Source organism: Lampris incognitus, chromosome 1 (assembly GCF_029633865.1).
Source record: "Lampris incognitus isolate fLamInc1 chromosome 1, fLamInc1.hap2, whole genome shotgun sequence".
NCBI classification, from domain to species: Eukaryota; Metazoa; Chordata; class Actinopteri; order Lampriformes; family Lampridae; genus Lampris; species Lampris incognitus.
The window spans coordinates 40,587,793-40,699,846 of NC_079211.1; the positions used below are offsets into that span (position 1 = coordinate 40,587,793).

The window sequence follows — 112,054 nt, forward strand, 5'->3', positions numbered from 1 at the left end:
GACAGCTTCTGAAACAGGACAGTGAGTTTGTGTGGGATGCAGTCCACGACAAGGCGTTCCAAGAGATGAAGAATCTCATTACACAGCACCCAGGTCCAGTACTCTCATATTTCGACCCGCAGAAAGAGCTGCGACTCCAAGTGGATGCATCCAAAAGTGGCCTTGGGGCTGTCATGCTCCAAGATGGCAAACCAATTGCCTATGCGTCCAAGTCACTCAACAGCACTGAAGAAAACTACGCACAGATAGAGAAGGAGCTCTACGCTGTGGTCTTCGGCTGCAAGAGGTTCCACGAGTACATGTATGGACGAAAAGTGATTGTGGAGTCAGACCACAAGCCTCTGGAGGCAATACTAAAAAAGCCACTGGCAGCAGCACCACCCCGGCTGCAACGGATGATCCTGGCGCTCCAAAAATACGACATCCAAATCATCCACCGCCCCGGTAAGGACATACCGGTGGCCGACACACTGTCACGCAAGTCAATAGAACACCACGACAGTGACCTACAGGAAGGGATGGAGGCCCAAGTGCACACAGTCCTCAGCAACATCCCTGTGAGCGACACAAGACTCACAGAAATCAAGCAGGAAACAGCGCAAGATCCACAGCTCACCGCACTCAGACGAGCCACACTCACTGGCTGGCCAGACACAAAGAAAAAGTGCCCGCCCAGCATCCAGGAATACTGGAACCACAGAGCAGAAATCTCAGAAATGGACGGTATCCTGTTCAAAGGTGAGAGAATCATTGTCCCCCAAAAGCTTCGCAAGGACATGATACAGCGCATCCATGCCAGCCACCTTGGCGTGGAAAAAAGCAAATGCCGAGCAAGAGACTTACTGTTCTGGCCTGGCATGGGGAAACAGATCGAGGATGCGGTAGCAGACTGCAGCATATGCCAAGAACGGCGCAGCGCAAATGCAAAGGAACCAATGATGTCACACGCCATACCCGAGCGGCCGTGGCAAGTGATAGGCACAGACCTATTCACATGGAACTCACAGGACTTCATAGTCACTGTGGACTACTACTCCAGATTCGTCGAGCTAGAAAGACTTTACAGCTGCACCTCATCTGCCGTCATCATGAAGCTGAAAGCAGCAATGGCTCGACACGGAATCCCCGAGACTATCATCAGCGACAACGGTCCGTGCTACAGCTCTGGTGAGTTCCGCAACTTCTCACAGACATGGGGTTTCTCACACACCACCACAAGCCCCCACTACCCACAGAGCAACGGCCTCTCCGAGAAGACTGTCCAGACGGCCAAACGCATCCTGGACAAAGCCAAAGCTGAGAACAAAGACCCCTACATGAGCTTACTGGAGTATCGCAACACACCGGTGGACAACCTGAAATCACCGGCACAGCTACTGATGAGTCGGAGGCTGCGGTCCATTCTCCCATCAACAGCAAAACACCTGCAGCCACAGATCGCCAGTCAGGAGGATGTTCACAAAAGGAGAGAGGTATGTCAACAGCGCCAGCAGGCATACTACAACCGAACAGCCAAACCTCTGCCCCACCTGCCCGCAGGCACACCAATCCGCTTCCGGCAGGAGGATGGATCCTGGAGACCTGCAACTGTGGAAAGACCAGCGAACACAGACAGGAGCTACCACATCCAAACCAAAGAAGGTCAGATCTACCAACGCAACCGTCAACACCTGCGACAAAGCAGAGTGAACACTCACACTACGCACACACACACTTCACAGCAGACTGTTACCAGCGCTAACAACAACACACAAGCCCATCAGCAAGAGCATGCTGAACCTCCAGACACGAACAATCAGCGACAACCAGACACACAGCCTGGTTACACCACGAGGTCAGGTCGCACGATCAAACCAAGACAAATCCTTGACTTATGAATGTTAAAAAAAGAGAATTTTACACCAACCTGTACTATACCTGCTATGTTTTGAAAAGAAATATTTACAGCGTTCACTTACCTTGTGTACCTACCTGCTGTTTGCAGTTACCAGTAATGAAATGAAAAAAAAGATGAAATGTTATTACGGTGTCACATTTAGACAGTGAAGGAAATGTTTTACACTACTTTGTTGCAGTCCAGTTATATAAGAGTTCCACTTTCATATTCTTTCTTATTAAGATTGTATTCGCTTATAAACGTGCTCAACGTGGTCTGTATCTCTGCAGAGAAAGCAGCACTTTTCAGAAAAAGGGAGATGTAATATTTGCTAGTAATATTTGATTTGCTAATGTCCCTTACGGCTTTCCGTAGCGCCACAACAAAGTCACGTGATGTACGTAACAACGTCAGAGGGAATCCGGTCGGTGAATAAACACCCAGCACGAGAGAAGTCGTCCTTGCTTTATTAATGTTATAAGTTAACATAGCCAGAGGGCACAGATCATTACAGGATGTGGGTATATGTCCTGGTCGCTGCTGCAGTAGCGCCTCCTCTGGTCCGTCGGTCGGGGCGCCTGTTCGGGGGGGGGGGGGATAGCGTGATCCTCCCACGCGCTACGCCCCCCTGGCGAAATTCCGTAGTCAGGTGAAAAGAAGCGGCTGGCGACTCCACATGTATCGGAGGAGGCATGTGGTAGTCTGCAGCCCACCCCGGATCAGCGGGGTGGGGGGGGGGCAGCGACCGGGACTGCTCGCAAGAGTAGGGTAATTGGCCGGATACATTTGGGGAGAAAGGGGGGGGGGCAAAGCACGCCGAGAACATTTCTCTGAAACATTCCTGTTTGAATTCGTCATCAGTATTTCATTTTGCGCTGGAACCCTGCTTAACTAAAGTCATGTGCATAGTCCACTGCCCAATTTAGAAAAATGTTGCGCAGTCAGGTGGATTGTATGTCGTATTGCATCATGAAACTGCTTAGTTTGCTGCCGTATGTCTTGAGTCACCCTTCTTTGTGAGTCATTTAGAGAGATTTGTAAACCACATCCGTTGTAAATAAATAAAGAAAATTTAAAATCTACACACTAACAGGGCAACCACGTGTATTTCATCGTCACAATTCCCCACAGCTTAAAAAAGGGGGAAAACGAATTCTAAATTTATGAAAAACCGAGGGGTGTAATCACACAAAAAAAATGGTAACCAAGACCATTAATGATATAGTAATTGTGAAGAAATTACACAGTAATGTGAAGAAACGACCCTCCTGCCAGTCTGTATACAGGCTATACCACCTCCCTACAATTCTCATAATCACTGACCAAACCTCTTTATTCTGCTTTAATTTCACTCTATAATTACCCAATACTTCCCAGTAATTCTACTACTAAAACTTGTCATATTGATTTTACTTTACTGTTATTTCTTAGCAATTTCTTCACATTACGTGAATGTCTCATCCGTCCTCCAGATGAGACGTTAAACCGAGGTCCTGACTCACTGTGGTCATTAAAGATCCCATGGCACTTATCGCCAAGAGTAGGGGGTCCCCTGGTGTCCTGGCAAATTCCCAACCTGGCTCTCTCCATCGGGCCACCTAATCTTCCCCCGTGTAATTGGCTCCATGACTCCTCCCTATCCACCTCAAGCTGATGTATGGTGAGCGTTCCGGTGCAAAATGGCTGCCATGCATCACCCAGGTGGGTGCTACACATTGGTGGTGGTTGAAGTGAGTTACCCCCTTTAATGTGAAGTGCTTTGGGTGTCTAGAAAAGTGTGCTATATATATAAATTATTACTACATAATTAACGGGCTGTAAATTATAGGGTTACCAGAAATTTATATATAAAAACAGATGGGAAGACATTTCAGTGCATTTCATCATGGCTTAAAAGTGTCAGGTGATAGAAATCAGAAGCTGTGACTCATCATAAAGTATGCAGGTGAAGACTCTGCAGACCTTTAATCATGTCCCAATTTCACATAAAATACATATAAAAAAGTAGCGTGCTCTCTGGGTTCACAATGAATCACATCTGAACTTGCCGTCCGCTACGCTCGTTTTTGTTTCTGTTCCATTTCGACCCACGAACAGTACTGTTTAAAAAGCACTACATGCATCACGTGATAAAAACAAAGATAAAACAAATAAAACAAAAAAAACTAATGAACTATAAAACACTAGAGCAAGTAAATTGTAGAGGATCCACCAATACAGACTCCCAATCTGTATTCCTACTTTGAAAGTCCTCATTGTGAAATGGAGTCAACACTTCGAATGGCACCCATACACAAAGTAAAATTAAAAACACCAAAAAAAAAAAAAAAAAAAAAACAAGAACAAAAAAAAATGATAGAAAAATAAGATGTACTAATGAAATTCTTGATGCAAGAGCTGGTTGGTTTGTGTCAGAGGGCTTGTGTGTGATTGGAAGTATGCTTAGTGTATAGACTAAGTATACGAGCACACAATTATTCATATTTTCCGAGTGTGTGTGTGTGTGTGTGTGTGTTCAAGCTAGAGCTCAGAGCTGTAGAGCACAGAACTGCTGGTAGACTGCCAGGATATGGGGGTCGAGCTCAGCTGTGAACAGCAGGTTCTCCAGGGTTCCTATGTACTGCTGGATGGTCACGTGGTGCTGCGTGGAGAAAAGAGACATCACCGGCCAGTCAGTCTACCACACACAAGACTGATCTATTGATCAGTTCAATCCCATGAAATGTTCCATCTGTCCAATTCAATCATCAGCCAACTCATCCACTAAATTAACTAAGTCGTGCCATCCATTCATGTCTATACACCGCTCATTGTGTTGGAACACATGACGGAGTTTCACAGCGTGAAGATTATTCACAAACAAAAAGAAAAAAGCCAAATTATACAAAGTCAGTAGCTGTTGGATTGTGTGTGTGTGTGTGTGTTTCAAGAGGTATGGATGGAAAAATAGGTGTGTTGCGATGCCAAAGGTCAAAGTTTGAGGGGGAGGGAGAGAGATAGAGAACGGGGGGTGTGGGTTGTCTTATCGTGGAAAGAGCTACAAGCAGTTTTTTTTTTTTTAATTTCGGTGAGCAGGTATGTTTCAGTCAAAATGTCAAGCAAATCTTTGAAACGACCAAAACATTAAAACATAATACAGCGGCGTATCCATTGGATAGTTTGAAGTAAAATAATCTCCATATGTTTAGCCTCTAACATGACTAGGTCATCAAAACAATTCAAGAGGAAAAAAGATTAGGATTTATGAGAACTAGTTGCCACTGGCAAATTTATCTGGGGTGACAATGGGAGACATTTATGCCCTATGTCAGGAATTATTTTGAGAATTTATTTTCCATTGTACTGTAAATGAACCATTCAACCTTTCCTCACCCAGCAAGTATAAACACTTATAGGCACTTTCGTTTTTTTTTTTTTTGTAAAGTTTGGTCTTTCCATTCAAGTTTGTAATTCGCAACATACTAATCTGGATGAGCTGGATGGAAAACAAAGCTGGCGTTCATATCCAAGTTTGGTTTACCATGAGGAAGATCTGCTGCAGCCTCTCGATGCAGTTCTTGTACCAGGGCGTGCTGATGTCCACGCTGCCCGTCTCACAGCGAACCAGGTGCTCCGTCAGCATCATGATGAAACGCTGCAAAGGTACGAAGACAGACATTTAGCAGGTGTGTAACCAAACCCCTTTTAGACTTTTAGGCAATAACCCCTGTTAGGATGTGTTCAAACTATTCAATTATTTTTTCCTAGAACAAGCCCTGCCTTGACCACAGTTTGGGCTGACAGCATGAAAAGGCAAGTTGCACAATACAACTGTTTTCTTACAGGTTACATTTTCTTGCATTTGTTGAGTATGGCAAAAATCCATGAGGCTTTGGCGATGGAGGTAGTCCAACAATCAAGTTTCCAGTGCAACCTGACATCTAGCCTCCTCTTCCATGTGATTTGCTAAATCACAAGAATGTAGTAAATGATTTGCACTCCTCTGAAATCTTAACTTTTACTAACACTAGAAAATGCTCTGTTCCGTCAAGAAAGAAGTGCAGTAGTTTTCTCAAATGACGGCTCCAGAAGTATAAAAAGGGTGGTGACATTGGAAAAAGCTGAGAAATGTTTCCTTGAGTTGACCTTATTTTTGATTTAAAACAAAATAAAGTACGGTGGCGTAGTGGTTAGCGCAGTCACCTCACTGCAAGAAGGTCCTGGGTTCGAACCCTGGGGTAGTCCAACTGTGGGGGTCGTTCCAGGTCATCCTCTGTGTGGTGTTTGCATGTTCTCCCCGTGTCTGCATGGGTTTCCTCCGGGTGCTCCGATTTCCTCCCACGGTCCAAAGACATGTAGGTCAGGTGAATCGGCCGTACTAAATTGTTCCTAATGTGTCGGCCCTGTGATGGACTGACAGCCTGTCCAGGGTGTCTCCCCGCCTGCTGCCCAGTGACTACTGAGATAGGCTCCAGCATCCCGTGACCCCAGTTGGGATAAGCTGCTTGGATAATGGATGGATGGATGTTTCCTTGAGTGTTTTTTTTCAGACTCCCTTTAAAATGCAGGTGGGAAGTTAACATCACCCTTAAAGCAGTTTCACACCCTCAAGTGAAAGCTGCCCAGCATGACCAGTCTTCTACCAGCCAATCACTAGCTCAACCAAGCCATAGTAAATGACAGAAATGAAAGAATCCCCCCCACTTAAGTGAATAGGTCTTCTTTCCATGTTTATTCTTCCTGTTTTGTAAAGCATATGTTCATATAAACTCGATGTGTGTTTCTTTTAATTAAACTCAACTTCAATTGGTTTGGGGATTTGAACAAACGAACTTTACGGTCAATTGTTTAGTGTCAATAAGCAGCAATTACCTGGAAGATGACAAGGAAGAGGTTCTTCTGCTCACTCTGGGCCGACTCCACCTTCTCCTGTAACCGCTCGATCTGTTCCTCCAACTGACCCTCCTCATCCTCACTATTCTTCTCCATGTCTTCATCGTCCCCGCTGTCCTTCTGATGGAACACACACACAATCCCTTATTCATCCAAGTCTAATCTGAGTCCAGTTGTCCTATTGGTAATGCGTGGGGTTATATTGGAACCAAAATCTAGGAGGTTTTTAATTTTGATTTTATGATTATTTGACTTCCATTCTAATGGTAAGATACTGCTCTGTATTTTTTTCTGCTTTCTTGCACTCCTGACCACATATCTCTGCTTGTACGTTTCTACTGCTCTTCTTCCCATAACCATGCTGTCAACTGCTGAATGGATGGTTACTAGGTCAGTTGTGCTACATAATTACTGAGTGTAGTCTTTCTCAACTACCTGGAGTCCAGGCAGGGGACTACAATGGTGGAAGAGTGGCTCAGTCATTCAAAAATTCACCAGTCTCTAATGCCATATTGTTAGCCAACTAACAATTCAAAGAAGAAAAAGACCTCAGAATGACAGACCTGCCAAAGCAGCTGTTGGAGAAGCCCAACTTCCCAGCCACATATGACATTTGCCACTATTTTGGCCATTGTTATTTTCCCAAGTCAGTATGTGCTCATTTTAAGACATTCGAGCTAAGTGTCCAAAAACTTACTGAGTGTATTAACCATACAACCAAACAAAGAAAAGGTTACCCTCTTGTGCTGCTGTTTCTCCAGCTTGTCCTTGGCTTCCTCCAGCTCCTTCTGGATTTTCTGGACGTGTTTGTTCATCTTACGGATGGTGGAGTGCAGGATCTCCCAAACGTAGAGCCTAAAAATCAAACATAGGGGTAGGAAAAGCCTACTTCAATAGCATGTATATCGAGAAAAGAAGAAAAACAAAATCACCTTGTGTTTTTCTATCCTTGATACTCAAAGAAGTACAAAGAGATTTAATTTATAAATATATCCTATTATGATCATCGTTAAACATTGTAGATAAACTTCAGGAATCCGGAACAATTTATTGTCATCTCATTCATATACTTGCGTACACAAAAGAGATGAAATTTCATTTCTCCCAGCCCACAGCAGTGCAAAACAAAAGACAAAAACACAAACCCAACACCTACCAAAAACAACGCCATCAAAAACATGCAAAACCAGAGAGAACAAAACAAAAAAACACAAACAGTCAACAGCACAGTCCAGTCAGTAAATGTGCAACACAATTAAAAAAAAAATCACTGTCCAAGAGCACGAATGCCAGCTAAGGATGACTGTCAGAACTGCGGTCTGCATGGGCTAGCAGTTAGCTTAGCCCACCCCGCCTCTGCGTACTGTCAGACCGCCCTGTGTTTCCTCTTCAGGTACAGCTCTGGTCAGGGCCTTGGTCTTTGGGCCCACAAGACGCAGCAGACCAAGCTCCCTCAGCCGATCCAGCGCTAGCTCTCCCGGCCTTCGACACACCTCCCCCGCATTCCACACGATGACACAAACGCAGACAAAAACACTGTACAGTCGATGCTAGGTGAGGCCGCCGCCAGACCGCCCTCAATGTTATCGTTACTGCCGGTCTGCATGGGCTAGCAGTTAGCTTAGCCTGCCCCGCTCTCCCAGCCAATCCAACACCTATTTTCCCAGCCATCAAATGAATATCGAAGGTCACAGACACAAATCCTCGTAAAAGTTCTTCACACAATGACACAAAGTCAGATGCAGACATGGACAAAGACACTGCATAGTTGGTACTGGGTGAGGCCGTCGCAAACACGAGTTTGCACCGCCATCTTCCCACACTGGAATTCTGAATCGGTGATTTCTGACTCTAGTTCACCGTGGACTTGGTTACCCAATATTCACTAAGAACCCTGTTTTTTATCACCACTGATTTTTTTTTCTTTCATTTTAAACAGATGTCTCACATTGAGAACAAAAACCTAAAGAGGAAACATGATACAATAGCAGATACATCAAGCGGAACTTAAGTAAATCAGCACAATGTTCTACATATTTACATACACCTGCAAGAAAAACATTGTGAACCCTTTGGAAGTACCGGGATTTCAGCATTAATCACTCCTAAAATGTGGTCTGACCTTCATCGAAGTCACAATAATAGAAAAACACAATCTGCTTAAAGTAATGAACAAATAATTGTACGTGTTCTTTGGCAATGCTGAATACACCATTTAAACATTCACAGTCTAGGTTTAAGAAAGTATGTGAACCTCTGGGCTAATGACTTCTCCAAAAGCTAATTGGAGTTAGATGTTTCAATCACTGAGTTGAGCTTGGAGATGTTACTACTGTCTCGATGGCACTACTGTCTCGCCTTCCCCCCAGGCACGCAACCTTGGTGTGATCCTTGATCCCACCCTCTCCCTTGAGCCACATATCTGCCAAATGGTCAAATCCTCCTACCACCTACGCAACATTGCAAAAATAAGATCATCTCTCACACGCCCTGCTGCTGAGATACTGATCCATGCCTTCATCTCCTCCCGCCTTGATTACTGCAACTCACTCCTCTATGGCATCAGTACTAGCTCTATCAAGAAACTCCAATTGGTCCAGAACGCATCCGCCCGACTTTTAACTTTCACCAAATCCTGGCACCACATCACCCCAGTCCTAAAAGACCTCCACTGGCTACCCATCTCTCACCGGATCAATTACAAACTCCTGGTTCTTACTTATAAGGCCCTTCACAAACTGGCTCCCCCATACCTCACCGATCTCCTCTCCCCCTACCAACCCTCTCGGTCCCTCAGATCCACCTCAGCCTCCCTTCTCTTTACCCCCAGTTCCAACCTCCACGGCTTTGGTGACAGAGCCTTCTCCCAGGCTCTGGGACTCACTTCCCCAAATCATTAGAGACTCAGAATCCCTCCCACTCTTCTGAACCCATCTCAAGACACACCTTTTCTCCATTGCCTTCTCGTGCCCCGCCCCGTCCGCTCATACACCCCTGGTCTGGGGCAGGCTGGGGACTGAGCGCTTGACCTGCATCTGTGATTTATGATGTTTGTTTTTCTTTCCCTTTATATCTGTCCAAGTTGGAGAGTACTGCTGGCGTCGTCTGTGGCTGCCGCTTCTCCCTCTCGTAGCCCCCCTTCCCATCCACCCCTGTATGTCTGTGTTATGTTCATCTGTCGCCTTGTTTCACTCCATTTATTGTAAAGCGACTTTGAGTACTAGAAAAGCACTATATTTGATTTATTATTATTATTATTATTATTATTATGTGGGATGTAGAAGTGCCCTGCCCCAGAAAAAAGGTACACAAAGTCTGATTATTTACAGAGTCTGCTCTTCCCAAGAAAGATCTGTTCATGTGAACCTTGCCCTGATCAAAACACATTTCAGAGGACCTTAGAACAATTGCAGAGACGCATGAAGCCGGAAAAGGTAACAGAAGCATTTCTAAAGACCCGGGCATTCATCCACAATAAGACAAATTGTCTACAAATGGAGGAAACTCAGTACTGGTACTTCTCTCCCTAGGAGTGGTCATCCTGCAACAATTACACCAACAGCACAATGTGCAACGCTGAAAGAGGTGAAAACCAACCTAAGGATAATAGCAAAAGACTTGCAGAAATATCTAGAACTTGCTTAAGTCTCTGTTCATGTGTCCACTATAAGAAAAACACTGAGCAAGAATGGTGTTCATGGAAAAACACCACAGAGGAAACCGCTGCGCTCCAAAATAAAAATTGTTGCACGCCTCAAGTTTGCAAAAGGCCATCTGAATGTTTCACAGTGCTTCTGGGACAATGTTCTATGAAAAGATGAGACAAAAGTTGAACTTTTTGGCCAAAATGCACAACGCTGTTTGGAGAGAAAAAGGCACTGCACACCAACACCAAAACCTCACCCCAACTGTGAAGCATGGTGGAGGGAGCATCATAGTTTGGAGCTGCTTTGCTGCAACAATACAATGACCCAAAAGACAAGAGTGAATCAAGAACAAAATGGTTTAAAAAGTCCAGATCTTAATTGAGGTGGACAACTCAATTGAGATGCCATGGCATGACCTGAAGAGGGTCAAGAAATCCCAGAAACTGTTGAACTGAAAAGGTTCTGTAGGGAGGAACGGTCTAAAATTTGTCCTTACCATTATGCAATTCTGATCGGCAGCTACAGAAAACGTTTGGTGGAGGTTATTGCCACTAAAGGAGGTTCTACCAGTTATCAAGTATGAGGGTTCACATACTTTTTCCAGCTTGGACTGTGAATGATCAAACAATGTGTTCAATAAAGACATGAAAAGTTAAATTGTTTGTGTTATTTCTTTGGGCAGAATGTGTTTGTCTATTGTTATGACTTGGATGAAGATCAGACCACATTTTATGAGTAATTACAGGAGACATCCAGGTAATTCTTGCAACTGTATTTATACTGATCTATCACAAAATGCAAATGGTGAAAAAGGGAGACAGAGCGACATAGAGAAGGGTAATAGATGATAGATACCAAGACAGTACATTGTTCTCCATGTCACATGTCCCACCTGGTGAATTCATGAGCCATATCCTGAGAAAACAGCCAGTTGGCCACGGCAGCACAGTCAACAATCTGCGTCCGGATCATCTTGTCTACCAGTACTGAAATCATCTGCAACACAGTGAAGAGTTCATGTTAGTCCACTCTTAAGTGAAAGTCCATTTATTCGCAGACAGCTAGCCCATCAGCTGCGGCATGCCCCAGCATTTTCAGCAGAGAGCCATGCACTCACAGGGTCTGCATTTAAAGAAACTGTTAATATTTGAGCTACACAGCCTTGGTAAAGAGCAAAAAAGAAAGGATAGAATGAACAAGTGGATCGGGGGGGGGGGGGGGTCAGGTATGTGACAAAGATTTGGATTTGTACATTTCTGCATCATGTCTTTATGCATGCTCAATAATCCAGGTAAAGAAATCACAGAAAGTTGAGTCAGTTCATCTGGACACAAGGTTTATTTAGAGAAACCATCTAAGTGACCTCGTCAGTCTCAACTGACTGCAGGTATCCCCACCCCTTACAAACAACACAGCGGCAATGGCACATAATGGCAATGTGTACTCTTCACAGAGGATTGGGGAATAGTTGCAATCACAGCATTGTAAGAGGGTGACAGATGTACTCTTAGACCCCCCACCCCATTGGTTTGAACGGGGAGTCAAAGAAGCCATCTATGTGAAGAGGGAACGACCATCCCTGAACCGGGGGGGCTAACAGTGCACCTGTCACCATCTTACAATGCTGTGATTGTAACCATTCCCAAATCCTCTGTGAATAGTACACATTGCCATTGTAACTCTGGTTAATTGTCACAGCAATTTGCATATGAAACTGATCATTGGTTTCGGTCATTATGCCACTGTGTTGTTTATAAGGGTGGGGATACCAGCAGTCAGTTGAGACTGAAGAAGTCACTTAGATAAGTCATGAAATGTTTCTCTGAATAAACCTTGTGTCCAGATGAACTGATTCAACTTTCTGTGATTTCTGCATCAATTACCCTTCATCTTTCAGAATGACAGGAGAGAGATGGTAGAGATACAAACAAAGGATAAAAAAAAAAGGAAGGAGAGAGGGAGAAAGACAGACGTGGAAGCTAAGGTTGTAAGCCTGCTTTGAATCTCCAGCCCCCGGGGCACCCTGACTGGGAGGCATTTTATTTTACCTGCGGGTGGTTCCTCCAGACCTCATAGATCACCCTGAGGATGTGCAACTTCCCCTCATCGGTGTCTGTCAGATTCTTTAACACTTCATGGAACCTGGAGGAGGTGACACATGGAACATACAGCTGATTGAATAAGGTGTTTATTACTGCAAATAAGAAAAACAAATATTTCCATTTACATAGATAATATTTCCTGTTGTTTTACCAACTCTGCATACTAGCTCCTCCATACAGAGGTACTGCATTTCCTTTGCAACTGAAAATCTGACATTTTACTCCATAAAAACTTTGACATTATCTAGTACCTGCTCCAATTTCATACACATAGGAATCTGATTTCTTTAATAAAAGAGAACTTGTATACATATTTTTTGGAAAAATGGCAATGTCTAAGTGCCACAATGAGTAAGGCACCAACTCAAACTCCAGGTAGGGGATAACTTGCTTGGAAGACAGCTTTTGATGCTGATTGTGATTCCAACCAGTTCAGATTCTATTAGCAACTTTTTGTTAAATGCATCAGAATCAGCCAGGATTGGCCTTATCCGGGATGGTGACGACTCTGCCTGTAGATGGGAGGCTGAACAGCTGGCCCGGCCATAACCTGGAGCTGAATGCGCTCAAAACAGTGGAGATGACAGTGGACTCCAGGAGGAGCCCTCCAACACTGCCCCCCCTCACCATACTCAACAGCATGGTGTCTGCGGTGAAAACTCAGGACCTAAGGTGGGCATCCTACATAGACACAATCATCAAAAAGGTCCAGCAGAGGATGTACTTTCCTGCCTCAGGAACTGCTGATTCAGTTCTACTCTGCAATAATCCAGTCAGTCCTCTGCATATCCATCCCTGTCTGGTTTGGATCAGCCACCAAACAGGACAGGGATAGACTACAATGGACAGTTAGGTCTGCAGAGAAAATCATTGGTGCCAACCTGCCCTCCATTCAGGACTTGTACACCTCCAGACTCAGGAAATGGGCAGGCAACATCACTGCAGACCCATCACACCCTGGTCACAACCTGTTCCAATTCCTCCCCTCTGGTAGACACTACAGAGTATTGTACCCCAAAACTACCAGATATAAAAACAGTTTCTTTCCGCGGGCTGTCATTCAAATGAACACTGAAAGCTGTCAATAAATCTAACCACTTTGTTTATACTGTACTGTATTGTACGTTTATTGGTACACTCTGTCATGTCCATATACATCAGGCACATATGCAAGTAACCTGCTAACATCTATTTCAGCATCTCTGATATATTCTCTGCGCCACTGCACTTTATTGCCTCTTATTTCACCTGTATTAGTCAACGCTTGTGCATATATCTGAAGACTGTTGTGTTATAGTGTTGTTATTCTATGTTAAGTACACAGAGAGAGACATGAAACTGGAGTCAAACTCCATGTATGTGCAAACCTACATGGCCAATAAACACAATTCTGATATTCTCTTTTGGGATACAAATGTCCGTTATATCCCCCATATCGCTTATCTTCAACCTGAGAGAACCGTTTTTTGCCTCTTTTCCCTAGTTTTTACAACCCATCTATTTACAGAGGCAGTTAATATTTTCACTCTTCAGCTTAACAATGGGTCGGGAGAAAAGACAGGGAACAGAGGACAAGGAATGATAGAATAAATGGGATGCAAGGGGGGGAGGGATGGACAGACACATGACAAAGGAATTGAATTTTTAATTTTTGTCGATCTATTTCCCCCATTCAGAGTGATGAGAGACTGTCAGTGACAGTTTGAGAAAACCTATCAAAGCGGTTATGCCAAAACACTCAGGAAAAGACCTAATTCTGGCAATGTAACAATTTATAATTGCAATAGAAAGTACTTAGACCCTGCTACCTAATAAAATATATGAACAGCCAGTTGGGCAGCATAATAATTGTCACATCAATTAATATAACTGGGCACATGAACAGAGGTTACACGGTTTGAAGTCTGATAAACTGCATCAAAGCTGTGCACTAAGCTTGACCTCTGGGGTCAAGGCCAGTCATTTTCATGTTTAATGCATGCTGGCTCTCTGACCACTGTGCAAACTTCATACACAAACAGCATACCCTTTGTTTGTCCAGCCTCACTTTGCAGGCCACATTTTCCCAGAGGCACCCTAACACCATTGTTGTCAGATTTTTATTTTTAAAAAATCTACAACGGAAAATTCTTGGAAAAAAAAAAGACTTCTAGTTCTGATGCTTAAAAAATTGGTTTGAGAAATGGTGACTTTTTTGTGCCATAAAAGTATTTCAGTATGCAACAAAAGTAAATATATTTGGGATATCCGTACATGCCATCTGCTGTTGTGACATACAGTCAGTCACGGTAAAATGAGTCCTCGCTATAAGAATCCAACACTCTGAGCCTTTTCTTAATTTTGATATTGTTGAATGCTGTAGAATAATAAATACATACATACATACACATACATACATACATACATGCTACTGATACCAAACATGAGAACAGTTATGGCATGGTAATGGCAGGGTAGCTACCCATGGGGCCTGGGTTGGCAGGACACTCACTTGGCCAGGGCACTGAAGGAGTGGCTGAAGGATTTGGCTGCCAAATGAAGCAGAGTCTCCAGGAACACATCAATCTTCAGGGGGTTGAAACTCTCACCCTCATCTGGAGGAGCACACACAGACAGAGGCGGAAGAAACAAAAGGCAGAAAACAGGAATAGAAGGGGGGGGCAAGGAAATGTAAAGTGAGTGAGGAACAACTATACTTTAAGAGCACCTGCAGTCATCTTAAATTCATTTCCAAAGCATTCCTGGCAACCAAGAAGTCAATGTTTGACACACACCCCCACACACATACACACACACACTGTCAATAAATATTTTTAATCATTATTTCCGATTGCTGTCAACTCTTCAGTGAAAAGCCCAGTCTGTTAGTGTTGAACAGCCATGATTGGCTGACAAGTCTTACAAACCCCCTGCATTTAGGGTGAAACCCAATTTTATTAGACATGGCACACACAGCATGCAACCAATATGTCCCAGCCCATGTCTCCTCCCCACCACTCCCCGACTCACCCTGGCAGTAGCACAACAAACCACAGCCAAACGTCCACCCGACACTTAACTGTAACTAATACTGCCGTCACTACTACGTGAAAAATCAACTTCTGCACATACAATGCACAACATTGTAAAGTGGAGTCATTTGTACAGTGCTCAATGCGAATGTGAAATATCAAAAGATATGCATGTCCTGCCTATGCCCCTGACCAAGACAATAGGGAAGAAAAACAACTGGAGTTGGTCCCCGCATGCTACACTGCAGCTGCCCACTGCTCCTAGCATAGGATGGGTTAAATGCAGAAAATTAATTTCACTGTATGAACAATGACAAATAATAGAGCGTCTTCTTCTGTTAATTGGCAATCCACCACCGCTTAAAAATGAAAAGTCATGCTCTGGTCTTGGCGACTGGCCCCTGGTACTACACTCTCACAGGCTGAAGAGACAGACTGCTGACTCTCACAGCAACCTCACCTTATTCAGGTGAGGGAGACATTTTCCAGAACTCCAGTTTGGAATGCGTTATTGGTTGCATGTCTTGACATGAAGACATTAAGGAAAGAAACGACTTTTTGATCATAGATCTAAAATTATCGCAAAGTAGCAGTCATGGCTGGACTGGTAATCTGGCATAATAAATCTACCTCCTCATTTCTGCCTGAAAGCCTTGTGAACATGAAAAATGATAGGCAGAAAGTTGGGACCTATGGAAATCCTGGCTTGCAAAGAACTCTCCTGATTGGCTGATGAGGAGCGGATACAGAGAAAATTCTGTCTCCGTTTAGTGTCTAGGGCAGCCACAGAGACCGGATTTTTTTTCTTGTTACATCTACTTACTTGATAACTGTCGGGATGTAGAAAGAGCTTGGCAAAAAAAAAAAAGTCTTCTGAATTAAAATCGCTGATAGCCATTTTAATAATAAAGTGAAATGCCAATTAGTGTTATAATCCACTCACTTGAAAAGAGTGGAAAATGTGGCTCAAATGTTAAGAATTACGCTACTCTGTTTTTATTTTCTATTCTCCCATTTGCTCCTATAACAATTTAATTTCCCACAGGAGTAAGGGTTCATTAAAGTTAACATAAATAAATGCAGTGCAGTATTTCTTTTTTCAAAAAACAATTATAAGATTGATAAGAGGAAACAGCATAATGGCATCTTCATTCTCAATACTTCCCCTGTTCATATGTTAGAATTTAAATGGCATGCAATATTTCAGCTTTCCTGAAGCATAATGACAAAGATCAGTGGTAATAACAGCAACATCAGTGCTGTCCCAGCATCCATTTTCCTTTTTTACAGGTCAAGTGCAACATGGATAAGAAGATAAAAACAAAACAAAAACTAACCATCATCTTCCTCCTGGTTGGGATTCGGAACTTCCTTGAGAACGGTCAAGATCTCTTCATTGGACGCTCGATTCTTGATGGCGTTGCCAACTGAGATGGCTGTTGCGTAGCCTGGCAATGAAGCTGAGGGAAAGGGAAATGGTAAGGGTCTTCTTCCCAGTTTAAATGTCATAACCATGGCATATGTACTATGGTAGCAGCGATCAATGTCTGAGGGTCACAAGAACTGTACTTAAACATGTATTAAGTATTTAGTGATTTAAAGATTAACTCATTTTTAAATACAATAGCATAATATTCAAGCCAATATGTTCATAAAATGATTTTGTCTCAATTACTTTGGCTCATTATTAAGAAAGGTGCTTTCAATATGTGTTAATTATAATCATGGTAGGTCCTTTTGCTGCATCGCATTCACTCATGTTTACCGAAAAGGCAACCTTCTAAAGGGGAAATACCTCCAAGACAACTTCCTTCACAATATACAACTACAAGTGTAACTCTTGGCTTACATTATTGCAATTAAAAAAATCTTAGTGCACTCCCATAGAATACATTACAATGACTTTCTATGCTAATGAAACAGGAAGAGACAGATTGCACTGGGAGATGACAGCCAGATTACACAATTAGCGTGTTAAGCGTACAAGCGGTCTCCTCGCCATATTTGTAGTAGAAGAGAGGTTCAGCTGGGATGAGGGCTGAGAAGCTGGCCGGGACAATGTCCACTATCCGCTGGTGGTATGACAGCCTGGAAGGGAGAGGAGCAGACATGACTCAGCAAAAAGGAGGAAGAGATTTTCATCTCATGAGGACATACGAAAGCAGTGAATCAATCAATCAATTTGAAACTAGATAAAGAAAAATTCAGTTTTTTTGTGTGGATATTACCAAGAGCAAAGCATCCACACTATTTCTATACTTTCACATAAATTTCTATACTTCTCCAGGTCTAGAAATCAATAAGTAATAATTCCATACTCTTCTGCCTCCCCCTTTTTCTCCTCAGTTGTATCCATCCAATTACCCCACTCTTCCGAGCCATCCCGGTTGCTGCTCCACCCTCTTTGCCGATCCGGGGAAGGCTGCAGACTATCACATGCCTCCTCCAACACATGTGGAGTCACCAGCCGCTTCTTTTTCACCTGACAACGAGGAGTTTCACCAGGGGAACGCAGCATATGGGAGGATCACGCTATTATCCCCCCCCCCCGTTCCCCCTCCTCCCTGAACAGGCGCCCTGACTGACCAGAGGAGGCGCTAGTGCAGCAACCAGGACACATACCCACATCCAGCTTCCCACCCGCAAACACGGCCAATTGTTTCTGTAGGGAAGCCCGGCCAAGCCGGAGGTAACATGGGGATTTGAACCGGCAATCCCCGTGTTGGTAGGCAACAGAATAGACTGCTATGCTACCCGGACGCCCCCGATAATTCCATACTCTTTCAGATTTTCCAGACCTGTGCAAGCGACTGGTGGTAACCCCCCACCTGCATTTTCAGCTAAGTGACCATGAAACTTGCAGCTAAGGAACACTTTCAACAATTATGATGCAAAGCACTGTGTCGCCATACTTTGTTCCCTGTGTCACTCTATGGTATCATAGCTATTTCACTTTTTTTAAACCCCAATTAAAACAAAGCCTGCCTATATTACTTCAAAATGCTGCCTCTGATGAATGCCCCCCCAAAAGAGAGAAATTATATCATACTGCAATAATATTGAAATTCTTCTTTTGTTTACAGGAGAACTCCTTCCAATTGTATAATACCTCATGCTCTTCTCCAGGACCTCCTTAACAAACTTGGGCTTGGGTTTATCAGCTTCCACGGTTAAACAATCAGCCCTTTGAAGAATCAGAATCACTTTTAAAAGCCAGGTAAGTTTAAAATGTCTTGATACATGCTCAATAATCCATGTGCAGAAATCCCAGAAAAGTTGAATCAATTAATCTGGACACAAGGGTTAGTGGGAAAAGGTTTCATCACTCATCTAAGTGACTTTGTCAGTCTCAGCTGAGTGCAGGTATCCCCAACCTTATAAAGAGCACAGTTGCATAACAACCGAAATCAGCGATCTAACACTGGTTTCATGTGCAAATTGCCATGCATTAATTAGAACTGCAATGGCCATGTGTACTATTCACAGAGGATTGGGGAATAGCTGCAATCACAGCGTTGTAAGATGGCGACAGACGTACTCTTAGCCGCCCTCCTCAGGCTCAGGGATGGTCGTTCCCTCTTCACATAGATGGCCTCTTTGACTCCCCACTCAAATCAGTGTTCCTCCCTATCAAGGATGTGCACATCCTCATCCTTGTAACAGTGGCCACTGGCCTGTAGATGGGTGTAGACTGCAGAGTCCTGGCCTCACGAGGTAGCTCCTCTGTGCTGTGACATCCGCTTTGCCGGAGAGTAAACCTTGTGGCCAGGTGAACTGATTCAACTCTTCTTGGAACTAAGTTTACACATTCAAAGAATATGACTTGTTGGGTTCCCATGCTGTGACACTCAAAGTAAAACAAAGACTAAGTATAATGTGAAGAATAAAAACAAAAACAAAACATAATACCATGGTGGAAGCAATTTTCTCTACTGTGCATGTCTTCATGTAGACACTCAGACTACAGAATAGCGATACCACAGTAAGACACTGTTTTCATTTACGATGTACTCACCAGTCATCCCAGCTCCAACGAAACTGGAAGTTGCTCAAATGATGAGAAAACCAGTTGATTAGCCTAGAAATAACACCAAAGACAGGATCACAGCATTAGACAGGCAAATAGACAGGAGCTATCTTTATGATTATCATTCCATTTGCTATGATAACATTACCTATCTATGCAGATGGTGTTCATTGTTTCCAGCCTCATGTACAACATCTCTGTGGCTTGGGCCAACTGACAGACAGATGTTAAGGTGAACTCTCAATTTTCTATAAACTTTAAGCAACCTTTCTAACTCTTTATTAATCTTCTAGCATCCCACATCCTACATACACTCAGACACTATGAAATACATTGGCTCATTAACGTAAGAAACAAATGATGTGGCTGTAACTTGACATATAAAGAATGCAGACAGGGTAAAGAGATTCAGTTACTGTTAAACCACATTTAACAGACAGGTTGCATAACCTAAAAATAAAAAAAAGCCACTTTATTTTATCATTGTACAGGTTACAATGAATCTGTTTTCTGCAATTCCATTCCATTCCATTATCCAAGCCACTTATTCGAATTCGAGTCGCAGGACACTGGAGCCTATCCCAGCAGTCATTGGGATTGGGCGGCAGGCGGGGGGACACCTTGGACAGGCCGACAGTCCATCACAGGGCTGACACATTCACATCTAGGGACAATTTAGCAAGGCCAATTCCACTGATCTACATGTCTGTGGACTGCGGGAGGAAACCGGAGCACCGGTTTTCGGCATTTAACCCATCCTATGGTATAGGAGCAGTGGGCAGCTGCAGCGCCCAGGGACCAACTCCAGTTCTTCTTTCCATTGCCTTGGTCAGGGGCACAGATAGGAGTATTAACCCTAACACTTTTTGATGGTGGGAGGAAACTGGAGCACCCGGAGAAAACCCACGCAGACACAGGGAGAACATGCAAACTCCACACAAAGGACCTGGGGCGGCATAGGGTTCAAACTCAGGACCTTCTTGCTACAGGCAACAGTGCTAACCACTGGGCCACCGTGCCGCCATAAATGACTCTGAATTCAACACTCAAGATGATTGTTGTTGCTAAACGTGGTGGCTCCAGGACCTTAAAGCCACCTTCCCTCCTGAGGAATGTCTCCACATTACACACAATCCTCAAATCCCTCCACTGGCTCCCTGTTAAGTATAGAATAGACTTCTAGATACTGCTCATCACATATACACTATCTGTATCTTGTGCAGTACTTAGTGACTTTGTTCTATAAGGTGCTCTCACTTACATTCACAACTGCAGCTTTAACATTTGACATTCATCAACCACAGTTTTCTATGGATACTGGACAACTCCAATGCAACTTTTAGTAGCTTAGTGCCTTGCTCATTGGTACCAATACCTTACAATGAAAGCAAGTACCATCAATCATTTTAAAAACAGAGAAATTTCCAGCTGTAATATGATATCTGAGCTTGAACCGAGTTGGGGTAAGTGGGCATACTTAAATTTGACCCTATTTAAAACACATTATCCCAACCAGAGGTGATCTAGGATACAACTTGGGGCAGTGATCCTGGTTGTAGTTTGCAGAGTTCAATGAGCAACGTGGTGTACATGACGTCAATATGGGGCGGGCAGGGCAGCATGAAAAGTTCCCCAAAGATCACCTGGGGAGAGACGGGGAGAAATAATTTTTTTTTTCTGCACAAGAACAAGTCAAGTCTCTCATCTGTACAAAACTACAACTCTTACCTCCACAATGTGATAGTTGAGAGGGATCTTGTTTTTCCCTGGATAGCTGAGTAATTCAGCGGCACTAAAACAGGGTGAAAAAAAATCCATTAGCAGAATGTAACTGAAACCACTAGGTCTGGCCCCAAATATCTGAATATGGAGGTACTCATTCAGCAGGTTGGCAGGTTGGTATTCAGACATAATTTCAGCATTCAGATGCTTCAGGGGTCCCCCCCCCCCTTCTGCAAAGCCACATGAGGAGTTCATCTAATAATAATAATTTATTTGTATAGCACTTTTTGAAACAGGGTTACAAAGTGCTTCACAGAACAGGAAAAAGTTAAAAATGACACACACAAAAAAAAAATCATTTTGACTGATGTAGCCGTTTATCCTCCTCCTCTTTACAGACTAATGAGTTAAGAAAGTGAATAATGTATGCAGGCATCATGCCAAAATTTTATTCCCCACAAGTATTCTTTAGCACTTTCTTGCATTAAGAACCTCCACTGTTGTATTGCCTAAAATAGCTTCTTTTTCATTGAAATAAAAGTTTTCAGAAGGACTCAAATTATTTGGATATCATCTGTAATAGGTTCACTCGCATGATGACTTCATGATGTACAGACTATCATCCCTGTGCAACTTCTGGCGCAACACAGTGGCAACGCGTGCCTGCGGCATGTCTCAAATGTTTGTTTATAATTAATATTTTATGTGTTTTTGTTTGCCCTGATTCAAAAATCAACATCGGCCATAGATCTGTTCGTGCTCATGGATGTAGGCCACCTCTACTGACGGTGATTCTAGCAAACATCGCTTTCTTCCTAAGCAACTCACGGAGCTGCGGACTACTGTGAGGTACCTCTCCGAGTACCGTGGAAGTAGTTTGCTGTGGTTTACCCAAACACGGTTTAAGGAGACAATTGAAAACATCACACTTTGGGTCACAAGATTTAACAACCCCATAAGACTGGACCATGATTCATAGGTAACGGGCAAAAAACTGAATGGTGGTAGTAGGGGTTGTGTCTATATAAATGAGATGGAGCAGCAACTACATACTCAGAGAATATCTTTGTTCAGAGGATATTGAGCATTTATCAGTGCCATTTAGGCCATTCTACCTGCTCAGAGAGTTTGGACAAGTGTTGGTCACTGTTGTATATATTCAGCCCCGTGGCTAACACCAAGACTGTGGCCGGTGCAATATGTGACATGATGGCTAAGTTAGAAAACATTGCCCCCGATGCCCCTAGCTTTTACTCCGGGACTTTAATGGCCATTCCATAAAAAAAATAAAAAAAGTACTGCCTAACTTTTACCAATATGTTAATTGCCCCACAAGAGGACAGAAGACACTTGACTTGTGCTTTGGTAATATTAAGGATGCTTACAGGGGCTATCCAAAACCACCCCTTGGGGACTTGGATCACAATATGGTCCACCTGGTCCCTCACTATAAACAGAGGCTTAAATCCAGCAAGCCTGAGCTAAGAACTATTAAGAAGTGGAGTGAGAAGTCAATGGAGTGCCTTAAAGGCTGTTTTGACTGTACAACATCCATCCATCCATCCATCATCCAAACCGGATGATGGATGGATCCTACTCTCAGGGTTGCATGGATGCTGGAGCCTATCCCAGTAGTCACTGGGCGGCAGGCAGGCAGACACCCTGGACAGGCCGCCAGGCTATCACAGGGCCACCCACACACACACACACACACATTCATACCTAGGGACAATTTAGTACAGCCGATTCACCTGACCTACATGTCTTTGGACTGTGGGAGGAAACCGGAGCAAACCCATAAAGACACAGGGAGAACATGCAAACTCCACACAGAGGACGACACGGGACAGCCCCCAAGGTTGGACTACCCTGGGGCTCGAACCCAGGACCTTCTTGCTGCGAGGTGACTGTGCTAACCACTGCACCACCATGCCACCACTGTTGACACTTGCAGGGACTTGGAAGAACTCAATTCTGTGGTGACAAGACTATATACAATTTTGTGCGGCCTGTGTAATCCTGAGGTGGTTTGTAGAACCTTCAAAAAGATTGTTGCTGGTCTGTTGTCAGTGTTGTTGGTATTGTAGTTGTCCGTTTGTCTGACGATTGCTGTATGGCACACCATGAATTTTCAAAAGGACTAATAAACATCCATCCATCCATCCATCCATCAGGAAAGAATCTTGTTTCATTTCCAAGTCCATATATAACTGCAACATCTGTTGCAAAAAGGATACTCAGGACAGCCCTAGAAAATACATAAGGGAGTAAGTCTGTGCACATTGTCTCTCCCCCTTGTAATATTCCTGCTGAGTTCTCCTTTTGAAAAAGAAAAAAAGGAGAGGGGGGGAGACACACAGCATCAGGACAAAGATTGCTGTGTGAGAAGCCGCATGACAGGGTTCACCGTCGCCTCACCATGTTTTCCTCTCCTTCCAGTGAGACTTCATGATGCAGTGCAGGTTCTCCTCTATGACAAACCTCTCCACAGAGTGGCTACCAGGCATAACGGGGCCCTGAGGGCAAAAGCAAAGCAAGCCTGTAGGCAGTGTATGGCGAACTTGTGGAAATAATTCCAGAATGTAATTACTATATTCCAACTACATCGTTTTGGAAAGCGTTTGTGCTGAATGTAAAAATGCATTTTCTCTTTGTGTGAGCCAGTCAAAAGGTTAGCAGTACCCTATGTTGGCTGTCTGTCAACACAATAAATAAAGAACAAGTCCCGTGCTGTAATGCTAACAAAATCAAAGGCTACCTGTATCTTTACCCGTTCGGTACCGTAAAGAAATCCAAATCAGATGGCTTAGTCCTGAGCAAGGACAACCCATTAACTTGTTTAAAGAGTGAAAATTTGAAGGATTTTTCATCCTTTTACAAAACCAAATACAGTCACATAGAAACAGACTGATTTCCAGGACAATGCATACATAACATACCTCAGGGGCATCAGTGTAGTCAAACATGCGAAAGACAACTCGGGGCATGGGGTACTGGGCGTCGGGCATGTGCCCTGGTGGGGTAAACGGGGGCAAGTTGTGCTGCAGGGCCTCACACAGTACACTGTCAAAAGCAATGTAAGGCCGCAGGATGTGGCGCTCCTGCCAGCGGTCTTTCTTTAACTTCTGGATCTGAGCCCAAAGGCAGTCCAGGTACTAAGAAGAAGACATGAGAATATGGCAACTTTTTAAAAGCTTTCCCTAAGAGGCATTCCTACCACAGCAATAATAAGTAAAACACAGCTTGGGTTAACTGTTATCAAAAGGCAAGTCATTTTATGTAAACAGACATCAATCAATGGGGACCCTGGCGACATTGTTTTCTTGTTTGTCAAGCTTGGAGGTTGTCTGCATCATAACTTAAGAGCAACCTTATTACCCATCGATGACCATTAATACACATAGCTTTTACACTACAGTTATGAGCGGACTGTGATCAATTTACAACTGATCTGATTAGAAATGTTGCATGAGTATGTTTGCCATCAGTGTGCATAAACAAATTCATTTTAACACTATAACCATTGCTGCATGTAAGGGAAACAAAAGAAAAAAAAGAAAAGAAAAGAGATCATCAGGGTAATAGCTTTGATTTCTGAATATTGCTCACACCATTTTTCATGGGAATTAAAAACAGATCTAATATGCGCCAGCAGCTCAGAGTAGAGTGAAGACTACAATCTTCCTCTCACCTCCTCTTGTGGGTGAGGCTTATCTGCTGTCCACACCTGCAACATGGGGACATGTGTCTTCGATCGCCTCCTGGGAAACAACAAAACAACATTTGGAGCAGATTTACAGTAAGAAGGTTTATGATTGGTCGATTTTTCTGTCTTATAAGGTAAACCTGTGGAGGGAATTATTTTTCAAGTCAATCATTTCAAATGGATGGAAAAAAATATCAACCCAGAAAAGTAAAAATATAAAACTATCAGAACAGGCTAATGTGACAGAACTACTTGGTAGAACCAGTAATCAAAAATACAATGAAAGAAAATCAAAGCTAGGGAGACAGAAAAAGAATAAAGATACACTTTGAGAATGAAAGAATAAAAGAATTCAAGAGTAGGAAATTAAAGAGAAAAAAAAAGGGGAGATGACTGACTTGAGGTAGCCTTCAATCTGACTGAGGAGGCGGTCCATCTCGACATCTTTCTTCTCATAAAGCTCCTTGCCCACCCAGGGCAGACAGGACAGAACCACATAGACAAACCAGTCCGACCGAACCTATGTATGCAGAATTCAAATAAAACTAAATATGACAAACTGGGCTTACCTCTTTGCAACTGGTAAAATAAGAATACAACAAAAACTTAACATCTGGCCTTATTGAGCTGCCCAAAATAACAAACCCAATTACAAAAAGGTTGTCAAACAGCAACATCTAGTGGAATTGTTCCTTCAATGGACACATGGATGAAAGACTCAGAATCACCTGCCAAAAAGAAACTACTTTAAACATCACTTTGGGAGATATTTGCCACAAAATACATAAAACGCTTTTTTGGCTGTTTCATCAGAATAAACTACGGGAGTATATTCCACCACCATTCAGATCATTGTAAGATTCCCTAGTACATACGTTTTTGCGCTGAACTATAAACTTCTAAATATGTGAATAACACATCTGTAGATCTGTGGATTACACTAAAATTATACCATGACCACTAATAACATGACCTGCATTTACATTCTTTCTCCTTTGCAACAGATACATTAGATCAAGTGTATCTTAGCAAAGTAATGACATCACTCTAACATAACCATTGAGCAACCTGAGGTACGTCCTCCTCCTGAGTGACGCTGATGAAATTCTCAAACATAGCCACCATGGAAGGAGCAGCAATCACATGACAGTTGACCAAGTCAGACAGAAACCGCACCTGAAATAAATAACAATGAAAAAAATTTAAAAAAAATGTTCTGATGTATTGAGGCTTCTAAATGTTTAAGATAGTTACGTTTTTATGCCATGTTACAATAAAAGTCCAAATCATCTGTGCTTTTTACACAATCATTGTCTTACCAAGTAAACAGCTTCATCATACAAGTTGTTTTTTAAGGTTTCCTTGAGTTGTCTGATCATGGCCTCCACGAACTCGCCACCAAAATTGTAGTTCCGGGCATTGAGGAGGCCAACTAAAGTTGTATACACAGTTAACTTCTCAGGTAAGAGTCGGGCACTGCCAATAAAAATAAACAAGAGGTAAATTCAGGTAGGATTAAACCAAGCAACTTTAAGGACACCATCAAAGAGTGCAAAACAGTAAAAGGACATTACGGTGCTGCGGAGATATGAAGTTTACTTACACAGCACATAAAATTCGTAGGATTTTATTTTTGTAATTTGGAAGATCTGCTTCAAGGACACCTGCAAGGCCTTCCAAGTTGCTCTCTAAAGATGATTTACTCTGTGGGGCACATGGAAACAGATAAGTTACAAGGACGCACAGAAATTAGCAAAAGTGAAATCAGCTGGTGGACATTTTTTTCAAAAGTGACTTATGGCTTTCACAGTTGCTTCACATTTAAATCATAGGTGGCTCAAGTGGGTTTGTTACAATAGTTTTAGGACTTTAAATTCATATCCATTTGTAAAATAACATTTTTACCAGAACGTTTTTGGTAATCAATAATAGCTTATCCATCCATCCATCCATTATCCAAACCACTTATCCTGCTCTCGAGGTCGTGGGGATGCTGGAGCCTATCCCAACAGTCATTGGGCTTATATTATTCTATAAGAGTAAATTACTTGTGTGAACATTTTGAACCGACATCTAGTTTGCTGATACAACATGCTCAACAGATTTTCAATATAGAAATGTCCATAAATTTGTGGGGGGGGAAAAAAACAAAACAAAAAAACCTGACACTCCATTGTAACAATTCAACAAGTTGTCATTGTTTAACACTTGACAACTTTTAACAGACAAAACACCAAACCTCCACTGACAGAAATCGATTTTCATGAACTATCGCTTTTCAATGCCCAGTCCACTTATGACCTTTGAGTAGTGCAGCAAACATTTGATTTATTTCTTCATTGCGGAATGGGTAAAGCAAGGCACTAACCCTTTTAATGATTAAAGACTCAATTCCCCCGGTTCCATTCACACTGAGAATAGATGAACTTAGTTTACTGCAACACTCTCTGTATAAAAGCGCCCACAAAACTTAGAAGGCCACCTGCCATGGCTCCATTACCTTCTCTCCAACGCGACATATCAACGACTCCAGCCGGTCTTCAATCTCAATGGGCTCAGATGTTCTCCTCCTTTTGTGGGACTGGCCTCCTAAAAAATAACGACACGGGATTCCGAAAATCAAGCGGATTCGAGCCAATAAAAATGTCACTTTATCCAGAGCACTTGCTCATATCGTATGAAACACAACACTGCGGTTAAACGCTAACCAAACACTGCCACTTCAGTTTACCAGGGGCTAATGCTTAACGTTTCATTCTTAAATACGAGCCAAATTGTGTTGTTAAGTAGTATTGAAAAACGTTGTTTTAAAACTACTCGAACCGGGGCAAGTTTGTATGCTCCAGAAAAGTTGGTTGGCTGGTTGGTCGCCGCCCCCATAATAACCAACCGCACTGCTCTGCCAACACATTAGCCAGAGGGCAGCGTACGAGTTTAACTAAGCTAGGTTAGCTGTACTGTTACTGACTACCCATATAGACCTGGGGGGAGATCGCCTCCTTGAATAAAGCAGGAAATGCTATAGTCATGTGTTGTTTAGAGTAATGTTTGAAAGGCGAGCACACGACTTGTCACACTAATCACTGCGGTTTGATTAATTAACGTCAAATAGCACGCGACGATGCGCCAAGCCGAAGCGTAACGCCGACACACGCTAGGCTAAAGTTTATTAGCCTGGCGCCGGAACGATAGGTCAGGAATAACGCTAGATTTACCGTCGTTCTCATCGCTGTGTCGTCTCCTGGACATTTTGCTATAAGCTTCCTGCTAACAGACGTTGAGAGCCTCCAGTATATAGGGGAATATTGAACGGTGAACTCCTAAAGCTCCGAGGGGGTTCCAGTGGTCAATGCAGAAAATAATAAACGATTTGATTCAGTGAGAGCTGTATCCGGCTCAAACCGGGGTTAACCGGAAATGTCCCAGTGTGCATCACATTTGTCTTCCGACGTCCTCCTTCCCGTATTTTTTTTTTGTGCCACACTTACGGTGTTGGGTAGATGTCTGGAAATGCGAGTTGTGTTATTTTAAACGTTGTTTGTGTATATATATATATATTTGTACCTCTACAGGACATGTTGTGAGAACCTGAATGATATGAAAGTATTTATGTAATGTTTTGAAGCAAATAGAAACATCTTGTTCGTGCTTAATGGAAATGAGTTTAATGATCTGGCCAAAGAATCCTTGACTAATACTCTGCAACCTGTTAAAAGACGATGGCATTGCGTGATAAGCCTGACAAAGTGTTCAGTGACTTGGAGGTTGACGTCTTGCCAAATGGAATAAAGCAAGACAGAGCTCAACCTTCTACTACCCTAAGGAAATACTACTCCCACTGCAGGAGAATGGTGAGTGACAGTAATCTTCAAGCTGATATCACTTGAACTCGATAAGTTGTTTTAAACGTTGTCTTATTTACAGACATTCGCCAGATTTGTGGCCTCCAAGACAAGTGGCTGCCATCAAGGGGGGAAAAGTCCATCAACTTGGTATTGCTGTGGCCAGACCTTCAATGAACCCTCGTCCATTCATAAGCATGTGGCCAGGACTCACGACGCTGAAATTGAACCGCTTACTCAGTCAACTTTTGAGCAATTGTCAAATGAGCTCATAAAAGAAGCTACTGAGCAACAGCAGAAACCTGAGGCAGAGCCTGTGGACATTTCCGCATGGATGCTTGACACTAGTCACGTTGCTGATGACCAGCTTCAGAAGTACACTATTTTCTTCTTCTTTATTTAATCAGGGTGTAGTTATGCCCTTTACAACAATGTTATGTAGTGTAGGTGTTTATACAATGTTTATAAATAATAGTCAGTGTAAATTATGTGTTATCCCTTATGTTCAAATCTGTAAGGGGTCCAGGGCAGGTCCTTCTGTATTATTGCTATCTTCAGATAGAAGATCCTCATGTCATCTGTGCTTGGCAGAAAGCTTTGTGTGAAAAGCTCTACTTAACTGGCAAGGTAAATATATTCCACTCCATGATCTAATTTTGAGACTCCAGATAATTAACTTTTGGAATGGAGTGACATTTTAAAATGAATCCCTTTGAATGCAAAGAGCAGAGTTCAAGTATATTTCATTCCTGTAAACATATGTTATGAATATGCTTTCCTCTTCAGGTGAGGGTGGCAACAGAAGGCATGAATGGAACAGTTGGCGGCACGAAAGTGGCGACTGCCATGTACATCAAGGCAATGCGCTCTCATCCCCTTTTCAAGATAATGGAAGAAGAGGATTTTAAGGTCAGTTCAGGACTGAAAAAAAATGCTCGTGTGCCACACTAAAATCTAAATGATAATATCTGGATATACCTAAGTCACCTCCAGTGTGAAAGAATGTCTATATGACACCTGTTTTAGAAGATGTTCAAAAAGGCTTATCTATTTTTCTTGATTAGAAAACTTAGTGATTGAAATTGGTAAAAATTTGTTGTTAGAGTTTTCATCAGCCAATGCTTTATCTCATTAATGAGTCAGGTGTAACTTGTTTTTAGAACCCATTGAATAAGATATTTACTGGAAAATTAGGGAACATATCGTTGCCATGAAAGTGATATCTACAAATAGATAGTGGCCCTTTTTTAATTTTAGATACATTCCATTTATTTATAGAAGTGTGAGTGTGAGAAGCTTTTTTGAAATGTCCTGATAAAACAGACTGAAGTCAGTCAATATCAAACCTCTATGTCTATCAGTTGTCTATGATTTTTTTTTAATCAGAGGAAAAAAACCCACTGTTCTGAAAGGATTTTAGCTGTGGCGCCCTCCTGTGTTTGTCTACCTAAAAACAGGAGCAAAACATACAGGGAGGACCCTGATAATTTCATCTAATCTATCTTGAATAATAAGGTTGTCATGATAAAGAAACAATCTTAGACAGCTAGTGATCACAAGATGTTGCCAAATATACAAATAGTCATATTCCAAAATCTAAATTGACTTGACTTGACTTGACTTATTGTGAATTAACACATGGGGAAACTGGGAAACTATCTATGAAAGGGAAGTTTTATCAATGGCAAAAACCTATACATATTTGTGAATATTGCAATACTAGAATCTTTAGCTATAGTTTTCAAAGAAATAAGGCACATAAAAAATTAAATGATTTAAAGGGATTGCATCATTCCAATCAAGTTTTGAGCTTATTTGTCATATATGAAAAGTAAGTTTACACATATTCTCTATGCTTGTTTTGCTGGCTCAACACACAAATGGAAATTAAAGGTGCTTATAAAAGTATTTACAGAAATCAAAGTGCAAGAACAGGATACATATGCAAAAAGAGTCAGTGCAAACTTTGTATTTACGTTGTTGGAAAGCTACAGTGGAGAATGCCTGTACAATAGTAAGGTGACATGCAGTGGTACTATAAACTGTAAACTTGTGCAAATGGAAGATTGTGCAGTCAGTAACAGTAACCATAATGAACAGATATTGTAACAGTACAAAGTGCAAACAGCAGATGGTGCAGTCAGTGACAGCAAGCATAATGAACAAGTATTGTAAGCAGTAAACTTGTGCAAATAGCAATTGAGTAGTCAGTTTAAGAGTCTTAAGGCTTGGTGGTAGCTGTCTCAAAACCTGTTGGTCCGAGACCTGATCATCATTACATTTATGTTTCCGCTCAACAATGCATTTATCATCCAATCTACTGATGTCGCATTCATTTTTATTCCTAGCATTTTTCATATTATTGAATTATATTTCCGTGTGTGTGTGTGTGTGTGTGTGTACGCACGTGTGCGTGCATGTGCGTGTGTGTGTGCATGTGTCTAGACTAGTGATGGCAGTGCTGACTGCTTTTCTGACCTGAGGGTGGGTGTCTATAAGGAGATTGTCCCCATGGGAGTGGATCCTGATGTAATCTCCTACCAACTGGCAGGTAGTGTTTACTGAGTGTTAATACCACCACTACTGCTACTATACAATTACCGCTAATACTACTGTTACAAATAATAATATAGATTTGAAAAACATTAACAAAAATTCAAATTGTTAGATAAAAAGCAAAATCATCTAGAGACTGTTCACTTTTCCTCAGTCGTAGTTGATGCTTCACACTTCAGTCAATCTCTTTAATGCCAAATTTTATATTTATGTTTTAATATTAAGAGTATACTTAGAGACACAAGAAGTAATGCGTCTCCATTTTTTTTTCAAAGTAGATATAGCTTGGGTTATGTTTTCTGGCCAATATCATAAAAATTCCTCTTAGGGGACTATACATTATTATGTTATTTTTTTCCAATAATATTCATCATCTCTTTGAAAATTCCTCCAAGTAACTCACTTGTCACCTGTGCAATTTGTGTCTTTTCGTCTCCCAGGAACTCATTTGGAACCTGAAGAGTTTCACAAAGAAGTGGAGGCTCTTCTCTCTAAAGGGGATTCGTGCAACGATACAATACTTCTGGACTGCCGCAACTTTTACGAAAGTAAAATTGTATGTTACATGTTGTGTTTCTGCTATCCGGTTATTGATATCCATCAATCTTTAGCTAACAGTCCAAGTTAATTCTGCTTTAGCGAGTAAACACTACTAAGTAAGGGTGCCATAGTGGACCAATGATTGCATAGTGTTTAGAATATGTTTACATTGCAGGTCTTGATGCCCAGTTCAGAATTTTTTGCCTAGATTCATGTGTTTTTTTACATCTGCTTTTAAGAGTGACCCATAACCAATCCCTGTGCTTACATCATAACTCTTCGGTGTGCACTTGAAACAACCCACATGCATAAGCCTACACGAGAGTTTGGTCACAGATGCTCAAGTAAACGACCGCACATGTACACCATGTCATTCAAAATGCGACAAGAGTGTGATGAGAATTTCGCATTTTGAATGATGTACGATTCTAAAAAAGAAAAAAAAAAAGTCCAGTCTGTGTGGTTACTTGAGATTGGCATTGGCAGATAGATTCCTATCCGATTTATTTCCACATATGATTGTGGTCAAAATCAGAATCGAAAATATCTGATTCCATGTGCTTTTTTTCCTCATTAACACGGTCATAACCTGTATCTGATTTGGGCTACACACAGTTAAATAGAAAGATTGGAATTGGGTCAGTTTTCTAAATGTAGCCTTTGACTCAGACCTAAACACAACATGATGTCCTTTGACTGAATCCAACTTAAGACCTGTGTTGCATTTTGCATGTCTCTCCATCTCAATGGTTATTAGTCAGATGCTCGAGTACCACCTGTATTGCTGGTGCTCTTTTCTTGCTGGTAGTTAATTACATTCAACTGTTGTTCCATATCTAAAACCTTGATTTGGTGGCTGGAATAACTGGAACAACAGCTGAATGTTTACAACCACCTGGTAGAATAGAAAACCAGCAGCACTGGTGGTATCTGAGGACCTTGGAGAACCACTACTCTAAGCTGCTGTTATTCCTATCAGCTTTCACAGCCCGGTTGAAATAAAAAGTTATTTCTAGGAATTGGGTACCACAGTATGGATAGACAAGAAATGTGGGGTGAAGAGAGAGGCATACATGTAGCTCCAGAGACAGACTTGAATCCAGGACAGTGCAATCAGGCCTGAGCCTACACAAGAGTTGTTCCCTGGGTGAGCTACCAGACGACCCCTGAGGACCCTCAAGACTTCCCAAGATATTAATTTTCAATAATCATTCTGTGGGGCGTCCAAGTAGCGTAGCGGTCTATTCTGTTGCCTACCGACACGGGGATCCCAGTTTCAATCCTGCTGTTGCCTCTGACTTGGTCGGGCGTCCCTACAGACACGATTGGCTGTGTCTGCGGGTGGGAGGCCGAATGTGATATGTCCTGGTCGCTGCACTGGCGCCTCCTCTGGTTGGTCGCGCAGCCTGTTCGGGGGGGAGGGGGAACTGAGGGGAATAGCATGAACCGCCCACACGCTATGTCTCCCTGGCGAAAGTCCTCAGTGTCAGGGGAAAAAAAGCAGCTGGCAACTCCACATGTATCGGAGGAGGCATGTGGTAGTCTGCAGCCCTCCCCGGATCGGCAGAGGGGGTGGAGCAGCGACCTTGAAGGCTCAGAAGAGTGGGGTAATTGGCTGGATACAATAAGATAGAAAAAGGGGGAAATTTAAAAAAAAAAAAAATAATAATAATCATTCTGTGGTAAGTCTGCACCGCAGCAACAGCCCATTTATTAAAACAAAGATTTTAAAAACAAGATCTTGAAGCAAGGTTTTCTGTTGGGGGAAAAGAACCATACAGGTTGACATCCCCACTGGTTTTGCTCTCTTTCTGTCCATGGTGTGTCTCTATTTGAGATGTGGACTCTGTTTTATAAGCTCTAAGATAATGAGACTAACTCACGGCAGCTGGTCCACACCCCACTCCACCACACATTCAGCTAAAAAACAAATACACTATGTGGACAAAAGTATTGGGACACACCTCTTAATCATTGAATTCAGGTATTTCATTCAGACCCATTGCCACAGGTGTATAAAATCAAGCAGCTAGCCATGCAGTCTGCATTTACAAACATTTGTGAAAGAATGGGTCGTTCTGAAGAGCTCAGTGAATTCAAATGTGGTACTGTCATCGGATGTCACCTTTGCAATAAGTCAGTTTTTAAAATTTCTTCCCTGCTAGATATTCCACAGTCAACTGTAAGTGGTATTATTGAAAAGTGGAAGCGTTTAGGAACAACAGCAACTCAACCACGAAGTGGCAGACCACGTAAAGTCACACAGCGGGGTCAATGAGTGCTGAGGCGCATAGTCGCCAACGCTCTGTTGACTCAATAACTGCAGAGTTCCAAACTTCCTCTGGCATTAACATCAGCACAAAAACTGTGCGCCGGGAGATTCATGGAATGGGTTTCCATGGCCGAGCAGCTGCATGCAAGCCTTACATCACCAAGCACAATGCCAAGTGTCGGATGGAGTGGTGTAAAGCACACTGCCACTGGACTCTGGAGCAGTGGAAACGTGTTCTGTGGAGTGACGAATCGCGCTTCTCTGTGGCGGATGCCAGGAGAACATCACCTGCCTGACTGCATTGTGCCAACTGTAAAATTTGGTGGAGGAGGGATAATGGTATGGGGTTGTTTTTCAGGGGTTGGGCTAGGCCCCTTAGTTCCAGTGAAGGGAAATCTTAATGCTTCAGCATACCAAGACATTTTGGATAATTCTATGCTTCCAATTTTGTGGGAACAGTTTGGGGAGGGCCCTTTTCTGTTCCAGCATGACTGTGCCCCAGTGCACAAAGCAAGGTCCATTAAGACATGGTTGGGTGAATAAATAATATAAAAAATAATATCCCTCAAAGGTTTCTCAAAGAACCACAACATTGCAAGTTGTTAGAAGCACCACCAATTCTTCCAGGGTCCATGAATTCTTCATGAAGAAGAGGAACAGTCAGGGATTCCCCTGTGGTTAAAGTTTAGAGAGCCCCTAAAGGTTCCTTGACAGCTGCTTCACTGTTTTTAAGAACCAACCTGTGCCTAACCTAACACAAGCTCCCCGATCTGTTCTCAGTAAATGGGAAAAGTAATGGCACGCTGCTATGATGACTAATGCATACAATAATTGTTATATTCCTTCAGGGACAGTTTAGTCAGTGTCTGGCTCCCAACATCCGTAAATTCAGCTACTTTCCAGACTATGTGGACCAGAACCTTGAGCTCTTCCGAGACAAGAAGGTTCTGATGTACTGCACTGGGGGGATCCGCTGTGAACGCGGCTCTGCATATCTCCGCTCCAAGGTAGGTGATTTCAAACTTGGGGTTATTTATTAATTGTTTTTTTGGGGGGGAGTATCTTTATTTCAGAACGTATATTTATTTTCTAAAACAATGTGCTTATTCATTTGTAATGGGCCATGAATATTTCTGAGGTCACATCAACCATGTATGTATGCATGCAGGACTTGGATAGAATGTTACAACCAGAATTGCTTTGTGCCTGCTCCATTATCAGCCGTACCTGTCTTACATAAGCAAACTAGCTGAATGTCAATTATGCCCGGCCATTCAAGCTAGCATGAGTTAGTTTACATCATCTGCTCAGCAATTCAATGAACTAGTGATTAAGAGGTGATACATTATGATGATACAGAAGAAATACATTTCTTTTAATGCATGTGATAGTGAAAATATCAGAGGGCTTTGTAAAATCACATTTTGTAGTTACATTGAAAGCACAAAAATTGGGGGGGGGGGTCACCTATGTCATCTCCCCCCACCCCATCTTCAGGAAGTGTGTAAAGAAGTTTACCAGCTGAAGGGTGGCATTCACAAGTACCTAGAGCGCTTCCCACAGGGCTTCTATCGAGGGAAACTTTTCGTCTTCGATGAGCGTTATGCTATTTCCTCCAACAGTGACATCATCTCAGGTCAGTGTGCACCGCTCACTATTCTGCAGTTCTTGTAGGTTTTAATGAGCTCTGCATTTCCATATCTTATTAGAGTAGATACTCTGTGCATGTTCTAGGAATAACAGCTCTCTCTAAATGAGTCTCTAAAGGGCTGAAGAGGTTGTAGTCTTTGCAAATTTTGCAAGTTTTACTGTGTCATAAACCAAACACAAATATATGAAGTACAGGTGGTTGGCACAAAAAGAGTAGGCTTTGTGCCATTTTGATTCATTCTTCTCTGTTGGAATCAGTATAATAAGTGGTTACTGACTTCTTTTACTTCACATTCAGTACTTCTTGTGTCAGTCAAAATGTTTGACTTGCTCATCTGCATCATGTAAGCACAAAAGTTAGATAAGAACTGTCTTAATTGATTTTCCATCAGTAAAGCGGCTTCTAATTCTGGTGATGCTTTTATCATATTCAAAGGGGCTACACCTTACAGTATGACATGATCCTCAGCGGAATAAACTAAAACTGACATAGCATGACTTTTTTGTCAGACATGTACTTTCCTTTGGGGATTTTCTTTTTTTGTATAAAAGAGTGACTAAACCCTAGGCTATTTTAGTGGGTTTGTTGACATCTACAGGTTAAAAATTTAAAGGGGGGGGGGTGTCTGGGTAGTGTCGCGGTCTATTCCGTTGCCTACCAACACGGAGATTGCCCGTTCAAATCCCCGTGTTACCTCCAGCTCCAGCACAATTGGCCATGTCTGCAGGTGGAAAACCGAATGGGGGTATGTGTCCTGGTCTCTGCACTAGCGCCTCCTCTAGTCGGGTGGGGCGCCTGTTCAGGGGGGAGGGGGACCTGGAGGGATAGCGTAATCCTCCCACGCACTACATCCCCCTGGCGAAACTCCTCACTGCCAGGTGAAAAGAAGCGGCTGGCGATTCCACGTGTATCAGAGGAGGCATGTGGTAGTCTGCAGCCCTCCCCAGATTGGCAGCGACTGGAATGGCTCAGAAGAGTGGGGTAATTGGCCAAGTACAAATGGGGAGGAAAAAGGGTGAAAACCCCCCCCCCAAAAAATATGGCAGGCTCGTCTTTGTACTCTGTGATGTAAGCATAGCAGGATAAATACAGCTGTAGATAATAACATTAATAGTGGATATGTTTGATGTAGCTGTGCCAAAGAACCAGCATTGACAGTACTGTTGACAATTGTTAGTGTTGTCTCTGTCTGTCTGTCTGTCTGTCTGTCTGTCAGTGCTGATAGGTGTGCTGGTTTTTAACCTGTAGATGTCAGCAAACTCCTTAAAATGGTCTAGGGTTTATGTATCTTTAATCGTCTTAATCATTTTCTGAACATCTCAAATATATAATAAAAGCTTCTGTTTTTAATTGTTGAGCCACTGGTACTTTCTGCGAGCTGTTTGACATCATCAGTCCCTGTTCTCTCTCCCGTGTTCAGAATGCAGGTACTGTGGGTCTCCATGGGATCAGTACCAGCCTTGCTCAACCCATTACTGCCACCAGTTGGTGCTGTCATGTCCATCCTGCAGACAAAAGGAACACACTGCCTGTTGCCCCACCTGCCAGTCTAAGGAACAGACAGAGGAGGAAGCCAGTGCTCCACAACCGAAAGAGGAGTGTGAGTGCACGGATGGACGTCCCAGAATCCCTCAGGACGTGCTGTGATAAGCTTGACTCCTAAAGGAGTGGCCATCCAGAGTCCAGCTGGTGCTAGATATAATAAAACCGGGATACCAATTGGGACAAATAGATATAACTCTTGTATTTCCGGCATTGAGCCCATTGAATAGAGAATTGGGAAAAGTCATACATTATAGTTTAACATTTGACAAAAAGGTTAGAAATGAAGGTAGATATATATTTGAGGGTTTTAAACCAAAGTGATGTTATTTGGAAAACATACATGTTTTTATGAAACAATTGCTGGCATGTAGATAAAACATGTTACCCTTTTCTCATCAACTTACGAATCATCTGTAAGACCATGAACAGTTGTGTTGCTTATAAAGGCACCTTCAGTGATTTTGACATATGATCAAATAAACCCAAGATGAGAACATATTTCCAAAATGGTTACAGTAAATAGCATTTTCCACATAAACTTCCATTTTATCTGTTACTGAAATAAGGCTACATATGAATTATATATGATATGAATGCATATAAATATGACAGTTTTCATACATTACACCATCTGAGTTCATCAATTCAATGCAGCAAATGTGCTAAGTATATTTTCACAAATTATTTTGCACAGTAGAAAGAAAAACTGCACACATGTATTTATATACAGTGCATCCGGAAAGTATTCACACCCCTTCACTTTCCCCCACATTTTGTTATGTTACAGCCTTATTCCAAAATGGATTAAATTCCTTTTTTTTCTCATCAATCTACACACAATACCCCATAATGACAAAGTGAAAAAGGCTTTGTAGAAATGTTTACAAATTTATTAAAAATAAAAAACTGAAATATTGCATGTACGTAAGTATTCACACCCTTTGCTATGACACTCAAAATTGAGCTGTTCATCCTGTGTCCACTGATCATCCTTGAGATGTTTCTACATCTTGATTGGAGTCCACCTGTAGTAAATTCAATTGATCGGACATGATTTGGAAAGGCACACACCTGTCTATATAAGGTCCCACTGTTGACAGTGCATGTCAGAGCAGAAACCAAGCCATGAAGTCAAAGGAATTGTCTGTGGACCTCCGAGACAGGATTGTATTGAGGCACAGATCTGGGGAAGGGTACAAAAAAATTTCTACAGCTTTGAAGGTCCCGAAGAACACTGGTCTCCATCATTCGTAAATGGAAGAAGTTTGGATCCACCAGGACTCTTCCTAGAGCTGGCCGCCCAGCCAAACTGAGCAATCGGGGGAGAAGGGCCTTGGTCAGGGAGGTGACCAAGAACCCGATGGTCACTCTGACAGAGCTCCAGCGTTCCTCTGTGGAGATGGGAGAACCTTCCAGAAGGACAACCATCTCTGCAGCACTCCACCAATCAGGCCTTTATGGTAGAGTGGCCAGACAGAAGCCTCTGCTCAGTAAAAGGCACATGACAGCCCACTTGGAGTTTTCTAGAAAGCACCTAAAGGACTCTCAGACCATGAGAAACAAGATTCTCTGGTCTGATGAAACCAAGATTGAACTCTGGCCTGAATGCCAAACGTCACGTCTGGAGGAAACCAGGCACCTCTCATCACCTTGCTAATACCATCCCTACAGTGAAGCATGGTGGTGGCAGCATCATGCTGTGGGGATGTTTTTCAGCGGCAGGAACTGGGAGACTAGTCAGGATCGAGGGAAAGATGAATGGAGCAAAGTACAGAGAGATCCTTGATGAAAACCTGCTCCAGAGCGCTCAGGACCTCAGACTGGGGCGAAGGTTTACCTTTCGACACGACAACGACCCTAAGCACACAGCAAAGACAACGAAGGAGTGGCTTTGGGACAAGTCTGTGAATGTCCTTGAGTGTCCCAGCCAGAGCCCAGACTTGAACCCCATTGAACATCTCTGGAAAGACCTGAAAATAGCTGTGCAGCGACGCTCCCCATCTAACCTTACAGAGCTCGAGAGGATCTGCAGAGAAGAAACGGAGAAATACCCCAAATATAGGTGTGCCAAGCTTGTAGCTTCATACCCAAGAAGACTTGAGGCTGTAATCGCTGCCAAGGGTGCCTCAACCAAGTACTGAGTAAAGGATGTGAATATTTATGTACATGCAATATTTCAGTTTTTTATTTTTAATAAATTTGCAAAAATTTCTACAAAACCTTTTTCACTTTGTCATTATGGGGTATTGTATGTAGATTGATGAGAGAGAAAAAAAGGAATTTAATCCATTTTGGAATAAGGCTGTAACATAACAAAATGTGGGGAAAGTGAAGGGGTGTGAATACTTTTCGGGTTGCACTGTATGTGTGTGTATAAATATATATATATATATATATAGAGAGAGAGAGAGAGAGAGAGAGAGAGAGAGAGAGAGAGAGAGAGAGAGAGAGAGAGAGAGAGAGAGAGAGAGAGAGAGAGAGAGAGAGGGAGTAATAGAGGATGCCTTACCATATAAATACACCCATGTTTACCTGCAATCTTATCACAGTCTGCATCTATTATACTGTATTATCTCTGTGTGGATATGTCTTTATAAAAGTGCTTCAAAAAAAAAAGAAGAAGCTTGATACTGTTTGTATTTATATTTCCTGGGAAACTAAAAGGCTGGCCTCTGTCCATCCATCTTATTTGGTCACTTTTATTTTTGCCTTGTCTGGTTTTTTTTTTTCTTCAAAGCACTTTGTAACATTGTTTTAGAAAAGTGCTATATAAATAAAGTTATTATTATTATTAAAACTAATTGAACATAAACTTCATGACAACTCACCCAAGTGTCACGGTTGATAGATTCATCAGTGTCAAGCCATCATGTATGTCTAATATGGGGCTAAATTTCAATTTAAAGTATTATAAGTAAGCTAAGAGGAATTGTAACTGCAAGACAGTCATCATAACTGAGCTAAAACAGTGTAATTTGTATTCAAAGTATTTTAAATGAATGTGAAAATGAAACATGATCATCTGTCTTAAGTTCCATATGATATTTTGCTTTTGCTTATCTCCCCACACATACAATTATCACAGCATAGTTGCTATTTGTTGTGTTACACTCTTGTGTGGGTTTCTGGCTGTACTAGAATTGTACTGGCAATAGAGCTGGCATCAATTTTGATTATGTACATAGCCATAGGCGACACACGGCTACAGAGTTAGCCTATGGAGCTAGATTTCAGAATCACGATCATGTTTATTGGCCATGTAGGTTTGCACATACTACATGGAATTTGACTCCGGTTTTGTGGCTCTCTCAATGTACTTAACATAGAACAACAACACCACAACACAGCATTCTTCAGATACACAAGGATTGACTTTTACAGGCGAAATAAGAGGTGATAAGGTGCAATCGTGCAGAGAATATATCAGAGATGCTGAAACAGATGTTAGCAGATTACTGACATGCATGCCTGTGGTAGAACTTTCAAGTAAGTGCAACCATATAGTCTGAAAATTGCCATCTCTGACATGGGCCTACCATATGCCAAAGATGTGGGCTTCCTGCTAGGAGCAGATCGTTAGATGACACAACGACGTGTGTCATGACAGGTGCATATATGGGTGTGGCATGTCAGGGGATCCGTGTTAAGATTGCATTCCAAATTTCATGCAAATCCTCAATCCTTGAGCCAAATGGGAAATGTGATCATAGGGCCGTTCCCAGTAGGGTCCGGCAATAATTCATTTTCTACGGTATTGTATTGGGATAAATACTGGATATTGTCATGTCATGATACACAATTGTGTTTTGTCTTAATTAATGATAATGATAATCACAGAAAGTTGAATTAGTTCACCTGGACCAAAGTTTAGTGCGAGAAATGGTCCAGATGAACTGAGTCAACTTTCTGGGATTTCTATACCTGGATTATTGAGCATGCATCAAGACAATGACAATATGTTACCTACAATTTCTCACAAAATGAGGTCTGACACATTGGATGGGGTATTATTTAACAGCTTGTTTTGGCTTGCATAAACAATTTAATGGGATACACTTCAGTTGGATTCTTAAACATGGAACTGAAGATGAATAGCGATTAAATGTAACATTTCATGTGATTATTGCGATAACGTTTTGACCCATTGTAAGTAAAAGTAGAGCTATTCACAATAAGGATTCAAAGTAACAGCAAAACGGGTGAGTCCGCTTATCATTTTTGAAAAGTGTGTGATGATCTAAAAGTTTGTTTATGAATTTTCCCCATCACAAACTAGAGCCTGAGTATTTCTTTTTGGACAGTGATACATCTTCATGCCAGTGTCTTTATACACCGATCAGCCAAAAGATTAAAACCACTCCCATCAGGGAATATTGTTGTCATGAAAGGGTCTGCAACGATGTTTAGGTAGGTGGTGTCAAAGTAACACCCACATGAACACCAGGACCCAAGGTTTCCCAGCAGAACATTGCCCAGAGCATCACACTGCCTCAACCGGCTAGCCTTCTTCCCATAGTGCATCCTGGTGCCATCTCTTCCCCAGGTAAATGATGCACATTCACCTGGCCGTCCACATGATGTAAAAGAAAACGGGATTCATCAGACCAGGCCACCTTCTTCCATTGCTCCATGGTCCAGTTCAGACGATCACATGCCCATTGTAGGTGTTTTCAGCGGTGGACAGGGGTCATCGTGGCCACTCTAACTAGTCTGCCACTACGCAGCCCCCATACACAGCAAACTGTGACGCACTGTGTTCTGACGCCTGTCCATCATAGCCAGCATTAACTTTTTCAGCAGTTTGAGCTACAGTCGCTCTCCTGTGGCATCGGACCAGACGGGCTAGCCTTCACTCCCCACGCGTACCAACGAGCCTTGGGGGCCCATGGTTCACCAATTGTCCTTCCTTGGACCACTTCTGGTAGGTACTGTAACGTGCATGGATAAGAAGACACGCTGGCCGCTATCTGGCGGGTCTGACCCTTTAGTCTAGCGGTTAGCGATGTCTCCTGCGGTGCGGGCGATACGGGTTCGCTTCCTGGCCGCGGCAGTTCTTGTGGTTGCGTTGTCCCCCGAATTCGCTACATTGGTGTCAGAAGTGGGATGGAGCGACCGTAAGGCCATCGGAAGCGTAGGCGCCCTGAGGCGTGAAGGAGCTGATATGCTCAAGCGCGGGGACGCGCTTCCCGAAGGAGGGGTGGTAGTGTAACGTGCATGGATAAGTAGACACGCTGGCTCGCGGGCCTGACCCTTTAGTCGAGCGGTTAGCGATGCCTCCTGCGGTGAGGGCGATACGGGTTCGCTTCCCAGTCGCGGCAGTTCCTGTGGTTGCGTTGTCCCCCGAATTCGCTACAGTACTGACCACTGCATACTGGTGTAAACTACTAATAAGACACGTTAGCCCCTAGCCAACGGATCTGACCCTTTAGCCGAGCGGTTAGTGATGTCGCCCTGTGGTGCAGTACACCCCGTATCGAATCCCGCACCGGGCAAGAAAATAACCGGTGGCAGCGGTGGGATCCGGAAGTGCGCAGATCCTCAGAAGTCTCTTCGGAGCGCGGGAATAACAAAGCGCGAGGGCGCGCTTCCGGGGAGGGTGACGACTGTAAACTACTAATAAGACACGTTAGCCCCTAGCCAACGGATCTGACCCTTTAGCCGAGCGGTTAGTGATGTCGCCCTGTGGTGCAGTATACCCCGTATCGAACCCCGCACCGGGCAAGAAAATAACCGGTTACACTGGGAACACCCCGCAAGACGCGCCGTTTTTGAGATGCTCTGACCCAGTCTACTCAGATCCTTACGCTTGCCAATTTTTCCCGCGTTTAACGCATCAACTTAAAGAACCGACTGTTCACTCGCTGCTTAATATACCCCGCCCTTTGACGCGTGCCATTGAAACGAGATAACCAATGCCATTCGCTTACCCGTCAGTGGTTTTAATGTTTTGGCTGATCGGCGTACGCTCAGGCTCCGCAGGGGGGAGTAAACACGCTGCCGTCGGGAGTCAAGTGAGAAGATCCCACAACGTCCTAACCGGTATAAACCCGCGTTTGTCCAGCCAAGCCGATTTACAGCCAGGCGAAAAGGGGAGCTGCTGCCCGTTTTGCAACAAGTGAGAGAGAAGGTGTGCGTTTCTAGACACCACCGGCCGAGCCATCCTTTTGGGGACGAGATACCGCATCGCTGACAGCCTCTCATGTGTCTTTATCCGCGCCTACATCCGTGGCCGTGAGGACGAGCAGCACCGAGACATGTCTGTGCCGGGCTCCTCCGACCGGACCCGCTCCGCCGGGAACAGCCCGAACTCGGCGACGAACGGCCGAGCTGCCCGCCCCTGTCAGAATGGTAACGCAGGCCCCCCGCCCCCCCCCCGGTGCCTATAGCCGGCTCGCTAAGCTAACGCCACAAGATGGGCGTATAGATATCGCTGTTTATTTTGTGGACGCATCGGTTGAGAGGAAATGAACGATGACCGCGAGTTTGGGATTTTTTTTTTAAAGTGAAACCGGAGCGCGTGTGACGCGCTTCACCGCTCGGCTAGCGAAGTTAGCTTCCCGCTAACGCTAGCTAAGCACTGCGTTAAGGTCTCGGAAGAGCTGGCTACAAGTGTGTGACATGGCTAGCCTCAGCATTAGCAAGATATCAGCTTTTGGCAGATTTCCCACTAAATTCCCACTTTGTCCGTTTTGTCCTGTTGACTCAGATTAAGTATACACCGAGACAATATGATACTGTTATAATTTATGATAGCGGTTACTGTGCTGTCGGGTATGCTAATTTAGCCCCAAAAAGGTATGTAATGTTATAGAAAGGTAACTGCCGATTTAGCTCGTTGTGTGCTGCAAATGTTAACTAACCTCATATGATCAGTAATTGATTTTGAACGTGTCTTACTGGTTTGACTTCTGGGTTGGCTGAGGTGCTGATGAGATGTCTCTTGCCCAAACATGGATAGAGATAACCTGTTAATGGAGCATGAAACACTGTGCCCAATGTATTACTTTATCTCAGTCTGTGCCAGTATTTCTGAGCACTCATATGTGTTCCTTCTGTTTGCAGGTCCAGGACAGACCTACCCATCCATGTATCCACCTACAGGCTATTACACAGCCTCACCTCAACAGCAAGGCTATCCTACCATTCCTGCCCACTGCACCCCTGTTCCCAACAAAGCACCCATCACGAACAATGCCCACAGTGACTACTACCACAACATCCGTCAACCACAACATCAACGGCAGCAACAGTATATCCCTCAGGATCCAGCTCCCCCCAGTGTAGCGCCCTCTGCATACGGTGCACCGCCGAGTGCTGCCCCACCCACCCAGCCATATGGCTCAACCCCTGCCACCCACCAGACTTCAGCACCCCTACCTGCAAACACTTTGTATATCCCACAGCCAGTCCAGCAGCAAGCTTCCTATGGAGCCCCAGCAGGTTACTATGGACAGCAACCATATCCCACATCCCAAGCACAGCAGCAGCAACCAAGCTTGGTCCCCCCACCAGCTAGCGGCCCTGGGGCTCCCCTCTATCCCATTGTATCATACCCCTCTGTGCCGGGAAGCAGCCAGTACGGCACGCTGCGGTCAGCCCAGACCAACTCCACACCGGGAGCTGTGCCAACCCTGATGAGTGCACCTCTTCATCAGTACTCCAGCGGGAATGGCACCTTTCACCCAGCACCTGAGGCGACAGCAGTGCAACATGGGTATAGCGGGGCATCACCTGGTCAGCTGCCACAGACGATGACAGTCAACGGTCAGGAAAACACAGGTACAAATGACAGGCTGAATTGCTGACACTAAGAAAAAGGTTACTTGCAAATCTCAGGGACTGGCCATGCCTTGTCACTCAGTAATACACTGTAAATATGAGTTCTAGAGAATTTAAAACATTCCTTATCTCTGAATGTATGAAGGATCTACTATTGCTCAATATGTTGCCCAAAAGTAAACTACTATTTATTAAAAGGCACTAAATTGGGTTAATTCTAGCTGTCTTTCATTTTGTTCAAAAAAATGTTAGTTTTTCAAATAAAGACTTTTGTTTTGTTATGGTTTGCCCCAATCACATTCTGCTAACACTGTCCCATTTATTGTCGCTTTCTGATGCCTTCTCCACAATCCGAACCACAGCTCACCAACACTATGACCAAAGCCACTGGGCCTCTGCGACCTATGGAGGGGTCACTCACAGCAGTGGGGGATCAGAGAGAGACAGACCACCCTCAGGAACCCCCTCCACTTCAGTCCATTCCTCACCGGGACATCAGCAAGGTATAGTGGACAGGACGATGAGAAAATGCACATCATTCTGTCAAGAGAGTACATCAGGCGGTACTTTTTATATGTTATCCGTTCTTAGCAAGTAACTGATGAACTGCATACTACCACCATTAGTAATCCATTAATTTCACTACCTACTACTTACCATAAGCAAATTAGCTAGCTTGCAGCTGTTTGTTTAAAGTAAGGAATTGACAACACTGCTATTTTATCTCAATTGCCAATGCAGACCCTTGTGCTTTATCAGTATGGCTGTTGGCTCAGGAGAGCAAAATACCAAACCTAACTTAGAGTATGTGTCCCCTGTTCCGGTGGTGTTGTCATGATGGCCCTTTTTTGCATATTAGCAAGAATGATTTTTCTTCACAAAGTCCGCCTGTTGTTGTGCTGTGAGTGTGTCAGTCATATTAACACACAAAAGCACAGTTCATTGTTCTCTTTTTCCGTCAAAGGTATGAATAATGGAAGGTTTTTTAGCTTTATACACGTTTCTCTTGTCAAAGGTTAAGCAAGAAAATATGACATGGAACATATCACCCTTTCTTCTTCTGTGCACTATTTCATGGGTACTTTCTGTTACATATTTCAAGGTGTGATGCACATTGTATTTCACTGTTACTATTTTGGATGAGCTCCAGTCCAAGTGTTTAACTACTAGCTTTGAAAATAGAAAGTATGTCAATGACCACTAAGGCGTCCCTTCAATGACGTTGACCATTTGAGCTCAAATGTGGCCTCTGGCATGGCTGGCAAACTCACAATTTTACTCGCACTCCGATAGACGGGAATTTAAAAGCACACACTCACACCTTTGGTGGTAAATTACCACTAGTCATCAGTTAAATCTTGGTAAATTATGGCTGGGATTGTTCAAAGTGTTTATTTTCTTTGACCGATAAACAAGCAGGCTCTATTCTAAAGAATGGAGGTGTGAAGGGATTTTGACATGTGGTCGAAACAGACGCAATCTCTCTCTTTCTCTCTCTCTGTCTCTCTTTCCTTCTCTCTCTCTCACTCACTCACTCACACGTACACACACACGCATGCACGCACACACACACACACACACACACACACACACACATTCTTATATGAAGCCCAGTATTTTTGTAACTAGGCAGACTCCCAGACATCTGGTACCCCATCGGTCCCGTCCCATCTAGACTTGACCATTGTCTTCTATACCCTCTTCCACCCCAACAGGCATGCAGTATGGATATGTTGCTAATAGCGGAGCTAGCTCTGCCTCTGCCGCCACCTCTGCCCCAGCCGCTGCCCCTGCCACAGCCCCCTCATCCTCAAGCTCAGATGAGGATGAGGAGGACGAGGACGAGGATGAGGAAGCAGGTCTGCTTTAGATTTTACTCCCCCTTAACCACTGTCACCACCACATTTCCTTTGAAATGCCCTGTCTTCCTCTTTCCTATGCATCTACAACTTGTCAATCCCCTCCACTAAAGACATGCACACTGCTGTCATGGCGATTATTCACTCCCACCCCTCCCATCCATGGCTTCTCATCCGCACCCACACACTCAGTATCCATACCGGATGGCCATCTGTCACATCTGTTCCACCCAACCGATATACCCTTAATTGGCTTGTCGCTCACTATCCCCTCCTTACCCTTTCTAATAGGCTAATCAGTTGGAGGTTTTGTTTTTTTATATTTTACTTCTTGTCTCCTAACCAACATCTTTCTAGTGGTCAGCCACTGTTCATGCCTTCATACCCCATCCACACAACCTTCAATTTTGGAGCCGTACAAACTGTGTCAGTTTAATCTTTTTACCCTGTGTTTACTGCATTTAAATGTCTGGCCACTGGAAACATACATGAAACTTTGTGTGCCAGAAAGGAGAAAGGTGCGTTAGTTTGTGTCTCTACCCTGCTCTTTCTTTTTTCTGCTCTTGAGTATAGCTTCTGCAAGTATCTGTTTGTCTTATGGCATAGACAAGCCTCAATGCTTGCCATCTCTCTCACCCAGTAACTTGGACAAGGACCAACCATCTACATGGGCATGTGGTTATCAGCTGTTATCCAACTACATTCACTGATGGTTGGGGCTGGGGGGCTGTTGATTCTTGTATTGTTGATTCTTGTATAATGCATTCGATGCTATACTTACACATCTTCTCTTATGTTAACCATGCCTTCTGCCAATTACCTGTTAGCTGGCATTCTGTTTAGACAGTGCTGATAATGGTCCCTCAGGAACTGTGTCATCAACACGAGGCTAAATAGCCTTTAAATATAGCTACTCCCCTGCCAGCCAGTCCAAGTGCTTTGTGCTTGTGTATGTGTGTGTGTGTGTTGACAGTCTCCCACAGGGGTTGCAGGAGCACACTTGCCAGTCCTGCTGGTGCTTATTAGCACCTCTAAGACGTTTGTTTTAGCATTGAGCTTTACTCAAGAATTCTTCCCGTTTGGCCCCTGCCATGTTCTGACTTGTGCGTTGTCTCCTTTTAAGAAAATCAAAGCTGGCTATCGTTAATTAGGCAGTTTCATCTCACACTGAACACCAAGAGGCTTGTTGGCTATCGATAAAAGAACATGGCCAAGCAGCAAATCAAAATGTGTTGTGCAAGGGAACGCCATGTTTACTTGTACAGTGAAAGATTTAAACAGAGTGAGAGAGAGTTTACACATTTCTTTATTCTTGTAGATCTGTACTTATTTTAAGTACATTTTCTGTTTTATTTCGCACTTGCTTTGGCAATGTTAGGGTATGTTTCCCAAGGGGAGAGAGAATGAATATGCTAGAGAGCATTTTATTGTGAGTGGCTACGTTTACAACAATTATGGGCACATTTTATTAGATTTATTGGTTATTTCACCACACTACAGTTTGTTTGTTTGTTTTTTTTCCTGTGAGGTGACATGAGAAATCAAGAGAAGAGGAGGAGAAGAAAGACAGGCTTGTCAGTTATCCTATTGGGGATCCCTACCGTCTCCAACCAGAGCAGTAATCCTGTAGATTGTTGGACGGTCAGATTTAGCCGGAGATAATTAGATCATATCCTGACCAACAGGTTCTTCGCAGGAGCCCTGAGCTGTCTTGGTTGGCTGTCATCGATGTCTCCTTGTGGCTGAGTTATATTACAGGGCTTCATTCATACTGCTCATGCATGGTTGTCCCCATTCCTAATTGAGTTTAACCTCTGCGTTCTGTCTTGGTATCCTCTTAACACTAAAATGACCAAGGTGGTCATTTTGACCATTTTGGATTTTCAAAGTTTAAAAACGTTGTTTTAAAAAAAAAATACAGACCTGCCGCTCCATGAATGCTCCTAAAATTGTCTATATTTGCATTAAAATTAGTTTTAGATTAGTTGCACAAAAAAAGTTACCATAAGATAACTTTTTTTTTGTGCAACTAAAATGACCACGAGCGGACAAAATGACCACACGTTTTTTACGCATCATGGTGTGCGTTATGTCACTCTTTATGATGTGTGTTGGTCGCGTAATTTTCTTCGCGAAGTTCATTGCTCTGTCCTAGAAACCCACTAGCGTTCTCCAGTGCAGAGTAATAGCCTAAACTTGATTTGTGATTATTGACAACATGTCTGGGTTCAGACGCACCATGACTACCACCGAGGCGTTGCAGTATTTACAGACGTTGGACAGCGGCGATTTTAAATTGTTTGGAAAATAGTATTAAAGTTGTTCAAATGTTAATTTTGGTGTCAGTCGTTTCTTAACAGACATACTAACATATGCAGTGCATTAATATCTCAACTGGGTATTTATCTTGACAGAATATAGAGTTTAAAAACCATGGCAGTCATTTTGACCGCCCATGGTCATTTTGACCGCCCATGGTCATTGTAGGTAGGTGTGAAATTCTGGTCGTTTAAAGAGCAGGGTCAGTTACTGGCCAGTAAAAGTGTCAGGTGTTTAGACAGAGCCAGATTCTGTCTTTGCCAGAGAGAGAGGGGAGAAAAAACAGCTTGTATTCGTGTGTGAGAAAAGTGGAACTAGATAAGTGTCAGAAATAACCATACAGTTGACATAATTACTGAGTGAACTCCTTGGTTATTTTCTTGTTTTTACATGCTCAGCCAGTGAAAACGGAAGTCAACCAACCCAAAAGGGGGGGGGGGGATCTTCACGTTGAACTCTGGCTAAGTGCATCCTTTCATCCTGTGTCTCTGACTCTGGCTTTCCTGTATTCCCTCTGCCTGCCTGCCTCCTCGCTCTGTCTGGCCGAGCCCCAAGGGAGGCCAAAAATGGCACAGTTCACATCATACCAGTGAAAGCCTGTCTTCACTCGCTTTCATCCATTCTCTTTCATTCATTACCCTCTTTTAAGTCTGTTGTTTGTTTGTTTTGTTTCCATCCTCTCACTCTTATCCCTCTCTCCTGTGTTCTTTTCCCCTTCTCATTGACATCTCGTGGCCATCTTCCATTCATTCCATTCTAACTCGCTACTCCACTCTTTTCCTCTTTATCTCTTTCTCACTTGTTTTCTACTTCATGTACTTATTCAAACATCCACTTTTTTAAAATTTTCTCTCATTCTTTTATCTCTCTGGCTCTTTGTGTCTGTCTTATCTTTCTGTCTCATTTTTTTAATTACATTTTTTATTTCTATTTCCTTTGCTCTCTGTCTCTCTCTCTCCCTCTCTCTCTCAGGTGGTGATACTTCCTCCTCCACAACTGGCAGTGCTTCGCCAGTGCCCAACAGCTTTGAGTCTCTAGAAGGGGGCAGCTATCCAGGTACACTTTCACTACTTGCTTTTGAAAAGAATCCCGTTTTTTTGTTTTCCACCTCGCTCTACAGGGTCAGCCTGCTATTGATGGAGCAGGGAGGGGTTAATGATCTTGTTCAACAAGGCTTCTGCAGGAATCACTGCTTCAACCAGCCATCAATTATGTATTTTATATATATATATATATATATATATATAATATAATATAACACACACATATTCAGACGCTCTCATTATTCCATGTGGAACATTACACTGTACTTCAATGTTTACATCACCAACATTGCAACTAACCAATAGTAAGGGGGCTGAAGTCAGAGCCACAATCCCTAACAATATTATTGTGATCTGAGAATTACATGGTGAGAAAAAAATTAAGAGCCAGCAGATTTTTATTTTCTTTTTAGTCAAATGAAAGTTGTTGTTTGATAGAGGAGGAATATCATACCAGAGGGTAGACTCACAAGTCAGTCTCTATAAACACTTCACTCAACGAGAGACAGAGGACAATCTCCCTGCTTTCGTTACTAAAACGGAGTGGAAACAATTAGAGAGTTAAAAAAAACTGCATTGCAGAACCAATCCAAAATCTTTAGGGCGGTTTTTCATATTGGGACGGTGACATGCAGAAGTCGTGTCCTTGTAAACACTGTTGTACCGGCAACACAGGCGTTATAGGATGGCTCAGCCACAGTCACCGAATAAAACTCCTTCAGTTTGTTGATGTTTGTCGCGTTTGTGGTGAAACATATTCATCGGTTAAAAACAAACAATCAAATAATCTAACATTACTCAGGACATCCGTTTTCAATGTTTTAAAAAGCTCTCTCCGTGTTACAAAGTGAGTCACCATATCTCCAGTTTGTTTCACTATGGAGGAGGATGGGGGGGAGGGCATCATTTCCAGTAAGGCTTAGTAGACGTAGGTTTGTAAGCAGCTGTTCTCGCCACCGTTGCACACACATGGGATTTGACTCCGGTTTCGTGGCACTCATTGTACTTAACATAGAATAACAACACAACATTCTTCAGATATATACACAAGGATTGACGATATACAGGCGAAATATAGGAGAAATAAGAGACAAGATCTCAAATTTTCTGGTATCGTGAGACTAGTGAGAGGGTGATATTAGTTTCTTATTGAAGAGATTAGTTTTCAGCCTACAGTTGCGGGACAGAGACTTTTGCACCAAGATTTACTGTTCAGCTACACTAGCCTTTTTGCGTCATTATATTAAAACATCATTACATACTCGGATTTCCACAGCAGTGTACGTTTACTAAGACGCCCTCTGAGCATGCACAAGTTACCATCGGGTTTTCAACGCCAACACCTCTAACCTCTGACCTGCTGTGTCCGTGTCTCTCACCCAGCCTCTATGCCGCCCTCCGGTGATATGACCCACCAGGCCCCCCTGTCCTACAGCAGTTATGGATACCCCAGCATGCAGCCAGCCTATTCGCAGGGGCCAGGCTCCCACACAGAGTCCTCCACTTCACACGGGTTGTACAGTCAGTCCGGCTACCAGCAGTACTCTCAGGTGAGGCCTCAACTTAAATGGTTCCATTGGAGTTGAATATCAGATCTTCCATCAGGGTTGTTTTTTTGCTTTTTTTTATGGGGCAGAGGGTGTCAAAGTGGTAACAGTTACTGATCAGTTGCAAGGGAAATCTGTTTTTTAATTTTTGCCATCTGTCCCCTTTCTCCCAATCCAGCCGTTCCCTAACCTGTCCCAGCTCTCTGCGGCCCTTGGCGGGCTGAGTGGCGTACCAGAGCTGGAGATGGAGGCCCTGAGGCCAGTCAACTTGTTGCAGGAGAGGAACCTGCTTCCCCCAAGGCCCCTGGAGGCCCCCGAGCCCAACCTCAGCTCAGACCTAAAGAAGGCTAATTGCAGCCCGCAGTAAGCAGGGGGGTTGTATGAGGGAGGTGTCAGATCGGGGGGCAGAATGCTAGCTTTCCTTTTTACCATTTGCTGGTGAATTCACCAACTACTTTCAGTATTTTCCCTAAGTATATTTGATTTGTGAAATTGATGGAACCTCCCAAAGGTGGTTGATTACCGACCCAAGTAGCTAATAGTTTACAGACTTGGAAGCTGCAAGGAAATTTTACTTTTGTGTAAGTTAGTTTTTAGAGATGCACTGATTGCAATTTTCTTGGCCGATTCTGATTTTTTTTCTAATAACTATATTGAAAGCATACACAAGCATTTTTGTAACTTTTTAAATGGAAATTTCAATTGTATGCTCATAATAGAGCATTGACTATTACGTAATGTATACATTTTCTCCAAAACTGCGCCAGGTTACAGGACCTTCTCTCACTCACACTCACAACAGAGCTTTTTTTATGTAAATAAAACCCAACTGAAAATCAATTGCAGTATATCGAACAGGTTTTACTTCCCCAAAGTAAATGATGGTTTTCAATTATGTGTTTTAGCGTGTGTGCATCTGTATGTGTGTGTGTGTGTGTGTGTGTGTGTGTGTGTGTGTGTGGCTGTGACGTTACTGTCTTTGCCGCTGCGTGTGCAACGTGAACCATCATGCCACGCATGCTTGTAAATTTGTTTGATATGCACAGAATCATATATATGCTTCTCTATTAATTTTACTTCCTGTTGTACTTGATTGATTTTCTCTGTCATTTAATCTGTCATTCATTCTGTCTAATGGTGTGTCTTCCACACTCTTAACGCGTGCTCACACTCCTCTGTAGCTCACTCTTTCACACACACTTCAGCGCAGGTCAACTGTGACCTGCATGCTTTCACAGATTCTCTCATTTGCTCTCTTTTTCTCTTTGTTTCTGTCTCGCTCTATATCTATTTGTGTATCTGTTCTGCGACACAACCTGTTTGTGTTTCTCTGTTCACCAGTACGTTCAGGTGCACCCTGACCAGTATCCCCCAGACTCAGGCGCTGCTCAACAAGGCCAGGCTTCCACTCGGCCTCCTGCTCCACCCATTCAGAGACCTACAGGTAAAAATGGTGTTGATGAAACATTCAGACTGAAACTAAGCTTCATTTGAATCCAAGAGGCATCATGAGCCTAATTCCAGACAAAAAATAAATAAATGTGGAGACAGTCATTTGCTTGCTCCTTTTCCTCCTGTTTGCAAGTAGACTGCTATGCTAAAACCAACTGAGTTATTTAGACATGATGACAATGTAAAATAAATGGGTTCCCTTCATAGGCAAGGATATTTGTAGTACTGATGATATTTGTAGTACTGATAATACTTTCAAAGTGTTGGGTTTTGCGATACTGTTTTCTTGAATATTCCTTTTAACCAGAACCAGCTTGTGTTTGTATCACATAAACAATACAAATTAACCATTGTACACCCATACAAAACTATTAAAGGGTTTATGGATGTCGTGTTGGATTAATCCTGAAGGAAGAGTATGTCAAGAGTGTCTTGGAGGTGAAAAGAGTGTCAGACAGAGTGATGAGTTTGAAGCTGGAAATCGAAGGTGTGATGATGAATGTTGTCAGCGCACATGCCCTGTAAGTTGGGTTTGAGATGAAAGAGAAATAAAAATTCTGGAGTGAGTTGCATAAAGTGGAGAGTGTACCCAAGGAGGAGAGAGTGGTGATTGGAGTGGACTACAGTGAGCATGTTTGTGAAGGGACCAAGGTGATGAGGAGGTGATGGGTAGGTATAGTGTCAAGGATAGGAATGTGGAATGACAGATGGTGGTGGATTTTGCCAAAATGATGGAAATGGCTGTGGTGAATAAGTATTTCAAGAAGAGGGAGGAACACAGGGTGACATAAGAGTGGAGGAAGGTGCACACATGTGGACTATATCTTATGCATGAGGTGCAATCTGAAAGAGATTGGAGACTGCAAGGTGGTGACGGGAGAAAATAGCTAGGCAGCATCAGATGGTGGTCTGTAGGATGACTTTGGAGATCAAGAAAAGGAAGAGAGTGAAGGTAGAGCCAAGGATCAAATGGTGGAAGTTGAAGAAGGAAGACTTGTGTGGAATTCAGGGAGGAGCTAAGACAGGCACTGGGCACCTTTCTTTTTTGCAATGGTGATAGACAGGTTGAGATCAGGCAGGAGTCTCCGTGTGTACTATGATGTTTGCAGATGACATCTGTAGTGAGAGTAGGGAGCAGGTTGAGGAGAGCCTGGAGAGGTGGAGGTATGCACTGGAGAGAAGAGGAATGAAAGTCAGTAGGCGCAAGACGGAATACATATGCGTGAACAAGAGGGAGGACAGCGAAATGGTGAGGATGCAAGGAGTAGAGGTGGCGAAGGTGGATGAGTTTAAATACTCGGGGTCAACTGTTCAAAGTAACGGGGAGTGCCAGCAAAATTGGCACGAGTCAAATGACGTTTGTATATTCAGTTTGAGTTCAAAAATCTTAGTAGATGGTGAAAGAGATGGGTTTGTTTTTTGACTTACCAGCTACCATAGATTGTAAAGAAAACAGCATTAGTAAGTGTCACCAAAAAGAGCTAGACTAGTAGTGGACAAAAATTCCAGCTATATAATCCAATATCACCATAAATGAGATATCGTTACCATGTTTGTTTATCATTATTGATCTAGTCTTTTTCACACTGGCCTGCTTCAAACTCGCACAGTTTAAACACACACATACTGTGCCTACATTCATACTGAGGGCTCTGACAGTAATTCTTGAGGTGGGAGGATCATGTCACATTGATCCCACACCTGGAAGAAATTAGTGATTTAGTTGTATCTTGGATTTCAGTGTTGGAGGATATTCTAATTTGACCTGGGTTTGGGTCAGTATGGTTGCATCTTTACTTGAACTTGTGAAAGACAAGCAGGCTGGTGTGAACCCAAGCAGTAGAGGGCTTGTCAGTTCTTGGCACATGAGACCGAGAGAAGAAACAAGCTCAAACCAAGCTCACAGCTGCAAAGAGGCGTTAAACCGCATTTCCTGAAATATTTCAAGAGAAGCCTTCTGCTGTCTTTTGAGTCACAAATGTTGAAATGTCACCAATTATGTATTAAATATTGAGGGTCAGATGGGATGAAGCCCAAACAATGCTTATGGGGAGAATTGGTTCATTACCATTTATTACTGTTATTGCAAAGAATAGGAAATGGATATTAATAAAACAGAATACAACAAGGAGCGTCCGGGTAGCGTAGCGGTCTATTCCGTTGCTGACCAACACGGGAGCACTGGGTCGAATCACCGTGTTACCTCCGGATTGGTCGGGAGTCCCTACAGACACAATGGCTGTGTCTGCGGGTGGGAAGTCGGATGTGGGTATTTGTCCTGGTCGCTGCACTAGTACCTCCTGTGGTCGGTCGGGGCGCCCCCCGGATTGGCAGAGAGGGGGTGGAGCAGCGGCCAGGATGGCCCAAAAAAAAAAAAGAAAAGAAAAAAGAGCGGGGTAATTGTCCAGATACAATTGGGGAGAAAAAGGGGGAAAATTGGAAAAAGCAAAACAATACAATAAACAATCACAACATATGGCCCTTATTGGATCGAGGTTGAGGTCATGTGATACAAATGTGTTTCCCACCCCCATCAGAATGCACACACACACACACACACACACACACACACACACATGCACACATACACAGATAGATACGCACTTCTCTTTTTGCCTACACGGGGAATGAATCACACCCCCTTTAGCAATCAAAGAAGGTTGAATCAGTTCATCTGGATATAACGTTTATTGACAGATACGTTTCATCACTCAACTAAGTGACCTCTTCAATCTAAACTGACTGCAGGTGTCCCTACCCCTTATAAACAATACAGTACAATACAGTTGCATAACGACCGAAACCAACGGCCAGTTTCATATGAAAATATGAGTGTAACCATCAACTAGAGTTTCGATGGCCATGTGTACTATTCACTGACGTTTAGGGAATGTTGCAGTCACAGCACTGTAAGATGGCAAAAGAAGTATAACGACTGAAACCAACGACTAGTTTCATGTTCAAATATGGATGTGACCATCAACTACAGTTTCGATGGCCACGTGTACTATTCACAGATGATTTGGGAACGTTTGCAATCACAGCATTGTAAGATGGTGACAGATTTACTCTTAGCCCCCGCCGGTTCAGGGATGGTCGTTCCCTCTTCACATAGATGGCCTCTTTGACTACCTGTTCAAACCAGCATTCCTCCCTATCAAGGATGTGCACATCCTCATCCTTGAAAGAGTGGCCACTGGCCTGTAGGTGGGTGTCGACTGCGGAGTCCTGGCCTGACGCGTTAGCTCTCCTGTGTTGTATTGTACTGTATTGTTTATGAGGGGTGGGGTTACCTACAGTCAGTTTAGACTGAAGATGTCACTTAGTTGAGTGATGAAATGTATCTTGTCAATAAACGTTGTATCCAGATGAACTGATTCAACCTTCTTTGATTTTCTTACCTGGATTATTGAGCATGCATCAAGACAGCCCTCTAGCAATGCTGTGATTTTTGCCAATGCGTAACCTTGCTTCTGTGTCCATTACTTTTTAAACTGCAGTTTTAGGGAAGTCCAATAAAACTGGGTAATTAAATCAAAAAGATGATACATTTTTGTTAAGTGGTATGAAACATTTAGATGACAAGATGCATTTTTCATTTTTCTCACCCCTGTCCTACCCCCCCCCCCCCCCCACAGCAATTGCCGGTCATCACATCAAACACGATAGTGCGGTGTCGTTCATGCCGCACGTACATCAACCCTTTTGTGTCCTTCCTTGACCAGCGCAGGTGGAAGTGCAACCTCTGTTACCGTGTGAATGATGGTATGGTCCCTCTTCCAGGCAGACACACACTTGGGTCAAAATACTATTTGTTTTTTGTTCTTTTTTTCTCTCATTTTGATAATCTTATGATTCAGTCCAGCTGTACCCTCACTTCACTGATAGCAAATAATATGAATTGGTGTTGAGACCTGTCAGTGAAATCTTCTTGTGCTCTGTCCTGTTCTTTCATTCTCTGCTCTGTTTGAGTTTCTTGTGTTCCACAGTGCTCTATGTCTGTGAATGTTCTCATTCATCCAGGTCATGGTTATCCAAAGGAGTTGAATCAAGTGCAACTGGACTTGGTATATATCCGTAAAGACGTTTCGCCTCTCATCCAAGAGGCGAAACTTGGAATTTATCCTCTAGAGGATAAATTCTGAGTCTCATCACCAGCCAGTCAGACTAGCTTGGTCTAGTCAGAAAGGCACGAACTGAGGTAGTCTCTTGGATGAGAGGCGAAACGTCTTCACGGATATGTCCAGTTGCACTTGATTCAACTCCTTTGGATACACAGTGCTCTATTTTTCCTCATTTCTGTTGTTCAACATTTGTGTTTAAAGGTACAATCTGTAATGGCGTGCGCCGTCTTGGCAATGTGGAGTACTATGACAAAACTAGTGCTCTACTGACAACAAACATGATGTATTTCAACATCAGGACAACAACATTGTGTGTTTGTTTGAGAAATGGAGACAACCGAAAGCCTCAGAGTTGAAAGAAATGCAGCATTGGCTGGTTCTCTCACTTGTCAGTAATTAAGCCAACAATGTCTATGATGTCTGACCAAAACAATGACAGAAGTGGGGCGGATAGCCACCGTGTGCATCAGTTGCAGACTGTACTTTTAATGCTTCTGTGCTGAAGCACCTACCTTGTCCTGTTTTGCTGCCTGTTGTTTTCAGTTCTCGTCTGCTGGTCTTTGCTGTGCTCCATTCTTCTGCATGCTTTCTTCTGCGCTGTGCTGCTTGGTTATGCAGATGTGATACCCGTTTCCTATTTTTCTCCTTTCCTCTAGTTCCCGATGAGTTCATGTATAACCCGGTCACTAGGTCTTATGGTGAGCCCCATAAGCGACCAGAGGTCCAGAACTCCACGGTGGAGTTCATCGCCTCTTCAGACTACATGGTGAAGCCCCTCTCCCCCTTTCTCTCTTCCCCTCTCCTCTTCGAGATTGATAGAAGCTGTGTCCAAATGATCCACAGGCACAAAAACTGCAGTATTGTAAATGTTTATGTAGTGAATGTGGTTCACCACTGGAGGGCATTCTTGTTACATGTTTGTTCAGCAAATCTTTGTTTCATTATGCAGGTGTGTATTTGAGATTTTTTTTTGCATTAAAAAAAGATTGTTCTACCTCACTAGGAATCTAACTGACTCAGACAAATGGAGAACAGTGAATATCTTAGATGAATGCTAATTTTTCATCATATGTATTTTGCAATCATTATTGTAATGGGTTTGCTAAACTTTATGCCTTTGTTCCTCACCTATTTAGCTGCGACCCCCTCAGCCGGCTGTCTACCTCTTTGTCCTGGACGTGTCACACAATGCTGTGGAGGCAGGCTATCTAAAATACTTCTGTGAAACCCTGCTAGAAAACCTGGACAAGTGAGTGGTGTTATCTCACACTGAATATGCATATGTATTTTCTTTCTCATGTCATCAGTTAAGTGTCACTGTGGCGTAGTGTACCAATACCCCAGTATCAGTACAATAATTAGTGCAATATACAATGATATTGACATCAAGAGCAGAAACTGCTTTGTAACTTACCGAGTTCAGTAAAAGGTAAAACAATCAGAGATTTTAAAAACAAAAGAAACTAACAAACAAGACACAACAAAATTAAATGACAGCGTAGGCGTCCGAGTAGCGTAGTGGTCTATTCCATTGCCTACCAACATGGGAATCCCGGTTCAAGTCCCCGTGTTGCCTCCGCCTTGGTCGGGCATCCCTACAGACACAATTGGTCGTGACTGCAGGTGGGAAGCTGGATGTGGGTATGTGTCCTGGTCGCTGCACTAGCGCCTCCTCTGGTCAGTTGGGGCGTCTGTTCAGTGGGGAGAGGACTGGGGGGAATAGTGTGATCATCCCACGCGCTACGTCCCCCTGGCGAAACTCCTCACTGTCCGGTGAAACGAACCGGCTGGCGACTCCACATGTATCGGAGGAGACGTGTGGTAGTCTGCAACCATCCCCGGATCGGCAAAGGAGCTTGAGCAGCGATCGGGAAGGCTCGGAAGAGTGAGGTAATTGGCTGGATACAATTGGAGAGAAAAAGGGTGGGAAAAAAAAAACCAAAAAAATAAAAATTAAATGACAGAAAGCATACGTGTTTGTCTATCATGTATATACAAACCCTAATTCCAATGAAGTTGGGACATTGTGTAAAACGTAAATAAAAACCAAATACAATGATTTGCAAATCCTTTTCGGCCTATATTCAATTGAATACACTACAAAGACAACATATTTAATGTTCAAACTGATAAACTTTGTTTTTTTGCAAATATTCACTCATTTTGAATTTGATGTCTGCAACACGTTCCAAAGAAGCTGGGACAGGGGCATGTTTACCACTATGTTACATCACCTTTCCTTTTAACAACACTCAATAACCGTTTGGGAACTGAGGACACTAATTGTTGAAGCTTTGTAGGTGGAATTTTTTCCCATTTTTGCGTGATGTACGACTTCAGTTGCTCAACAGTCCGGGGTCTCCGTTGTCGTATTTTGCGCTTCATAATGCGCCACACATTTTCAATGGGAGACAGGTCTGGACTGCAGGCAGGCAGGCCAGTCCAGTACCCGCACTCTTTTACTATGAAGCCACGCTGTTGTAACACATGCAGAATGTGGCTTGGCATTGTCTTGCTGAAATAAGCAGGGACGTCCCTGAAAAAGACGTTGCTTGGATGGCAGCATATGTTGCTCCAAAACCTGTATGTACCTTTCAGCATTCATGGTGCCTTCACAGATATGCAAGTTACCCATGCCATGGGCACTAACACACCCCCATACCATCACAGATGCTGGCTTTTGAACTTTGCGCTGATAACAATCTGGATGGTCCTTTTCCTCTTTAGCCCAGAGGACACGACGTCCATTATTTCCAAAAACAATTTGAAATGTGGACTCGTCAGACCACAGCACACTTCTCCACTTTGTGTCAGTCCATCTCAGATGAGCTTGGGCCCAGAGAAGCTGGAAGCGTTTCTGGGTGTTGTTGATATATGGCTTTCGCTTTGCATGGTAGAGTTTTAACTTGCACTTGTAGATGTAGCGACGACCTGTGTTAACTGACGATGGTTTTCAGAAGTGTTCCTGAGCCCACGTGGTAATATCCTTTACAGAATGACATCGGTTTTTAATGCAGTGCCGCCTGAGTGGTTGAAGGTCACGGGCATTCAGTGTTGATTTTCGGCCTTGTGGCTTACGTGCAGAGATTTCTCCGGATTCTCTGAATCTTTTGATGATATTATGGACTGTAGATGATGAAATCCCTAAATTCCTTGCAATTGTACATTGAGAAACGTTGTTCTTAAACTGTTGGACTATTTGCTCACGCAGTTGTTCACGAAGTGGTGAACCTCACCCCATCCTTGCTTGTGAACAACTGAGCCTTTCGGGGATGCTCCTTTTATACCCAATCATGACACTCCCCTGTTTCCAATTAACGTGTTCACCTGTGGAATGTTCCAAACAGGTGTTTTTTGAGCATTCCTCAACTTTCCCAGTCTTTTGTTGCCCCTGTCCCAGCTTCTTTGGAACGTGTTGCAGGCTTCAAATTCAAAATGAGTGAATATTTGTACAAAAAAAACACAATGAAGTTTATCAGTTTGAACATTAAATATCTTGTCTTTGTAGTGTATTCAATTGAATATAGGTCGAAAAGTATTTGCAAATCATTGTATTCTGTTTTTATTCACGTTTTACACAATGTCCCAACTTCATTGGAATTGGGGTTTGTCCTATTCACATTTATGTAGATTATCTGAACCAAAATTCTGTGGCTGTAAAAAGCTCATTTGTGTCAACAGTGGCCATATTTGTGCTAACCTTAAAAAGTGGCTATATAAAAGTATTTGCATATGAATTTACACACTCTACACACACTCACACTCTTAAATATACACACAGTCCTCACAACTCAGCATGCCGGCGTGCCTGGTTATCCTCCAGAGAAAGTGTGTTTTGTGCCTCAGGTTACCCGGGGACACGCGTACCAGGGTGGGCTTTCTCACCTTCGATAGCACCATCCACTTCTACAACCTCCAGGAAGGCCTGTCCCTGCCACAGATGCTGGTGGTGTCAGATATCGACGGTATGACCCATTTATTCAAATCAAATATATTTTGATATTTTTCTCTTTCGATAAAATGGGCAGCAGTTGTAATATTTGTCAGTACTTGAATGTTTCTCTTAAGACCCCAATGGCAATTATCAGTTGTTAATACATGGAAAAAGTCTACTCTACAGCTTTTGACCCAAATCAAATGCAGCCATCTCCTAGTCATGGTTTAAATAGACAGGCGCTTGGCGTTTGGTGGGTGCTGCATTCCCATCTCACTTTTAGGTGATGTATTTATTTGGATGACCTCAGTTCAGTGCAGAAAACGGAAGATTTTGTCTGTTTCAGAGGGTATGTTTTGTTGTCAACTGAGATTGGTGGGAAAGATGGAAGTGAGGGAGTGTCTTGCCAAAGAAGAAATAGTTTGAGTCTATTTCTGATGAAATGAATAAGATTGATAACCACACATACACAAGACGGGTTCCAGGATTTGGAATTATTGCCAGATGTAAGCAGGGGGGGGGGACACCAAATGGAACACCACCAGCTTGCCATCACCTCCAGCTAAATGGAGATAAATTTCATCTTTGGCTTGCAAGTTTGTCTAGTCTGCTTTGTTTACATGAGCAGCCACCTTGGTGCATAATCAACTGTTGACTTCTTGAAAATTCACTTCACTGGTTTTGGAGTTTTGGAACGTACCAATTTGTAAGTGAACAAAAAAAAAACGACTGAAAAAATTCGGCTCAGATTCAGATGTTAATGTGTGTGTGTGTGTGTGTGTGTGTGTGTGCATGCGTGCGTGCGTGCGTGCGTGCATGGTTTGCTTTCAGATGTGTTCATCCCATCACATGACAGTCTAATGGTGAATCTAAAGGAAAGCAGAGAGGTGGGTAGTCTCTTCTCGATGTGTGGGCAGTACCAGTCTGTGAATGTGGCATTCCTTGATGGATATTTTGTATAGGTGTGTGCATATGGAGCTGTGGGTGTGTTGCTGTATGTTTTGTGTGTAAATTCATTCTCTACTACTGCTACCACTTTCTACTGCTCCCCTTAGGGGTCGTCACAGCGGATCATCCATTTCCATCTCTTTCTGTCCTCGGCATCTTCCTCTGTCACACCAGCCACCTGCATGTCCTCCATCACCACATCCATAAACCTCCTCTTTGGCCTTCCTCTTTTCCTCTTCCTTTGCAGCTCCATATTCAGCATCCTTCCCCCAGTATACCCAGCATCTTTCCTCCACACATGTCCAAGCCATCTCAATCTTGCCTCTCTTGCTTTGTCTCCCAACCGCCCAACCTGAGCTGTCCCTCTAATATACTTGTTCCTAATTCTGTCCTTCTTCATCACTTCCAATGAAAATCTTAGTATCTTCAACTCTGCCAGCTCCGGCACCACCTCCTTGTGTTTTGTGTGTAAATTCTTTCTCTACTGGGTGAAATTCCAACTCAGTCTTTCCTTTTACTTCTCATTCTCTCTTACTCCCCCCACCTACCCCCCTCTCTCTACCAGCTGGTAAAGGACCTGTTGACCTCCCTGCCGGCCATGTTTAGCCACAGCAGGGAGACCCACAGTGCACTGGGTCCCGCGCTACAGGCGGCTTTCAAGCTCATGTCGTCCACGGGGGGGCGCGTCTCAGTGTTCCAGACTCAGCTGCCCACGCTAGGGGCCGGCCTGCTTCAGTCCCGGGAAGACCCCAACCAGCGCTCCAGCACCAAGGTAAGGGACGCTGGAGTCACCGTTGTTGTTGCTGACATTTTACATCAACCTTGTAGCATGTGTATTCACATGTGGAAAATTATCCAACTTAAACAGCTTAGCTAATACCGTGCTGGTGCTACAAGAACATGTGCCAAATTTGTCAAAGTGTGGTCAAAAATGAGATTTTTTTTTAATTCATTATAAATACTATATGTTAATAATAAACAGGGTGTTGAGGTAGGTGGGAATGTTTTTTTCATTTGGTCAGTAAACAACTAAATACAAAGGGAATAAGGCCATTGTAAAGTTAAAGACTACCTTTTTTTCATTTTTAAAGCATATACACAAATCTTTCCAATCACTAGGTCAGGGAAATTGCAAGGAATAAATAACATCCAGAGCAAGATTAATTTATTTTTTTGGCCTGTCCACAATAGCTGGTATATCCCCAAATTTCAATTTTCAATTTTGTTGGGCACTTAGTCACTATTTAACTAGCTAATTCCCCTGTACCCGCTTTTTGACGAGTAGAGTTGACAGTTTTCACTCCCAACACGTAACCTGAACCAATAGTTGGCAGGTGATGAGTGTTCATTTCCCAGCATGCTTTAAGTGACATGGGTTTACACTAGGGATATACTTATATCAGTATCAAGTATCGGTCCGATACCGTCCTCGTGTACTTATACTCCTATTCGTAAAACTACTTAGATACAACCTCACCTGATACCCGACTAGGCAATTCCTGCTGAAATTGTAAAAAGTGAGCGGTGGCTTTTTTTGCCATTTGTACAGGAATTGGAGGAGATGGAGCCAGATAGACATCACAGAGCAATGGCCGAGAAGCAAACGAACACATCGATGTGTCATTTGTCCAAACGGCGAGAAATGACAAAACTTGTACTTGGTCTGAAAAAAATTTACACACTAGAGCAAAGAGGAACAGATGCCTGGTCCCTTGTTGCTTAAACTAAACCTATTCTATTTTATAGTAACACTGTCTGAATAATCACTGTTAGGCGGCTGTTCCCACCCTTAAACATTTTTAGTTTCCCCCATTTACATTTGTATTCCTGCCTTAACTTTTTATTTTTTACTGGCGCAGCATCTTAGATCTTATGTTGCACAGTGGCGTCATGGAACATGGTAGAAATTACTCGGGTTAATTTTTCCATGACCATGATTTATTATTAATGCTCATAATTTCGAATAGTACATCACCGGGGTTCTGCTTTCCATCTAGAGATGCTGCAATGAAGTCAGAAGCAAGCAGCGTCCAAACGAATAATGGCTAAATAACTAAGAAAATACTGTGTGTTTCGTTCTGTCCTTGGAAGAGTGTGATGGCAAAAGGTTTTTTTTTTCCAGTGCTTTGTGGCTGCTGTACTTTTTTGTGCTCTCTACACCTTGGTTGGGTAGTGTGCAGTTTGTAATCTATCGGAGCCCAACCTGCACTTCACGTTGGTCGTGGAATTAATTTTTAGGGTGAAAGTAAGTTTAACCGTGGAAAATAGACACTCGTCAATTTAAGTCTTAATTTAATTTAAATTTAACAATTTAACAATTGTGCATCTCCTCCTCCTCATCCCTCGGTTATTTGCCCTCTGCATCCTAAGGGTGGGATGCTTATATGCTTATTCACCCAAATAACGCCATGAGTTCACCCTTTGTGTGTTTGTTTGTTTCTGAAATTGGAATGCTAACCATACGTGACTTTGTTGTTTTGATATATTTGTCTTATATATATATTTGTCATTCCAGGGAGTGCAGCACCTTGGTCCAGCCACAGACTTCTATAAGAAGCTGGCCCTGGACTGCTCTGGACAGCAGATAGCAGTGGACCTCTTCCTACTCAGCTCCCAGTATACTGATCTGGCCTCACTGGGTGAGGAAGAGACCCACACACAGTCTCCGCTGCCGCCACATTTCCATCAAGCTCTTCCAGTGTGAATTTTAAAGCTGTGAAAAAGAGAAACTGAAAGTATATGCCAAAGTTTTAAAGGGGGAAAAAATGACTCCCTCCATATCAAAAATCAATTTTGAGGGGTGTCTGGGTAGTGTGGTGGTCTATTCTGTTCCCTACCAACACGGGGATCACTGGTTTGAATCCCTGTGTTACCTCTGGCTTGGTTGGCGTCCCTACAGATACAGTTGGCCGTGTCTGCGGTTGGGAAGCCGGATGTGGGTATGTGTCCTGGTCGCTGCACTAGTGCCTCCTCTGGTCGGTCGGGGCGCCTGTGTCAGGGGGTAGGGGAAACTCGGGGGAATAGCGTGATCCTCCCATGCGCTATATTCCCCAGTGAAGCTCTTCACTGTCAGGTGAAAACAAGCAGCTGGCGACTCCTCATGTATTGGAGGAGGCATTTGATAGTCTGCAGCCCTTCCCGGATCGGCAGAGTGGGTGGAGCAGTGACTGGGATGGCTCGGTAGAGTGGGGTAATTGGCCGGATACAATTGGGGAGAAAAAGGGAGGGGGGGATCCAAAACCATAAAAATCATTTTTGACACCTGCTGAGATGGACATGTCAGTAAGATTTTGAATCTTTGGATTTTTCACAAAAGTTGTGAAAAATGGCTTGTGTCACATGTCATTGTCCTCCTGAAATGAATCAGTTAGACCTCTTGCTCTCTGCTCTCCAGCGTGCGTGTCCAAGTACTCAGCCGGGAGTATCTTCTATTACCCCTCCTTCCACCACATCCACAACACGGCCCAGCCGGAGAAGTTCCAGAAGGATCTGGAGCGCTACCTCACCAGGAAGATCGGCTTCGAGGCCGTCATGAGAATACGCTGCACGAAAGGTCAGAGGTCATAGTCACACATTTCTTTTACAAATTGTTCTCTGGGTAATGGAAAAGACTTCAGGGGCATGATCTTATTTTGTTTATCTTAATTTAATGTATCCGTCTGTCTACCCTTCTATTTATGTTTTTTTTTTATTTATTTGGTTTTACGTTCGGTTATTTTGATGTTATCGTTAATCAGGCTGGCTGTCATGTATTTTGGACATGGGTCACTCATTTCTAATAGGTGCCCAGTAATTTTTTCCCCTTGTTTTTTTCTGGTCTACCATCCACAGTCACACATGAGAGGCAATATTCACCAGCTTCTCTTGCTATTGTATCAGCTACATCTCTACATTGATATATATATATATATATTTTTTTTTTACTTTTTGATAGACAAGGTTCCTCTCAAAGAAAACTGGTTGGCTGTCAAAAAGTGGAAAGTGGTGACAATTTAGGGGACATACTGTCAGAGTTGGGTTTCATAGGTTCAAGGAGTCAGATGGAGAAAACCGTACCCACTCAAATTCCATTGTCATTTCTTTGACCACATTCTTTTTTTCTTTTCTTTTTTTTTGCCACTCTCAGGTTTGTCCATCCACACGTTCCATGGGAACTTCTTTGTGCGTTCTACTGACCTGCTGTCCCTGGCAAATGTGAACCCCGACTCTGCTTTTGCTGTCCAGATGTCAATCGACGATTCTCTGGCTGACTCCTCACTGGCCTGCTTCCAGGCTGCACTGCTCTATACTTCAAGTAAAGGTATGCACATATGCACACACACACACACACACACACACACACATACATAAAATCAGGGGTAGAGGCTCATTTATTTGCTCAGCAAATAAACACAGGGTGTGATCACATTTCAAGAGTGTTTCAAAATCAATTTAATATGCTTTTATCTGACAATATCCATGATGAGATTTTTTTTCCAGTGCAGTTGCATTTGTTACTATAAGAACATGACACGACTTACAGCCATACCAACATGTACCCTGGCTCTGCCAAATGACAGAAGCTAAGCAGGTATGGGCTTGGCTAGTACTTGGATGGAAGACCTCCCGGGAAAATGGGTTGCTGCTGGAAGTGGTGTTGGTGGGCCAGTAGGGGGCAGTCTTCCCTCTGTTCTTAACAACAAAAATCCCAATGCCCCAGTGCAGTGATGGGGACACTGTGCTGTAGGAGATGCCGTCCTTTGGATGAGACATTAAACCGAGATCCTGACTCACTGTGGTCATTAAATATCCCACAGCACTTATCGCAAAGAGTAGGGGGTTTCCAGGTGTCCTAGCAAAATTTCCACCCTGGCTCTCTCCATCTGGCCACCTAATCATCCCCCTGTGTAATTGGCTCAGTGATTCCTCCCTCTCCACCTCAAGCTGATGTGTGGTGAGCATTGTGGCGCCGTGGCTGCCGTGCATCGCCCAGGTGGGTGCTACACATTGGTGGTGGTTGAAGTGAGTTACCCCCCTTTCAATGTGAAGTGCTTTGTGTGTCAAGATAAAGCGCTATATAATTGTACCCCATTATTATTATTATTATTATTATTATTATTACCTATTATTGGATAAATGTTTTGCTTTGTAGAGCTTGACTACAAGGCACAACACTGTCAAAGTAGAAAAAATGCTAAAGCTCAGCAAAAAGAAACACCTTGTCTCTATTTATTTACTTACCTATTGAAGCAATGCCGACCATTCAACGTGCCCAACAAATACGTTCCTAGCACCACAGGGTCTTTATCAGCACGCAAGCTGCTGACAGGACATGTTCCTAATTGTTGCTATTCACCAAGTTAAAACAAAAGTCGAGCATGATTTATAGCCGTTCCATTCAAATCTGCCCCAACACAACCTTTTGATGGAAATAAAACCAGCTGAGTCGAATATAATTCTTAAAACTGCAATGCTCAATGTGTGAATACTGTATTGTAGTGACCCAAAATCTTCACAGTGTTAATTGTGTAGATGTTGCATTATGTAGGTGTTCTGTGGATATTTTTTTATATTTTGTACAAAAATTGTCGCTCCTTAAATCTCTTTCCTCGTTACTTGCATGATATACTGAATACAGATAGTTTCTTAGACAGTTTTTCTGGATATTTTCACTTTGTCTTGCGGTATTTTGAAATTTGTTTTATGTCCCTTGGGTATTAAATATACCTTGAATGTACAAACCTTCTGGCCGATCAAGTAAAGCTTGAATCCTTACAGTACTTACACCCTCATCTCTTTAACTTTTTACTTCCCTCTGATCCACCCACCCATCCATCCTTCCACCCTCCAGGGAAGAGACGTATCCGGGTCCACACCCTTTGTCTGCCGGTGGTTAACCAGCTGAGCGATGTGTATGCTGGGGCTGACGTTCAGGCCATCACCTGTCTGTTGGCCAACATGGGTGAGTCACTGGCTACCAGATAAAGATGTACTCCATTTTTATGAGAAAACTCTTGGCCAAAATATTTTCAATGGTTTTTCGCCTGTTTTCCTTAAACGACGAAAAAACAAACACAATTGAAATTTTAGTGCTCTTCCAGCTAATTTGGTGTGGGTTTTTATGTAGCCAACTTGTTCGCTGACTTCCACTTTGACGTTCCAGCCATCGACCGGTCGATATCTTCCAGTCTGTCGGATGCCCGGGACGCTCTGGTGAACGCGGTTGTGGACTCGCTGAGTGCATACAAGAGCACCGTGTCCAACCTTCAGCAGTCTGGCCTCACTGCCCCCGCCACCCTGCGCCTCTTCCCACTCTACATCCTGGCACTCCTCAAACAGGTCTGGTTACAGTATAGCCACGAGTGCATGTAGACACGCACACATATACATAGACACACGTGTGTCCTGTGTCCTAACACACTAACTCACATAGACAATGTATTCACATACTAACTTCATAAGCGCACTCAAAATCTTCGTGGGCATACTGTTGTATCTGTACAGCAACTCTATGCAGTTGCAATATATATACACAAACACACACACTCACTGTCCACTTCATTTTAGTTAGAATACACACCTTAAACTCATTGTATGTAGTTATTCATAACTGCAGTCACACCCACTTACACAAAACCCTTCCCTTAACTGTAACTACGTAAGTATCGATCCCATTCAAACATCTGTATATACAATCTTGAGATTACAGTCACAAAACTGCTACACACTCTTTAAACATTCAGGGCCTGTAGGGCTTGTCCGAGCATAGACTTGGGTGTGTGTCGGCTCAGACATACACACACCCTCTGACACACGCTCGCCTGTACGTGACCTTTCTCCAGTCAAGCACCAGGTCAAACCCAGAAATCTTTCCAACCATTAGCTTAAATGGTGTTTTTAATAGTGGTCGCCAAGGAGCTAGACAAGTGGGCTTGTGGCTGCAAGTTTACCCGTTTGATTCTAGAGGGGGAGGTGAGAGTTAATGAAGCAAATGCAAATGCATTTTTAACCTTGTGAGGGTGAGGCACAGCTGTTTCGAGGGCATTAAAGGGGAAATTCAAGTGGATTCCTCTTTGCCTAACAGAAAGCCCTGCGGACAGGCACAAGCACTCGGCTGGATGAGCGGGTCTTTGCCATGTGTGAGTTCAAGACCCAGCCCCTGCAGCAGCTCATGCGCATGGTGCACCCGGACCTGTACCGGCTAGACAACATGTCCGACCAGGTAGGAAAACTCAATCATCTTTCCAAGCATTTTTCCTCACAGACTGAAGATGATCTAAAGCAAGGGTATCAACCATGTTCACACCATTAATAAAGCAGGGTGCCAGACAGTGACATCCAATCAAACATTTTCCCATGAAACATGTCAAAAAGGAGCTGTATTGGTGCTGTATGCAGACTGTGTAAAGATTGATGTGTTTTTTGTTTTTTTTTTTAAATTCAGGACCTTATTTTATGCAGGTTAAACTGTTGTCTCTACATCAAGTTTACAGAAACAGTTTTTTTTTCGAAAGTAATTGGCATTTAAGTGTTTCTCTTATACTCTTGTCTTGGGCAATAAAAAGCAAGTCCTCAAAGTATCCCTCGCTCCTCTTGTGTGTCGCCTGTAGGGGGCGCTCCACCTGAACGACCTGGTGGTGCCTCAGCCACACCTCATCCACCTGTCAGCAGAGAGGTTGAGCAGAGATGGGGCCTTCCTCATGGACTGTGGCAATGTAAGCACCGCTTCATCCATCCATGGACTATTTTACAAATATTATACCATCTAGGATGTAAACACTGGAAACACTGTTGTCATTTACTTAAAATGGTAATGACATAATTTATATTTTGCTTTTTCCATCATTTGCAAAGTCCAGCTCATTTGTTTGCGTGCGTATGCGTGTGTCCATAACCTTACTCAAATACACATGTTGTCTAAATCTCCAGTCTTCTCAGTTGGATTTGAAATCAACTCCAATTTTCAGTTCACTCTGGGCAGTTAAAACATTGTGCTTGGCAGAACAATCGTCTCAGCTAATCCATCACCATTTATGAAAAACAAAAGAAAGCACTGAGGTTCTTGGCTCAGTCAGCAAGTCTGGGTCATAGTGCTACTGCAGACCAGTGATACTCAAATGTGCCATGGAGGGCCATGTGTGTGCAGAGTCTCATCCCAACCCAACACTACACCAGCTGATTTCACCGGTTAGTCCTCCGCTGTCTGAATGATCATGTGCTAATTGGGGAAATCAGCTGGTATAGTAGTTCAAAAAATACATCCAAGGATGTAGGGTAGCACTGACCAATTTGAAAAAGGACAGGGACAGTGCCTCATTTTCACCAATTTATTTTGGCCAGCAAAACATGCTACGTTTTGGCCTACTGCTACAGGCCTTCATCAAAGCATGTTTTGCTGGCCAAAATAAATTGGTGAAAATGAGGCACTGTCCCTGTCCCTGTCCCTGTCCTTTTTCAAATTGGTGAGTGTTACCCTACATCCTTGATGTGTTTTTTGGGTTTAGCACCACAGTAAGAGTTTCTTTTTGGGAAGGCGCATCCAACCCCTCCATTTCAGCTGGTATAGTGTTGGATTGGAATGAAAACCCGCATACACAAGGCCCTCCATGGCACATGGTTGAGTATCACTGCTCTAGGCCATTGGATCTCAACCTGGGGTAGGGACCCTCGCGGGATAATTTTTTTGATGAATAATAATATTTATTATTAATAATAAAAATAATAATTTTTGGAGGAAAAAAAAGCATGAAACCATCCAGGCCCATGGCACACCTGATGCAACAAATAGGTGTACTGTCTCTTTAATTGCTGTGTTGTGACAGTATGAAAGGTGGCCCTCAGTATACTTCAAGACTTCTTTGAGAGAGCAGCACAGCTCTAAAGGTCTGTACGTTTAGTAGATAATAATAATCATCCTTCATATCAGGACCCGCATGACAAAACATTGCAGGCATTGAATGTTACAGAAATTGAACATTGTTACCTTTAAAATGCATTCAATTGATTGTCATATGATTCACCTGCAGACATACATCAGCAGTAACAGCTTCTGTGCATATAATAGGGGTACATTTTAAGTGTCAGGACCCTGGGATCCAGCGGTCTTGGTGGCTATTGTGCTTGGAGGAACGGTTGTCAAGAAAATCGAAGGACAGCGAGGACAACAGCAGACTAATAGCAAAACAACAAAGTTAATGCATAAAGTTGAGATAGCAAGGCGGGTCACACTTTGTTTGAGGGGTTGTGCATAACACTGATATGACACGGTCATGACCATGAAGGAATCTTTATGAATGTTTATGGCTGTTGTCATTAAGTGTCATTCGGTCAATTTTGTCTCTCTTTGGGGGGGAGATTTTTCCCCCTTTTTCGCCCCAATTTTACCCTACCGATTACCCCACTCTTCCGAGCAGTCCCGGTTGCTGCTCCACCCCCTCTGCCGATCTGGGTAGGGCTGCAGACTACCACATGCCTCCTCCTATACATGAGGAGTCAGTTGCCTGTCGCTTCTTTTCACCTGACAGTGAGGAGTTTCACCAGGGGGACGTAGCGCATTCCCCCTCCCCCCTGAACAGGTGCCCCAACTGACCAGAGGAGGCGCTAGTGCAGCAACCAGGACACATACCCACATCCAGCTTCCCATCTGCAGACACAGCCAGTTGTGTCTGTAGGGATGCCCAACCAAGCTGGAGGTAACACGGGGATTCGAACCGGCGATCCCTGTGTTGGTAGGCAATGGAATAGAGTGCTACGCTACCCGGATGCCCAATTTTGTCATTTTTAATGCAACGTTGGCATTGTTTGAGAAGTCTTTTTTGTAGCAAACCGAGTGGGACTGAGCTGCTCGATTTGATATTTTGCGCATCTGTAGCTCGAAAACATACATCTCAAACAATGTCAGCTTTGCATTAGAAATGACACAATTGACCGAATGACACTTAATAACAACAGTCTTTTAGTGAGTTTGGTAGCTTTCATGTGTTATACTACAGTAATCCCTGAACAGTCTCAGGCAGACAGTTTACGAGCAATCAATGTGTTTGCATCAGGGTGCTGCGAGTTGAATGTCCCAGTGCTATTGGGGGGTGGTCGCGAATACCAACACGAACCTGATTATTCTGGGGTGGGGGTGGGGGGGTACGACTTGAAAAGTTTAAGAACCACTGCTCTAGGCCACAGTAGGATTAATCCTCTTCTTGTATTCATCCAGATGTTTTACCTGTGGATTGGTAAATGCTGCAACGACATGTTCATCCGAGATGTTCTGGGATGCCCCAACTACGCTTCGATACCACCTAACATGGTCAGTATGACGACCTCAGATTTTCAGCCATGTTTCAGATACCATCCGCTGAAAGAGAATGATCCTCGAAAGAACTGCCTATGACACACAACTGATGTTTTTAGTCTTTGGCTGACAATGATAGCACTTAATAAGAATGATGATTATAATATTACTTGTAAAGCGTCTTTGTAAAACACAAAAAAACTTTTTTTCTTCTCATACACACACTGACTGTGCCTACTGTTTATTAAGAGATATTGAATGATGACCTCAAAATCTTCCGCCTAAATGAATCCATCGTTCCATAGATTTGTCAAATGAACCGCCTAGTGTATGAAGATACATACATATGTTATATATGAAGACACACACACAAACAAACGCGCACACAATAAAATTCCAGTTCGAAAACTGGCAGCATGATGGCCCGGTGGTTAGCACTGTTGCCTCACAGCGAGAAGGTCCTTGGTTCGAACTCCAGGTTGTCCCAGGTTTTTTCTGTGTGGAGTGTGCATGTACTCCCTGTGTCTGCGTGGGTTTCCTCCCACCATAAAAGACACGTGTGTACTGAAAATTCATTAAATGAAAACTAAGAAAAACATGAGTGTTGTGAAGTTGGCAGCAGTTTATTGTCACACTTTGGACTGAAATGAGTTGACACCCAACCCTCTCTTAAATATGCACAGGCAAACATACCAACACACACAAAAAAGCACATACATGCATGTGCAAACACACACTCAAACATTCTATATTTCTTACATAGTCATGCAGTTGCACATACAGTATAGTCACATATAATCACATGCATACACTGTCTCTTTAACTCGTACACGCGCACACATCGTCTCACACACGTGGTATGCATATGACACATTCCACAATAAGTCTTATTCAGAGTCATGCAGCAATGATGCAACATGTTTTTGTACATCTCCTCCAAGAACATAAGTCCCAGGCTTACATTTCGAGTTAATTTCACTACGAAACGGCACTGTTCCAAGTGTCCACACTTCCAGAGCACCCTCGAGGAAAAAAAAAAGTTTCTGACCAAATGGAGCTGACACCCACCGAGCCAAGAAGAGCGGGTGTGACAATACCGCTCACAACTAGCGGCATGCGTCTGGGCTTGTTGGACGCTCCTGTCAATTCTACATTTTTAGAGAGGATCAGGCACATCCCAAAGCCAACTTCACACCCCAAACCACACACATATTTGTCTGAACCGCGTAACCAGTTGTGCAGGCCCGATGAGTATCTCTATCTGAATGAGCTATTTTAAGTGGAATCAGTCCCCTCTGTGGTGCTTTTAGTTAAAAACGATAACATCAATGTTTTTGTTCTTCTCCCTTCTATCAATCCCAGACCCGAATTCCTGAGCTGGAAACGCCTCTGTCTGAGAGAGTTCGAGCTTTCCTGGACTGGCTTCAGGACCGCAGAGCGTTCACCGCCACTCTCTATATTGTCAAGTAAGTGCCACAGGGCCTGATTTGTGAAACAAGACATCCAGGTCAGAGGGATCCCCCGCCCACCCATCTCCACCCCACTCCACATAGTGTTTTGGTCCAGCAGCTACAGTATGTAGTAATGGAGCTTGGTTCAGTTGGAGGAAAAACGGGGAGGTGTACATGGATGTGGTGTTGCTATTGACCTCCTTTCCCCGGTTAGCATCTTGATCCCCAATACTGCTGCGAGATGTGATATGTTAGCAATTTCTCTCATTCAGAGGAAGTTAAATCCAGCGTGACAACAGAAGGATTGTCAATTCTTCAATCAGAGGCATTACAAGCAGCTAGCAGCAGTTAGAGCTGCACTGCCCACACAACGTTCCTATGTGTGAGAGGGGCAAATACTGTGACATGGGGAGGCATGGGGTATTTTGATGATTATCAAATTCATCATCTCCTCATTTTCTAGAGTTGTGGAATTGCCACAGTTGCACAGTATAATGTGAAAAGTTATGGGTTGTGTTTTAAATGATTTTTCCTCTAGACATTATACGTTGTACCAGAAGAGGCAGGGTCTTGCTGAGCAGGCAGGGCTTCAGTGTCATGCTCGAAGACACATTGACAGGGAGGACAGATTGAATTGCTAGGACTGAACGTTTGGCTAATTTGGTACAGGACATTTATTTGTTGCAGATTTGCCTTGTATAGAAAGAAAAACTTGATGCGCAACACTATGTTTTTTTTTAACAAGTGCTTTAACACGTTTAGACAAATATTATCAAAAATCTAAAGTAATGAAACAGGGTGACACTAGATTATAATGGTGGAGATGTCCTGATCTGATATTGGAGCTGATCAAGGCTTGTTGTAATTGATGAATTATTATTTATAACTATAACCGTGATCACGGTAAGCAGTTCCCACTGTAAAAACAATGGGATGAATGACATCTTGGTTGAACAATAGTGGAGCGTTGTGTTTCTACAAAGCTTGCTTGTGATTCAGGGATAGCCAGTGTTCTCCAGCCGTTGCCAACTACACTCCAGGGTGTGTTTAATATACTGGGGGAAGTGTTTCATGAGCAGAGATAACCAGGAGGTTCCCAGAAAGGTATGTTCAGCGTAAACACTGCAAGTGTTGAGGTTACTGACTAACAGCAGCTAAAAGGACCCCCAAGAGAAAGCATTATTTGCTCCCCCCCCCTACATTGCAGCATTGTTTCACAACATTGCATTTGTGTCACAGTGTTATTCTGGGGTGGGGGCACTGATATTTGCACTGTGCAGTGGAAAGGATGTTTTCATTTCTCAGGGCAACTTCTGGGATTTAAGGTAGTTTAGTTTTGTCACATTATCGACATTTTAACTTAACTCTGGATACCAGCAACAGTTCTTCTAGTTTTGAATCCTATGGGAATACCCACCCCCCTGCAAAAAAAAGTTAGAAATTTGAAAAAAGAGAAAATAAGAAAATAACTTAAAATGTGTTTAGATGTTATTTAAGTTGTTGAATATACTATATTATCTTTGAGCTATGACTTTGACTTGTCTGTCTTTATATATTGGTTGCTTGTGATGTTGGCAAACAAGGACCTTAAGTTGGTATTACTGTTGTTTATTGCTGCATTTTTGGCTGCTCTGGATAACAGTTAACTTATTGCCTAAACGGAAAATGATGCTATTATGTTAATTTGCTTTTTACCTTGGCTCTGCTCTACAAGCTAATTACTGTTAGCTTTTTGTAATTTTGGTCATTCAGGAATCTTATTTATTCCACTGTTGCTCTCTTGCCGAGATGCCCTGGATAAGAGAAATGGCTTAACAACCATCTGTGATAAAAGGGCCTGGCAAAGTCGTTTTTACAAACTCATATTCAGTTTCAAGTCACACCCCCGCTCGCCCTTTAATGCTGGTTTGTGTTTGCAGGGATGATGCCTCTGCAAAGGCCACCTTCTTTCAGCACCTGACGGAGGATCGGTCTGAGGCGGCCTCCTCCTACCACGAGTTCCTCCAGCACATTCAGCAGCAAATGTCCAGCTAGACTCCACTTGACCCACATAGCAACTTTTGACCATGCATAGGAAGAAGAAGAGGAAGAAAAAGAGGAAAGAAAATCACAGATACCCTGGACCTCCAACCAATGGCGTTGGATGCACATCTCGCCCTCAGTCCAGTCTCGGCGAGGTGCGAACATCACCAGGTTACAACCCCATATCCCCCATCACAACATCCCCATTGGATGACCACGTCCTCGGAGCTCATTGGTCGACCACGGCCTTTGACCATCGGAGGGGCGGATGGCGGCAAATAGGACTGTGGATCTCGTAGGAAATAAAGCGTGTGATGAAGTGAAGGAATGAATCTCAGATCAATCTGGCAAGTAGAACAAGCTCCTCCTTTGGCCAGCTTCCCGTCTCTCCACGAGAATCTTTCTCCGCCGCTGTTGGCGCCTCATGTAGCCACCCTTCAAAACTGTCACTCCTGAGAACTGGGTGGGAAACCCAAGCCAGCAAGATGCCACTCCAGTTTTAGTTTTTTTTTTCTTCCCTGTAAGCCTCGCATGTAGCTAGTGCTGTTTTATGTTTTTGTTTGTTTTTGTTTTAATTCTCATTCCCTTCTTTCCCCTGTTTTCGATTTAAGTCATTTTAAAAACACTGGAGATGGGCGCCGCGGTGGCTCACCTAGTAGAGCGTGTACCACATAAGACTGAGTCTTTACCGCAGCGGCCTGGGTTCAAATCTTGCCCGGGCCCTTTGCTGCATGTCATCCCCTCTCTCTCCCCTGCCTTCCCTGTCTGTCTCTACTGTCACTGTCACTATAAAGCGGAAAATGCCGAAAAAATGATCTGAAAACACTGGAGAAATAAAAATGAACATTCCCTCTACATTATCTTGGCATTTGCTTTGCAAGAAAAAGCTCATGCCGCCATTTTATTTGCTGCTAGTCTGATGATAGACGACAACTCTCTGCGTAGCAGGAAGACAACTCGACAGTGGTTGGACATTGAGACCCTGAATAAACCCCATTTCTTTGTCCTTCTCTCTGCTGTTTAAAACTCCAAATTATAAAAATCAAGCTAAAAAAATCCTTTGTCAATAACCCTCTCTTAGTTTGTTTTTTTTCTCTCCCTCGGCGCTAATGGAAGTTGCTATCCACTTTCTAACTAATTGAAAAAAAATCTTTTATGTGCGATAATTTATGAACCATCTTATTAAAGAAAAGTAAAAATGGTCCTCTGGTCTACGTCATTACACCTGTCAGTGGCACCAAGCAATAGAAATGAGCGAATCCAACACGAGACCTTTTGCAAATGGTGTACCTTGTGACTGACAGCTTGTTATATTTGTCACTGTCCCAACGCTGTGTGCTCATACCTTGTCGGTGGGTATACAGTTGAGTTCATTTGTCTAGCCCTAAATAACAGTTGCAGTCTCAGAGGGCTTTACACTCACTCAATGAAGAGCAGATAGATGTGGTAACTTGGACAATGCCTTTTATCCCTCAACTCTCGGCATACAATTCTTAGAGGTATTCGTCCTTTATTTCAGAAAATTGGGCCAGATACTATTCGCACATAAGATTGTTTTTTGGGGAAATTAACTGACTTGTCTCGACATTTCTGTCTCCCCCCCTTTTTCTCCCCAATTGTATCTGGCCAATTATCCCACTCTTCCGAGCCATCCAGGTCACTGCTGCACCCCCCTCTGATGATCTGGGGATAGCTGCAGACTACCACATGCCTCCTCTGATACATGTGGAATCACCACCTGCTTCTTTTCACCTGACAGTGAGGAGGGTCACCAGGGGGACGTAGCATGTGGGGGATCACGCTATCCCCCCCCACCCGAACAGGCCCCGTGAATGACCAGAGGAGGTGCTAGTGCAGTGACAGGACACATACCCACATCCGGCTTCCCACCCGCAGACACGGCCAGTTGAGTCTGTAGGGACGCCCAACCAAGCCGGAGGTAGCAAGGGGATTCGAACCGGCAACCCCCGTGTTGGTAGGCAATGGAATAGACCGCCATTCCACCTGTCTCGACATTTCTTAATATGCTTTCCGCAACCCTGTCTCTCACCACTTCAGATCTCAATGCACTAACGAGGAATCTTACATGTGCATCAAACCAAAATTCACTTCTTCCAATCATTTGTTTCTTCTATGCTGTGTGCTGATACTGGTCTCCTCACGTAAAATGAAATGAACGTGGTTTTCTAAAAGCATTAAATGTGCAGTCATATGTTTGTCAGGTCTTAAACAATGCAGCTTTTTAAGGTGAAACAGCAGGTTCAGTTTCCATATTGAGGTTTTTTCCCACCAAACGGTGTCATGGAGAATGCATGAAATGTCTGCCCCCTGCATGCCTTTTTAAAGGCATCTTATTATTTCCAGATGGGGCTTCACTCAGTGCAACATCTCAACACCAACACACATTACACATAGAGTGTGGAGTGGATAAGGGCAAGTCACTATGTAGGTCTGGGCATACCATTTTTTGGGATTGCAACTTGGTAATTTAGCGGAAGCTATGTGGCTCACAGAGATAACACATCTCTGTGGTAAATGCTGGTAAATGCTGATGCCTGTGGTAAATTACAGTAGTTTTTATGTTTGGTGAAGTGAAAGTTTGGGAAAGATACAGGCTAAGTCAGTGAGCCGGGGAACAGTCATACTACAAACAATATGAGCGCTTGTATTGTCTTCGCATGCAGTTATTCACTCGACCAACAGGTCTAGCAAAGATGTCCAGATGAACTGATTCAACTTTCTTTGATTTTCATACCTGGATTAATGAGCGTGCATAAAGACAAAGAAGTTGTCACTCCTCATTTTAGGGCTTCACACCAGTGGAGTTCCCACGTGTGTGAACTAGGCTGACAACCACAGTTTCACTGACCCCCTTAACCACACATACTGTGTAACATAGCTGTGCAGTTCAACCGGTTTGTTTTTTGTTTCTTTCTTTTCTTTTGTATCCGCCGATTACCTCACTCATCCGAGCCGTCCCGGTCGCTGCCCCACCCCCTCTGCCGATCTGGGGAGGGCTGCAGACTACCACATGCCTCCTCCGATACATGTGGAGTCACCAGCTGCTTCCTTTCACCTAACAGTGAGGAGTTTTGCCGGGGGGACGTAGTGCGTGGGGGGATCAAGCTATTCCCCCCCAGTCCCCTCCCCCCAAACAGACGCCTTGACCGACCAGAGGAGGCGCTAATGCAGTGACCAGGACACATACCCACATCCATCTTCCCACCCATAGACACGGCCAGTTGTGTCTGTAGGGATGCCCGACCAAGCCGGAGGTAACATGGGGATTCGAACTGGCGATCCCCGTGTTGGTAGGCAACGGGATAGACTGCTACGCTACCCGGACCCCCAGTTCAGCCTGTTTTGGGGTCTTGGAGTAACCCAGATGTTGTGGCCCAGGTATTACCACTGCAAAATGAATCTGTGTCTTGTACCGCCGAAGTTCAACAAAGTAGTTCTGCCTCTCTGTTGGCTCACTCATTGTGATACGACTTGTACTGTTTGATTCACTGGAGTGTTGGTTTGCCTGCTAAACAAATTATTCAGTAGCAGTCCCATCAAGGTGGCCTACGTGGTGTAGTCGGCCAAAATACACACCATCAACACAACCTCTCTTCACTGTTGTCAGGCGACTCTTGGTCTTGTTTCTAGGCCCGTCCTAAAGAACGACCGGGATCCTAAAACGACCATGGGCGGTCAAAATGACGGCCGGTTTTTAAACTATTGTAACGTGCATGGATAAGTAGACACGCTGGCCGCCGACTGGCGGGTCTGACCCTTTAGTCTAGCGGTTAGCGATGTCTCCTGAGGTGCGGGCGATACGGGTTCGCGTCCCGGCCGCGGCAGTTCCTGTGGCTGCGTTGTCCCCCGAATTCGCTACACTATATCCTGTCAAGATAAATATCCGACTGAGATATTAATGCATCGCATGTGTTTGTATTTCTGTTAGGAAACGACTGACACCGAAATGACCGACTTTGATTATATTTTTCAAACAATTCAAAATGGCCGCTGTCCAGCGCCTGTAAATACTGCAACGCCTCGGTGGTAGTCATGGTGCGTCTGAAACGGCGTCTGTACCCAGACATGTTGGAAATAATAAGAAAAAAGAAAAATCAAGTTTAGATTATTACTCTGCACTGGAGAACGCTAATGCGTTCATAGGACAGAGCAACGAACTTGGCGGAGGAAATGACGCGACCAACACGCGCCATAGTGAAGTGACGCGCACGATGACGCGCAAATTGTGCACCGTCATTTTGACCGCTCGCGGTCGTTTTAGGTAGGTCTTCTAACTTTTTTTGTTCAATTGATCTAAAACTCATTTTGATGCAAATATAGACCATTTTAGGCGCATTCGGGGAGCGGCAGGTCTCTCTCTTTTTTTTCCCACAAAGTTACTAAACTTTGAAAATCCAGAACAGCCAAATTGACGGCCCTGGCCGTTCTAGTGTTAAGCACCAAACTGTTCAAGATTCCTTAAAACGATCGAAATAGTTTTCCTTTCGTTTTCATACGAAGCAGAGTCCCGTCTCCAAGTAGCCCCCTTTTCTTTCCTTTTTGTTTAAAGTTTGAGAAGGGATACATTCCTAAGTTAGCCCTCGAAAATGTTCTCATGGCGGTAATAGACTGTAAACGTACAAATGGTAAATGAAGCATGCCCCTCTGCTCTGAGTTCTCTGGTCCGCCTGCAAACATATCTGGCACCCATATGGTCTGTCTGACTGTTGTCCTCTTAGGAATTACACCCTGACCTCAAATATATTATTACCCAGTCACGCTTTCAGTGCCCGCCTGGCAGGCGACGGCCGGTCACACGGACTGAGGCTCCTCAATGCAGCTTAGATACGATAGGTGGTGTCTGTTTTCCACGATGAACCTAAAGAATTGTGACGGAATAAAGATGTTTTCGGGCACACCTACAAAAAAAAAGGCACAAAAAAAAGGCAGTGAAGGTTTGATTTCCTGCACAGAAAAGTAAGCCAACACTTGACTTTGCTTGCTATACTTGTCACAAATCTGAAATGAGTCCACTCACTCAGAGGGATGGGTGCAAGAGGTTCTCCCAACAGTGAGTTCTCCCTCTCTTGCTGTCACACGCGCGCGCGCGCACACGCGCACGGTAGTCTCTCTTACAGTATTGCGAGCTTTACTGAATCAAACTCAGGGGTCCCTCATTGCTTTGCTACTCCTCCCTTCACTACTGTCAGTGAATTGTCGAAGCACAATACATTCATGTGGCTCTCTTTCATCTGACAAACGACTTACCGCCCGCCTGTATCCCTAACTATATTTAAACACCCACTTTCTACTGGTCCTTCTGCACACACACACCCACTGGCATCAGGCCAACCCCCCCCCCACATCCGAGCAAATTTTGATGGGCTCCTGAGCACTTGAGGTCACGGCTTCCCTTGCTGAGACTGGTAGCCAACGCTTCAGACACTGAACCGAGTTAACGCTGTCATTTAGCGCACTGTACTGTTAAAGCGTGCCCCCTCCGATGACGCTTGTGGGTCGGGGGGCACGTTTTCCGAGACCCCCGCTCGGAAAGGAGGAATAATTTTGATTTGACTATGGTTTGTTAGAAGCTACCCACTTCAGACAGACATATATAAAAATGGCAATACTAATGATGGGTTTCCCACTGCCATTGTGTCCCCGCATATATTGTGGTGGGTTGTACAATTTTAAAGAAAACAAACACTATACACTTCTCCATATTCAAGTCCATGACACAAATTCTTTTCAACTGGGGTATGGAAATGTTTGAGAACAACCTCTCCAGGGCGTCCGAGTAGCGTAGCGGTCTATTCTGTTGCCTACCAACAGGGGGGATCGCTGGTTCAAATCTCCCCCCCCCCCCCCCCCGTTACCTCCGGCTTGGTCAGACGTCCCTACAGATACAATTGGCCGTGTGTGCGGGTGGGAAGCTGGATGTGGGTATGTGTCCTGGAGGCTGCACTAGCGCCTCCTCCATTCGGTCGAGGCACCTGTTCGGGGGGGGGGGGACTGGGGGGAATAGCGTGATCCTCCCACGCGCTGGCAAAACTCCTCACTATCAGGTGAAAAGAAGCAGTTGGTGACTCCACATGTATCGGAGGAGGCATGTGGTAGTCTGTAGCCCCCCCCCCCCCCGGATAGGCAGAGGGGGTGACGCAGCGACTGGGGTGGCTCGGAGAGTGGGGTAATTGGCAAAGTTCAATTGGGAAGAAAAAAAAAAGGGGGGGGCCCTCTCCAGTGACTTGCAAGTGCAATTACAAATTTGACTTTAAAATCCTAGATCACTAACACAACCACAACCAGCAAGGAGGTCAGGGGTCAAGGCAACAGCAACTGCGCAATCGATATTAAAAAAATGTTTTGAACATTTTGGAAGGGCCATGTACTGCAGAGGAGTGGTGGGTGAAGACATAACAGCCGGCGGTTACAACATTACATTGTTGAAATACGGGCGTGGTGCGGGAGGGTGTACATTTCATGGCAGACTACTGCACATATACATTCTGACTTGAGCCAGCCATTTATAAAGAGGAGTCTGTCTACCCGCCCATCTTTCCCGTTTCCCATGAAGGCAAAACAAGATCGCTCAACATGTGAAAGAAGTTCGGTCTTGTGGGTTTTGAGCCATTTTGCCAGCCATCCGGCACTGGATGTCTTCAGGGAATCACTTCAAAGTCTTTTCTTGTCATGTTAGCATACAATGGAGTATTGTTACACCGGATATACCTCAGATAGTCGTGGTCGGCAGTCAGACTAGAGGAGGGGGGGGGGAAATCTCGTAATCTCAGAGAGGGAAGCGTTAACATGTTCACCAGATACGGGTTTTGCGTGCTTCCTTTCAACCCTTGCGGTTCAGCAAACCTAGCATCTGCTGCAGGGCGCTCGCAGGGATTTATTTTCCTTTTAGTTGCATGTTTTGGCTTTGTAAAGCAGACCCTTATGGCCTAGCTGATCAGGTTCATGGCTTTTTTTTTTTTGGAAGAGCTCATTATCTGTCCTCGGTGGTTGAAATGCACACCAGTGTAACTCTTGAATTCTGGATGTTTCCTTGACCACAAACACCACCCGTTTCATAACACCTGCCTGTCCAGTCATCATTATGAACCTTCTCATCCATCATCGCCCCTCATCCTCACGACAGAGTTGTGTTCGGAGCAAACGCTGTTGTTTGTTCAGCTTTCCGGCAGCCTCAACACATCAACACACTGGCTAACCTCCCCCAGTCTCCTCCTCCCTCCACTCCCGTTTAGCCCCTCTTAACTTTCCAAGTGAGAGAAGAAAGCCCAGTTTATTTTGATGTGCATTCCTCCTGGAGGAGGCTCATCTCCTGAACTTGAACCACATGTAGAAGGACTTTGATTTCACACTCCCCTGGCATAGCCAGAATAAAGCTTTGCAAATACGCCAGGCCCGGGGAATAGGCCTAAATAGAAAACAATTGCTTTTTTTTTTTTTCAGTTTTGTTTTGCACCCCCATAGACAATTTATGAGACAATGGGTCCAGCAGAGCAGGTACACTGACTTGCAGCCAACAGCACAATAATTAAATTCACCTGTACCTTAACGGGATTTACAGTGCACATACACACAATTAACACCAACAGCATATTAACTAGGACATACATTCAGCTGCAGTTTCATTAAGTTTTTCAGTAGGACGTTTGGGGCTCTGTTATTGACATGAATGACTAAGAATCAGAATCATGTTTATTGGCCATGTAGGTTTGCACTACATGGAATTTGACTTCGTGGCTCTCTCAGTGTACTTAACATAGAATAACAACACTACAACCCAACAATTTTCAGATATATACACAAGGATTGACTTATACCGGTTAAATAAGAGGTGATAAAGTGCAATGGTGCGGAGAATATATCAGATGCTGAAATAGATGTTAGCAGGTTACCTACATACATACATATCTGAGGTAGATGGACATGACAGGGTGAACAAGTATACGTACAATGTACAGTACAGTCTATACAAAATGACTGGATTTATTTGACAGTGTTAAGTGTTCATTTGGATGACAACTCGCGGAAAGAAACTGTTTTTATATCTGGTTGTTTTGGGATACAGTGTTCTGTAGCGCCTACCAGAGGGGAGGAGTTGGAAGGAGTTGGACCCATCACACAGTGATGTCGCCTGCCCGTTTCCTGAGTCTGGAGCTGTACAAGTCCTGAATGGAGGGCAGGTTGGCACCAATGATTTTCTCTGCAGACCTAACTGTCCATCGTAGTCTGTCCCTGTCCTGTTTGGTGGCCGAACCAAACCAGACAGTGATGGATGTGCAGAGGACAGATGGGATTATTGCAGTGTAAGACTGAATCAACAATTCCTGAGGAAGGTTGAATTTCTTGAGCTGGCGGAGAAAGCCCTTTGACTAAGCGATAAATGCAAAGTTAATAACAACGACTTCGCACAGAGGCTCTGGCTTAGCGTTCCCCTGAGCCCTTGGGCCTGGGTCCGGTAGGCGTGTTCGGTAATCCACCCATGCCCCCCTCCCCCCACATGCCGCTCATTGATCACATTGATACTTCAGGCTTCCTAAACATTTCAAAATTAGCATAACTGCATTTGATAAACCTACATGTTATGCCTGAGGATATCTGTTGATTTTCGACTGGATGATAATGACCAACCGGGCTACTACATATCACTCTATAGCTGAGGTTTATTCTTAATAACCACTGACATTACAATATGTGAGAGGAGACAACAATATGTAATGCATCACTGTGTGTCAGCTCTCAACACTGCCGTCTCTCTGACCTTTTTCTAAAAAAAACCCCACCTTGAACAGCCCTGATAGCAGAGTTTGGGGCGAGCCCCGGAGATGTCAAATGCTTTTAAAGAATTTATTGTCTTTCAAAGCTGTGTGAATGGACATTACACTGGGTTTAATTGCTTTGTTTTGGGGAGTGCTGTGTAGCTGAGAGGAGCGCTCTCCCACCTCCTCATATAGTTTCCCATAAAAAGAAAGCAGTGCTTCAGTTGGTTGGCCTGGACTGTTGTACTTGGCTAGCAGTGCCTTTCTATATTCCTCCAAGTCGACCTCTGTAGACGCTCAGCCCTTTCTGCAGAGCTAGTCACCTATCGGGGCCCCCTCGTTTGACATCCTATGAATAAATCCACCCGGTTACGTAAGACATCCTGTCTTTTTTAACCGCCTTAAAATACAGCTCCTTTAGACCTTTTGTGCTTCTTTTTCAATTGGTCAGATCCCCAAATTGACTCAGGGAAGTAGTTTCCTGTCGTTTGAGCTAAATCTTGGCTTTCCTTGCTGGCGGTTGGTGTCGTTAATGCTTCCTCTCAACAGTCAGGCTGCCAGTGCCAGAAAACAGCATGTTGGCCACAGACTCAGACACATATTTCTCTGTCTATCTTTAGGCTTCTCCCTTTGTATCTGTGGTCCTGCTGGAGTGATCAGGTACAGAGTTCACCTAACACTTCCAGGGTTAGTGGTTTAATTCTCCTATTCCAGTAGTGAACTTTTCTCATCCCCTCATAGAGTCTGACTCCCCTTGGCGTGAACAGGTTACAGTTAGGGGTTAGGGGGTTAGGGTTGGGAGGGGGTAAGAGGGTAGGGTAGCCTAATCTAATCTAGCTTCACGCCAAGGGAAGTCAGATTCTGTGAGGGAATCGGAAAATTCTACACCAGTATGGGGCCACCCATACTAAGTGTGTGTGTGTGTGTGTACTCATACGACTGCAATGCACCTTGGATTAAAAAAGAAACCTGCAAAATTTGATATGTTATGGCTCTGTCTGTCTCACGTCTCAATCCAGCTCATGTTTGAACTCTCGGTAACACAACAGCCATATTTCTGCCTCTACCCAGCCCATGTGAATTAGTTATTCCCAGATGTTTTTGTTCTATGAGAGTCAAGAGAGAAATAGAGTGAAAATGGGGAGTTGAGACAAGGGAGGACCTGATATAAGACTTATGTAAGGTCCATGTGTTGGCTGCAGACCTCCTCCGACGATGGACTCCCTCCTTTTAGCCTGGCTCCTCCTGGTCTCTTTCTAGTAGAAATCAGGTTTTGTTTGTGAATTACGTGAATTAAATAGCTGTGATGGAGGACATGAGGGGGAGTGCCAGTTAAAGAAATTGCCTCCCTGAGGACTACGAGATTCATTTTTATAGCTGCCTACTGTTGGTATGCCATTATCGCAATGTATCATGCTTTTCTAAAGAAGACCATGCGGCGTCATTTTCAGACTGAGCCTTGTGTTTGTTTTGGACCTCCCACTCCCTTTTCATCAGGGCGGGAATGTGGCTGCTTCGACATCCTCCTCTTGTGTGTTTTATGGTTTTTTTTTTCTTTTTTCTTTTTCCGACAGAGGATGTTAGATGTTCAGATCTGGTGTTACAGAGTGCCGTTTGCATCTCCTGTAAAATTAACACTGGGAGATTTTCACTCTGAAGTGCTATCCAGCCACTACGGAGAAGAAAAATACCCTGAAGTTTATCGCTCAGCAGCTGAAAAAATAAATCAAAATACCAAAGAAACAATTTAGAGACATTTTTCTAATGTTCATATTTGGCAGATAAAGGCCTTAGACAACAGAATGAAAATGATAAGTTATGAACTGTGTGAGTTTCAGTTTGTCACAGTTGGCAAGGCAAATTTATTTGTCTTGCATATTTCAGCTACAACGCAATTCAAAGTGCTTTACATAAAACATAAAAGGCATTAAGAGAAACAACAAAAGACAATAAAAATACATTTAAAAACAAATAAAGAGAGTAAAAGTTACAGAGCAGTGTAAGAAGAAAATCAGAAAGCTTCAAGTTTTATTCAATAAAAGGCAGCGGCAAACAGGTCAGCCTTGATTTAAAAGAACCGAGAGTTGCAGCAGACCTGCAGTCTTCTGGGACTTTGTTCCAGATATGTGGTGGATAAAAACTGAAAGCTGCATCTTCATGTTTAGGTTTGACTCTGGGGACAGAAAGCAGACCTGTCCCAGATGATCTGAGTGGTCTGATGGTTCATAGTGTAGCAGAAGATCAGAAATGTATTTTGGCCCCAAACCATTCAGTGCTTTATAAACCAAGAGCAGAGTTTTAAAATCAGTTCTTTGACGGACAGGAAGCCAGTGTAGCGACCTCAGGACTGGAGTGATGTGTGTGTGTGTGTGTTCCCCTGGATTGCCACCTTGCCATGGTGGAGAAGCTTGCATGTACCAGTGATCCCAAGAGCTATACTGTCCGGAGCTTGGCTCCTTGTAGGGTCACCAAAGGCGGACAGGTCAAGGGGGGGGGGGTACAGATGAAGTGCAATCCAACAAAGACATCAACAGAGGAACTGGTGGAAGATGTCTCCAGGTCACGACGGCAGTGAAGGCAGATGAAGGCTGCAACAGAGGGTGGTCCCCAATCGTCTTGGTTCTCCATGCCATTTGACTCTGGCCACCCCCTGCCAAGGACCGTGTGGTGGCTGCAGGCACATCAGCCACTCCATGTAAAAAGATGTCACGCACAAATGTCCCCCCATTATGTGGCTCCAGGATCGGCCTCTGCACCCACCTGAAGACCCAGAAAGAGGACAGTCATACTCGACCCCGAGTGACCGCCGATGATGATTGATTGGAGTGATGTGGTCAGTTGGGTGTTCTTGCATCTAAAGTGGCTGATAATATCTCATGATAAAACGCCTCATTTCCACAACATATGTAGGCTTACTGGATTATATTAGTTGACTGATCATCTGACTGTCTACAACGTTCGCCCACGCCATGGGATGAACATTAGAAAAATGTCTTGATGCTGTGAGCAATCCAGCAAGGAATGTTTTGATATGAATCCAGCCCGTCCTCAGGGCACATTATGTTTCCCCTCTGTTGTCTGCAGACATAACTACTGAAACCTCATCCTCCTGTGACGTGACAAACATCTGTTCACCTATGATAAACATCTGTACACATGGGTCCTCTCTGACGGCGAGCAACCGTGTTGGTTTTCCTGATGCACAGTTAGGCAATGGGACTTTGTCACCTCTGCCTGTAATTATGTGTTAAAACAACAGTATCCTGCACGTGGGAGGCGATGGCCGTCTCACCTGAAACCCATAAAGAAATGACCCCGGGTCTCTACGGAGGAATGCCGCATGGGATCGTTACGATTCAGGCCTTTGCCTCTCCGTCACGAGTTACGTAAACCGTATGTCCCCTACTTTTCCATAGGAACCAGATGATATCTCAAAATGGGGGGCATATTAAACCTAAGATGCCACTTATTTAAAAGTATGATTAGCAAAACATTCTCTCCTCACTGTAAGAGGTATTATGATGCATGTTGACACAAGCATGACTAAAATATGATCTAATAAGAGTCTTTGGTTAAAAATTAGAATCATCAGGGCATCTGGGTGGCACAGCGGTCTATTTGTTTAAAAATTTGTATTTAAAAAAAAACAAAACATGACATTTAATCCAACAATTTTACCAGTAAATATCCAGACAATAACAGTTGAAATAACCAAAATCAGGTATTCAATTACATGTCTCATTTACACCTCAAAACTTAGCTAAATTGTCAGCTTCAAATAACTGCCTAAACACTATAAAAACTGGATGGCAGATAATTTCTTACAGCAAAATGCAGACGGAACAGAAACCCTTATTTCTGCCCCCCCGAGCCTTATCCCCAAGATAAGGAATGGTCTTGGGTCTCCTGCCTTGTCGGTTAAATCCTCCATAAGAAATCTTGGTGTCCCTACGGATCAGGCTCTGAATCTGGACCAACATGTCAAGTGTCTGATTCACTCTTGTTTTTTCCAGCTGAGAAACATGGGAAAGCTCAGGCCCGCTGTGTCTCAAGCAGAGATGGAAACATTAAGGCTTTTATATCGCCCCGTCTTGACTACTATAACTCCCTTTTCACCTGCATCAACAAAACATCCATCTGGATAGTTTACAAGTGGTGCAAAATGCTGCTGCTAAACTCTTGACCAGGTCCTCCGAAAGGTCTCATGTGACATCGATTCTGATTGCTCTCCACTGTTCACTTCTCATTGTTAAACTGATATTATTTTATCTTCTCATGCGCCATATTTTCTAATAAAACTAAATGAAGAAGAGAAAACATTTATTTTACTTATCCAGTCATTGAAAACAATACAATGATTTAATTGTATTCCAAACTGTGAGTAAAATACTGTTAAATGCTGACATGCCTTGTCTCTTTTCATTTGAGTATTAGCAGGCCATGAATAAAGACTAAAAAGGGAATACTCAGGAATCAGGAACACTTTATTTGTCATTTCATTTCATGCACTTGCGCACACGAAATGAAACAAAACATCGTTTCCCCCAGCCCACAGTAGTGCAACACAGACAAAAACGCACATCCAAAAAATACAAGAACTACAATAACACATATAGCCAAACTAACACAAATATCTAAACTAAACAAAAAAAATCACTGTCCAGGAGAACGAACGCCAGCCAGGATGACTGTCGGAACTGCTGGTCTGCATGGGCTAGCAGTTAGCTTAGCCTGCCCCATTTCCGCGTCCTGTCAGACCGCCCTCAGTGTTTCCTCTTCGGGCGTAGCTCCAGGCAGGGCCGTGGTCCTTGGGCCCACCGGGCGCAGCAGACCGAGCTCTCTCAGCCGATCTAGCTCCAGCTCTCCCAGCCATCAGATGAAGACAAACTTAGACGCAGAGGTGGACAAAGGCACTGCATGGATGGTACTGGGTGAGGCCTCCGCAAACGTGAATGTGCGCCACCATACTGCTGCACTGGTGGACAGTATAGAGAGAATGGTTAATTATCTCACTTTTTAACAGGTAATGAGAATTTATTGCTTATTTTACTGCATAATAGACTTGGGTACCAGGATAATATATATATATATATATATATATATATATATATATATATATATATATATATATATACACACTACCGTTCAAAAGTTTGGGATCACCCAAACAATTTTGTGTTTTCCATGAAAAGTCACACTTATTCACCACCATATGTTGTGAAATGAATAGAAAATAGAGTCAAGACATTGACAAGGTTAGAAATAATGATTTGCATTTGAAATAAGATTTTTTTTACATCAAACTTTGCTTTCGTCAAAGAATCCTCCATTTGCAGCAATTACAGCATTGCAGACCTTTGGCATTCTAGCTGTTAATTTGTTGAGGTAATCTGGAGAAATTGCACCCCACGCTTCCAGAAGCAGCTCCCACAAGTTGGATTGGTTGGATGGGCACTTCTTTGAGCAGATTGAGTTTCTGGAGCATCACATTTGTGGGGTCAATTAAACGCTCAAAATGGCCAGAAAAAGAGAACTTTCATCTGAAACTTGACAGTCTATTCTTGTTCTTAGAAATGAAGGCTATTCCATGCGAGAAATTGCTAAGAAATTGAAGATTTCCTACACCGGTGTGTACTACTCCCTTCAGAGGACAGCACAAACAGGCTCTAACCAGAGTAGAAAAAGAAGTGGGAGGCCGCGTTGCACAACTGAGCAAGAAGATAAGTACATTAGAGTCTCTAGTTTGAGAAACAGACGCCTCACAGGTCCCCAACTGGCATCTTCATTAAATAGTACCTGTTAGAGCCTGTTTGTGCTGTCCTCTGAAGGGAGTAGTACACACCGGTGTAGGAAATCTTCAATTTCTTAGCAATTTCTCGCATGGAATAGCCTTCATTTCTAAGAACAAGAATAGACTGTCGAGTTTCAGATGAAAGTTCTCTTTTTCTGGCCATTTTGAGCGTTTAATTGACCCCACAAATGTGATGCTCCAGAAACTCAATCTGCTCAAAGAAGTGCCCATCCAACCAATCCAACTTGTGGGAGCTGCTTCTGGAAGCGTGGGGTGCAATTTCTCCAGATTACTCAACAAATTAACAGCTAGAATGCCAAAGGTCTGCAATGCTGTAATTGCTGCAAATGGAGGATTCTTTGACGAAAGCAAAGTTTGATGTAAAAAAAATCTTATTTCAAATACAAATCATTATTTCTAACCTTGTCAATGTCTTGACTCTATTTTCTATTCATTTCACAACATATGGTGGTGAATAAGTGTGACTTTTCATGGAAAACACGAAATTGTTTGGGTGATCCCAAACTTTTGAACGGTAGTGTATATATATATATATATATATATATATATATATATATATATATATATATATATATATATATATATATATATATATATATATATATATATATATAAAACATAGGGTCCCCCCCAGGTGTAACATGATTATTGTTAGTGGTCTACATTGACCACTGACACCATAGGTTCCCAAATTGTGTCAGAAAATGGGAACACTCTTTTAGCTTGCTGGCCGAATTGACTTACAGTGTGAATGCTCTCCTTGAAGTACAGCACAAACATCATATCCTGTGTATTGGTAAATTGTCAGCTTGAGTCTTGTGTGTTTTGCAAGCAAGCTCTTTTTCAGCCCTGCCCTGCTTTACGTTGCATAGAGTGCAACTCACACAATTAAATGCTGGTTGCAACAGCATGAGCGACCATCGCCTCGATTTTACGAGTCAACTTGGGAATCGAACAATCGGACAATGACCTTTGCGTCACAAACCCACTTCTCATACTTTCAGACTTATCCTGAGTTCACTGGCCACCAGAACAATGAAGGATTGGCTTGCTGCTCTCACAATTATAATTGTACTATACAGCACTGCCATGAACTAAAGGGTCATGACCCTAAATATCTTTAGCCTGGCAGACCCTGTATTCATTGTGGGCCCTGGAGCTACTCACTGTTATGTGCTAAACTGAATATCTCTTTCATGTAACTTAACACCTATATGTAGAAGGTCTTGTTGTTTACATACAAGGTACATTGCTATTGTCCATCCATCCATTATCTTAACCACTAACCCTGCTCTCATGGTCACGGGGATGCTGGAGCCTATTCCAGAAGTCATTGGGCGGCAGGCGGGGAGACACCCTGGACAGGCCGCCAGGCCATCACAGGGCCCGCCCACACACACACACACACACACACACACACGCACATTCATACCTAGGGACAATTTAGTATGGCCAGTTCACCTGACTTACATGTCTTTGGACTGTGGGAGGAAACCGGAGCCCCTCGAGGAAACCCACGCAGACACGGGGAGAACATTCAAACTCCACACACAGGACGACCTGGGATGACCCACCAAGGTTGAACTACCCCGGGGCTCGAACCCAGGACCTTCTTGCTGTGAGGCCACCGTGCCACCCACATTGATACTGTGTTTGTCAAAAGCCTCATGATTGCCTTTATTTACTATCATCAGAGAATTCAGACTTTCTGTTGAGCAGCTAAGGGACGTTAATGTGTTGGATTACTACCACCAGCTGCTGCTCCATCATTCCGAATGCATTCCCGACTTACCAGTATGACTGATTATCATTATTTAAGAAAAAGTGTCTCTGTTTGATAAAATGCATATTCAGTTGCCTCTGATTTAATACTGTTTCCTTGTTATATACATACGCTGATGGAAGTTAGGTGAAAATAAGGTCCTCTATGTCACCAGAGTAAAACACCAGTGGACAATTTCGGACGGCAGCGAGCCAAACTGCTACTTTCTCCTTTCTGTTTGGCTCCAGAAGAACGGACTAATGCACAGTTAGATTGAATGCCAGGTTTATTCATATTAGATTCATTTTCAGTCCAATTTACCTTTATTGGGGCATCAGCATCAGAAAAAAAAACAAAAAAAACAAGCATACAGTGAAATGCCTGACAGTAACCAAGCTGCATGTCCTGTCAAATTACTGGTTTGCAAAAACACCATCTGCAGTATTGGGGGTGAAGGGTGGGGGTTGGGGTGTGGTGACCACCGCTGCAACCAGAGGCTCAGTGTGACCTTTGGATCATCCAGGTAGGAAGCACCTCTCTTATCAGCTGTCACAGCCAATGGTGTTACGCTTTGGCAGTATTATGACTCATTTTGCACGCTCCTCAGAAGTATATTGCAGCCTATTAATCTTGCAGTCATAAAGGGACAGCTTGTTCACAGAGCAGCACATGCTGCGTGCAGCTTTATTTGTTGTTTGGATAGGATCAGGATTCACCTGTCGATGCAAACAAAGATTTTGACACCTTCATACATGCAATGTCTAAAACAGCACACATCAGATTTACCTTTGAACTTAATAGATAACGTTTCCTTTCATTAATGCAACGTTTGTAAACACAAAATTAACATAAGTAATTTTGAAAACAGGGATAAAAGGACCTGACAGTGAGTTCAATGAAACAAATAGGACATACAGTAGACCAGACTCATTCATTCATCCATCCATTCATTACCCAAACAGCTTATCCTGCTCTCAGGGTCGCGGGGATGCTGGAGGCTAACCCAGCAGTCATTGGGCGGCAGGCGGGGAGACACCCTGGACAGGCCGCCAGGCCATCACAGGGCCCACACCCCCCCCCCCTCACACACACACACACACACACACACGGACAATTTAGTATGGCCAATTCACCTGAGCTGCATGTCTTTGGACTGTGGGAGGAAACCAGAGCACCCGGAGGTAACCCACGCAAACACGGGGAGAACATGCAAACTCCACACACAGGACGACCCGGGATGACCTCCAAGGTTGAACTACCCTGGGGCTTGAACCCAGGATCTTCTTGCTGTGAGGCGACCACGCTAACCACTGCACCACCGTGCCGCCCTGGACCGGACTCTACATACACAAATTAGATGACAGATATCATTGTATGTTTCAGCATATTCTGTTATGTGCATTCAGACAGGGTGGCGTGCAACAGCCTGCGACGTTGCTGCTGCAGATGACTGACATTACGCAAATATACACAAAATAATGAAACGCTTGTGGTCACGGCACCAGCTGGCTGCATCAGGAAGTAGATGGTAGGAAAATTAGACACTTGCAAATAAATTAGGCGTGAAAGGCTGAGAGGTTATGCCCAATTTATGGTAAGTGTAAGACCTGTGTGCATTTGGTTTCCTACCATTTACTACAGTTAAATCAATTCGGACCTGAGACCTTAAAAACAAATAAAACTGGAAGTATGGGACTGTGAGATACAGGACTCCACAGTGGGCTATTTCTCTCTTACTAGTCATCCGTTGTCATGCGCTTAACAGGTGTAAAGCAGAAGAAAGTCTTTATCAAGCGTCTATTAAGATAGCGTGACCTAGTGTAAATGTTATGAGGCGCACTTCTATTAGGAACCAAAATCCACGGGGTCTCCCGTGAGCCTTGCAGTCCCTCGATTCAAACAGTGCAGCGAGAGCACCACATAATTATGGGTCTAATCAAATCCCAAAGATAGCATCAAAAGGAAATGTGTGTGCGTGTGTGTGATGGTGTTTAGGGGGTTTGTGTGTGTGTGTGTGAGAGAGAGAGAAAGAGAGAGAGAGAGAGAGAGAGAGAGAGAGAGAGAGAGAGAGAGAGAGAGAGAGAGAGAGAGAGAGAGAGAGAGAGAGAGAGAGAGAGAGAGAGAGAGAGAGAGAGAGAGAGAGAGAGAGAGAAGGGCGTGTGAACCCTGGCATGCCAATATTTACAGTTGCTTCCAAACGAAAGTCAACACTATAGACCAGGACATTTCCGTTGTTTCAAAATCATCATAACACTCGTCAGGAGGGCGGGGAAATTTTTTTTCTGTTTTATTTTTCTTTCTTTTTTTGCACATTGACATCGCATCATAAGCAGCAGCAGCAGCGCGCCAAATTCAACACGACGCCGCGTGGAGCCGAGTGTGTGATTTAAACAGAACATCTTCTCATAGTTGCCATGCAGCATGACATCAGCAGGAACCGCATCGCCAACAGTCACGGGATCCGTTCCAAGTCACAACGTCGCCTGGTTAAGTTTTTTTTTTTTTTAACATCCTTCCAAACTGCTCCACCCTGCAGCCTGACTGGTCTGACCAAATGCCGATCTGAGTGACTCTCATTCTTGTGTGTGTGTGTGTGTGTGTGTGTGTGTGTGTGTGTGTGTGTGTGTGTGTGTGTGTGTGTGTGTGTGTGTGTGTGTGTGTGTGTGTGTGTGTGTGTGTGTGTGTCGTCGCGTCAAAGCGTGACAGAGTGTTACATCGCAGCGCAGGGGGAGGGCTCTGCCACACTGTTGACAGTAGTAGACACACACGGACACACACACACACACTCCCACTTCATTCTCACAGAGGCGTGAGCAGCAGCGGCGGAGTGCGTCCGTCACTCAGACTCGGTCAACAACCTTTTGTTTAGGACCCGCGGCACTTTCTTTTTTCATTATTTGAACTGGAATATTTCCCCCCCTCAACCCCCGCACCCCCACCCCGCGAAGGAGCAGGACTCCCCCCCCCACCACCACCCACCCCTTCTTTCAAACTTTTCAATTTTCCAGATAACCCAGCAGACTTCTGTTTCAGAAGGGGCCGGGGAGAAGAAATTTCGAAACAGAAAAGGAAAGAAATGGCTTCGAAAGGGATCGATGGTATGAAGTTAGCGGAGGACCAAATCAAAGTGCTGGAGGAGAATTTCAGAGTCAGTAAGCATCCGGATGAGGCGTCGCTCATGCTGATCGCTGCGGAGTGCGACCTGTCCGAGGAGGAGACACGGGTGAGGACCCACACACTTGACGATACGCACACACTGACGATATATGCACAGATAAGCAGCTCACAGCTCAACACACGAACCCGCCCGATCCTCGATATGGTGCTGTGTTTGGGAATCTGGGAATGCAGACATGACCATATTTCTCGAATTATGTGTCACGGTTTGACAGCGCGCGGCAGAGAACCGTTCCTCCGGGTTGCCTCTCGGACGGCACCGTGCAGGATCACGAGACCGCGCGGGCGCTATCTGGCGCGTCAGGTTATCTCGGACGCGCATCGCTGAACGGCCACCGCGCGCATCACTGGTTGGTGGTTGTGTTGCACGTGTTGTTGTTGTTGTTTAGTCTCCACACACACACACACACACACACACACACACACACACACACACACACACACACACACACACACACAGAATGCGTTTCTTTTTCCTCTCATGCGCGATCCTGTGTTCAACTTTAACGGGCCTGCTGCTGTGGGAATACGGTTTCCCAACTTTTACTACCAAACCTTAATGGGGTATTAAAGCTGCGAGCACGACCGCTGAATCAAACAAATCAAATAAAAGGCTAATTATCATCATTAGCGATTTCATCATGTTACACCTGGGGGGGAGGGACCCTATGTTGCTTATGAAGTCACCTTTCGGCGACACGATTGTGGCTTATTGTGAATGGACAGGAACAAGTCTCTGCCAGAGACCGTGTGTGTGTGTGTGTGTGTGTGTGTGTGTGTGTGTGTGTGTGTGTGTGTGTGTGTGTGTGTGTGTGTGTGTGTGTGTATCTGATGCCATCACAAGACAAAACCCGGAGCCGCTCCACTGCCAATGACACATGGGGGCCCTTTATGTTAGTTTCAAAACTGTGAGCGCTATACTGAACTGAACTAATCCTCTGTGTAAACTTACAGTTAAACGCTACCCATGTCCACAAAGGCATACCGGTGGGCTTTCTCTAGTGACACCGCACACATTTCTATGGGTCGAAGCTTAACATTGAATAACAGTGGAACAAACCGGGACATATTCTAGTTCAAGGTGGATTTTGACTTTAAGCATCCCCCCCCTCACGGACACACACACACACACACACACACACACGCCCGCATGCTCCCAACCCACTGCCATTGGAAAGCTGGGGTGCTGTGGTGAAGCCTGTGTTCCCAGTCAGAGGCAGATGTGAGGTCTCAGACAGCTGATAACAGCCATGGTGTTGACATGACAGTGTGCTGAAGCTACGCAGGCACTTTCTGTTGCATTCCACTGATACTGTGGGCCCCCCCCCAAAAAAAATAGAAAATTAAAAGGCTTCACCACAAAACTCCCCATATAGTGTCGTTCACCTCTTTGTGATTAAAAAAAAGAAGAAGTGATTTTAACATTCTGCTGCCGTCTTGTTAGGTAAAGATTTCATATTTTGTGGAACGATGTCTGAACGGAAATCCTCATTTGCTGTACCTCTTCAATATCTGGAATGCAAACAACTGCATCATTTGCTTAGCCATGTTCAATGAGAGGTTAACAGCACCTTTTGAGTATCAGCATTAATGCCGATTCTGTCATTTGAGCATGTGTCTTGTCTCACAAACTAGTCCATTCTGTTATAGGCAAATGTCTGTGCTAGAGATAAAGTGAGAAAGAAAGAAAGAAAGAAAGACAGAACAGAGAACTTTAAATCTGCACATCCCTGGCCCAGAGCCAGCCTACACAGTCCAAATAGCAAACCACCAGTAATACTGCCACCTCAGTGACACACCTGTTCTTCTTCTTCTTCGTCAACCGGTTCTTCCTGCTGACACGGGCATCATTTACACTGGCACGAAGCCAATCCGATATTTCCTCCTGTTGTGGCACACCACTGATCCTCTTCTTGATGTTTAAAACATAAACATTTAGATAACATGCACTATCCTACTGTCTAGATGGACACACACACACACACACACACACACACACACACACACACACACACACACACACACACACACACACACACACACACACACACACACACACACACTCTCCCTGTAGAAAGAGTGAAATCTCAGATGTGCTCCTCTGTAGATGTCGAGTCATAATCTCCATCTCGGGCTGCTAGTGCTGGTGAGTGAGTCTTTCCATTCTGTGTAGTACACAGAAAGTTGGGATAAGCGGGGCCAACTTGACTGGGCAACACAACGCAGGAAGAGGTATAAATCTTGGCCCATCTTCAAAAGACATGACTTCATTTCCAGCCGAGGTCTTCCTGTCTTTCCTTCTATTTTCTGTCCATATTTCTTTTGCTCTTTCTTAGCCGTCATTGGTCTTTGCCGGTAAACAAAGCTGTGATTTAGACAGGGTTAACACCTGAGCGACACACACCCAGCCACTCCCTCTTTCAAATTAGTGATATTTATACAGCCTATTCAACCTCTTCAACACGACGTGTTTGGACTTATTAGTGCTGCGGTGTCTATGACGTAAAGGTAGACTATACAGGGGTCTCATTATGTCAATGAAAGAAAACGAGTTGAATACTAATGTGCTGGGGTTATTAATATGAATGGTCATACAGGGTTTCTCTGTGAAGCTTGTTTAAGGCTTTTCAAATGCATCAGAAAGTAGCTGTAAACCAAGACAAGCAGATGATGAACATGAGATTCATTGGCTTCATCCCAATATGAGATAACTGCTATTTATAACATCCTCTCTCACCAAACTAATGAACTAGTATAGGCCTAAACTAAATTAAGGAACTAGTATAGACCTGAAATTAAACTAATGAACTAGTATAGACCTAAAATAAACTAACGATCTAGACGTGAAACTAAACTAGTGAACTAGTATAGGCCTGAAATTAAACTAATGATCTCGTATAGACCCGAAACTAAACTTATGAACTAGTATAGGCCTGAAACTAAATTAATTATCCCGATAGACCTGAAACTATACTAATGAACTAGTGTAGGCCTGAAACTATACTAATGATCTAGTATAGACCTGAAACTAAACTAAAGAACTAGTATAAGCCTAAACTCAACTAATGAACTAGTATAGAACTGAAACTAAACTAATGAACTAGTATAGACCTAAAATAAACTAATGATCTAGACCTGAAACTAAACTAGTGAACTAGTATAGGCCTGAAATTAAACTAATGAACTGGTATAGGCCTGAAAGTAAACTAATGATCTCGTATAGACCCGCAACTAAACTTATGAACTAGTATAGGCCTGAAACTAATCTAATTATCTAGTATAGACCTGAAACTATACTAATTAACTCTTATAGGCAAAAAACTAAACTAATGAACTAGTATAGGCCTGAAACTTAAGTAATTAACTAGTGTAGACCTGAAACTGAACCAATCAACTAGTGTAGGCCTAAAACTAAACTTATGAACTAGTGTAGGCCTGAAACTAAACTAGCAAACTAGCGTAGGCCTGAAACTAAACTAGCAAACTAGTGTAGGCCTGAAAGTAAACTAATGACATATTATTATTATTATTATTATTATTATTATTATTATTATTATTATTATAGACCCAAACCTAAACTAATGATCTATTATAGACCTGAAACTAATCTAGTAATCTAGTTTAGACCTGAAATAAAGCTAATAATCTATCATAGACCTTAAACTACATTTATAATCTACTATAGACCTGATTCTAATGATTTAGTGTAGACCTGAAAATAAACTAATGATCTAGAATTGACCTGAACCTAAATCAATGATCTAATATAGACCTGAAACTAAACTAATGAACAATACTTTTGACATGCATGGTCCTCTTGATTTTATAGTCCGTATTTAATGATGAATTTCAGTTTCTTTTTTTTTTCAATCCAAAACTGAAACTTTGCTTTTCCTCCAAATGTTTTTATTGTCTAGTGGAACTGATTTACTGCATTCAGAAATACAGAGCGGGAAATTGACACGTTGGCGTGAAAAGCTGAGCTCAAGGGAAGTTTTCCTCCAAGTTAAATCAAATCAATGCACATTTCTCAGCCTCACACAGTGGCGCTCCAAATGGAAACCTCATGGTGTTTCAGCACAAAATGTATAAAGGTTTCTTTCTCGGCTTGGCGTGGTCGCTCCAACGGTGGGCCATGGGGGTCACATCTCATGGCCTGTAGGTTGGTTGGGTCATCAGGATGATACCCCGCCCCCCCCCCTCCGGTTTCCACCACTGTTATCGAGCTGATGTCACTGTTTTCATGGAAGACTTGACAACCTTAACAACCACAAACACACAATGGTGTCCATGTCATGGGCGTGTGTCGAACCATTCAGCAAAGTCATCATCTGGTAAATGTCCGATTGTTGGACTTTATAGGCTGAACGGTCAGACTGCGGTCAGCAAAAAGCAGAAACAGGCTCAGTAAATGCCAGCATTCACTTAAAAAAAAAAAAAAAAGACTGGATGGAAACCAATGTTTGTTTTTTTTACTGGTTAGCCAAACGCAACTCTGCTCCAAGGGTCATCATAGCCCCAACGTAAATCAGTGAAATAAAGGTAATACTGTTGCTAACAATGGGAGTGGGGACACCGGCCCTTACTCTTCTGATCAAATCAACCCTGACAATACATTGACTCCACCTGTGCAATTTATCGTGGATATTTACGTCATGTCATGAATTTGGTCTGCTGTGTGAATTACCTCAGTGTGTTTGTCATATTTGTGTCAGGCTCTGTAGTAGTGTTGTGCCAAAGGTGACTCCGTCTGGGAGTATCCAGCGAAACACTGAGTGCATACACTGTTGATGAAGAACAATCTCCATGGCCTATAACATCATAAGCTCTGGCTGCCAGTTATTCTGACACCTCCTACTTGGTGGGTGGGCGGGGGGGTGTTTCTCTGTGTCTTTCCAGAAATGGTTCACGTTACGCAACGCACTGTGGAGGGAAGCGGAGGGACTTCCAGCCAAACTGGGCTCTGTCAAAGACTGAAGTCCAAGTGATGCGAGAAGGGAGACCACCTCCGACTGCCCGTACGCCTCCTCCTGATGCCCGAAGTCACTTGCCGACCGGCTCCCGGAAGAACACCCCCCCCCCGACAACACTCTTGACCCCCAACACCCCCCCACCTCCACCACCACCACCCACCCTGCGCCCCCATCCCTCCATCCTCTGTTTTGTACCTATGAAGCTATTTTAACTTACGGAATGTGAAGTTGTGTTTGAGAGATTGTGTGAGAAAATTTTTTTTTTTGCCAACATAGCCGCTGTGTTTACATAAATAAACAGATATATGATTGTTAAAATAAGTAAATAAAGAAACAAAAAAAGGCTGGCGTGTGCTTTGAAGCTGCCTCGCGCACATGTGTGTGTGTGTGAGTGTGTGTGTGTGTGATCAGGGTCCAAATATGGTGAGGAAGCTGCTATTTACAATGGTGGGATGTAGTTTAGGCGGCGGGCGGAGGGGGGGGGGCAGGGGTTGTCTGCCTTTGTTCAGAAGCTCGTGCGTGTTTTGTCAGCGGGGAGGCGAGTTACAGCATCAGGCTTTTTCACTGGAACTATAAAAGATGTAAGGCACAAGCGCTTGTGTTACAATAGATGCCTCTAGAATCTGCTGCCACTGTCCAAGGGAAGCCCACATTCACGGCAGCGCTTTCCAGTGAGGTGGAAAATGCTGTTTGTCTGTTTGCAAATAAGCGGCGCTTTCAACATGCACGCACATACACACACACACACACACACACACACACACACAAAAATGTTCACAACAAGTATGTCACACAATGCAGTGGCATTGTTATTCACAGGTGCCATTGAAGAGAAACACAGCTATGTGTGTGTGTGTGTGTGTGTGTGTGTGTGTGTGTGTGTGTGTGTGTGTGTGTGTGTGTGTGTGTGTGTGTGTGTGTGTGTGTTGCTCCGATGTGGATGCACAGATTGGGAAACACTTTTCGAATGCTGATTGAGTGTGTGTGTGTGGGGGGGGGGGGTTAGAATTTCCAGATATTTAATTTTCTGAGACAGGAGATCAAGTAGTTGGCGTTAAAGAAAGAAAAAGAGTGGGAGGGAAGAGACAAGGGTTATCGTCGCCTGCCAAGGAGCCCCAAGAGAAAAGACGCTCGGATCGTGGGAACTGTCTGCACAACGAGCTCAACAGAAACCAACACCGACCCAACAGGTAGTTTATGTGCATGTAAAGTACTGTGACAAAACACACACACACACATACTCCCAAATCTATACTTGTGGGACCCCCTCATTGACTACATTCATTTCCTAGCCCTTAACCCTAACCTTAACGACGCAAACTACATGCCTAACCCTAACCCTTACCCTCACCTTAGCCTAACTCTAATTCTAACCATAAACCTAAAACCAAGTCCCAACCCTAAAATAGACCCTTTTACTTGTGGGGCCCCATAAAATGGCCCCATAAGGTAGGTGGTTTCTGGCTTTTCTATCCTAATGGGGACATTTGGTCCCCATTAGGATAGAAATATATGGCACACACACACACACTGGTGTGTATTTCCTGAGCCTAGGGGGATTTTCCTCTGTTCAACTAGTGTAAAAGTCACACCCATCCTAGAAAAACAGGCATGTTTGTAAAGAGTGGCAGAGAAAGCTCGAGCTCAACAGAAACTAATACCGACCCAACAGGTAGTTCATGTGCACATAAAGTACTGTGACAGAACACACGTGCACACACACACACACACACACACACACACACACACACACACATTCCAGTCCTCCCGTCTCCTGGCCCCATACAAATCTTACCTGTTTTCCATAACCTTACAAGTTCAACTTTGATCTTTTTGTTCATGCAGCCGTTTTAGGAGGTGTGAGTTTCAAAGGTGAAGATGAACCATCCATGAGGGTGGTGTTACAAACCCTATGTAGAGTAAGACCAAATGTATGTGCATATGCCTGTGCTGCTTAATCTATGGGATTTTCTCTGAATTTCAACACACAGGCTTTTCTTTTTTTTTTTTTTTTGGTGCTGTACACAGCAGTGTGTGAATTTATGATCCGCATATTGTGTGTGAATCCATAGCTGTTAAACATGATATACTGTGCAGCAAGTGTACACAACATGACGACAGCCTTTCTAAAAGTAAGTTGAGCACCTTTGTGTACAACCATTTCATTTTCTTCTTCTACCCCCCCCCCCCTAATGTCTGCCTCCCCTTTAAAAACAAAGAAATGGATACACCAGGTGACACCGACCAGGGACCGACTCAGTGAAGAACCAAATTCACAGGCTCAGTCTATTTCTTTCTTCTTCTTATGATCCCCCGCCCCTCTTTTCTCCCTAATTGAACCCGGCCAATTGCCCCACTCTTTCGAGCCATCCTGGTTGTGGCTCCACTCCCTCTGCCAATCCGGGCAGGGCTGCAGACTACCACATGCTTCCTCTGATACATGTGGAGTCGCCAGCCGCTTCTTTTCACCTGACAGTGAGGAGTTTCACCAGGGGGACGCAGTGCGTGAGAGGATCACACTATTCCCCCCCAGTTCCCCCTCCCCTGTGAACAGGCGCCATGACCGACCAGAGAAGGCGCTAGTGCAGCAACCAGGACACATACCCACAGACATGGCCAATTGAGTCTGTAGGGACGCCCGACCAAGCCGGAGGTAACATGGGGATTCGAACTAGCGATCCCGTGTTGGTAGGCAACGGAATAGACCTTACGTTACCCGGACGCCCGACTCAAACTACTATTTCTAATGGAAAATAAATCTTTGTAATGTTTTGTGCATGCGTCCTACCGCTGAGTGAGCATCATCATCATCAGCAGTCACTCGGGGTTGACTGTCCTCCTTCTAGGTTCTTGTGGGTATCCTTGCAGGAGGACCCCTGCGTGTGACAGCTTTTTACGTGGAGTGGCTGATGCGCCTGCAGCCACCACACGGTCCTTGGCAGGGGGTGGCCAGAGTCCAATGGCATGGAGAACCAAGATTGGGGACCACCCGCTGTTGCAGCCTTCATCCACCTTCACTGGCGTTGTCTACTGCCAGTTCTGCCGTTGAGGTCTTTGTTGGATCACACTTCGTCTGGAACCTCCCCCTTGACCCATATCCGCGTTGGGTGACCCTACCAGGAGCCAAGCTCTGGACAGCATAGCTCTCGGGATCATTAGTACATGCAAGCTTCTCCACCACAGCAAGGTGGCGATCCAGGAGAAGACTGAGTGACCTACGCGCACACACACACACACACACACACACACACACACACACACACACACACACACACACACACACACACACACACACACACACCCGTCCAAACTGGACAACCTTCCCCCATTATCACTGTACATCTTCAGCCACCTGACCAACTTTTACACTCCATTGGTGCTCCCATACACGCCAAATTACATTGAATTAAGCAATAACATAAGCTCCACTTCCTAGATCGACCGCACAAACAGCCAGTAGTAAGGGGAGAAAGGGCCCGAGCCCCAGCACCCTGACAATAGACAACAGACAGCAGGCACACACAAACAGTCCGGCATCCACAGGAATCCGTCCGGACCATTACACATGACAGAGGACATGCGATAAACAACGTCCCATCTTTGGCTGCCTGTCTCCAGTACACTGGAAAGAAAGGCTGGTTTGAGTGGTTGATGGCTGACGGTAAGGGCCTGTGGGAGTGTGGCTGGAATTTGAATGGAGCTCCGGCATTGTCTGTTGCTAGGCGGACTGGCTGGGTCTTTGAGGAATCTGTCATTTAGAGACCACTCAAATCAGAGACAGACAGCCCAGATCTAATCTGACGGCTTCTTTTTCACCTCCAAATGTATGCTGCTGATGATGTCTTCATCCCCGATTCACTGCACTCCCCCCACCCCTCCAGTTTATTCTCACACCCGTGGAGCTATATTAAGTCAAGTCAGCTTTATTTGGATAACCCAATATCACAAACCAATCATTTTGGGTTACTGTCACTTTCTCCTTATCTCCTCTCCTCCTTTTCCACAATGTATCAGTTAAACGAGCATATGAAAATAAAACCAAACTGATTTAAACTACATTGTCATCGGTCACCAGAAGCTGTCAGTCTCCCCCCCCCTCTCTCTTCCCGAAAAGTTTGCCAGAATATTTTCATAACTTTTCTTGACCCCCCCCCATCCCCCCTGACTTGATTTTTCTTGTACTCTGAGGAAATGAAATGTCAAAGATAAAATCCGGGATTTTCCTCCATTGATAAAGACTCATTTTCCCCATGTGCACCATGTAATCAGGTTACATAATACTCACCGGCATCTTCACCGTGGTTGGAGACACTCTGGTGACACCTTTGACCGGATGGGACAAACTCTGGGGTAGCGGCAAACACCTTCCTACTCAAACAGGGAAAAGGACGGAGCCGTGCTGACAACGTGGCGGTGCTATTTTTGTACAGGTAAAAAAGAAGTGTATCGTTTGCAGTAGTGTTTGGTACATTAGGCTAGCTGTGCTAGCTTTGGTCGGAGGACATCGTTTTAACAAGGGTGGGAACTGATTACTGCTGAGCCGATGGTGCACGAGCAACAAAGGCTGCTACACCTTGTTTGCAGTTCTCACTGCCAGAGGGAGGGACAGACTGAAGAAATCACTGATTTCATCCTTTAAAAAATGAAGGGATTTGTATCATAAATCATTTCTGAGAGCTCAAGTAACTATATGAAAAATAAAGATTATGATTCAGGAAACCTGCCAGCGACAAAACTGCGGTGCTCCTGCCGCCGGGTGCTGGAAACAGGCTGCTCTTCAACCAAACAGGTGTTTCATAGAAAACAGAATAGTCTGCACAAATGGACCCTGTTCACTTTAAAATAACCCAGGCAGTGACAAGTGGGTTTTGGTTGATCACTCAGGACCAATAAGGTTGTTGACGCAAGGCAGCTGTCCAAGGACAACGTTCTTCTGCTGTCTCAATAATAAACCGAGTGTGACTTAAGTACTTGAAGTTGTTTTCATAAACTGATGTCGCACTTATAAACACTTGACAGCTATACGTAAGTTTGCCCTACAGGCTGGTTAAAATCCGTAAAATATAAATTGGAGGCTAGTGCGTGTCCTTCAAGCACTTAGAAGGCACTTAAAAAAGTGTAAATTTGACCAAGTGGTGTGAGCGGCCAAGAGTGATTCATCACGCCGAGCACCTCCGTTAACAGGAGGAGGCCAGATTCCTGTCACAAGGCCGCCCTATTCCCCCTCTCATCTGGGCCGCTGTCTAAAGCCAGAGACCAGTAAGTTACTGGGAGGGGAAACCAGATTGAGCGGTCACCCGAATGCGCTGACACATACTGGTTGGTGTATGATGGCCGCACTGGCAAAAATTGAAATATCGTGTTAATCCTTTTCGAACTGCAAAGCCATGAGCAGATCTAGCCTCATCATCTATTCTAATCTCTCCCTCCTTGTTTTCTTTGTTCTTCATTCTCCTCGCCCACTTCTCCCCTCACTGGTCATTACCCGCTCTCTATCACAGCAGGCTAATCGCAGGATTAGCTCTCCCAGCAGGGTGTTGGTTCGATCCCCTTTGATATCTGGTGGCGGTCGCGGCCTTTCCACCTCACTCGGGCGCTCCGTTGGCCTGTCTGCTTATCAGACAGTCTGCCTATGTACCTGTCAGACTGTCTGCCTATGTACCTGTCAGCCTGGCAGCCTGTCTGCCTGTCAGACAGTCTGCTTGTCAGACCATCAGGCTGCCTACCTGTCACCCTGTCTGCTTGTCTGCCTGTCACCCTGTCTGCCTGTCACCTTGTCAGCCTGTCAGCCTGTCTGGTTATCAGACCACCAGCCTGTCTACCTGTCACCCTGTCTGATTGTTTGTCTACCTGTCTGTCTGTCTGCTTCTCTGTCTGTCTGCCTGTCATCCTGTCTGCTTTTCTGTCTGTCGGCCTGTCAGCCTGTCTGCTTGTCAGACCATCAGCCTGTCTACCTGTCTGTCTGTCTGCTTGTCACCCTGTCAGCCTGTCTCTTTGTCTGTCTGTCAGCCTATCTGTCTACCTGCATGTCTGTCTGTCTGTCTGTCTGCTTGCCTGTCAGCCTTTCACCTCAGGGCTCCAAGTTGATCCGAGCAGCCACCTCTGAATGTATTCGCTTTGTTGACATTTTACATAACACACAGTCACAAGCACCAGTGAAGCAAATGGGATTAAAGTGGATTTTTTTCTTTTTTTAGTAAAAGCCCTTTGTAAATTCACTGTGGTCAGATTGCGAGGTGCATTGCAAGGCTTGACTTATCAGGGCAGAGTGTGAAACGTCTAAGACTTGTTTCTTCATGCACAAACCCACAGGAGAGAGCAGGAGAGAAAACACCGTTTTATTTTTGAACCAAGGCCATCAATGCCATTTTTTTGGGGCATTATTTCTTCAAACGCATTACATAAAAAGGTCACATGCAGCAACTTATGGTTGCTGAAAAACTCTCTGACACACATGGTTATGAATGACCCCAACAGAAAACCCCAGAGACATGAAATAGATGAAAGGTTTCTAACAAGGTTTTTTTTCCTCACTGTGTGCATTGTTTTGCTTTCCCCCCGTAAGATAAGCAATAATCTAAAAAAGAAAAAGATAAAGCACATGATGATGACTATACTAAACCATGGCTGTGGATATTAGCTGAAGAGACGAGGTTTTCTCGCAGGTGCCAAAGAATGAGACAAATGGCCTCAAAAGAGCAAGTTGGGTGTAGAAATGTGCTTGGTTATTACAGCAAATTAATGTCTTGCATCAGGGCTGTTTTACTTTATTGTCGTCTACTCTGTCATTTCATGTGCCATGTGTACTACTCATGGAAAGGTGAATCAGTTCATCTGGTACACAGGGCCATTGTAACTCTTAGTTAAAGGTCATGGTAATTTGCATACGAAACCAATCGATGGTTTTGGTCGTTATGCCACTGTGTTGTTTATAAGGGTGGGGATACCTGCAGTCAGTTGAGACTGAAGAGGTCACTTAGATGAGTGGTGAAACGTTCCTCTCAATAGATGTTGTATCTAGATGAACTAATTCACTTTTCTGTGGTTTCCTTATAAGGATTATTGAGCATACACAAAGATGTGGTGAGATACTGTTTATTCACCAATATGTTTTATAGGATCAGTTTAGTTCTGTTATCCAGTTCTGTCATCTTGATGGCTTCTCACTGGTGGCCTCATTGCATTATATCGAGCCTATAGAGAAATCAACATTAAATTCAGACTGATAAATAATTGGTGAAAAAGTCCCTTGTAATAAAATTAAAACTAAAAACTTGTCTATATGCATGCTCAATAATCCAGGTAAGAAAATCAAAGAAAGTTCAGATGAACTCACTCAACTTTCTTTGAAAAGTAAAACTGCGTTACATCATCTGTGATCAAAAGATATCTCCTCTAAGGCGTTGTGCAGACGGTTGTGCAACCAACAGAAAGAAGCACTGAAAGTCCAGTGTTGGCACGGCTGACCTGCTGCCAGGCACAGTTTCTCAACGCCGTTGCTGAGATATTAGTCATAAAAAAGACCCGTTGAGAAACATTTTGCTCATCTCTTAGTACAACGGCTTTGTTGTTGTTCATTTTCGCTGCCAGTTGGACACTGATGTTGGAGCTGATGCCGAGGGAGACTCAGGGCAGACGGAGACTCTGTCTGCTCCACGCTGGGTCTCTGGGAGGGATGTAGTCCTTGGCTAGGTCCTTGGATGTCGCCAGGATTATAACACGAGGAGATGCCGTGGCCCTCTTAGCAGCCTTGGAAACCTGTTTCAGTCAGAGCACAGACCCCATGTTACATCTGGTGCTAACATGGGGTCCTGCTCATTTGCTTTCCTTATAAGCTGATGAAACAAAAATCCAGAGATGGTCAGAGACACATTAGATCACATTAACGACAACATGAAGATGTTATGAGTCCCCAATATATATATATATATATATATATATATATATATATATATATATATATATATATATATATATATATATATATGCTTTTCAAACATATCAGGGGACTTGTGGATAGGAAACATGTTCAGAAACCTTATGAGAGGATGTGGTTGGCTTGACAGCCAAATTTTAATGTTCACATGCACACAAAGTACATTTTAATGTCTGGTGTGAATCTAATTCAGCTAAATCATACGGAGACCCCATCGAGATAGGAGACGCGCACCACCTCTGGGTGTTAAGTGGTTCCTGCAAGGTTTGAGTGACAGAAAAACTACATTTTTACAAAGGGGGTTGTTCAGGTTGGTTCTGGTCCTGAAAGTGAATCCAGTTGAGACCCCCTTTAATGTTTGGCACCACCATACACCATATACTAAGTCATGTCTTGTAGTTGTGTCCCATCAGTGGTCATTGCTGCCATGTTTTGGTTATCATATATATATTTTAAATTGATGTTTGCCACTTTCCTCCCCCAATTGTATCCAGCCAATTACCGCACTCTTCTGAGCTGTCCCGGTCGCTGCTCCACCCCCTCTGCCGATCCAGGGAGGGCTGCAGACTACCACATGCCTCCTCTGATACATGTAGAGTCGCCAGCTGCTTCTTGTCACCTGACAGTGAGGAGTTTCGCCAGGGGGATATATTGCATGTGAGGATCATGTTATTCTCCCCCCAGTTCCCCCACCCTCCTGAACAAGCGCCCCGACTGACCAGAGGAGGCGCTAGTGCAACGACCAGGACACATACCCACATGCGGCTTCCCACCCGCAGACACGGGCAATTGTATCTGTAGGGACGCCGGACCAAGCTGGAGGTAACACGGGGATTCGAACCGGCGATCCCCGTGTTGGTAGGCAACGGAATAGACAGCTGCACTACCCGGATGCCCCATCATATAGTCTTTAACGGAGACAAATAAATGACCTTAACACAAGTAGAGGACAACGCTCAGACAGGACTCTTACCGTCCATATTGACACCTCTGGTGGGCCGAGCTCACGGCAAACGCTGCTCTCCTTCAGTTTGGGGAGCGACAGCTGGAGCAGTCTCGGAGAGGTGCCGACTTTTTTAGAATTGAGGGAGATGTAGGTGTCCTTGTTTTGTCAGACAAACAGACAGAGGGATTTCAGATTTTACGTGGCTTTTGTAATCAGTTGTAAAAGTGTCGTCTGGGCTACCGACTTAAAGTAGATGCTCATCCTAAACTGATTTGGGGAAAACAAACATGGGTTTTTCTGGGTTTGTGAGGTTGTTGAACGCTCTGCAGTATCAAGTCATTCTTGTTATCGCAGAACCAATCACAAATTATGCCTTCCCTAATGTTTCATCAGAAAAGCCCAGCAGAGGATGTACTTTCTCTGCCAGCTCAAGAAATTCAACCTGCCTCAGCAACTGTTGATTCAGTCCTACACTGCAATAATCCCGTCTGTCCTCTGCACATCCATCACTGTCTGGTTTGGATCGGCCACCAAACAGGACAGGGACAGACTACAACGGACAGCTAGGTCTGCAGAGAAAATCATTAGTGCCAACCTGCCCTCCATTCAGGACTTATACACCTCCAGACTCAGGAAATGAGCAGGCAACATCACTGCAGACCCATCACACCCTGGTCACAACCTGTTCCTACTCCTCCGCTCTGGTAGGTGCTACAGAGCACTGTACCCCAAAACAACCAGATATAAAAACAGTTTCTTTCCGCGGGCTGTCATTCAAATGAACGCTTAACACTGTCAATAAATCCAACCATTTTATATATACTGTACTGTACATTGTACGTATACTGGTACACTCTGTCATGTCTATCTACCTCAGGCATGTATGTAAGTAACCTGCTAACAGGCATGTTTGTAAGTAACCTGCTATCTCTGAAATATTTTCTGCACCACTGCACTTTATCGCCTCTTATTTCATCTGTACAAGTCAATCCTTGTGTATATATCTGAAGATTGTTGTGTTGTAGTGTTGTTATTCTATGTTAAGTACACAGAGAGCCACAAAACTGGAATCAAATTCCATGTATGTGCAAGCCTACACGGCCAATAAACATGATTCTGATTCTGATTTATGGCTCGATTCAATTCAAACCGGTGACACTCAGGACACAAGACTGCTGTCCTAACCTCTGGTCCATGGCTGTGTTAAATTCCCCCCAGGTCAGTGCTGAGGTCACTTGTTGGATGCTGCTGCCAATTGAGTTTTCCTTGAAAGACTGCCTGGTGAGTCTCTGCTTTAGGAGTGCATAGTTGAGCTTTGTCTGAATGGAATGAGGATGTATCCGCCCATCATCCTGGTATCTTACCTCTCTGTGGATCAGGTGGTCGGGGTGGTCCTGCTTGGGGATGGACAGCTGTAACAGGCGGGGTGTGATATCAGCGCTTCTGACTCTCGGATCAACATGCCATAACTGGCAGTTATACTCACACTGAGGGGTATGAGGAGGCCTGTGGGACCAACAGAAACTATTGTAAATACCCGGACACTGAACAAACAGGCTTAATCCCCCCCTTTTTTCCCTCCCCAATTGTATCAGGCCAATTTACCCCACTCTTTCAAGCCGACCTGGTTGTTGCTCCACCCCCTCTGCCAATCCGGGGGAGGGCTGCAGACATGCTTCCTCCACATGTATGTGGAGCCACTTCTTTTCACCTGACAGTGAGGAGTTTCACCAGGGGGATGTAGCGCATGAGAGGATCATGCTATTCCCCCCAGTCCCCCCCCCCCGAACAGGCACCCCGACCAACCGGAGGAGGCGGTAGTGCGGCTACCAGGACACACACCCACATCCGGCTTCCCACCCACAGACATGGCCAACTGCATCTGTAGGGACGCCTGACTAAACCGCAGGGATTCGAACCAGCGATCTCCATGTGGGTAGGCAATGGAATAGACCATACAGGCTTAATTTCAACAAATTAAGGCACAACATCAGAAGCCCATTGCCAAACCTCAAAATTCTTTCTAAATCTTCCCATAAAATTCTTAGGGAGTCCTTATTATGTACGACACCAGTAATATCATAATGCATAACATACAAAACTATCATCAGGCAAGGGACTGCATTTGAAAAAGCCGTAATTCATTCTATTTAGAAATATGCTAAATGTAAATTGATCAGTCCATGTCTCTAAAGTACAGAGGGTTCTCGAAATAGCATGGCTATCTAGTGAGTAAACATCCTTAAACAGCTCCAGACTTTAAGAGAGACCCTTGACATAGTGTCCTTTATTGGCAGCAACAACTCTGTCGGACAAGGAGAAGGAACGCTGTCCGTTTCCAGCGCAGGATAACTTCCACTGGAATGTTTTCACTTGCTCTTCGCAATTACAACAGTTGGCGTTGTCTTGTTTTTGTCTGGTTTGTGTTCTCGCACGACAAAGACGTGCATCGGTTCTCTGTCTGTCTTTCAAATGTTGACGAGTGTTGACTTTTCTTTGCACAGGATATGGCTCTAACCATCCATTTATCAACTTTGTGTGCTGTCTGTTTGCTGAGTTA

The 112,054-nt window shown here is 43.9% G+C and overlaps 4 protein-coding genes across 4 annotated transcripts; 3 read left to right on the top strand and 1 right to left on the bottom strand.

The window, feature by feature from the left end:
- Positions 1 to 3,780: 3,780 nt before the first annotated feature.
- Positions 3,781 to 28,327, bottom strand: LOC130118654 (nuclear cap-binding protein subunit 1). The gene is made up of 23 exons (XM_056287099.1): positions 28,179 to 28,327; positions 27,464 to 27,552; positions 26,567 to 26,667; positions 26,283 to 26,439; positions 26,032 to 26,139; positions 25,362 to 25,483; positions 24,949 to 25,018; positions 24,197 to 24,412; positions 23,676 to 23,773; positions 21,264 to 21,327; positions 21,068 to 21,178; positions 19,684 to 19,748; positions 19,524 to 19,586; positions 18,618 to 18,692; positions 17,493 to 17,596; positions 16,846 to 16,968; positions 14,989 to 15,091; positions 12,444 to 12,537; positions 11,288 to 11,391; positions 7,486 to 7,603; positions 6,728 to 6,868; positions 5,397 to 5,510; positions 3,781 to 4,517 (listed from the first exon to the last, which is right to left on the bottom strand). The coding sequence occupies exons 1-23, from the start codon at positions 28,210 to 28,212 to the stop codon at positions 4,404 to 4,406; spliced, it is 2,388 nt and encodes a 795-aa protein (XP_056143074.1). The 5' UTR covers positions 28,213 to 28,327; the 3' UTR covers positions 3,781 to 4,403.
- Positions 28,328 to 28,575: 248 nt separating this feature from the next.
- LOC130122658 (thiosulfate sulfurtransferase/rhodanese-like domain-containing protein 2) lies at positions 28,576 to 37,858 on the top strand. The gene is made up of 9 exons (XM_056291618.1): positions 28,576 to 28,814; positions 28,888 to 29,180; positions 29,324 to 29,432; positions 29,592 to 29,714; positions 31,251 to 31,356; positions 31,802 to 31,917; positions 35,022 to 35,180; positions 35,671 to 35,809; positions 37,245 to 37,858. Exons 1-9 carry the CDS (start codon positions 28,683 to 28,685, stop codon positions 37,469 to 37,471), a joined length of 1,404 nt encoding a protein of 467 aa, XP_056147593.1. The 5' UTR covers positions 28,576 to 28,682; the 3' UTR covers positions 37,472 to 37,858.
- A 5,551-nt stretch (positions 37,859 to 43,409) lies between these two features.
- sec24b (SEC24 homolog B, COPII coat complex component) lies at positions 43,410 to 77,310 on the top strand. Its single transcript, XM_056282394.1, has 24 exons — positions 43,410 to 43,717; positions 44,432 to 45,148; positions 45,511 to 45,651; positions 46,864 to 47,007; positions 50,299 to 50,382; positions 51,753 to 51,919; positions 52,095 to 52,279; positions 53,258 to 53,360; positions 57,007 to 57,133; positions 58,149 to 58,258; positions 58,629 to 58,741; positions 61,339 to 61,457; positions 62,258 to 62,313; positions 62,940 to 63,146; positions 64,890 to 65,013; positions 65,769 to 65,927; positions 66,501 to 66,674; positions 68,205 to 68,315; positions 68,517 to 68,692; positions 69,438 to 69,575; positions 69,964 to 70,068; positions 72,564 to 72,656; positions 74,004 to 74,107; positions 76,012 to 77,310. The coding sequence occupies exons 1-24, from the start codon at positions 43,624 to 43,626 to the stop codon at positions 76,124 to 76,126; spliced, it is 3,666 nt and encodes a 1,221-aa protein (XP_056138369.1). The 5' UTR covers positions 43,410 to 43,623; the 3' UTR covers positions 76,127 to 77,310.
- A 17,923-nt stretch (positions 77,311 to 95,233) lies between these two features.
- hopx (HOP homeobox) lies at positions 95,234 to 100,950 on the top strand. The gene is made up of 2 exons (XM_056291980.1): positions 95,234 to 95,685; positions 100,539 to 100,950. The coding sequence occupies exons 1-2, from the start codon at positions 95,539 to 95,541 to the stop codon at positions 100,614 to 100,616; spliced, it is 225 nt and encodes a 74-aa protein (XP_056147955.1). The 5' UTR covers positions 95,234 to 95,538; the 3' UTR covers positions 100,617 to 100,950.
- The last annotated feature ends 11,104 nt before the right edge of the window (positions 100,951 to 112,054 follow it).

Bases quoted from the DNA above. Each gene is read 5' to 3' on its own strand.
- LOC130118654 (XM_056287099.1), bottom strand. From the start codon at position 28,212: ATGTCCAGGAGACGACACAGCGATGAGAACGACG. The intron at 18,693-19,523 runs GTGAGTACATCG...GATTCTTCAAAG, and splicing joins CGTTGGAGCTGGGATGACTG to GGCTGATTGTTTAACCGTGG. The intron at 5,511-6,727 runs GTAATTGCTGCT...GTACCTTTGCAG, and splicing joins TCTTCCTTGTCATCTTCCAG to CGTTTCATCATGATGCTGAC.
- LOC130122658 (XM_056291618.1), top strand. From the start codon at position 28,683: ATGGCATTGCGTGATAAGCCTGACAAAGTGTTCAGTGACTTGGAGGTT. The intron at 29,715-31,250 runs GTCAGTTCAGGA...GCATGTGTCTAG, and splicing joins TGGAAGAAGAGGATTTTAAG to ACTAGTGATGGCAGTGCTGA. The intron at 35,181-35,670 runs GTAGGTGATTTC...CCCCATCTTCAG, and splicing joins CTGCATATCTCCGCTCCAAG to GAAGTGTGTAAAGAAGTTTA.
- sec24b (XM_056282394.1), top strand. From the start codon at position 43,624: ATGTCTGTGCCGGGCTCCTCCGACCGGACCCGCTCCGCCGGGAACAGC. The intron at 68,693-69,437 runs GTCTGGTTACAG...TTTGCCTAACAG, and splicing joins TCCTGGCACTCCTCAAACAG to AAAGCCCTGCGGACAGGCAC. The intron at 72,657-74,003 runs GTCAGTATGACG...TATCAATCCCAG, and splicing joins CTTCGATACCACCTAACATG to ACCCGAATTCCTGAGCTGGA.
- hopx (XM_056291980.1), top strand. From the start codon at position 95,539: ATGGCTTCGAAAGGGATCGATGGTATGAAGTTAGCGGAGGACCAAATC. The intron at 95,686-100,538 runs GTGAGGACCCAC...GTGTCTTTCCAG, and splicing joins TGTCCGAGGAGGAGACACGG to AAATGGTTCACGTTACGCAA.